Below are 144,179 nucleotides of genomic sequence, written 5' to 3' on the forward strand. Positions count from 1 at the left end.
ACAAAATTCATCATGGTGCCGGAGTGGGGGGGTGAAGACATGTTCATGGTAACCAAGGTGATGAGATCCTTCTTTCATGTTTCAGACACTGACGAGGAACAAGAAAACAGACCAGCAGAAAAATCAGCTTTCATGCAAATCTATGACTAATGGAGAGATGATACTCTTGATGTTGGGCATGGAAAAAGAAAGATGTTCACAAGACATCAAACCCTGTCTACTGAAGTCACAATTACTCCGAATCACGTCATGTTGACTTGGATGATGTAGATCTGAATTCTGAGGTCTGGCTTAGTGATTATTGACTGCTTCTGAGAATCATGGGTTCTGCAGCCTACAGAAACTAGCCGTACATTCTTTACTTAACTACCTGGTCGTCACTGATAGATTCCAAATTCATTAAACTCATTCAATAATTTTTATTTTTTTTACTATTAACTTAAAAAAACATAAATTATTTGAATACACAAGAACCACAATTTCAATAAAACCTGTGTGTGTCATGAAGACATCAAGTCCTTTACAGCTCACTAATAGGTTCACCATATTGGTTATGTGGTCAAGTTGCCCAACCTGATCAGGTCTGTGGTTCAAATCCCATCACAGAACTCGGAAAATGATACTGCATGATACACACATATAAAGGTAACATGTAAAATAGTATGAACATTATTTGTAAAATCATATATTTCACTGATACATAAAAGTGGTCTCAAGGCACTGGTGTATGATTTAACCCAGATGCATTACATTTTATTGAGCTTCCTTTGATTCCCATGTTGATGGAATACAGCTCAAGACAAGACCAGTGTCAATATGCATGTGTCACATTGTGTCTCAAGACACGATTTAAGGAACTTGATTTAACTTGTACCAGATTGCATCAGGCAAAACCTGGTTGCACCCTGGTCCCATACATTGTGTAAGTTGAAACATGGTCGGCTGCCAGTGTCACCTGGATTAAAGATGCATTGCTGTAATATGTCATAGGAACATGTGCACATAATCTTAAAGTACCCACAGTTTGATGACATCACGCCTAAGAAATTACACATGACTGACTGAGTATGGTTTTACGCCGCTTTTAGCAATATTCCAGCAATATCACGGTGGGGGACACCAGAAATGGGCTTCACACATTGTACCCATGTCGGGAATCGAACCCGGGTCTTCAGCGTGACGAGCGAACGCTTTAACCACTGGGCTACCCGACCGCCCCTTACACATGACATAGGGTTAGTGATGTAGTATGGCAAATAGAGCCTAGAAGTATTGAGTGTATTCAAAGATTGATGTTGTGTGGAAAAGTCAGGTTTAGTCAGACACAATTTGAAGTATGTAGACATTAGTATCATGTTATATTTTTCAGTTATAGGTTGCACTAGTGCATGTTTGATATCGCTAAATTGAGCCCTGGGTATCATATCGGAACTTTACTATCAAGATATGTATGGCATCATAACAACTGCAAAACTATACAGTGAAAGCTTGTCAACATTGGACCAGGATTATGTAGGGACCATAACGTTACGTTATTAAGCCACAGTGGACAGGGGTGGTACTGTTCCTTGTAATATCTAAAGTATGTAATATTATGCCTTTAGTTTTATATCTTATCATTCCCAGTAGGTGTCAGTGGAAGCAGGGTGTCACTGTATGAGACGCCACTACCAACAAAACCAGGCTAATAAATGTGAAAAACAAATGGTAGTGATGAAAGAACTTATTGAGATGGTATTTATGCTGTTATTAGGATCTTGATAGTCTTTTTTAAATATTTTATTATGTCATTGGTACATCATTGCTGTACATGCTGTATGCTAATTGAAAAGGAATAGTTCTCCGACGGGTTTTGCTGTTTGCTACCGGGAGTCGTCGTCACATTCTCTTCTACACTCGTCATAAGGGTTTCCATCTTTGTTATTTTCATTAGCGACGTCTCCTGACGTAAAGTTTTCACTCATAACAGATATCGTTGCGCTGTTTCATCAAACCATTATGATGACTACACTCTTGTCACAGTTGATTCTGAGCCAGGAAGTCTCTGGCCTTTCTGAGTTTAAAGAAATAAATTTATAGAATAGTTTATCAACCATAACATGGTTTAAGTCTGAGAAATCACTCGATTTTGTGGATTCGGGAAGTAGAATCAACAGATTCGATGATTTCTCCATTACGGAACATACCATCGTGAAATAATCACCAAAATATACTCTTCATTACGATGTTAATATGTAACATTTTTCACGTATTATCAAATCTACCAGTGATTGAAATTAAGAATGAAAGTGAAGGGGAAAGTTAAGGATGAGCCATACAGCACTAGACACACAAATGGACCCCACTTAAGATATTAGTGAGTTGGGTTTAACTCTACTTTGAACAGTATTCCACTTATATCATGGTGTGTCAGCTTAATGTATGAGTGAAACCTGCGAGCAAGGTTATGGTGGTGACAAACCTAGAAACTATCGGGGCAGACCGGGATTCAAATTCATGATGCAGGTCTCAAATGTTTCCCACTTTAGTGAAACCTGCGAGCAAGGTTATGGTGGTGACAAACCTAGAAACTATCGGGGCAGACCGGGATTCAAACCCATGATGCAGGTCTCAAATGTTTCCCAGTTTAGTGAAACCTGCGAGCAAGGTTATGGTGGTGACAAACCTAGAAACTATCGGGGCAGACCGGGATTCAAACCCATGTTGCAGGTCTCAAATGTTTCCCACTTTAGTGAACCTGCGAGCAAGGTTATGGTGGTGACAAACCTAGAAACTATCAGGGCAGACCGGGATTCAAACCCATGTTGCAGGTCTCAAATGTTTCCCACTTTAGTGAAACCTGCGAGCAAGGTTATGGTGGTGACAAACCTAGAAACTATCGGGGCAGACCGGGATTCAAACCCATGATGCCGGTCTCAAATGTTTCCCACTTTAGTGAAACCTGCGAGCAAGGTTATGGTGGTGACAAACCTAGAAACTATCGGGGCAGACCAGCATTCAAACCCATGTTGCAGGTCTCAAATGTTTCCCACTTCAGTGAAACCTGCGAGCAAGGTTATGGTGGTGACAAACCTAGAAACTATCGGGGCAGACCGGGATTCAAACCCATGTTGCAGGTCTCAAATGTTTCCCACTTTAGTGAAACCTGCGAGCAAGGTTATGGTGGTGACAAACCTAGAAACTATCGGGGCAGACCGGGATTCAAACCCATGATGCCGGTCTCAAATGTTTCCCACTTTAGTGAAACCTGCGAGCAAGGTTATGGTGGTGACAAACCTAGAAACTATCGGGGCAGACCAGCATTCAAACCCATGTTGCAGGTCTCAAATGTTTCCCACTTCAGTGAAACCTGCGAGCAAGGTTATGGTGGTGACAAACCTAGAAACTATCGGGGCAGACCGGGATTCAAACCCATGTTGCAGGTCTCAAATGTTTCCCACTTCAGTGAAACCTGCGAGCAAGGTTATGGTGGTGACAAACCTAGAAACTATCGGGGCAGACCGGCATTCAAACCCATGATCATAGGAGTCTGACATGCCAAAGGGATGAAACTCTGCAGGGGGATTTGCAACGCCTAAGATGACAGGGCCACCAATAGTAAAAGGCAAGACATTCACTTTATTATTTTATATGCGTGATAGTGTGTGACTGGGCAAATGCTTTGTTGTGATAGTGATTCTGGGTTCCAACTTAAATATTGTTATCTTACCTTAACTTATAATGTTTGGATCTCATTGGTTCATGTGATCTTGATAAAATACCAATGAGTGGGAGAAAATCCCTTATACCCTGCCATGAAGAAAACAGCTAGGCTGCACTTGGATTTCTGAGCGGGAGAATAAATCTCTTGCACCCCACTATGAAGCAAAAAGCTGCAGGTTGTTTACGAGTCAATGAAGGTCATGTGACAACACAAGTTAACCTCAGCTCTGTTTTCTATCAATTTTCAATTTGTTTTCATTCTTTGACAATGGCAGATTGAAATATGTCGGCAAGATAAATTCATTGTAGTAGCATCATATGTGGATTTTTCTGTGCCTGGGCCTCAAGGGACACATAAAACCACATATACCCCTTGTCATACTACCACAACTTATAATGCATTGAAACTTAAAATCTTACTGGCTCACTGTTGAAACCTTGAAACTATGAAACTGAAAATGTTCTTAGAATACAAGCTGTGATATTCTTGAGTTAAAAAGCTCTGTTGTTGACTATTCTTTGCCTGGAAAGTTTATCCAATAATATAATTCTGCATAAATATCTGCTTCATACATGATTTGTCTTGTGTTGTTTTTGTGAGTGGGGAAGAGGTTGCAGACTCATTTCCTGGAGATGAGAGAGTGAGTTGGGTTTAGTGCTGCTTTGAATAGTATTGCAGTTATGTCAAAGCATGTCGCTTAATGAGGGAGGAAACCTCGATGTCTTAGACGTTTATTGGGGCACGGGCCTTGCAATTTGCTGAGTTGTGTCCCTTTGGCACACCAGAAACTTATGATTGTGGGTTCAAATCCCGGTTCGCCCCGATTATTATCCCCCGCCGCGCGAAAGCGCGAAGCGGGGGATATAGTATTCACGACCGTCCGTACGTCCGTCCGTACGTCCCACCTGTTTGTTGCCGCGATATCTCAAGAACTAAACACTGGATTGTCTTCATATTTGGAACTATGGTGTATATACAGACTCCGCAGACACCAGTCGGTTTTGGTGACCTTGACCCCATTTTCAAGGTCACAGCAGGCATATCTGCTTTTGGAGTTGGAAAACGGTGTTGCCGCAATATCTCAAGAACTAATCTCTGGAATGTCTTCATATTTGGAACTATGGTGTATATACAGACTCCGCCGACACCAGTCGGTTTTGGTGACCTTGACCCCATTTTCAAGGTCACAGCAGGCATATCTGCTTTTGGAGTTGGAAAACGGTGTTGCCGCAATATCTCAAGAACTAATCGCTGGATTGTCTTCATATTTGGAACTATGGTGTATATACAGACTCCGCAGACACCAGTTGGTTTTAGTGACCTTGACCCCATTTTCAAGGTCACAGCAGGCATATCTGCTTTTGGAGTTGGAAAACGGTGTTGCCGCAATATCTCAAGAACTAATCTCTGGAATGTCTTCATATTTGGAACTATGGTGTATATACAGACTCCGCAGACACCAGTCGGTTTTGGTGACCTTGACCCCATTTTCAAGGTCACAGCAGGCATATCTGCTTTTGGAGTTGGAAAACGGTGTTGCCGCAATATCTCAAGAACTAATCTCTGGATTGTCTTCATATTTGTAACTATGGTGTATATACAGACTCCGCAGACACCAGTCAGTTTTGGTGACCTTGACCCCATTTTCAAGGTCACAGCAGGCAAATCTGCTTTTGGAGTTGGAAAACAGTGTTGCCGCGATATCTCAAGAACTAATCTCTGGATTGTCTTCATATTTGGTACTATGGTGTATGTACAGACTCTGCAGACACCAGTCGGTTTTCGTGACCTTAAATTAATTTTCAAGGTAACATTAACTTAATTTTCAAGGTAACAGACTCCGCAGACACCAGTTGGTTTTGGTGACCTTGACCCCATTTTCAAGGTCACAGCAGGCATATCTGCTTTTGGAGTTGGAAAACGGTGTTGCCGCAATATTGGTGACCTTGACCCCATTTTCAAGGTCACAGCAGGCATATCTGCTTTTGGAGTTGGAAAACGGTGTTGCCGCAATATCTCAAGAACTAATCTCTGGAATGTCTTCATATTTGGAACTATGGTGTATATACAGACTCCGCCGACACCAGTCGGTTTTGGTGACCTTGACCCCATTTTCAAGGTCACAGCAGGCATATCTGCTTTTGGAGTTGGAAAACGGTGTTGCCGCAATATCTCAAGAACTAATCTCTGGAATGTCTTCATATTTGGAACTATGGTGTATATACAGACTCCGCAGACACCAGTCGGTTTTGGTGACCTTGACCCCATTTTCAAGGTCACAGCAGGCATATCTGCTTTTGGAGTTGGAAAACGGTGTTGCCGCAATATCTCAAGAACTAATCTCTGGATTGTCTTCATATTTGTAACTATGGTGTATATACAGACTCCGCAGACACCAGTCAGTTTTGGTGACCTTGACCCCATTTTCAAGGTCACAGCAGGCAAATCTGCTTTTGGAGTTGGAAAACAGTGTTGCCGCGATATCTCAAGAACTAATCTCTGGATTGTCTTCATATTTGGTACTATGGTGTATGTACAGACTCTGCAGACACCAGTCGGTTTTCGTGACCTTAAATTAATTTTCAAGGTAACATTAACTTAATTTTCAAGGTAACAGACTCCGCAGACACCAGTTGGTTTTGGTGACCTTGACCCCATTTTCAAGGTCACAGCAGGCATATCTGCTTTTGGAGTTGGAAAACGGTGTTGCCGCAATATTGGTGACCTTGACCCCATTTTCAAGGTCACAGCAGGCATATCTGCTTTTGGAGTTGGAAAACGGTGTTGCCGCAATATCTCAAGAACTAATCTCTGGATTGTCTTCATATTTGGAACTATGGTGTATATACAGACTCCGCAGACACCAGTCAGTTTTGGTGACCTTGACCCCATTTTCAAGGTCACAGCAGGCAAATCTGTTTTTGGAGTTGGAAAACGGTGTTGCCACAATATCTCAAGAACTAATCGCTGGATTGTCTTCATATTTGGTACTATGGTGTACAGGCGGGGGATATTTCGTCACTCTGTGACAAATACTTGTGTTTCTAGGTTTGTCTGCACCATACCTGTGCTTGTGGGTTTCACTGAAGTGCTAAACGTCTGAGACTTGCATCACTTCGGGCTTTCTTCCCACATTAAGCACACACGCCGTGATATAACTGTAATACTGTTAAAAGTGGCATTAAATCCAACTCACTCACTTAGACTTAATAACGCTTTGACAAATATTTCAGTCCTATCACAGCATTTCAGACTAAAGACCAAGTGCACGGTTCTGAAACACAAAGAAACACAATCAGGGCGAATCTGGGATTCCTACAGATCACAGATTTCTGAAATGCAGCTTTGAACAATGAATTGCGTCACCCTCAACGACTGTGTAAACATGGCCCCAGTTAAGCTGGAAAGAAAGCTGTCTTCCAAGGTCATTCCGAACAACATCTCCCGGGACATGTGACAACTCCAGGTGAGTGTAGACATGATGTATTTATTTCTGTTGAAAGTTTACATAGATGCATATGTCAGTAGTTTAAATAAATAATTTGCATGTAGAGTGACACTACCTAGACACACACATACACAAACTGCTGTGTACAGACACGAACACTTTAGTTGTCCTCCAACAATCAGGTCAAACCATATCTCAAAGAAAATATAAAGGACACTTTCATATGTACTATTCAGTAGCCTAGGGTCATGACTTTGGGCACAACAAAACATAACTTTCATTTTAGTGTATTGGACGTCCTTTTACAACAACTCTCATAACAACGAGTTTGTCCATTACAGAGGCCCTGGTGGTAATCCAATACTTCAAAACTCACATAAGAAACATATTCATCTTTAATGTCACACTGTCTATACAGATGACAAGAATCAAACTAATGAACAGCTTACACAACTGAAGGCTTAGTGCATTTCACAAATTCAACCGTAATTAATATTATGAGAATAACTGACAAGCTACAAGGAACAGCGGTTTATTTCCAAGAGTGAGTGAGTGAGTGGTTTTATGCCGCTTTTAGAAAAATTCCGGCCATTTCAGTGTGAGGGACACCAGAAATGGGCTTCACACATCGGGAATCAAACCCGGGTCTTTGGCATGATGAGCAAACGCTTTAACCACTAGGCTACCCGACCGCACCTGATTTCCAAGAAGAAGCCTTTTCATCTCAGCTGTAAAGAATTTTAGCTTTTTTTCAAATCTAAAACAAATACAAATCAAAGTTCAAATTTTAACTATTTTCTCTCAGACCACAATCTTGATAATGATTTATTGTGCTGGGTTACAAAAACCTAGTTCAAAATGATTGTTTGAGGACAAGAGGCACGAACAAACTTCCAGGTTAACATGAAGCCAACAATGAACATTGCAGTGGGATGGTTCACTGCTCTATAAAGCTTAACAAAGAGAAGAGTAGATCTCCATAAACAGAATACACATCAGTATAGATTAAAAATGATTTATATCATGCATTCACAAACAGGCAGTATGACACACAACTTTGTAATACAAGTTTAAATAAATACATTTCATTGGTCAAAATTACAATGTGTCTAAATAATCATGACCCCTGTTAATACAAACTCTGTATGGGTTATAAGTGAAAGAAATGCTGAGGTATAGTATGCTTAGTATAATAATAGAATTAGACAATTCAGATATATTACTGTTCCACAATTTCAAGAATTGAAGAATTGTATTGCACTCAGGAATGACCATAACTCAAGAACAGTGAGAAAAGCATTCAAATAAAATTTCTTTTGTCACAGACCATGCCAACGTTAACCATCAAGTCAGCACCTTAACTGGAATATTGACTTCTGAGAGCCATTAGTAGGTCAACCTGTGGTTGATAGCATGAGCATCGATCCTCACCATCAGGTACAATGACACAGCCAGGTCACAGAGGAAAGTTCTCCTTGGTGACCATCCGTGTACTATCCATCACTGTGGCTACCTGATTGCCATTTCGTCTTTTACAACAAACAGTATATCCCGACCCAGATGCACGTCTGTAGCACGAAGGTTGCAAGTCTGTGTAGAAGTATGAGGTGCAAATGGGCCTTCATCATGATCTTCGCAATTCGAGTATTTTAATCAAATATCAATCCGTCATAATAATTTCATTTGTAAGCATAGCACTATCTAATATCTTAAGTAAACAGATTAATACCTCACAGAAATATTTCAATTGACATACTTGATGTCAAAATTCAACAATCATCAGTTTCCATAAACACATGATCAAACTGAAGGTTGAAGGTGGAGAAAACAATCTTCAAATCCAGCGAGTTCATCTGGGCTTTTTAACATGAGCCATTCCAGGGTACCTTGGTGTGTGTTAATTGACATAATTAACTGCTTGTGACAAAAATTCCAGTTTATTTCTACACATGAAAACTAAGGCACTGAGGAAATGGCTACAACAAAGACTTAAACAGCACCAGAAATAAAATCCCAATCAATAACAAAGGAAGTGAAAAACCCTTTAAAACTGAAAAAAACCCAAACAGTTTATAATCTGCTCACCTTTAACACAAGGAACATGTCCACTTTTCTTCAAAGCAACACAATGTTGAAGTATAAAAAAACAAACCTTTTGGCAGATCTTTGGATAAATTACACTTGACAAAGTGTGCTAGCATGAATATGTTGTTATAAAGCAATGGCTTGCACAGCTTTTGTTGCCAAACAATTGGGTAGATTCATGAAGTGTTTCAACACCATCAACGCGTAATTAAGTTCTGTTGACAACGGAGTGATTCAGCTGGGTATAACACTGCTTGGAACAGCTCATCACTTACACCCCGGCCTGCCAGCTTGACGTGGGAGGAATGCCTGAAGTGAATCAGGCCTTGAGATGTTTACCTTGTTACTGAAACCCACGAGCACGGGTATGGTGGCCCTAAGTGAATCAGGCCTTGAGATGTTTACCTTGTTACTGAAACCTATGCACATGGGGATAGTGCTGACAAACCCAGGATCATACTGACGACGAGTCTTGGTTGAAAACCAAGCAGAGGATAAGGTAATCACTCTGAATATTGTAAATGATAAAGTTATGAATATCTCTCTAATAATAAACTGTACATTTAAGGGATTCATTTTATCAATGTTAACCCGTGATACTATGACAGTCAAAGTTAACCATTGATACTATGACAGCATCGATGTTAATACTTGATACTATGACAGTATCGATGTTAACCCTTGATACTATGACAGTATCGATGTTAACCCTTGATACTATGAAAGCATCGATGTTAACACTTGATACTATCAGTTTTGATGTTAACACTTGATACAATGACAGTATCGATGTTAACCCTTGATACTATGACAGTATCGATGTTAACACTTGATACTATGACAGTTTCGATGTTTACCCTTGATACTATGACAGTATCGATGTTAACCCTTGATACTATGACAGTTTTGTTGTTAACCCTTGATACTATGAAAGCATCGATGTTAACACTTGATACTATGACAGTTCCGATGTTAACCCTTTGAGCACAGACCCCCTTTAAGAGTGCTGGGCAAAGCCGAGACATAACATTGCTTGAACACTACAACATTTCACAATTATGACTAGTAGGAAGTTTACGCGTGCTCAATGGCATTATGTTACATCTCAATGCTAATATTGACCGAGCAATATTGTTTGTCAGTGACACATATTAAGGAGACTGATGCTCAAACAAACAAAACTTTAAGAAAAAACACCATCCAGCCAATTGGATAACACCCTTGCCAACTCAGACACTCAAATATGTACACTTAGTGAAATCAACTCTAGCTTACCTAACTCTATCTAGCTGGGTACCAAATATACACGATTTGTACAAACTCTGACTTCTTGGCATGTGCAACTTCAGCTTTGTTTGCTCTACAAAGAAGAAAAGTAAGACCGACAGTACAATAAAAAACACAAATTCACAAGTAACATTTTCCTTTAAAAACTTCATTGTTGCAAAAATGAAATCCTATCTTTCATTCACAACTAGAATTATAGACAATCACAGACAGTAAGGCATAAACGATGAACGGTAAGTTTATATTTTATTTTATAGACAAACCATAATAATTCCACCCTACTGGAAACCAGTTAAATTCTTTGTAGGATTTCAGTAAGTGATCTTCATCCTTTTTTTCTAGTGTCAAGAAAACGTCTAACACCAAGGTGACTGGTTGAATAATAGCCATCTGTACCTTATAAAAACAACCCAAACATGCCGTTAAAAAGAGGTGGCAGTCTTTTCATTTTTAGAAAAAGATTGTTGTGTCTCAAAGCTAAACATATGTGTGTAAGTGGAAGGCGAATAAGAGACAAGAAAAGGTGGCGGGGTAAAGACTTCAGGTTAAAGGTGACACTAATAATAATTCAAACCTCACTTAAGTCAACATACTTGGTTGCTGGATACGTAACCACAAACACATTGCTTGGCACAATAAAAACAAATTATCACATTTGTCAAATTTCCATTGGGATGAAACTTGCCATTTTCTATTTGGTTACCAGGAAACACACACACACACATACATAACCAAATGTTCTAGCCTACATTAAAGAGTCATGAAGGACTGAATTCACACCTACATATTGTTCAAGCTGAGAAATATCTTGTAGATACCTTAGTCGTCACAATAAAACAAACCCTTGGTTGGTAGATCTGTACATGGAGCATCTCAGAAATAAACTTCAATATCAGCTGACTGTAAAGTTTCAAAAGAAATATTTCCTGTACCACTTATCCACATGAAAAGGAGAGCTTCTTCAGGAAAACTTTAAAAAGGACTGCGTTAAAGATAGAAAGATAGCAAAAGCATGATAATAAACATGTATAAAAGTTGTCAGACAGACCATTGACCAGTACACTTATGATACAATTAGAGAATAACCAACGAGCTACAAGGAATGACAAATTATCTGTCCTGAGTGAATGAATGGTGTTGATCACGTGTCTTTGGGGAGGGACTTACAGTATTTATTCACTAGGGACAGATAACCTATAATGTAGAGTTATGGGTAGGTTATTCTATATATTACCTGATGACATTTTAAGAGAGAAAATGAAAAAAAAAACACCTGTGTGTAATGTCAACCCTACTTCACTGAAAGCAGCCTATTGTTCAGTTGATGTCATGTAATTGTGACATCAAGAACAAAGGATAACATCATATCAAATCTTCTCAACAATGACCAATCAGCATTGAGAATCACGAAAATGCACATGTGCAAATATCAGAAAGTTATTACACATGTTATCACACCTTGCAACAACGTCATTTTTGGCAGGCAATTTTTTTCCAACAGTTTGATGCATAATTATTTTTTTAAAGAATGTCTGGGTCTTTATATTTTTTTCTATAAAATTCCCTACGATTTCTTCAGCATCGATGGGAATTGTTTCAATTATCATTTTGATGAGTCACATTCACAGTCTACAGCTTTATCATAAAAAAATGTATTATTAAATCTCATGTGTGTATCATCTTATTTATGTGTATCATCTTAAACCATCAAGAAAACTTGACATAAACGTTGGCAACAAATAATTTCTGGTTTCCTTGTTACATCCAAACCAGAATAAAATCATGTTAACATACCTAGAACATCGAGACTCATATCATGAACAAACAACCATTTGGTGGATCGCTCCAAATTAGTGGCCCTAGAATGAGTCCTGCAAATGAAACTCATATACCAATTCCCTTTCTAACATGTGTCAATGAATTAAGTATATTTCATCCCTCTGGATTCATGTGAGACAAAGGTGCTAAAATAGTTACATCTGAATATCCAAAATGTCAACTCAGTATCTTGGAGACAGGATACACTATCCCCTTCTTGTGTTAAACAACTACACAAACAAATGAAATGCCATGGAGATTTATACATTACAAACTTATCCCAGAAGTGAATACATCAAAATGTTAACCATGCGCAACACTATAAATTTCCAATGCAGTTTGAATGTGTGAACCAATTTCTTACACGTCATAAACCACACCAGCCTATATGGTACATAAAACACTGCCACGGGCAACACATTGAAACCTCCCCCAAGATGTGAATGATATGAAGATATGAAGTTTTTACATCAATGACAATGCAGATATCCAATATGGCTGACAATGAGGCCATATTGGAGCACATGTTCAAATGACCAGAGAAATGTCGAAATGATAGTTATTCATTGTGTGAGTATGAGATTCAATTTATACACATACATATATGAGGGTGTTCACTCAATGGAGTCTCAATGTGAAGATGTGCACATGTATACCTAGTGTAGTCTTGCTGCCAGACTGTCACACCTCCAGTGACAGACAGTGGGCCCTTGTGGTTGTTGGCAATGGTATATGAATCATAGTACCTCCAAATCCATAACTGAAAACATTAGGGCCATAACACACACTATTATTTCAACCTTAATTTCTAACATTGCAAATATACTCCTGTGTACACTTCTTTTGCTCTCAAAATTTAATTTAAATAACACGGGCCAATTTGGAACAAAATTTTCACTTATATTATAAAAATTCTTTAATAATGAGTACCGATGGATTGTCCACAGTGCAATGACAAGGACAGCTCCAGCATTTATAAAGGGTTGGGGTTCAAAATATCAAAATCGTACAGGCTTCAAACACTGCGATTGTGTGTGGCTTGAATACCGAATACTTTAACCACAAGACTCACCCACCATCTTCCACTGTACGGGATTAACTGCTGAAATGACTTATTCCACACGCCTCTACATAAGTGCAATATCAGGCTTTTCGGGCTTCGGACAAGCGGCAAAAGTCGCAGACTGAAGTACTACCGGTACTACTACTACTGGAGCCTATCATGTTTAATGTGCATAATGATATCATATGTTAAGTATCAGGATTACATGTATATTCTTTTGACAGATACATAAAAGTTGTCAAGTACTTTAGTTGTTGAAACTTATATTTGTTTAAATAGGATCTGATATAACTGTACATATACATACTGTGGGGGTATCCGAATATAAAGAAATGGTAACAGATTAATCATTCCACTTTCTGGACTATATGTGTGAAAGTCCAAATGAATGTCTTAAGTTCTTTCAATTACCTGGGTATGATTCACACACGTCACTAAACATCCCTTGCATGTTTTCAAAATCGTTAAAAAATAAAAATAAAAATAATCCATAGCATTCTTCTGTTACTGTATCATGGGGACATTTGACCTCTTTGTGAGTGTCATGTGAAGACTCTTCTCAATGACCCATTGACCCTTGATGACCTCTCACAAAGCTGATGACCTTGGATGACCTAGTGACCTTGATGGCTAAGTGACACAATGACCTCTCGTGATGACTGAAGTGCAGACATGTGTGTATGACATTTTCCGGGACATCTTGGTTATAGTCTTTACACAGCACTCAGAATAAAATACCACCGCCAGTCTTCTCCTCAACCACGTCAGCTTTTCTGCAAACACATGAGAAAGAGAGTCATTTGTGTTACAAGTGACCTTTTTTCAATAAATCAAATTCACTGTTCAAAGACAATTATTGTAACATTACTGAAAGAGATCCCTTCCAAAATGAACAGTAACACTAAATTAACACAAAATTAACACTAAATTAACACAATCAAATATCAAACATTCATAAACACATCAGTAAAAGCTTCAATGTATATTGAATAAGAAACATTGTGTCAGATACATATAGACAATGAAAATAATTTCAGGAAATTTGTTCAATTTACATAATTTCAAAAACGTTTCCTCAAGGCACAATAATCTATAGTATAATTCCAAATTCTGACAGAACATAAAACGTTCATGCTTGTCCTCTGAAATCTGGTTTCCACCAGAGCCCTGCTCTCATCCTGGCCATGCTGTTACAGAACTGTAGGTAGAGAGGCAGCTGTGGCCTTCATGCTCAACACTGACAGCACGCCTTGCCAACAAGCTATCCTACCACACACTCAGCAGGCACTGTGGCTACACCCCGTTTCATCAACACCAACTTTGTTATCAAATTGTCATGATGCAAAAACAACATTCACATTGTTGCTATTATTTGTTTGTTTGTTGACACACTCAGCAATATTCCAGCTTTATGACGGTGGCCTGTAAGTAAACAACTGTGGACCAGACAATCCAGTGATTGACATCCAGAGCATCGACAACCAAGTCAGCGAGTCTGACCACCCGATCACGTTGGTCGCCTCTTACGACAAGCATACCCCTTAGTTGCCTCATATGACCAGCATGGGTTGCTGAAGACCTAGTCTAACCCGGACCTTCACAGGTTGTGTTGCTGTTAAACACTCCAGGCAAATACAAAATCAGTCAAGACTTAGCAGCTTTTGTCACTAACCTCACACTAACATATTTGAGTTTTATTTATTATTGAATGAGATCCAAATGAAACATTTGTACTGAAAATCATTGATATATTAGGAGACACATACCAGTTATTAGATTATTGCTCACATACATCCAAAACCATGCACACAATCCATTGTAAGTGATGGTTCACACTTGAAAGATATGTTGACCTTTTCATTTTCTAAAACGTTTTTTTAAATATGAAAACCATTTCCAACGACTTACTGCCACCCTAACAGCATGCTGACTTTCACTGATGACATGGTCAGCACTTACTTGTGGTGGGACGATACACCGATGCATCAGTGGGATGACATGGTCAGCACTTACTTGTGGTGGGACGATACACCGATGCATCAGTGGGATGACATGGTGAGCACTTACTTGTGGTGGGACGATACACCGATGCATCAGTGGGATGACATGGTGAGCACTTACTTGTGGTGGGACGCACTTACTTGTGGTCGGACGATACACCGATGCATCAGTGGGATGACATGGTGAGCACTTACTTGTGGTGGGACGATATACGGATGCATCAGTGGGATGATATGGTGAGCACTTACTTGTGGTGGGACGATACACTGATGCATCAGTGGGATGACATGGTGAGCACTTACTTGTGGTGGGACGATACACGGATGCATCAGTGGGATGACATGGTGAGCACTTACTTGTGGTGGGACGATACACTGATGCATCAGTGGGATGACATGGTGAGCACTTACTTGTGGTGGGACGATACACGGATGCATCAGTGGGATGACATGGTGAGCACTTACTTGTGGTGGGACGATACACGGATGCATCAGTGGGATGACATGGTGAGCACTTACTTGTGGTGGGATGATACACCGATGCATCAGTGGGATGACATGGTGAGCACTTACTTGTGGTGGGACGATATACGGATGCATCAGTGGGATGATATGGTGAGCACTTACTTGTGGTGGGACGATACACCGATGCAACTGTGATACACTCAGCGAACCTGATCACCCGATCACGTTAGTCGCCTTGTAGGACAAGCATAGGTTGCTGAAGACCAATTCTAACCCTGCTCTTAAAGTTCCTGTATCGGTGTTGTTGTTTGGACTTCTGTACAAGATCTTTCAGTACATAAAACCCATACAACCTGTAGTAAGCATCTCATAATATTAGAACTTTTCTCCCCATAACAGAAGCAACAGCACAATTAAACAAACACCATGCTGTCAATGAACGTTCAGTCATCAACAATAGAACTGGAGCCATCTCAGCATGTGGCAAAACCTGGTGCAGGCCACACCATGCATCTGTCTTACCCGTTACCATGGTTACCCGAGAATGATCACAACATATCCGAGTCCCAGGGCCCTAGCCAGTCTTTGTAAACTGGCACCTCTGACTAGAAAAACACCACTCAGTTTCAGCAGTCTTAGTAACCATAAACATTAAATATATCCAGCCGTGTAATTGATATGTCATATAGTACTCAAAAGAAGTTAAACTAGCACCTCACTCTTTAATATTACAATAGCTAATCTGTCATTGGGTGTTCTTTAACTTCTTTTGAGTAGTATACATACATGTAATGGCTAGAAGTTTCTCAAGAAAGTGAAAAAAAGGATTAAAAAGGATTAAAAAATCATTTTGTTTCAGTTTGAGTCATGATGGCGATATGCCTTTGTTTCATCCATCATCCATCCATTTATCCCTCTTCCATCCATCTAACTTACATGTCATAATACAATGCTGAAACACTCAAATAAACCAGTGTCTCAAATCTCACTATTATTCATAAATGTTCAAATCTCACCACAATTCATAAACATTCAAATGTCACAAAATTGAAACATAAACATCAACAATCATCTTTTGCAGAAACCATTAACCACATGTTGCTGGTTGCAAAACAGACCAATCTAGTTTCTCTTTGTATTTCCATTTGGACGTATTAAAAAAAAGCAGAAATTAATTCTCCGAAACCAGACAAACTGAAATTCAGATGCTGCTTCTTGCAACAGGACATGAAGTATGATGATTTTGCAAACTATTCCATTAACTCGTAAGCAAGATCTCTCTGAATCATTCCATTCCACCACTGTCAATTTCCTGGACTTACAATTTCCAGGGTAACAGCAGGTACCCATCATTGTACAAATCACAAAAAGTTAAAGTGGAGATTTGGTGGTCACAATGATGGCACAATGTGGGCAGTTGTATTGATGTCACAACGTGTGTATGACATGCACTTTGTGCCAAAACTTTTGCCTGAATATGGCTCTAAGCATCATTTTCAGGAGATTTTTGTGTTATAATATGGATTATTATCACAGTTAACTGGGCAACAGAATTTTACAAGATCCGGCATCAGACCAGTGGCTAAAGTCACAGACTGAGCGTGGCCAGCTAGCAATAAGGAGATGTATTGGGGAGGGAGTCAGTGAACAGCCATTTCAAATATGGCAACAATTCTTGAGGTAGCACACACAGACCAGTAACACATCTGATTTTGCATGACCTATTTGTGGTCAATTTCAATGAGCGTTATAAAGCAAGATGCCTAGTGACTTGTCGGGCTCATTGGTATTCAGGAGAGTAAGTCTCTTATAGGGCATTTATTCTGCTTTCACCAACACACCAGCAGCATCAGAGGGAACACCCAGACATAGGCTCACACACTGTACCCATATGGACCGAAAATAATCCTGGAAAAAACACTCAATCAACTGATCTCACATCCACTTCTGACTGGTATTCAATACCGACTGTGGACATTTCATCAATACAAGACACAGATAGAATGAAATAATACAGAGTTTCTTGCTAGAAAACATTTCATTTCATATGGTTAATAACACCAGTACCAAGTCAGAGGATTAAGGTACATGAATGAGTTCCCCGGAGCATGTTAGCTAACTTAAGCCAGCTAAGATATAGTTCTTCTGCATCTAGCTGAGGAGAACTAGAGGCAACATATTACAGGCTGTGGGAGGGTGGGTCAGAGAGGACACAAGGATTGTCCCGAAAACATCACAAGTCGTCAGGAGGTTTTAAAATCATACACAAGTAACACAGGTTACTGTTTTGTTGAGTGAGTGAGTGAGTTGGGTTTGACACTGCTGTAAGCAATATTCCAGCTATACAACAGCAGAGACCACCATTAATGGTTTTCACATGTGTTTACATGGGGTATCAAATCGGGGTCTTCAGCAGGAAGAGTGAATGGTTTAAGCACAGGACTTCTTCATCGCCCTGTCCTATTAATTGATATATGAATATAATATTTCTGGATTTTTTGTAATAACTAACAACTTTCACTTACAGCTTTCAGGGAAAATGTCATCAAAACATTTTAATAAGTATTATGGGAAGGTTCGCAAAAATAGAAATGTTCGACATTTGGGGCGGGTTATGCTTTTGGGCCAATCCATGGACATAGTCTCTGCTCCACCGTCCCAATAACAAATGGCCTATCCCTACAAATAATGGCAACTGTCCAAACTGTCAGGTGGATGCACATCAATCATATTGCAACAAACTATTTCAAAATTAATACACTTAGGACCACATTTAAACATGCTTTTTCAAGCCAAACATGAATTCCTAACACTCATCTAAAAACAGGCACGGAAAACAATTATAAAGGGATAGGAACACCTTGCAAGGAATTCCACATCAATTAAATGCTGATGTAGTATGTGTAAAACTAATTTAATGTCTAAAAAAATGTTTCCTCAGAAAAGCTAGTGATGTGAAATTTGCAGCATTTTTCTGCCTAGGAAATCTATGTCTTAAGTCGATGTAAAATCAAACATGGATTATTAGATCTGAAAGAGTCAGACTTCAGAGCAGAATTGTGAAAACAAAATGCTGTTATTTTGGTGTAAAAGTTGAAGAGTGTAAAATAAATATTTACAACAGTAATACAAGATTTCAAAGATATGTCATCCAATTTTGAGAAAAAGAAAGAAAAAACCATATGACAATAAAAATATTCTGTGCGTCTATTCTAAATGGCAGCAACTGGCATGTTGGCTGCATTGTGTAGCATATATGTATATGGAACAAGACATTCCAAAACTGTTTAAATGGCAAGCAAAGAACTGATGTTAATTTGGACTAGATCAAGTCATATTTGGGCAAAAATATTTGAAAAAAAACTGCTATTTATTGTACTGTTTTTCTTAAATGTTTAGCACATGGAAATTATTTCACGCCAATGCAGCACTGTTGTTGAGAGACAGATGCTGTTATTTGGACAGAGCATTGTCTTCGGAAACTACTACATTAATTTGGTGGTAGGATGTAAAACTTATATCTGTACAGAAATCAAGTCAAGTCAGAAGCCCTAGAAAGAACAATTTATATTAAGGTTTCATAATCTTCAAATCAATCTTTGCCCATAATATTGATTCAGTTTTCATAGAGTGAGTGAAAAAGAACTAATCAATATAATTGTTAACATGGTTAGATTTGTCCTGGAAACACACATTGAGTTTGTCAGAAAGAAAATGATTTTGCAAATAAAACAACAATGGTTTCATAACACCTTAATCTGAGCACTTAAGGATGTTTTTTTCTCAAATTTGAAACCACACGAAACTGAAAATATGACCGATATATAACAAGTCAGAACCCAGTATCAGAAGGTGACATCTTTGCTAATTGAGTAACGTGACATAATCAATGTGTGTTTGTTTTAGTGGACAACATCATGTATGAGAGATATGTGTCTAACGAACATTCCTGACTTCAATGCGCAGAAGGTAACATATCAGTTGGTAACAGAATGTTAGTGTGGTAACAACAGGAATGGCGGCGACGGCCGGATGCTTGAAGCATGCTATCGGTGACTAGTGACAAGAATCAACAAGGTTGAAGTATGAAAATGGACGATGTGGAGATGGTGACACCATCTCAAACAAACCCTCACATGCTTTCTGCATAGACTGTTCAGTGGAAACATGGCTGTAGCTGGTGTCTGCTGCTTTGTATTTGACCCTAAACTTTAACATTGGGGCTGCAACAAGACTCCTTCACTTTCAAGCTTAATTTCAAATAGTGAATAATATTTCATAATGACAGCATTAAATATATTGCTCAAAAGAAGTTACAGAACACCCGATTCTGTCATATTACTATAGTTAATCTATCCTGGTATAACTATAGTTATAAGATATAATTAGGTGTTGTTACTTCTCTTGAGTAGTATAGATCAACAAAAATACTAAAATCAGGGGCGGGGATCGGGGCGGGGGAGCTAACACATTTATGACTGTGATGCCGCAAGGGTGTGGACAGACCATGACCCATCACTGGAATGAATCGGATATTCAGCATGCAGATCCTGGCTCATGTAAGGGATGCAACTCTGCATACAGTATTACAGCTTATTTCTTTAGACCACTGCATCATCTACGTCACTTTATCTCAGAATAGCTAAACTGGGTATTGTGTCAGCAATATGGCTGCTATTTACCCAAATCCTGGAACCCTGGAACCTACATAAGGACAGGACATTAGCAATTATTTGATTCAGTTCTGATAATATTCAATAGAAATGTTCAGTATCAAAGCAAAACATGAATCAGTTTCCTTAGAGTTGGGGTACACAAGGGTTTTATTTCAAAGAATCCTTCCTTGAGTGGGGTTATTGGTATCTATGAGTTATCTGCAGTGTTAGGCCCCATACTTGTACATCGTGGGCTGTATCTAGACTCACCTAAACTAGGTAGATGAAAGTGTTAGACTTAACTGAATACTATATAGTTAAACTGGTAGTACATATTCAAAATTACAAAAGTGAACTATGGCAAGAAAAGAGACCCAAAGAGTTCTACAGGGCATCCTGGCAATGTTCACCACCCTCAAGTCAATTTTTCTGATAATCAGAGTCTTCAGTGTATAGCATACTTAGATACATATATTCTATGGAGAATATATACAATATATCTAAGTGAGTAGATGGAGTGAATGTTTAATGTCCAGTCAGCAATATTCCAGCCATGTCACAACGACCTGTAACTTTCTAACCTGTGCCAGGCAAACCAGTGATTGATAGAATGTACTATGGTCCATACCATCAGGGTCACTGACACGGGTCACCAAGCCTGACCACCTAATGCAATGAAGTTGCCTTTCATGACAAGCATCGGTTGCTGGAGATCTATTCCCGCTGATTAGAAGTTTTGTCTGTTTGTTTTTTAAACCCACCTTCAGCAATAATCCCACAATATGACGGCAGCCTGTAAATAGCTGTGTCTAGACCAGATAATCCAGTGATTGACATTAAGAACAACGATCCACGCCTTAGTTACGATGACACACCATCAACTAAGTCCCTGAGTCTGACCACCTGATCCATGTGGTTTGCCTCTTGAGACCAGTATAGGTTGCTGGGGCCTACTCTAACTGGAAATCCCCACCGGCTGGTTAGAATCAAAGACAAACCAGTGATTGACAGTATGAGCAATGACCCACACATACTTTCAGCCCGTTCCACAGTGGGGATCTTAGCACTTATGTAATCGTAACTCACATACTTTAACACAGATTTACAATCATCGTAGCAATGAGGTGATCGTAACTCCATACTTTAACATAGACTTGCGATCATCGTAGCACTAAGGTGATCGTAACTCCCATACTTTAACATAGACTTACTATCATCGATCATCGTAGCACGAAAGTGATCGTAACTCCCATAATTGACATAGACTTACGATCCTTGTAGCACTAAGGTGATCGTAACTCCCATACTTTGACATAGACTTACGATCCTTGTAGCACTAAGGTGATCGTAACTCCCATACTTTGACATAGACTTACGATCCTTGTAGCACTAAGGTGATCGTAACTCCCATACTTTAACATAGACTTATGATCATTGATCATCGTAGCACTAAGGTCATTTTGTGGAACGAGGTCCTGGTCCCTGAGCCTGATCTCCAGGTCCTCCTAGTAGCGAGTTCTTACAACATGCATGAGGTACAGGGGACCTATTTTAACCTGAAATCCCCACAGGGAAGTGCTCTGTGTCTACAACACGACTACATACGTTAGGTGTTGCGCTACCGCTATGTACCACTGTCTGTGCAGAAAGCTGAGAGTGCATGGTGATGCACCACCAAACATCAGAACTATCAAGGTGACTACGTGTGAAGTATTTCCACTTCTGGATCCACACGTGCTGGCGGGAAATTCATCGTAACTGTGGTTTGTCTACATGCACAAGTGAAAATAGTGAACTTTCTTTGTGCAAAACATAACCATCATCATCATAACAATGACCGATATCATGCTATGTGAAGTGATTAATTGCAAATATCTTAAAACATAACATCCTCTGTCAAATATCATGGAAAAAATTATTCTGTAGACTATAAAAATCAGATTCTCATGATAAATCCTGACGATCCTGACATAGTCCGACTTGACACTAATGCCAACCTTGATGTTCAAGCCCATGTTTCATGACGCCAACCTGTTTAACATTCGGGAGTTGCAGCAAAATTAACATGTCATTTCCAACTTCCATATATTCCAAACTTCTTTTCATTTCATGTTCTACATATTTTCTGAATGGAAATGACATGGAAATTTGTAGCCCCTAAAACAACAAAATGTCTTGAATTTAACAAACTTACGTTGACATCTTCCCCGAGTCCATTCTCCTCTCCTTCCTAATAGCATCATCAATGTTGGTGTCATTAATGATGTAACTTGGTGTTACTATTATCCAATAACCCAAACACTGCCCAATACTCCGTGATTTTAGATTTGCAGAGGAAACCAGTGAATGAGTGTGTTTGGTTTTACGCCGCTACTAGCAATATCCCAGCTACATCACGGCATGGACACCAGATAGGCTTTTCACACATTGTACCCATGTAGGGAACTGAACCTGGGCCTTCAGCGAACACTTTAACCACAGGGCTACACCACCGCCCAAACCAGTTTGTGAACAAGGTGTTTGTATTATTTGATAGAGATTATGATGAAAAAATCACTAGTTTTAGTTGCAAATATTTCTGGAATCAAATATATGATATATATGAAAAAGTAATAATATAAACAACATTGAACTTTTCTGCTTGATCGTGTGTTTCTGTACAGAAATGAACAACGTTGAATTTCTTGGAATTATTTTGATATAATACACAACAACCTTGACCCACTGTGCATGTACATAAATTACTACCGTATCCGCCGCATTAAGCAATCTGCACCAATATGAACCCTAAGACCAATGTCTAAACCAATTTGCAAGTGCCCGCTACTAAGAGCCAACATTTATGACAGTAGGTATTTGCTCGTGTATAGTGCAGATTTTTCACAGAAAAAATCAGTGTAGAAGGGGAATATAATTGCCTCGTAACTATAATCACATAAGTTTTTGTTTCATCGATGCTTGAACTAAGTTTGTTCACTATCGATCCATCTCCGACCACAAATTGAACTTGTAGTGTTTAGTTTTAATAAGTGCCTCCATTATCAATTTTCTAAGCAACATTGTGCTTATTATGGCGAATACGGTACGTTAAATCCCATTTTCCACCTATGAATGTACTGGTAATAATCCACTACAAAGTCTGAGTACAATTGTGTATGAACACAGTACATTAAATCCCATCTTCCAGTTATAGAGTAATAGTCGACTACACGGTCTGAGTACAAGTGTGTATGAACACAGTACATTAAATCCCATCTTCCAGCTATAGAGTAATAGTCGACTACACGGTCTGAGTACAAGTGTGTATGGTTCATGCAGCATGAGAGGTGCATGACGGGGTACCCACCTCTCCGGCCAGCTGGTAGTGCTGCTTCCTCAGATCCCCTAGCTTCCTCCGCTCCTGCTCCAGCATCGTCTCCAGCTCAATCACACGCACCTGGGAATAGGTGAGAATATTGGGTGACACAGTGACAACATGTGACAAGAGTCATCAGGAGATGACATGTCTCACCGGACTGGCGCAATTCGGAAAATGGAGTTTGGCTACTGATACCGTTGGATACGTTCTGTTCAGAGAAGGAAAAAAAATGCAGTTCAGTATTTTTCAATATCCCAACGGTTTTGGAGTCCAGCTCCAGAAACAAGCACGACCCTCATAGTCAGTAAATTCCAACTTGTCGTCATGAAAACATGAAAAAATAAATAAACAAACATCCCAAATCATCAAAAGGTACTAAGTAACGACTAGATTGATCTGCATAGCTTGTTTCACCCAGAAATATTCAACGGTTTCAAATTCTGCTCCAGAAAGGAGCACTAGTATCATTTTCAGTAATGGTCCAACTTGTCTTCATGAAAAAAATATCCCAAAATAAAAATATCCTAAATCATCTAAAGGCACTAGACTGACATTTATAACAAGTTTCAACAAGGAATATTCAGAAGTTTAGGAGTTCTGCTCTGGAAATGGAAAATAGATGCCTGATGGACGAACGGACATGCTGATTGCTATATGCCCTGTTTTTCAAACTGGGGAGATAATAATGGGTGAGAGAGAGAAAGTGTTAGATTTAATGCTGCTTAGATCAGTATTCCAGTTACATCGCGACGTGTCATGTGATAAGATTTGGTGAGATCATACAGTGTGACACATGGTGAACTGACAAAACAGTGAGACATGGCGAGAAATGATGAGACAACAGTGAAACAGGGACACACTTCATTCACACACAAGACAGTCGTCCCAGGAGCCGACAAGCACTTTCTCCAACCATGGTCCACACCACTAACCTGAGTCTGCATCTCCATCCTCTTTGTGTCATGGAGAGACAGCTGGGTGAAGTCCATCAGATCTGGAACAGTCACAATAGTAACATCAAGTTTTCATTGCCTCCTTACAGCCAGTAGCAAATGCTTATGAGTGAGTGAGTGAGTCGGGTTTGACCCCCCTTTATACATTATCCAGGGGTGGCCATATCCAACTGATCAGCAGCTCATTTCAGACAGGTGGCTTACCAGTATGTCAAATAGCTAGAATTGGATATAAAACAACTTGTCCCTCAGGATCTTCACCGGTCTCGACTAATGGACTAGAGGCAGTGTTTCAGTTACAGCACTGTATACCTGCTTAATGTGGGAAGAGAACCCGAAATACTGTCTTAGGTCTAAGACGTTTACCACTTCGGTGAAATTCACAAGCATGAGTATGGTGCTTTACAAACCGAGAAACATATTCAGGGCAAACCAGGATTCAAACCCACAATCAAAGGTTCCTGGCACGCATAAGGGACGCAACTCTGCCCAGCAAATTGCAGAGTTTGTTTGTTTGTTGTTTAACGCCGCATTCAGCAATATTCCAAAAATAATCGAGTCTGGACCAAACAATCCAGTGATTGACATCATGAGCATCGATCCACGCAATTTGGATCGATGACATGTATCAACTAAGTCAGCGATCCTGACCACCCGATCCCGTTAGTTGCCTTTTACGACAAGCATAGTTGCTTTTTACGGCAAGTATGGGTTGCTGAAGACCTATTCTACCCCGGAATCTTCACTGGTATCAAATTGCAGTGCCTTAGATGAGTGAGCCACCCCAGTCGCCAGCAAGTGCTTGAGACTGATCGTTTCAATGATAATTAAAAGATGCTGATACATCATATAACAATACAGCTGGTTAGCATGGGTTAGTGTCCAAAAGCATAATATGTATGTACGTTTGTTGTTTAACACCACACTCGGCAATATTCCAGCTTTATGAAGGCAGTCTGGAAATAATGGAGTCTGGACCAGACAATCCAGTTATTGACATCATGAGCATCGATCCAAGCAACTGGGAACCTGACCACCTGATCCCATTAGTTGCTTCTTACGACAAGCATAGTCACCTTTTATGGCAAGCATGGTTTGCTGAAGATCCATTCTACCCTGGATCTTCACGGGTCAACAAACATAATAATGTGAATGAATTTCTGTGTTCATTTTAGGTTAAACAATACAAACAATAACATAACCTTGTCATATTTGTTTTTACCCAACATACCAGAACACAGGAAAAATGGCAGAAATCTGACTCACTCTTATCCTCAACTATCTGTGAAGCAGTTTTGGCAGATGCTACAACATTTCCTGTGGCCTCGTTGACTTTCTTTGATGCTCGAGACAACTCGGACAACCCTTCACTCCCTCGATCAGCCTTGACCTTTGAGGCCACGGTAAGCTGTGCGGTGCTGGCTGCGATCTCCTGGGCACAGACCATCAGTTCCTCGAACTTGCCCTCGCCCTTCACCAACTTGTCTGCTGCCTCCCTGCAAACATCATCTACTCAGTGAACAATGACATTACACAGCAGACACGGAATATAGGCCTTGTCAAGTAGAACGGGCAAGAAAAAGCATTTCAGATCAATGAGTGATTGAGTGAGTTAATACCACTTTTGACAGTATTCCAGTTATATCACAGCGTGTGCAAGGAAAGACCGAAATGATGCAGGTCTCAGATTTCTACCTCTCTGGTAAATCCCAAAAGCACGGGTATGGTACTGATGAACCTAGAAACATAATTGCGTCAAAGCGGGATTTGAACCCACAAATCCAAGGGATGTCACTCTGCACAGCAAATTGCAGCACCTTAGACCATCTTTCAAATGAGTGAGTGTGTTGGGTTTTGCACTGGTTCTAAAAGTAGTTCAGTAAAAACAGGCCCACGATTTGTATGTGCTGAAAGCCACAAGGATAGGTATGGGACTAACAAACCAAGGATCATAATCAGTCTTAGATTCAAATCCAGGTCCAGTTCAACCTGGCATGGCAAAGGGACACAACTCTGCACCAAGCCATGTTTTGAAAGGAAAGCAACAAGTTATTATTGCAACAAGCAATGATCGGACCATATTAGTATGACTCACCTTCAAAAAACCTTTATATTCCTTCAACAAACCTCCATATATCTTCAAGGATCCTCCAAATGCATTCAACAACCCTTCATATTCCTTGAATAAACCCCCACATTCCTTAAGAACCCTCCATATATCTTCAAGAATCCTCCAAATGCATTCAAGAACCCTCCATATTTGTTATTCCTTCAACAGACCTCTTAATTCCTTTAACAAATATCCATATTCCTTCAAGAACCATCCATATTCCTTCAAACTTCCGAGCTTACTTGCACGGTTATCCTACAACAAACCTCCACATTCCTTCAAGAGATCAAAGACTCAGGACAAGCACCTGTTTCTGTTTGGCTTGTTTCAAAATACACCATTACTTACATGAGAGTGGAGGCACCAAAGCCCACAGCCTTGGCCGCAGATATTAACCCCTCTGTCCAGCGGTGATGCTTCTTGTAAAAATCTTTGGCTGTGGATGTCCCCTGGAACAGTCAGAATGACACATGGAGGTACTGTGGCAGCACTAATGAAAGAGTCATGGATGGCATAAAGTGTCGCAGGATACAGACGATTACCATTTTGGTAAACCCACAAGCAGCTTCAGACAAAGTGAGGATCATAACTGGGTTGATTCAGATTTGAACTCAAGACCAGCGAACGCAGAGTGACAACATTTCACTGACATCATAGTGTGTCAGCTTCATATCGATTGAGTGAGTGAGTTGTGTTTAACACCGCCCTTAACAGCATTCCAGTTATATCAAAGTGTGTCAGCTAAAGGTGGGAGGAAAGCCCGAAGTGATCCATGACTTAGACGTTTACTACTTTGGTGAAACCTAGAGCACGGGTATAGTGCTGACAACCCTAGAAACATAATCGGAGCCAACGGGATTCGAACCCAAATACATAGGTTTCTGGCATGCCCAAGGGACACAACTCTGCACAATGAATAGGACACCTCAGACCTATGGGCCACCCCTGCCCCCAGTTCATATCAAAGGAACACACAAAGTGATACAGGACAGCCAACAACCGCAAAGTTATACTTCAGATAAGCTCATAATTTGGTGGAACTGGGGTGTGAACTAACAACAAGTGGATTCTGGCCCCTCAGGTATGCCTTGAACTGTTTGCCCACCTGTGGCCGGTTATTATGATAATATTTTTCAGCCATCACAAAGGTGTACCATATGTATCCTTGACATTAACGTTACTGCTGGTCACATCAGAATCATTCTTCAAAGGCGTTCAACTGTCTTTCACACAACTTTTTAAACACTGAATTCCCCATTTTTCTCCTCACACCACAATGACTATGCAACGATAACAACTTCACCCTGCACTGCTGATTACGCACCCTGCCCTGGAGTACAATCTGCTTCTGCACATCCCTGGATTTCTCTATTAGCACCTTGATGGCCTGTAAACACGAGAAAAGTTAAAGTGAGTCAGAAAACAACAAAACACATCAATGTTTAGGCTACCTGTTTCATCAACATAAACCAGAGTTAAACTGGAATACTAACACATGAGAGAGAAAAGACTTTATATAATGCCACTACAGGCTCATCCATGTTATAGAAATATCAACCTGAAACAGGATTTATTGTGACAATAATCATATGACCTGTCTGTCTGTTAATCTACATTTGGCTATCAAACAGCCATCATGTGGTGATGGAACTGGAATTAAAGCAGGCCACTACATATATATGTTCCATGGACATGAAACCAGTCAATGAATCATCAACGAAACAGATTCATGGCACTAAATAGTCAGAGTGGTCTCCCCTTACTGACCTTCATGAGAGCTGTGCAGGCATCCAGGATTCTCTCGTTCACCTCCAGCTCTATACCCGTATTGTCCTCCCTCGTCTTCTGCAGCATCTCCTGTGAAACAAAACCAGTGCTGGTTCAGCCTGACATCGAGCACCCATCTCCTAACTCTACTTCAACAACATGATGGCGTTTTGCTGGACCAGACAATCCAGTGATTGATACTGGGAGCAGTGATCCACATCTTCATGTTGTGTCTGTTGTTTAATGCTGTTCTCAGCAATATTTCAGCCCTATGAACAACAGAATCTGGACCAGACAATCCAGTGATTGATACTGTGAGCAGTGATCCACATCTTCATGTTGTGTCTGTTGTTTAATGCTGTTCTCAGAAATATTTCAGCCCTATGAATAACAGAGTCTGGACCAGACAATCCAGTGATTCATATTATGAGTAACATCCCACATCGTTGGGGGTACAATGCCATACAATCAACCAATTCAATGAGTCCAACCACTTGATCCAATTTCATCCAAGCAAACGTTGCTGGGGAGCAAATTCAAACCCCTGAATCCGGGTAATCAAGCAACGAGACCAGTTTCATACACTGTACCTATGAAGGGCACTGAACAAAGACATGCTGAGCAAGCACTTTAACAACTGGGCTACTCTACAGCCCCAAGGAGATAAAACTCCTCCTTGAAGGTTCTTCCCAGGTTCTACCCAGTTTGTGTCCTCTGTAAGTGCGACTAACCTCTATCTTCTTGGCTGCCTCTTCAATGGCTTTGGTTGTTGAGGACATCTCCTTGTCGACAAGGTCCCCGATCTCCTCAGCTTTCACGTCCTCCATCTTGGGGACCAGGTCCTCTGCCAGCTTCATGACGTATTGCACTTTCTGGATGCAGTCATCCACCTCAGATGTTGTGTTGCCACCTACAAGAAAAGGGCATCACAACTTTATGGAACAAGTTATTGTGAGCGATTCTTATTTCACTTTCAGCAATATTCAGCAACATTCACATGGCATGTAAATAATAACAATAATAATCCAGCTATATCAAATGACCTGTTATCAGCACTGTCCAACAAGTTAAAAGGCACACCACAATAAACTAGAACTATAAATTGAATAATTATATATATATATACACCTTTGCTGTCAACATCTGCAGTCATTGCTCAACAACACACTTTTCCATATATTTGAAAACAGTTATACTAACAAGCATTGGCATGATTCTTAACAGATATATTAATGATAAGTATTGTAATGTAGCACATGGTAAACATATCTCCTCCAATCTCATTATCAACATTTTTGGGAAGGTGTGTCCAATAAAAAAAGGAAAAAAGGAAAGAAAACGTCCGGCTAAGACAGCAATATTCAGTGTTGGCTGCAGATGTCCATTCTGCACTGTACATCTGAGACAAGGTAGCAGTCAGCAGGTACCCACAGCCTACCTTTGCCAACAGCATCCAGCAGTGACACCCCGGAACTCCCCGTGTCTCGACAAGCATTGGCCAGTTCCTCCCCTGGCTCTATCTGTGCGGAGTGGGACGTAGCGAACCCATGCACGATACAGTCACTCATTCGATGTGAAAACATGCTGATTGTCCCAATCAATATATCTAAATCTGAAACACACACAGGTAAAGTTTCACACTAAGAACTACAACACAATCTCAAAATAAGCCATTTTTACATATTGGACAAATAAGGCTAAAAACAAAATCGTCTTAGTTCTCAGGCACTGCTGCATCATTACAAAAAAACCCATCAAAACTCTTCAAGCCTGCGTATAAGACGACCCCCCTTGAAAGCCCCCTAGGTACGAAAAACTTGCCTTATACACAGCCATATACAGATTTGGATTCTTACTAGTTTGTACAACCCCAAAACAACCAAAAACACCCACCCGCAAGATATTTTCAAAAGCAATTGCCTGAGAACCAATTCTTTTATTTCTTTACAGCTCATAGTGGGAGTTTGGTTTAATGCCACTTTGAACAGTATTCCAGTCATATCATGGCGTGTCAGCTTGACGTGGGAAGAAAGTCCAAAGTGATGCAGGTCTAAGACGTTTACCACTTTGGTGAAACCCACAGGTATGGTACTGACAAATCTGGAAATAATCAGGGTAAACTGGTAATAGGATTCTGGTGTGCCCAAGAGGCGCAACTCTGCACACCAAGTTGTGGTGACATAGACGACTGGGCCATTATTAACGGTATGAAAGTATTGGGTGATCTTAACTTCTTTCTAGTATTATATATATTTTGTGGGTTTATTTTATGAGGATACTAACTGTAGACCTATCTTACAAGGTGTTGTACAAGGCATCCTACAAGGTATGATTTCAGGTGTTACTTCCAAGGCTGTGATGACTGATGGACACCTCACCTTTCTTTTCCCCAGTGTATGCACCATGACTTTGTCGTAGCTTCGTCAGACTCTCCAACACAGGCTCTGCTCTCATCAGTAAGTATTCTGAAAAAAGGAGTGTCATATGTCAAACTGGAGCACTAAACCAAGAAATAGATGCCATGCGCACCTTTCATTACATAACAAATCAAACTGTTTTTACATTTTTAAGCAGAAACTGTAAGTTCTTAATTTCAGAGAATACAAAGATTCTGTATCACTTTCTTGTCACTATATAATCAGTCCAAAATTCATAGTCATCCATAAAGTCAAAATTGAAACAAAAATAATTCTTCACCTTATTAGATGACTGCTTGTGTGTCACGTATCTAGGATAACCAGTGGTTGACATTATGAGCCCCAGTATCAGGGAATGGTGACACACAATCAGCTAATCACACATTACTACCAACTAAACTATAACTATACTATAACTGCCCTATATAACCCGCCCCTAGGGTGTATGAGCCTACCTGCTGTACATGTGACGGTTGTGTGTGTCGGGTTCTCATTCTGCTCCAGAGCATCCTGTATTATAGCCTTTCCTTCGGATACGCCTCTCTCTGCAATACAAACACATCTTAGCCCTCCTCACTGAACAGGAACACTTCTGTCAGAACATACAAACATCATCAGTGTTCTGAAGGAACTGAGACACAGAGTATGTAATGTGTGACAGTTGATGTTACTCTTAAGATTGGAACACCCATATCCAACATACAACATTCCATTGATGTCTCACCTTAATGATGAAGTCCAAGCCTGTTGCAAAAAGTGAACTTAGTGCTAAGGTGATCTTAACTTAAACAGGCTTACAATAGTCGTAGCTTAGTGCTAAGGTGATCTTAACTTGAACAGGCTTACAATAGCCGTAGCTTAGTGCTAAGGTGATCTTAACTTGAACAGGCTCACAATAGCCGTAGCTTAGTGCTAAGGTGATCTTAACTTGAACAGGCTTACAACAGTCGTAGCTAAGTGCTAAGGTGATCTTAACTTGAACAGGCTTACAATAGTCGTAGCTAAGTGCTAAGGTGATCTTAACTCGAACAGGCTTACAATAGCCATAGCTTAGTGCTAAGGTGATCTTAACTTGAACAGGCTTACAATAGTCGTAGCTTAGTGCTAAGGTGATCTTAACTTGAACAGGCTTACAATAGCCGTAGCTTAGCGCTAAGGTGATCCTAAATTGAACAGGCTTACAATAGTCGTAGCTTAGTGCTAAGGTGAACTTAACTTGAACAGGCTTACAATAGTCTTAGCTTAGTGCTAAGACTAACTTAATTCCCATACTTGATCAGGCTTACAACAGTCGTAGCTCTAAAAAAATGCCTTATGGAACAAGGCCCAGGGCTGTTTCACAAAGTAATCATAGCCAGTGTTCGAAATTTAGCATCTATGTCAAGGGGCTCTTGTCATGACCCTAATGCTAGCAACTTCAACATTTAGGGGTTTCAAATACAATTGGAGCAAACCTCACTGACATCACAACCCCTTTTAATTTCAAACACTGATAGCACATCTACTTTATCATAGGTCCCTTAACTTGACATTGAATTTGACAGGAATATACCCCAGGTAGTGTTAAAATCAATTCTGATTTTTATGAAACAGGGTCTTCGGTTTATTTTAAAATCATCCTGTCACCTTGTTTCCATTTGATGTGATGGGAGTCCATGTTATGTTATGCCACAATCATCCATGCTTCAGCTGTATCACAGTGCCATGTAAATAACTGTTTCCTGACCAGGCAAACCAGTGGTTGACAGCATGAGCAACAATCCATGTTGTCGGGGTGCATCACATACATTTTGCTAGGTTACACATTGTAACCTCAAGATCCTTGTTTGAGTAAGCTCGACCTTCAAGCAGGATGGAGACTGTTTGCACAGCATCAATTTGACCACAAAGTCAAGTCAAACCTTCCCCATCACCAAGTACCACAAACATAAACTGGATACCCTTACCTAACAGTTTCTTGTGCAGGTCATCAATTTGACCACCAAGGCGACTTTCACTGTCCTGCTTGTCTGTCTTCAGCTGATCCAGTTGTTTCTGAAGCTCATCCAGCTTCTCGGTCAGAGATTCCTCTTTCGAGGCCTTCTCAGACAGAGTTTGGTCCAACTGCCCCTGCAGTTGTGACACCTGTTCACTCAGTCTCTTCTCACTCTCCTCCCTCTCCTTCTGTGTGGTGGACAAGGATGCCTGCAGCGAGGACAGCTGACCACACAGCTCCTGCTCTCGCTGGTCTCCCCCTTGCTGCACTTCGGACAGGCGGGATTCAAGGGAGGCAACTGATGTTTGACTTTCCTCTAACTGAGATTCTAGAGTAGATTTGCTGTCCTCTAAATTTTTTACTTTACAGTCAAGGTCCTAAAATGGAAAAAAATTAAGATAAAAAAAGTTCCATGACGTTTATACTTCATGTGACCTTTGGGTAACTGTTTCAGTTAATGGAACCACTATCACATGACAATACCTCCATAAATGCATTCTGAAGTGTTGGGACACTCTAGGCTTTGATACAATGGAGACTATCCCAAATGCATTATTCGTTTGTTTGTTGTTTACAACCACACACTCAGCAATATTCCAGCCATATGGCGGCCTGTAAATAATCAAGTCCAGACCAGACAACTCAGTGATTGATATCACGAGCATCCATCCAAGAAGTTGGTCTGACCACCCGATTCCATTAGTCGTGTACTTCCAACAAGCTTAGTCGCCTCTTACGACAAGCGTGGGTTGATGAAGACCTATTCTAAGCCCCAAGGACCAAGATACTTATTTAATTATGCCGTTATGATCTCAACTGTGCGCTTTGCGCTCTAATACAAACAAATTCAACTATTTTTATTATTACTTTGTATTTTATTTTCATACATACTTTGTGAGGTGCACATGGATTGCTGGGAGATAATAATCAAGATTTAACCTTGCTGTTTGGTTACTTCCTGAGTGAGGCTGGCAGAGGAAGTGAAGGGGTGGTGATTGTATCACATTAAACAATATGTTCATAATTACAAAAGCATCCTTTCAAGATGCTCAATGTTCAAGTCAATCAAAATCATTTATTCATTCTGAGTTTGTAGCAAGAAATCCTAAGTAAACAACTAACATTTCATTCGTCGTTGGTAAGTATCATCTTCAGTGAAACCTAATTAATGACGACAGTGCCATTCCTAGTGAATTCATCTGGTTTACCAAATATCCAGATTATCAAACCAAGGGTGGTAAGGAAAGCTGCTTATATATAAGACGTTCCCAGATCATCTGGATGAGGAGGTTTCTAAAGGGTTAGGTTTTACTTTTGTTTGTTGTATAACGCCGCACTCAGCAATATTTCAGCTATATGACGCTGGTCTGAAAAGAATCGAGTCCGGACCAGACTGTCCAGTGATTGACATCATGAGAATCGATCCACACAACTGGGATACGATGACATGCATCAACCAAGTCAGTGGGACTGACCACTTGATCCCAATGCTTGAGACCTATTCTAACCAGAAATCCACAGGGTTCAGACTAACAAGCTTTCAATGTAAAGGTAGTCTTCCTTTGCTACATGTTCCCTATCTTACTACCAACAGCGTACATGTACAAAATATCAAATAACATATTGGTAAGATCTGTACACGTCAACAGTACGATCTTGACAAGCATACATATTCTCGTGGATATAGAAGCAGGGGTGGGTACAATGGGAATATTCAGGATACAAAAGCTGGATAGATTACAAATAGATATATGTACAGTACCATACCACTGATTCAACAGCAAGCTAGCATTACCTTGCTCTTCTGCCATCCCTCATAGAACTCATCCAAGCCGGCAGCCTGCCAATACATTAACCCACACCATCGTTATATTCAGACGAGCTGTGGAGACCTTATATGGCCACACAGGACATGCTGTTAGTACATGCTGACCATACATACCACAATGCTTGGTAGAGTTATCTCCCCTTAACACATGCTTGTTGACGAGAGTTGTCTCCCCTATGACGACTTGCAAGCAGACATGCTTATATGACAGTATGAAATCTTACCTCCTGGTGATAGAGTCCTTCATCCTTTAAGGGAGCTATTGTTCTAACCAGAAGTGGGCCTTAATAGTAGATCATGAAATTGGAAATTTATAATATATTTTGGTTGCTTTGGGGCAGAGCATATTCAATAGCATAAAAAACTATCCGCAGCAGACTGTGACTGCTGACAATAGTCTTAAGCCCTAGTCTCGTAAAACTGTTTGTTATAGTAAGCTGAGAAAGTAATATATAATAATAATAATAACATCTACTGAAAATGATGTTAAGAGCCATGCTAGGGCTTACAGACTAAATTAATTTTGGCACAGCTTGCTGTATAGATGGTACATTATTGACCCCATCAAAGAGAGTGAAAAGTATTTTGAAAAATAGACCATTGTGAGCAAATTCATTTAAAGAATTTGGTCAATATCAACAAAGAACGTCCATGTCTCTGCAGCATTTTCCGTATTTGAAGCCGACTGATCCAAAAACTTACCTTTAATAACCTGCATTACTGTCACCTTCAATACTGGACTGCGAAACAGAAAAAAGCCCACCCACACAAAGCACAAGACAAGAGCAGCATGCACAAGTTCAAGCCAGGATCTGCTGTTGCCCAGTGACCTTGACCCTCACCTCTTTCTGCTGCTCCAGAACAGAACATTTACCAGTGACCTCAGCCAGCTGACCTGTGACCTCATCGGCACTTTTCTGCAGGTTATTGTGGATGACCTGCTTCTCGTCCTCAAGGCGCTGGAGGTCCATCTTTGCCTCCTGACATAACATCAACACAGGGCATGCACATCACAATAGGCAGGTCATGCAGAGACGGTTAGAGCTGACCTAGACAGCTGTCAGTCCTCATTCTGTCCTATGAGATAACACATCCCACTGATCACAGCAGGGTTTCAGGTTGGTTTGCCATCACGGAAAGTCTACTTGTTTAGGGACCTGTCATTTTTGGGGTGGGTGGGTGGGTCAGAGAGAATCAGGGGTGGGTCATCAAAGAATATGACTGTCCCTAAGGGAAAGTTATAAAAACAAATACACATACTTGGTAAAGGTCTTGGAAAAAATGGACATCTTAAAACATAATATAACGTGCTTTTGCATTTTGTCTTTTCAGGGTGAATCATGAAAAGGACATGGGGAGGGTCATCCAAAAATATGACAAGCATTATTTTCAGTACATCAGTGCATCAAGACCTCTGATGAAATTTATGCTCTGTTTTAATTCAATCTGTCTCAAACGTATCAACGACAATTGTGACAAAGCAAATGGTAAATTGAAATGATTCTCATATACATAGCAGTGAAATGAATAAGATAATAAGAATGTAGACTGACAGATCTTGGCATAGGAATTGTTAATTTTCAAAAACAAACTAATCTAACAGTCATCAGTAAAGTACTGGTACAGGCTGAAAAATGCCCGAACTATTTCTCCATTTTTCAACTTATAAATAACTGATGAAACTTTTCACTTGGTGAATCCAGTTGTCAGAGTCGAAATCATCACTTGTGGCTCAAACCAATATGTTCCTTCTTAATTACCTCATAGGCATAATATACACATTAGCCATATATATATACTACTCAAAAAAGTTAAGGCCCACCCGATTCTTTCATATTGCTACAGTTAAGCTGTCATGACACATTAACTGCAGTGATACATAAGAATAGGGTGGTCCTTTGTTGAGAAGTGTGTATCATGTTTTACTTCTACCATCCTACTTTACAGTGACTAAATGGCCTGATCTATCAAAGAAAACATCCACTATGACTAAGTGTAAGTGACAACACCCAACTAGACTACATGAGAGACAGAGAACATAGTCACATACTCAATCACTGCCATCTGTCACACAATCATGTGAGAATCTTAACACAACACAGCAATTATTTTCAGGGTGATCAAACATAGTCATCTGTGTCCTAACTGTTAGGTGACCAAGGAGCTTGAGAGACAATTGGACATTGTGACCTGAATTCTCTCCAGAACACTAAGCCATGCACAATCAAGAAGAACAGTTTGAAAGAAATAACAGCTTGACACAGGTGCAGCCAGTGCAAAATAAACAATGCAACCTTTGATGTGTACATAATGAAACAAAATAGAGCTCTGTAATAAATTATCTGGAGTGAATGAGTGAGGTTGTAGTCTTAAATCTTTCAGCCATATTGCAGTGCCCTGGAGAATGGGCTTCCCACATTTGAGGAACAGAACCCACACCTTTGGTGTTACAAGCCAGCACTTTCACCATGCGGCTACCCACTGCCCCTTAACAGATCAAGGATCATTATCCATAACAATCATTGACCATAGCTTATCCGAATGATCTACTTGTTTCCTTATTACATAAAGATTATCAATCCCAACAGACTGAGTGAGTTGGGTCCAGTGCCCCATTAAAGTATTTTGGTCATATCACAGCTTGTGGGAATAAAGTCCAAAATGATGCATGTCTTGTTTAACACTCTGGTGAAACCCATGAGCATAGGAATAGTGTTGACAAACCAAGAAACATACGGCAAATCTGGAATCCAAACCCACAATCACAGGGTTCTGGCACACCTGAGGGAGGCAACTCTGCACAGCGAATTGCAGCACCTTATTAGGCTGAGCCACCTGTGCCCCTGCATGAGGTTATGGAAACCGTTTCTGTCCCGACATCCCCAAGTTACAATCTGGCTTGATGTCAACTTCTTCAACAAGGTCCTCTAGTTTCATGAGCTCAGGCTTCGATTACCATCACTCATTTATATAAACAAGTAAGGAGACAGTAAGGAGATCATCCCTCACCTTAATGACTTGCTCCTTCTCGTCAGCTGCTTTCTTCTCCGTAGCAAGTTGTTTGGTAACATCAGCATGCTGGAAGGATTAAATGTTATATCGTCCTATAGGCTACCAGTTGTACATTGATGGTGGTACACCAGACTAGGCTATCAATAACTGCAAGCTAGATATGACTTATAAAGGATACTATCACATGTTGAACCACTGCAAGGACAACCTACTTATTCAGAAGTTTATACCCACCTCAATGACAGACTTTCAAAATGGTGAAGCCTCAGAACCATAAAACAACCCCTACATACTCACATGACGTGTACCCACATCCCTTAAACTCATCATTCCCTATCCTCACATCACCCACACTCACATCCTCCATACTGATATATCTCCCCACTCACATCCATGATACACAAATTCCCCTACACTTCCATCTCCCAACTCACATTCCTATACTCACATTCTCCCACTCACATCACCCACACTCACATTGCCCTATATCCACATTCCCCTACACTACATCTGCCCAGTCACATCAACTACACTCACATTGCCCTATATCCATATTCCCCCACACTCACATCTCCCGACTCACATCCCTACACACACATTGCCCTATATCCATATTCCCCTACACTCACATCTCCCGACCCACATCACTTTACTCACATCCCTATACCCACATTCCCCTACACTACATCTGCCCAGTCACATCCCCTACACTCACATTGCCCTATACCCACATTCCCCCACACTCACATCTCCCGACTCACATCCCTTTACTCACATTCCTAAGAAGCTGCACATGCTCCTCCCTCAGTTTCCCATAGATGTCCTTCATCTTCTGGAACTTCTCTTGGTTGGCCTTTGCTTGTTCTGCATCGTCAAGCATCAATCACTGATCAACATCCATAAAACTAGCTTTGTCGATCCTCCCAAGCAATCACTACATTTCCCACAAAAAACATGGACCCATCATACATCCTGCTACTTAGTTTAGGAACTCATGCTGTTTAAGATTTTGTAGTCATGTGTTTTGCTTTTCAACGCAGTCAGCAAATACTTCCTCCACCAGTTTGGTATGATAATATGCAACCAAGCGACAGAGCATGATGTGGGGCAATATTCCAGCTATATGACGGCAGTCTGTAAATGATTGAGTCTGGACCAGACAATCCAGTGATTGATATCACGAGCATCGATCTACAGAATTGGGATCAATGACAAGCATCAACCAAGTCAGCGAGCTTGACCACCCAATCCCATTAGTCGCCTCTTAAGATAAGCATGGTTGCCTTTTTACAGCAAGCATGGTTTGCTGAAGACCTATTCTACCCCGGATCTTCATGGGTCGAAAGTCTCAATGGAAACCCAAAAGCATGGGTGTGGTGCTGACAAACCGAGAAACACAATCAGGGTGATTCTGGGATTCCAACCCAGCAGATAACAAGGATGACAAGGATGACCAAGTGCACTAAGGTACAGTGTCCGAAACAACTGTCTGGCTGCCTGTGGCTGGTAACCTATCTGTCAGGATGCATGAAATGTACCTCCACCTGTCCGACAGAAAGTTTTAAGACTAGTTTTACATTCAGTTGATCATAACTCCTTGTAGATTCTCAAGTAATTCTTTGCATTATTTCAGCTGAATCAAGATGCCATTTGTCTCTTATTTTTCATAATTTATCAATACTCACAACATCTGAATGCAGGCAGGAACTTTGAAGATGGGCAGGCGACATCTATGGATCAACTGTCCGACTGTCTTGTTTGGTTTTAAAATTATTTCAGATACTGCTAAGGAAGCATACTCACTCTCGGCTTCAGGCAGTTTCGCCAGGGCATCTAGACTGGCCTGGGCTTCATCCCTCTCCTTCTTCATCATCTCACTGTCCTGGAAAACACATGACACCACTATAACCTGGTCAGGAAAACACATGACACCACTATAACCTGGTCAGGAAAACACATGACACCACTATAACCTGGTCAGGAAAACACATGAACCACTATAACCTGGTCAGGAAAACACATGAACACCACTATAACCTGGTCAGGAAAACACATGAACACCACTATAACCTGGTCAGGAAAACACATGAACCACTATAACCTGGTCAGGAAAACACATGAACACCACTATAACCTGGTCAGGAAAACACATGAACACCACTATAACCTGGTCAGGAAAACACATGACACCACTATAACCTGGTCAGGAAAACACATGACACCACTTTAACCTGGTCAGGAAAACACATGACACCACTATAACCTGGTCAGGAAAACACAAATATAATTTGTTCAAAATAAAATGTATCCAAAAAGTAAATCATATCCTGCCTCAGAATATTACATGGAGGGTTCCAAATTCAGCCATCTTAAAATAAGCAATGGGTGCTGGGTACCTCATCTGTCCAAGGGGCCTTCATCTTGAACTTGAACTGTATTTCAGTTTTATCACAGCTTGTCAAGGACAAAACCCCAGAATGGTGAAAGTAGTAGACATTTAGTACTTTAGGAAAATAGACAAGCACTGGTATCACACTGACAAACCATGGACCATGATCAGGGATCATCAGAGATTCAAACACTCAGTAATCAGATCCTGGTCAGCCAAAGGGATGCAACTCTGCACATCAAGTTGCAATGCCACAGATGACTGAACAATCATTACCCTACATCAGTTTGCTTCTTGCAGATTGTAAGATCTTCTACCTTTAATGCTTTGTCAGCCGATAACCTAAGTTCTGATAACAGCTTCTCCATCTTGCTGATTTCGTCCTTTAAAGACTGGATGATTCTTCCATCCTGGAAGAGACAGAATTATATCACAACATTCCTGGAAGATTTATCATGAGTACTGCATAGGCACATACTTTTCAAAGTTCATGACCAAAAGTTCAACCACTTGACACTATGTATTCTATACTTCAAGACAAAGTAGGTCTGCTTACTTAGGGTGGTGGTTGGGATGTTATTGTTTGTCAACAACAGGAATACTAGCCTTACAGAGTATTAGTACTGATAGTTTGTCTCAAAAGTATCTTGATACATCAATATATTGTATTAATAATACAATTAATTATTCTAATGTATATTGATAAAAATTAACTATGAAGACCTGCAATTAATCAGTTTAATAGTAAAAGTGCACAACGGGGTGATCCATTAGATGTTTAACATTTAATTTCTGCATTCTCTTGTCCATCTTAACAATGGTATTCTTAATAAATGTAAACATGTCTCTGGCAGTGAATTAATAATTTAGTATCAATATTCATAAATTTGTATCGATTCATCAACATGATGAATATATCAATACATCGATATCGTGATATATGATGTTACCGGTATATTAGATTGCTACGTGATAAATTGCAAGGAACAATTAAGAACAAAGCGTAGTTTACTGTTGATATAGTACAGATTGAGATAATGTCTGTCTTACTGAGACAGCTACGGATAGAAATTCACAGATAAGCAAGACACACATGTTTATTCTTGATTGCAGAAAATCCTGATCTGCCTCTTGAACATGAGACATTATTGATCACACATTGATATATCCATCAATCAAGTGACAGCCAGAGGCTTTTGGAACTATACCTCTGTCTTGAGTCGATGCAGCTCTTGTTTCAGGAACTCAATCTCTCTGTGCAGTCGTTCTATCAGCAGGTCACTGCAGGACAAACATTCAACAATAATATAAGGTAGACACAATTTTATGGATAACAACTTCTTTCATACTGTAAAATGCGACGTTTCAGTATAGATCCTGATACCGTTCTCAAGCAGGGAAATTGCCTATCAAACAAGTCAACAATATTATATCAAATGGATTTTTCAAACTGATCCTTCGACTTAATTTTCACATTTTGCTCATATTATTACTTCTTTTAATCTCATCTCTCGCGAAAGACATGTTTATGTCAAACAATTTGAGATATGCTAGCCAAAAACCTCTAAAATCTCTATTTGTTTAAAACATTTTTTGCCACATATCCATATTTGAGGTTTTAGTTCAAATAAAGAAAACTATTAGTCCCTTGACTGACATTAGTCTTGATAAGTATCTCTTAGATAAGGTAACTTCAGTGGAGAAAACTTGTCCCCATTGCATACACTATGAACTAAGTAAAATATCATGGATCAAGGGCCATAACCCTGCAAAAAAAAATATTTACAGGATTTTTCCCGAACACAGTCTTGACAAGTATCTCTGAAAGCATGCAAACTTCCATTCAAGTAACTTCAGTAGTTTCTGAGAAAACTTGTCCCCATTTCACACAGAACGCACTAATGGAAAAGCACAGAGCAAGGCAAATAACTCAAATAATTTTTGGGAGCCCTGCTTTACCGCATGCAATAACAGAGTTATATTGAAGAGCGCAATAGCGAGGGAACACTGTATACAGTCTCCGACTAGAAAAGAATTCTTATGGTCCAGTAAAATCAGCTTTAACTAGTTCATATACTAACACTAACACCTGCTGAAAATGCAAAATATAAAAGTTTGCAAGTACCGTATTTGCTGTAATAAGCGCCAAGGGCGCTTTCAAAATTAGATATAAGGGGCTCTTATTAGAATACTATTTTAGTTAAAGATTGTAAATTTCATGGTTTATGCTGACAGCTTGAAATGTTTATATACGACATATATATTTTTCCAGAATTTAATTGCCCATACTTAAGGGTGCATATAACACACAAGTGCGTATTATACAAGAATAAATAAGTCTTGTGTACATTGATCAATCGGAAGGGGTGACAAATTGGGATTGTTCACTAGCCAACATATTAGCAAATATCGCCGTGGGCGCTAATTAGAGCAGGGCGCTTATTACATCAAATATGGTAACTAAAAAAATGTCACACACTGTAATACATCATATCATGTAACTCACCGTTCATCTGGTTCAGGTGGTCGTCCGTTGAAATTGAATGCACCCATCTCCTGTCCAAAAGTTTTGTCAAATCTGTCATTCTGAGGCAGGAAAACAAGAACATGCCACACTGTCAGCAGAGGCTCAAGCAGACGGTTAGAGCAGATGCAGGAAAGGGAGGTCAAGGTCAGAGGTCAAGGTGATAAGGGCAATTTCCAGGTGAGAAAGATGTCAAACAGCAAATTCAAAAACTATTCTTCTTATGTAACTTTCAGGTGTTTAACTGTAACAAACAATCCTATAAAACAGTTTAAATGTGAGGGATCAAGGGAGACACCTACTACTACTCTTCCGATTTAACATTTTCTGATCTTATGAAGTCAAAACCATGAATCGAATTATCCCAAATCCTTGCTAAGAAAGGCTACTTTATACGTTGTATATTCAGGATAAAAAAATAATAATCACAATTTCAATCACAGTGATCAAAATATTGGTTGGAGGTCAAGGCATCCTTGTAATAATCCTATTGTAAACTAGAGAAAAAGATTAAAGGGCCCTTAGATCAAAACATTTGAGGCATATGTCCTTTCATTTCTACCACTGTATCTGGGGTTGGTCAGGGCCACGAGTCGGAAACCACTGAAACCTTTCAAAAGTTGTGGCTAGTTCCTGATGTCCCGAATGTGTTTGCTGTTTCGTCCTATCCCCCTGTGTAGATGTGCTGTTGTTAGTGATGAAGGTTTCTACAACTAGGCCGAATAATTCCTGTCAAGGCATGCACAGATCAATGTTCAGCTCAGGATTTCAGCTGGTAGTAAGGCGATATGCCATACATCCTCTATTTTCCAGGGAATTATATCTCAATTCTAATATGATAGATACACCAGACCCACTCACCATTCAGCTTCATTTTGAGTCTGGTTCTAATGAAATGATGCTAAATATAGCCAACCCATGAAATTTCAGAAGTAAAACAAGTTGTGATATCACCTGTACTCAACTCAATCATACCGAGTAAGTTTGTTTTAACACTGCTTTGAACAGTATTCCAGTAAGATCACAGCGTGTCAGTTTAATGTGGGAGGAAACCCCGCAATGATGCTGGTCGCAGACATTTACCACTTTGGTAAAACCCACGAGCCTAGAAACATAATTGGGGCGAATTGGGATTTAAAGCCACAATCATAGGTTTCTGGCGTGCCCAAGGGATGCAACTCTGCACAGCGAATTGCAGCACCTTAGACGACTGGGCAACTCATGCCCCCCAACTCAATCATAGAGTCTCGAATACAACTGGGAATGCCTTGTTGCATACTTAGTCCTCGCGTCTTCATACACATCAAAAAGGAAATCCATCAAGACATCATTTATAACAGTCTACTGATTTGGCAAAATACATCAAAGGCTCACTCGTATGCCTCTGCAATTTTGAATGTAGATCTATGCCAACATAAAATTGCAGTGTACTTCATCCCATTTGATTGGCTCAACAAGCAACTGTTGTTGCATGTATGTTTCCACAAACCAAAGAAAAAGGGCCATGCTTCATTAACAGACTACTGTTTCCCAAATGGTTGATAAGAGAAGGACAGGGCTTGTTTTGCATTATTGTGCTTAACACTGAGACTTCATATTGTTGTCTATAATCTGTTGAATATTAATAAGTAAACAAGCAGTTGGTGAAGTTATTATTGTTGACATATATTTTGAAGAGGCATGTTGATTGGTTGTTGATTTTAAGATCATGAGCAAGAGAAATTCTGTATTAGAGGTGTGAGTGAGTGAGTGTGGTTTTACATCGCTTTTAGCAAAATGCCAGCAATATCACGACGGGGGACACCAGAAATGGTCTTAACACATTGCACCCATGTCGGGAATCGAACCTGGGTCTTCAGCGTCATGAGCAAACACTTTAACCACTAGGCTACCCGATCGCCCCTGTGTAATAGGAGAGACGATGGCATCACTGACAAGAAGCTGTGGTGGCAATGTGTCCACGATATCTATCAATAGAATGGAGAAATGACACTGGAGAAATGAGGATGGATACTATAGAGTCTAGCAACCACAAGCATTGTGCTTGTGAAAATCAGTAGTGACTGTTATTTGAACTGAGATTTCTACAGATACTTTTCATGAACATGTTAATAAAATCACAAACAGTTAGAGTTAAACATGGCAAAATGTGTCAATCAATTATTAGTGTAACTGTTAAATTAATATTTCTGTTAGTCTTGTTAAAAAAGAGAACAGCTCTTCCTTTATGCATAGATGTCAGTAGCAGGTATGACATGCAGACTTGTCAGCACATTCCAACTACAGCTACTTGGTAAATAAAGACCTACTTCTTATCTTCTGTCTAGACACAACTACTAAAACTACAATCACATACAGATCAAATCAAGCATCCTATAATCCTAACATGGTAACTCTTCTATAGTTATCAACACAGAATGATATAAATTACTGTGAAACACTGTTGTGTGGAACGTTGATATGTGCAACTTGTGGTTGTCTCGAAGTAAACACTTCGTCTCTATGTATTCCTTATAATTATCATTATCGGTTGTGTCGAACCTTGGATAACTCAAAATAGTCCAATCAACTTTGACACAACAGTGTTTGACTGCATATGGTATGTTTCCTGTTGAACGCCGCACTCAGCAATATTCCAGCTACATGATGGTGGCCTGTAAATAATCAAGGCTGCACAAGACACTCCAGTAATTCATATCGTGAGCATCGATCCGTGTCTTTGGGGTACGATGATGCACAATCACAGAGCCTGACCACCCTATTCCATTAAGTCACCTCCTGAAGCAGCAAAGAATGCTAGGATCCCCCAGCTCCCCCCAAATTCGCCATTTACAACCAGAAATGAGGTGCCGGGGACACATTCTACCCCGGGTCGACACGGGGCAAACATTGATTAACATGTAATGATATTCCATCACACAGGCACTGCTTCACGTCTCATTAGGCAATAATCCAATAGATTTGTTAGTTTATTAAAAATGAAATGTTTTCCAGTGAGGCAATTCAAATCAGAAGCTTTTAGGTTTTTAAAAAATATATCTTGGTTTTCAGGCACCGCCATATGTTTCATTTTTATTTCCATTTTTAAAAAAATAATTAAAAAAATCCTTAAATATTCCAAGTACAACGGTAGTCAAATACTGCACTCCAGTATTTATTCATCAGGTTGATTGTACGCCATATTTTCAAAAGCCATTGCCTGAGAACCAATTCTTTTATTTTTTTTAAGCCTTATGGTCACTTTTTATAAACTTTTCTTGCATGAAGCAGCAAAGCTGTTACCTCCGTTGTGTCTATGAGGTTGCCCACTGATTCCACCTCGGGGGTGTCGAGCTCTGGTTCCGGTTCCGGCTCTGGTTCTGATGGCACCACTGCTACAGGCTTCACATGCTTACTGATGTCAGAGGCTATCAAGAAGTTGGGTGGTTCCTGAAAATGCATGCAAGGAATTATTTTCAGAGAGAAAGCATCAGGGTCAAGAAAATATTATCAGTGAGTGAATTTATTCTTCTGATCATCGCGTATCAAATTAATAGAGTAATAAAATCAGGTATGGTTTTCTGAATCACTCATTGAGCATGTGCATAAAGGTCAAAGGTCAAGGTCGTTTCTATTTCCATGCTATTTGTATGAGTAAATCCTTCACATTAACATTTGTTACTGCTTTCATGAAAACCTAGTGAAACAGGAAATTGCCTGTCAAAAAATCTTTTATCAGAAAGCTTTCAGCAACACTGACGTGTGTTTGCTTTGGCCAGAAATCCACCTGAAGCTCAACCAGGAAGGTTTTGACTGAGCACTGTGCACAAGTCAGTACACAATCTGTTTTTCGACCAAAAAACTGAACTCCTAAGGGTGGCGTGCTCATTATATACAAGTTGGAAATATATAGACAATGTCATCCAAGTGTCTTCTGAAATCAAATATATCAAGACGAGTTGAAAGTTACAAATATCCAAAGTTTACAGAGTTTGGAAGACATGAAGGTGAAATTCTATTTATCATCCAAAATTATCATTCCAAATGTTTGTTTGTAAACAGTAATATCAAGGGCCTTGAGTGTAAATAGTATAGCTAAGCAGCTTCAGTGGCAGAGAGATAAGTGACGTCATTTGACTGTGATGTCATGGTACCTGATGATGTCACAATGGTCAGCAAAGCATTGTGATGCAATTTCACTAAAGCGATATTTCCAAGGAGATTATCACTTGATCTCACCCAAGAGATATCTACTGTGGAAGCCAGTTTGGATGATATACATCAGAATACACCAGTAGACAGAGATGTCAGGATACCAAGACAAATGTCTGACATTAGATAGGTCAAGAGCTTTTTGAAGAACATTTCCTAGAGATTCATCCAAGACTCCCTGGTAGTTGCTCCATACATGCCCAGCATCTCAAACCCATATTCCCCCATGACACCCAATGTCTCACCTCCGGCAATGCGGGGACCTGGACTAGATTCTTGAAATACTGAAGTGTGGCACTGCTGTGGTAGAACTGTTTTAGCCTGAAACACCAATTATTCACAGTGAGAATCCTACAAATTTATTAGTACATCTAAGATTAGATTTGAACCACAAATGTATATCCACAAAAATTGTTATGACAGTAACAGTGCTAGTAGTTTTTCGTATACTATTTAATATGAAACTGAAACTGCAGTAGGACATACCATACAGACAGTTATTATGAACTATTTCAACAGTTCTGAATGCTTTATCATATAACATCGACAGAGGTAACTAATTCTTCACAAATAATTGATGACTAAAATGACCAACCCAAAGTGACCAATCAAATTATTTATTTCCTACATAGTAACCAACTGGTCAATCTCAATCTCAATCAGAGTCAAGCAACCAAGTCACAAAGCCTGACCACCTGATCCATTGAGCCTCTTACAATCAGCAGAGGTTTCTGGGGACCGATTCTAACCTGCAATCCCCATAGGGGCCTATGGCAAATAACACTGACATAACAAAGATGATCGTATCTCCAATTCTTTAACATAGGCCTACAATAGTCGTAGAGCCAAGATCGCTTTGTGCAAGTGGGCCTAGACCATTTGGTTGCCTCTTACAATTGGCATAGGTTTCTGGGGACCAATTCTAACCTGCAATCCCCATAGACGGCTATGGCAAATAACACTGACATAACAAAGATGATCGTATCTCCAATTCTTTAACATAGGCCTCCAATAGTCGTAGCGCCAAGATCACCCTGTGCAAGTGGGCCCAGACCATTTGGTTGCCTCTCACAATCAGCATAGGTTTCTTGGGACCAATTCTAACCTGCAATCGCCACAGGGCCCATTTGTTACCTACCTCTTGTAACCCTTGAGGAATCTCTCCCGGTGACCTGAGAGTGTGTCGGGTGTCAGACCTGCAACAGGAGGGGTGTGAGTCAGTTGTATAACAGTATTTCAGCAATATTATTGGCTGAATGTGGGAGGTAAGCCCAACACATGTCTCCCACCATTTCCACCATGGTGAAACCCACAAACAAAGGTAAGCTGAACAAACCAATAACCATAATTAGGTCTATCTGGAGATCAAACCAACAAACCGAAGCTACTGGCATGCCTAAGCTACTGGCATGCCTAAGGGCTGCATGTATAGATCGGGAATTGTAGCACCTCAGACAACTGGGTCTCTGTGACCTACAATAACCCCAAAACAGGTCAAGACCTGACGACCGATTTTCCTTTTGCAGTCTGTTGACAAATGCAGAATCCGGCAATATTACAGTAGGACCCGACAATCCAGTGATTCACATCAGGATACTATTAGGTGACAATGAAACGCATTAACCAAGTCAGCGAGCCGGACCACCCAATCCCAGTAGTCATGTCTTACCATTCTAACCCCGGATCTTCGATGGGGTTACTTTTTTGCTCTGATGTAAATTGAATCAGTTTATATGCATAATTGGTCTTACAAGTAATATCTGAAAAACTGGAGTGAATGTTACGTCGAGTCAGTAAAATCTGTAAAATCTGCACCCCAAGTGTGAGTGCATGTTATGTCATATCAGCAATACTCCAGCAATATTGTGGTGGTCAGGCAAACTAGGGTGTTCATAGCATGAGCAATAATATCTGCTGTGGTACCATGACACCCAGGCCAGGTCATGCTTTGTTTGTTTGTTTATTTGTTGTTTAACGCCGCCCACAGCAATATTGAAACTATATCAGGGCATTCTGTAAATAATTGATTCTGGACCAGACAATCCAGTGATTGACATAATGAGCATCAATCCAAGTAATTGGAATAGGATGACATGCATCAACCAAGTTAGCGAGACTGACCACCCTTTTCCCATTAGAAACCTTTTACGACAAGCATGGGTTGCTTAAGACCTATTCTACCCCGGATCTTCACGGGTCGTCCCACACTGTAACCACCCCATGCTCATATAGGCTCCTCTTACGACCAACCCATATGGACACCTATTTGGGCCCAGAAACTCTTTTGAGAAAAATCTCTGTTAGACGCATGAGTTACGTAGTGATAACCACAATTAGCCTCAGTCATCCTTAAACTTGTGTGGATGCTGGTGTCACTCACTAGAATGAAGTCGGAAGAGAGACTTGACCAGGTAGTCATACAGCTGGCATGAGTCAAGGATGCACAGGATGAGGGGAGCGAGGCGGCACTGTCCCGATGTCGTCATAGAGTTGGCCCGTGACATGTCCAGTGAACCAAACACTAAGTAAAGAAAGAAAAAAACATACAAACTTACAATAGAAGCAGTAGGATTAGGTTTTAAAATTCATATTTGCCTTAATTAATACAAAATTGCCTTAGTTTTGTTTTAAATATCTGAACAGTGATAACGGTTTATCGCCCTCGTTATTATCCTGGTATTTGTCCCCCTTCCAGTTGTTACCTGCTTGCTGGAAGCTGAGAATCTCGTCCAGGTAATCCAGCATGTCGATAGAGAACTCAAAGCTGAAACATTCAGAAGACGCTACTGTCCCTGAGGCCAAATATTTTATGTTGAGGTATTTCGGCAATCAGTCTATTAAATACATTTTACATTGTGGTCACTGCTACAGAGAATTTTTCAAAGAAAACACTGAACATCCCATGAGTGTATATCAGTTAAATGTCAGAAAGTGAACAATGTATTTGATAAAACATACCACTCCCACAACCCTCAACTTGCTGAAGGAGATGACCTTAGGACTCATTTATCATCAGACTTTAATAATTAAAGTGCATTTTTTAATTGTGATATATAGTTTACTGATAAATGAAAATGAAGAACCCTGATGAATATGGAATCATATCAGAATAATTATACGTACTAGCTGTTCACATCGGATCCACAAATTTTGTTGAAAGTTTCATCGGACATCATCATGTTTCCTGGAATTCGGGGAAACTGAAAGAAAACAAATCAAAGACAGCTGAACATTTTGCTTTAGAACACAATGTACATGCTAGCGAGCGAGCGAGTGAGTGAGTGAGAGTGCGAGCGAGTCTGATCACCAGTTCCATTTACTTTGTTGTTGGATTGTATGATGTTTATCGCCGCACTCAGTAATATCCCAGCTAGATGAAGGCGGTCTATAAATAATAGAGTCTGGACCAGACACTCCAGTGATTGACATCATGAGCATCGATCTATGCAAATTGGATACAGTGACACGCACCAAACAAGACACCCTCCGATCCCATCAGTCGCCTCTTACAAGCATGAGTGGCAGAAAATCAATTCTAACCCGGATCTTCATGGTTAAGATCCTAATAAAAGTCACATTGCATGATAAACATAGGTTGCTTTAAACCTTACAAAACCACACTCATCCCACATTTTAACCATGTAATACTAGTTTGAGTTGCATCTTACAGAACAATAGGGTACTGGGTGCAGCCTGTACCTGCAGGTCAGTTTGTAGCAGCTGATCTGTTTCTTACCTTCCTGTGGAAGGCTAGCTTCTGCTTCAGCATCTTACAGAACAATAGGGTACTGGGTGCAGCCTGTACCTGCAGGTCAGTTTGTGGCAGCTGATCTGTTTCTTACCTTCCTGTGGAAGGCTAGCTTCTGCTTCAGCAGCTTACAGTACGATGCTATCAGTTTGCCATATCCCTCCTTCAGATGACCCTGGAAGGGAGACACATTCATCATGTTCATTGGAATAGATTTAATTGAATGCATATGCTCAATATGTGAAATAATTGCCTGCCCTCTACCCCGTAGCTACTTGCTTTTCTTTCCAGCAAGTGAAAAAAAAGAATTGATGTCATGAGCCCAACTGGCTAGCTTAATTTTCTACCTAGTGAGCTATATTTAGACCTCATACCCTACCTCAAATAGGAAATATTCTCTTGAGAAATAAGACCAATTTAAAAAACAACAAAAAGACAAACATACCACCTCTCATTGTTCAGCTCTAATTCTGACAGAAACATGTTTGATATTGACTGGTCTTAACCATGTTGAAGCGTGAAATAACTTTTCCCTCACTCAGCTGCTAACCAATTTCTTGTATTTGGTGGCACAGTAAAAAAAATGGCTACTTAAATCTGCAATTGGCTAGTAAAATATGTGGCTAGTGCTGATGAAATAAATATTTCACACAAGGTATGCTGTCCAAAAACAGCCAAAGAGACCAACCCATTGAGATCCCTCCCATGACTAACTAACAATGTGACCCCTGAGTTACCTTGAACTATTAAGTCTACTGCCATCTAATTAGTTAATTACACTTTCTACTCAAGCTCTCACTATGCAGACTAGAGCTGCCAGCCTGATGGTTCTGTGTCACAAGTACCTACTCTTTCACATATTAATGAGAAAATCTAAAAGAGAAAACAGCCATTTCACAGCTTCCTCTAAACCACTGAATCATGTAGATAGAGATCTGTATCACACATTACCACTAACTAGCATGGAACCCAATACCTCAAATCAGAGGGGCCAAATTCCTCACATACGTGATGTAGATAACTCCAACCATCGACATCTCTATCATGTAACATGTATTTCCTGATCTACTGTGCTTGACATAACTTGTGATAACTGCTGAACACCACTTGCTTACATTTGGTTTGTGTGTTGTTTAACCCCACACTCAGAGATATTCCAGCAATATCCAGTGATTGATATCATGAGCATCGATCCACGCGATTGGCATCGATGACATGCATCAACCAAGTCAGTGAGCCTGACCATCCGATCCCACTAGTCGCCTTTTACGGCAAGCATGGGTTGCTGAAGACCTATTCTACACGCGATCTTCACTGGTCAACTTGCTTTCAAGCAGTTCTGCAGAAGAGTATGCCCAAAGCAGGATCAGACATGGCCTCATATCCTGAGACTAGTGAGTGGCTATTGTTGAACATCACTTGGGCATAACCCATTCTGCAGAAGAGTATGCCAAAGCAGGATCAGACATGGCCACTAATCCTGAGACTAGTGAGTGGCTATTGTTGAACATCACGTGCACATAAGCCATTCTCCAGAAGTGTAGTGAGTTTGGCTTAACCATGTTTTGAGCAGTATTTCAGTGACCTAACTGCGTGGCAGCTTGTTTTGGGAGGAAAGTGATGCAGGTCCTTGATGTTGGCGCAGCTATGCTGCTTACAAAATTAGTGTGAATCTGGAATTTGAACCCATGATCATACAGGTTTCTGGCATACCAAAGGAATTCAACTCTGATTGTACAGCAAATTGTGGCACCTTCGGTGACTGGGCCATCTGCGCCCCTGAGACTGGTGACAATCCAGGACAACTTGCACTCATATTCTTCCAAATTCAATTTATGTCACACAAACTACTAGTCTGAAATAAACCGTGGCCTTGCCTGATTTAACCCATCATGTCCAGCTGTACAGCCATTAGCCTTATTCTACATAAGCAATGACTGGTTCTTTGCTACAGAAATGTAGCGAACTTATTTTCAAAGTTTTTATTTCCAAACCACTCACTCATTTTGCATGTACATTGATGTATTGATGTTGGATTTTTGTGTCATTTTCCATTTATTTTGATTATTTAACCTGAAAGAGTAAATCAAAATTACAAGTATTTTGTAATAGTTCCCAACACTACCAAGGTGTCAGCAATGAATTGGGGGAGAAAATGAAACAATGTCACATATTGCAGTTTCGGGGTTGTGAAAAGCTGCAGATGATGCAGATGACAGCAGATCCTGGCCATGCTAAGGGAAGCAACTGTCAACAGCGAATATCCGGGTCAACAGTGTCCCCAAAACTCTGTATAATACAGTCCATGTGTCGAACAGGAACACACCTATCAACCTGTTCACACAGCTGTCTCGTCTCCAGCATGGCTGTATCAGGCCAGGTCTTCACCCTGCTATTCGTGTTATTCCACTCGATATAGTTGGCGGGTTTTCTCAGAGTATACACATGGGGTTTTCACTCACTGAGTCATTTCCTTATAATGTAAGCATTTCAAACAACGTGAGGGAGTTGCTTTAACGTCACTCTGTCCAACTGCTGACTTCCACATCAATGTTATAACACTCCTACCTTATATACAATGGTGAATTCTTACTTAACATACTGAAGATCGTGCAAACATAACTTCAATTAAAGTATTTCAGTTATATCACAGCTTGTTAGCTTTGGAAAAAAGCTCGAGTTAGGTCTTAGTCCTTGGTGAAACCATAAGCACAAGTGTGGATCAGACAAACCTAGAAACATCAGTGCAAATACTGGATTTGAACCCCCAGTCACGGGTTTGTGTCTCATCTAAATTGTAGCAACTACATGTCACATAATGCCACACAAATTAGTTTTCTTTTTATACATATTCCTATTTCAGTCAGAGAGCTCAGTGGAAGTAATGATCAATAGCTTCATGAAACTTACCTTCTGGTCCTTGATGTGCTTACTGGTACAATGAATGAACATTTATTTGTTCTTCATGTTTCTAAGTCCTATCATTGTCTTGTACCACAGGAATTGTACACAAGATGATGTGTTGTTTAAGCTATACATGTAGATCCTATCAATTCAAACAGACTAGCTATGTAGAATAAATGTAATGTAAAAAATCAAATTTTCTTACACGTGAGTACAGGGTTAGAATATGGCACTAGTCTAGGGCTGGGACGGGTAGTTTGGGTACTCGGGTCGGGTGGTTCCTGAGTAGGACCCGGATACCCACAGTACTACCCAGACCCGTGGTTAGTCACGTGGTATATTGTTTAATGGCAACAATAATCTAGAACTTCAACGGTTACACTATAAGTGACTAGTGTTAGAATTTCCTTCTGACTATACACCAATTCCTTCTGACTTTATATGTTTGAATAGAGATAAAACTTCAGTCAACATCAATGGATGCATGGCTAGTTCGTTTTCTATGAGTATCTAAATATATTATGCCAGGGTAACGGTCAAACGGCTACGGTCAGACCCGTATAGGGTCGGGTAATAGTGGGGTGGGTACCCGGGTAGTAAATTTGGACTGCTGTAGTCCTTGCCAAACTGCCCAATGGTTAAGGTGTCATAAGGACAAGTAGAAATTTGCCATTTTAAAAGACTTTGCTATATGTTATCATTATAAGGACTAGTAGACTTAAAATTTCTACCGCTGGAGTACCTCTGATAGTTTTCATAACCAATTCTAAAGTCTTCCCCCTGGAACTCGTGTGTCAAAAAGGGCTATTATCATACGGCATCATTTGTGTAATTAGTTTGTTTGTTTGTTTGTTGTTTAACAAAGCACTAACCAAACTTTCAGCTTTATGACAGCGGTCGGTAAATAATCAAGTCTGGACCAGACAATCCAGCGATTGACATCATGAGCATCGATCTACGCAATTTGGATACGATGACATGCATGAACCAAGTCAGCAAGTCTGACCACCCGATCCCGTTAGTTGCCTCTTACGACAAAGATAGTCACCGCTTATTCAGCATGGGTTGCTGAAGACCTATTCTAACCCGGATCTTCAGAGGTCTATCTTTTGTGTTAAGACATTATCTTTTTCTAATGACATATGCCAAAGGTATACTTTTTCCATCAGAAAATGATGATCATACAACTCATTCAGTCCCATAAACACATCAAGTCTTTACAGCAAATTGCACATCAACAATGTTTGGCAGTGATGGTGTGATCAAAATGTCCAATAAATGAGCTAACACTGGATTCAATGGCCCCAAAATACATATTCCCTGACAACTAGTTCCATTCACACAGCAAGGAGAAAATGTAGATCCTTTTACAAGGCAGTTAGTCTGTCCAATGATAGTATCACAGCACAAGAATCAATACAGGTTCTTTCTACATTGGAACAAGTCGTTGGGGAAATACTTTTTTTCTGCTAGGAAGCTGAGAATGTACCAGAAAGACTGATTCCTGTGGGAAATGTTATGACAGGAACAAGTATTACTTCAATAGGCTAGAAACACTGTGCTCAGCATAAATGTAGTGCCTTGTCCCACAGGACGTGGGTGTATTGATGAATTATAGATGGCTAGTGTAAGGAAAATACCCACTGGACAAATTATCAAAGACAGCCAGACAGAACATAAAGTAACTTTCCAAAGGATTTCATGTTAAGTGATCATAAATAAAATGTGGGGTGCTGAACTCTAGTCGACAAAAATATACCAATCTCAAATTAGACCCTACACAACCTAGGGACTTGACATGCTGAGAAATGAGCACTGATGCATTCTAACTGTGTTGGTGTTAACAATTACAGGTTCTTTTCACATTGCAAACAACATGACCAATTACCACACATAGATATTCTTTAGCCGTAATGGAGATAGATGTTCCAAGGCTCAAGAACGAACACAAGCATTACAGTTTTATCACAGGGTGCTGCAGTGTGTGTTCAGGGCTTGAGCAGGCATACCACTGGTTGATCATGACCATGAAGTCACCATGCACTGTCCGCACTAGGCAGCCATTGTGGCCACCCAATCCCCATGACAAGCATCATGTACTGACAGAGTCCTGGGCAATACTTACCCATAGCTTTCCCAGGTCTGTGAGGTGACTCCTGTACTTCATGGAATCAATAATGACCTGCAAATATAACATGAACACTCTGAATAATCTTCATGTATCATCATCATCATCATCATCATCATCATCATCAGGGGTGGTGAGGTAGCCTAGTGGTTAAAGCGCACACTCGTCACTGAAGTTCCGGGCTCCATTTCCCACATGCACACATTGTGTGAAGCCCATTTCTGGTGTCCCCCACAGCGATAATGCTGGAATATTGCTGAAAGGGGCGCAAAACCATACCCACTCACTCATCATCATCATCAACATCATTTGAAACCACAGTCACCACATTCACTTTATCACTTACTCCTTATCATCATCTCAAAACATTTCAGCATCAACAAGCATAATCATAATATAAAACATCATTGCTTAGTTTGTTGTTTAACGCCACACTCAGCAATGTTCCAGCTATAAGACGGCGGTCTGTAAATAATCAAGTCTGGACCAGACAATCCAGCGATTGATATGATGAGCATCGATCCATGCAATTGGGATCGATGACATGCATCAACAAAGTCAGCGAGCATGACCACCCGATCTTGTTAGTCGTCTTCTTATGACAAGCATAGTCACCTTTTACGGCAAGCATGGGTTGCTGAAGACCTATTCTACCCCGGATCTTCACAGGTTTCATTGTATCCTATTACATTTATACAAGCAACCAAATGGTTTTGAGCCAGTTGTAATAAGATACAAGTTTGGAATAAGCATCATTCTCATCAATGAGCCGTTTCATGAACCTCCAACTCGAGAAATCTTTATTACAACCAGACAACTTGTGCTCTAGTGTAGTTAAATATATAAACGTGCCTGTATCATGTGAACATCAAGTTCTGAAAACCACCAATGACAAACACATGGGAGTAAATGAAAAAACTCCTCCGTGAATGTGACCCTACTTTGCCGTGTGAATGATATTTAACCCAATACTTGACCCAGTACGGAACAATGGCTTGCCCACTTCTGCAAACATTTAAATGAACACTCTCTTTCTATAACACCATGTCTTCATCACTATACTGGATACCTACCAAGCTTATTGTCATTATTGTCATTTCAAGAAGGCTAGATAATGATAAGTTGAAATATCTTTAAAGTTAGCCCCTTCGCCCATTCAGTGGGATTGATAATATTGTCAACATCATGTTTTCTATGCCCTTCTGGCATATATTTTAACTGTGCCATTATGACTGTTACAATGTCTATCAGACGCGGTGCAATATGCCGGATACAGCAATATTCAAGCCCTCACATGGAGATCTGTTAATAATCACCAAGTCAGGGCCAGCAAATTAGTGGTTGATAGCATGAACAATTCACATGCACATTGCATCCACACAATCATCATTTGAATCTTGCGACAGACTTGGGGGTACTGGGACAGACTTGGGGGTACTGGGTCAGACTTGGGGGTACTGGGTCAGACTTGGGGGTACTGGGACAGACTTGGGGGTACTGGGACAGGCTTGGGGGTACTGGGTCAGGCTTGGGGGTACTGGGTCAGACTTGGGGTACTGGGAAAGGCTTGTGGATACTGGGAACCTATTCTGGACAGGCTTGGGGCCACTGGAAACCTATTCTGTAAAACATTGTGTTGTGTTCAAGTAGGGATAGCTACAAAGTGCAATTAGGACAAGTGCAATTAGGTTTACACAAGTCCTTCGGACTAGATTCAAGAAAAACAGATTTCTAACGCAGCCTGGGAGCCTTATGGTAGATGGGACCTTTTCTGCCTCTGCAACCCAATGGTGTGATATCACACAGGATCCTACAGCCACCATAGGAGTGCAAAGAAACACTGACACATCATTATTCTTCTTTGTAAATACAATACCACAAGTATTGTTCCAGTGCCCTTTTATTTGAATCATCAAACCTTCAAATCAAATTTCCAAATTTCCCTCCAAGTGACCGTGGCCCTTTAAGTATTGACCACCATCATCCTCTACAGCTCAGTCCAGGCCTGCACATGTCACTGTACAGTGGCAGCTGAGTGGTTCAAGTTGGCCATGTTAGGAAGTGCGTGGTACATCACATCTATTCCTGCTCGACTATTTCCTGGTAGAGAACACTCCACCAACAGACACGTGGAGCCAAGGTTTGTTGTCTCAATCTGACCTTCAACATCCTTCACTTTTCAATGAACAGATGAAACTCTTCATCCCTGTTGGGTACGGGGAGGAGAGGGCACAGTTTGGGCAGGCTTCATACATGGATGTGCATCATGAGTGAGTGAGAGAGTTGGGGTGTAAAACAATTTTTGAATGTTTTTTTTCACCTAAATAACAGTACATTTACTTAGATTTAAGAGGATTTACGCCAAAATGAAAAGCAAGTCACAGATATTGCCATTTGATGAAACCAACTGATACTAGTGATGACAAAAGAGCCAAGGATAAGGTGATCCTGACACAGCAAAGGGAAGCAACTCTGCACATTGAGTTGGAACACCTAGGCCCAAAGAAGTGGACATTTACCAGTTTGGTGAATCCAACGGGAACGGGGGATGACGGCCCTACGATCGTAAGTGGGATGAAACTTGGAACCAACTACAAGCAGATCCTGACACAGCAAAGGGAAGCAAGCAGTGTTGACACTGTGATGTCAAAGAAGATGATGTCAATAATGTCACAGATGATGTCACAGTTGATATTGTGAACACGTCCACACAGTGCTCTCCTCAGAAGAACTGCATCTTAGATCGTAAGTGGGATGAAACTTGGAACCAACTACAAGCAGATCCTGACACAGCAAAGGGAAGCAAGCAGTGTTGACACTGTGATGTCAAAGAAGATGATGTCAATAATGTCACAGATGATGTCACAGTTGATATTGTGAACACATCCACACAGTGCTCTCCTCAGAAGAACTGCATCTTCTCTCCACCTATTTTATCAATTATCGATACCAACGAGATATTTAAAAAACTCTGATCAGAATTCATGAATTTCCCATGCTCACACTCAGAAAATACAACAACTTCTAACACTTGTTACATACAATCAGTATGACACACTACATATATTAATAAATCTAGGACACTTTGCTCCTGCAATGTATTGATTATATGTAAACCTTTGGAGTTGTGAGAGTGAATAGAGCATCAGGCTGTATTATCAATTTTGCAGCATATCACAGTGAGAGACTCAAGAGCTGGCTCCACTCATATCCCAGTGGGGAAACGTATCTGGCCTACTGCATCCCGAGTGAACCTCCCAGCCAATGATCTCACCATCCAGGTCATTATAGCCCATATACCCTGCCAGTACTAAGGCGTAACACCTGCACTTTGTTTACTTCCATAATCCTATATCAGCTGTGTCACAAGCCGTTACTTACTCATGGGGCTGTGTCAAAAGATGAATCAGGATCAGATTAACATTGTTTTCATACAGTCAAAGATGCTAATGATGATGTCAACAATGTTCAAGGTGGCCTGCAAATTGTCACAATCCAGTGGTTGATAGCATGAGCAACCATCCATGTTGTCAAGGTACCGTGACACACCATCAGCTGGGACACACATTGTAATTGCCTGTTGTTTTACACAACAACGATTATTCCAGATACATCATGGCACCCTGCAAATACTTGAGTCTTGGCCAGACAAACTAGTGGTTGATATTAAGAGCAAACAAACTTGACCACCTGATCCAATTTAGTCTCCTCTTACGACAATCAATAGAGTTCTGAGGGACCTATTCTTACCAGTTATATCGCGGCGTGTCAGCTTAATGTGGGAGGAAAGCCCGAAGTGATGCAGGTCTCAGACGTTTACCACTTCGGTGAAACCCACGAGCATGGGTATGGTGCTGACAAACCTAGAAACATAATTGGGGCGAACCGGGATTCGAACCCACATTCATAGGTTTCTGGCAAGGGACGCAACAGGGCTAAGAAGTGTGAAAACAATTCAGCAGGCTTAAGGTTAACAAAGTCACCAAACATGACAACCTGATGCATTAAGTCTCCTCTTTCAGCAAGCATAGGTTGCTGGGAGCCCATATGTTTACCCGGAATCCCAATGGATTGACTAGTGACTGGTGAAAGAACAGAATTTGCAGGTAACAGACATACACAGTAATTGTTTTTCAGGTCCTCTGCATCTAGACATGTCCTATCCCCTGAGTTGACTGCATACACATCAATATCCTAAATTACATCTGTTTCCTTTGAGATGACCCCTGTCTGAAGCTTCACGTGGAGAGCCCAGCCTTTCGTTACTTGTCAATGAGAAGAGCTTGACCCTGACTGGATAGGGAACCAGAAGGTGCTTGAACTATATGAGGCCCAGCAATACTTTCTGCTGTCCTCCTTTTGGTGGGTCATATATTTGTTATTAGGATGTCTAAACCTAAGTGGTACCTACAATAGGATGGCAATGTCTGGGTGGTACCTACAATAGGATGGCCATGTCTGAGTGGTACCTACAATAGGATGGTCATGTCTGAGTGGTACCTACAATAGGATGGCCATGTCTGAGTGGTACCTACAATAGGATGGCCATGTCTGAGTGGTACATATAATAGGATGGCCATGTCTGAGTGGTACCTACAATAGCATGGCCATGTCTGAGTGGTACCTACAATAGGATGGCCATGTCTGAGTGGTACATATAATAGGATGGCCATGTCTGAGTGGTACCTACAATAGCATGGCCATGTCTGAGTGGTACCTACAATAGGATGGCCATGTCTGAGTGGTACATATAATAGGATGGCCATGTCTGGGTGGTACTTACAATAGCATGTCCAAGCTTCAGTGGTACTTACAATAGGATGGCAATGTCTGAGTGGTACCGACAAAAGGATGGCCATGTCTGAGTGGTACCTACAATAGGATGGCCATGTCTGAGTGGTACCTACAATAGGATGGCCATGTCTGAGTGGTACATATAATAGGATGGTCATGTCTGAGCGGTACTTACAATAGCATGTCCAAGCTTAAGTGGTACCTACAATAGGATGGCCATGTCTGAGTGGTACCTACAATAGCATGGCCATGTCTGAGTGGTACCTACAATAGGATGATCATGTCTGAGTGGTACCTACAATAGGATGGCCATGTCTGAGTGGTACCTATAATAGGATGGTCATGTCTGAGCGGTACTTACAATAGCATGTCCAAGCTTAAGTGGTACTCACAATAGGAGTCCATGTCAAAGTACGCTGACAGTGGGGTGTTTATGACTAAGTGGCACTTATATATGTGTGGAGGAATACTTACATTAGGGTGTCCATCTCGAAGTATCTTGTGGAGAACGTGGAGAAACTTCCAGCACACGATGGGGTTGCCCTGGACAGGCAGCTTGGTGGCAACGGTCCAGAACATCCCTCCGCCATTGTCTTGGAAGGTACCAAGGATTGTGTCTTGTACAAGTTAAGGGCATTATTCACAGTAGACAAAACAAGTATGTATGATCACATATTTATCTTCCATGCATTTAATGGAGATATCAAATGATTTCTGACACCAGATGGCCATAATTTCAAAAACAAACAATAAAATGAAAGAAATCTTTGCAACTCAGTAAACGTTCTATTATGTGTCATTTGCTTGGAGTTTAAAGATGATTGTTCTTGTACAGAACTCCTGTAATGGATGTTACACATACCCCCCAGTGTACTGAAACATAACCTGTTCCAGTACAAGACCGGTACACCCTGCTAATGACACCACAGAAAACCCCTGATCTTGTAACATGAAATGGGCATTGTCAGCAGGAGAGTGCTGGTCTGATTCTGTACATACTCAATCCCCAACCGAATGGGGGTGTTCTCACAACATATCCTCAAAAGCCCAACATTCTTCCTTGACATTATGGTATAGAACCTTATGATGTCATGAAGGTGAGATGAAACATGGTTAAACACACGTTCAAGATTATGCATGTGTGTGCGTGCATGCACTTGTAGTTGTCTGGGCGTATGTCATTATGACTCCTATGAACCAAGACTCTGACATCAGGTAATGCAGCAGCAATATTGACAATGAAGTCTTCGTCTCCTCTACTTATCATCCCTGATTATATCCTCCTCCGGTGTTGATCAGTTCCTGGCCATACCATCCCCTCAGGGTCTAACTGCCATCAAATCAACAGACTTTCACCAGACTCAACACCATCTCGGGTTCTTCGCCCAAATCATTATTTTCCCATTTCCTATTAAAATCAGCTTTAATTGGCAATGAGGTAGTAACAAGTGGTGACTGATCATATCATGTGACCATATTGGTGCAGCGTGGACCAATCGGAGAAACATGGAGCGACAGCCAGTCAATAACATCAATACAGACTGCAGACAGATTTGACAATTGACCAAACTAATGTAAACCGACAATTTTCCAATTTACATGCAATTACTTTGAATACCGATCCTCATAGCAATGGATCTACTAGAATCATATCATGATGTTTTAAATGCATAGTGTGCACAAGCAACTCAAATTTACTACCAGAAGTGAGTGAGTATGGTTTTACGCCCCTTTTAGCAATAATCTAACAATATCAGGGTGGGGGGACATTGTACCCATGTCGGGAGTCGAACCCGGGTCTTCGGCGAGACGAGTGAATGCTTTAACCACTAGGCTACTCAACCACTCTTACTACCAGAAGAACAGTTTGATGAAAGTGTAACCCATACATAAGCAGACTCTTTCTGAAGAATCTTTTTGGGGGTCCTCAAAATTCAGCTTATCTATGGTCATATACGGTATGCAAAGGTGATTTATTTTGCTTATTTTACGCAAATACATAGCTAACATGGAGCTCTGGTTGTTGTTCCAAAATCTGATGCAGTTACACACATCACCACTAATTATTTGCTAGTTCTTTAACACGGCAATCAGCAACAATCAGCCATATCAAGATGACCTGGACCAGACAAACCAGTGATTGATGTTATGAGCTCTATCCCATGCCTACTGGGTAGGATATTTACACTCAATCGACCAAGTCAATGAGTACCACCTGATCCATTAAGCCAACTCTTACAAGCACACGTTGCTGAACACCAAGGTTACCTTGCATTGGCCAAATGGGGTCATCATTGCCAAGATTAAAAAAAACCCAGAAAAAACACACTGGCTACTTCGTAAACTCACTTACTCTAAATAAATCAAAGGAACTAACAATAAATCTAGCTACTTGTTCAAATACAATCTGACTTTTTGTTCCTACCAAATAACATGCTCCTTTTGTGTCTCATTTTGCATTATACATGACCCCAGGATACAACTCTCGTATCCTGTATCTTGATGCAAATGAAATTTGGCAAATTGTTACAAGGCTATCTGCAATGTTTTGATAGGATTAAAGGATATCATCAAATGATACATATTACATTTTTTCTGTGTTCCAGTATGCAGAATAAAAAATACATAACAAGTTTTCTTACTATTTGTATCACAAATGATGTTTCCCTACACATAGATTAACAAAACAGCGGAAATGTGGAAGTGTTATTTCCTTACACTGTTATCCATGGTAACAAAATGGCTGTGACTGACCATGCTGAGAAAGAATTACATTATTATGTAGAAAAGTGGAATCTGCATGTGTAATCGGTGTCAAACCCTGTCAAACACATTAGCTCCCAATATATTGCAACAATTTAGTAATTACTGCAAGACACTGTTTTTACCAATACACGGACCTATTATTTGAGAATCCCATATAAAACTTGTAACCATATTAGTCATGACAGTATGTCATCTTGCAACCAGACAACAGACTACACACACAGGGAATGTAGACATCTCACAAGACCATTCTGCACAGACAGGTTGATAAGTTTATTACTGGGGCTCCAATACAGTCTATAAGGTCGTAATGAAGTGTCTCAGAATAGACCAGATTGGATAATCATTGAAACTGGGGGTGGAAGGCAAACAGGAAACCATGAGGTCACTATGTTTCCGTGGCGATAGACATGTCAGGGGACTCTCCAGTTTCAAGAATAAACAATCAGGAGGAATTCAATCAAATACATATCCATACTCAAGTTCTTAGATTCACCATCATAATAAATCAGCTGTTTAAAGCGACATAAAATTCAGCAAGAAAGTCAAAATTCCTGGCTGCCAATCCAGACTCGCATACTTTAACAGGCCTAGGACAATCAGAGCACTAACATCACTTTGTGGAATGGGGCCTCGGCCATAACATCAATGTTGAAAGTGACTGGCATTTATTACAATCCATAGATTCAAATACTGTAGAAGTAGAACCCAAGAATGCCCGGTCCTGTAATTTCTAACACCATCATAGTTTGGGGAGATATATTTCACTTAAACAAATTAGATTTCAATAGTTCTAATTTTTGTAATAGATATGTCTAACTTAAATTTTGCAAAATTAATAAATAGAAATAATTTAGTATTGAGAAATATGCTCATTTAGGACACACCCCTTTTAAAAGTGTTGAACTTCAATTTGAAATCTCCAAAACAAACAGGTAACAGAAGCATGATAAGAATATCCTCATTCGACAAAATTCTGTTAAAAAATGTAGTTTGTCATTTGTGATTAAACACAACATGCACAAGGCAGTCTTCAATCCACAAAGAGATCTTACCATACTGATATTTGACATTTGTAGCAGTCCAAGAACAACTTGTGGAACAGGGCACTGACCTATTTAGCACGTTTAGTAATCGAACTTTTGGCCTCCCTCAGCCTGTGTTTTCCTAAATAATTTGTAAAACAAGACAAAAAGTGGTCTGGTCTTTCCAGAAAAAAATATAATAACATTATTGAAAAGATTCCAAGCATATGAAAAATCCTATGTAACCCACCAAGATTTTGAGAAAAAAAATTACCTGGCAGATTATACTTAGACGTAGTCATATTAAATTGGTATTAAAATAACTGAGTTAATTCCATGACTAGCTTTCATATAAAAATTTCACTAAATGCCCATGGAAGTCGAATCATGAAAACTGGTGTCACTGTTGATACTACTGAGAGTTCCAATCTAAGAGCAAAGACATAAAATCTCCAAATGGTGATTGTTTCCTTCCTGGATATCAACTTCCCAGAAATTGATACCCTTCCTTTGTCAAAAAGTGTCAATAATCATAGGTGCTGTCATTATTATTGGCAACATTACTTTCATATTGGTGAAATACCAGAATCATTGTCAGTTTGAGACCTTGGTACTGACGCCAATATCTCACATCTAGAAATAAGCCCTGCATGTTAAACTAATGCTTCTTCGTTGTGTTCAAAGGAACCAATACGGATGATTTTCGAAGTACATGTGAAAAAATATTATTCATATCTGTTACGAAAATAACTCCAGTCTAGTTATCGTGGGGACAATTTATAGTTTGTTGCATGGCGTGAACAAGAGAAACTCAGTCGTCCATGGTTCTTCAGATTTCCTTTCATACACTGATGTCTGATATCCCACAACTGATGTCATCAATTCTGTACAGTACTGTCTTCAGGAATCAATAATTCATGATCATCTTGTGGGTGTCGCTGTTGTTCATAACAGTAACAACATCAGCAAATTTCCTTTTCTGTCGAAGGCAGCTATATCTAATAGTAATGTTCAAGTAATAGGTGCTATTATGCAGTAATATAATAAACAATTACTGTGTTAACCGCCAAAGTGACTGAAATTGGCACTGGTCCTACAGTCCTTGCCAAACTGCTCAATAGTTAAGATATCATAAGGACTAGTAGATATTTGAAATATTTAAGATATGTTATCATCATAAGGACTAGTGAACTATACTGGTAGTTCCTATCGCTGCACCAGCTCCAATAAGCAAATTCTGACGAACTTTTAGGTGAGGTGAAGGTGACGTAAAATTTGGTTTAACATTGTGTACAAGATTATTGCACGTGTATGTGAGTGGCTGCTTGTACTTGTCCGGACTAATGACGATTTTATAGTGCTAGCCCACTGAAGGTCAGACGAACCATGGTTAAACGTCGGGTTCAAGATTATGCATGTGTGCATACACATGTACTAGTCTGGACTGCTAGCCTACATAGTTACCATGCCAAAGTTTAACATGGATACCCCACTCAGATGCAGTTCATCTATTACGAGCCGACCAGTCCTTGTTTTATTCCCATAATGCCAAGTGCCAGGCAGGGTAACAACAAGTACCATCTTTCAACAATGCAGCAGGGGATTAAACTACCAACCTTCCGCTCTCCAGGCACTTTCCATCAACTGGACCAGATAATGGGGGCGGTTCTGAAGCAACGAGACAAGTTGATTGTTCCGAACTATCCAGACAGACTGCACACAAAGCTGAGAAGCTTTTCGGATCTCTGACACTCATGACAACAACCAGGAATCTCTTTTTACCAAATTGTCTGTGACTTTTCCCTGGGCCAAAGCGACCATTTACTAATCAGTCAGTATCAACGCGGTCAAGGTACAATTTTAGCCAGTATTGACAAGTTTATTCTATGACTCACCACAAATTACTGGTATCATGAGTGAAGGAACCAATGCCTAACCACAAACTTGTGCCAAGATGATAATGGTTAAACTTACTCTATAAAATATTGATCCTTTGTTTCCATCTGGTTATCAGCAATGTTATGTCTACCATGTCATCACTTGTGTTTTGCAGGCAGTGATACATTCATGATGTCTTGGAAACACAAGTTTGTCTGGAATTATAGTAGTTGCCTTTTCAATCATTCTGATTTTAAGGAGTGAGTGAGTGAGTGAGTGAGTGAGTATGGTTTAACGCCGCTTTTAGCAATATTCCAGCAATATCACGGCGGGGGACACCAGAAATGGGCTTCACACATTGTACCCATGTCGGGAATCGAACCCGGGTCTTCGACGTGACGAGCGGACGCTTTAACCACTAGGCTACCCGACCGCCCCCTGATTTTAAGGATTCAACATCATCACATCCAGCTGAATGTGATTAGAAATCTCATCAAAATCAAATTATGTTTTGTTTATTTTTTGTTTAACTATGAACTCTGAACAATATGGCAATATGATGCAATCCTGTAAATAATGGAGTCTGGACCTGTCTGGACCACACCAATTAGTGAGTGATGCTATGAGCATCACAATATGTCGTCAGGGTACAATGAGACCCAATCTGCCAAATCACTGGGCCTGACTGCTCGAGCCATACAGTTGCCCCATACAACAAGCTATAAGGTTGCTCTGCCCGGGACCTATTCTTAAATCATTGGGGTACAATGACACCTAATCTGCCAAATCGCTGGGCCTGACTGCTCGAACCATGTAGTTGCCCCATACAACAAGCTATAAGGTTGCTCTGCCCGGGACCTATTCTTAAATCGTTGGGGTACAATAACAAAATATCTGCCAAAATCGCTGGGCCTGACTGCTCGAGCCATATAGTTGCCCCATGCAACAAGCTATAAGGTTGCTCTGCCCGGGACCTATTCTTAAATCGTTTGGGTACAATAACAAAATATCTGCCAAAATCTCTGGGCCTGACTGCTCGAACCATATAGTTGCCCCATACAACAAGCTATAAGGTTGCTCTGCCCGGGACCTATTCTTAAATCATTGGGGTACAGTGACACCCAATCTGACAAATCGCTGGGCCTGACTGTTTGAGCCATGTAGTTGCCCCATGCAACAAGCTATAAGGTTGCTCTGCCCGGGACCTATTCTTAAATCGCTGGGGTAGAGTGACACCCAATCTGACAAATCGCTAGGCCTGACTGTTTGAGCCATGTTATCACCTTGTTCAACAAACAAAGGTTGCTGGAGTCCTTAAATTCTAACCCGGAATCCCAACACTGTTACAGGGGCAAAGAAACTAATAAATCATTATCCTGATACCCCGGTAATGAAATAGCAATTCTGTTGCTATAATAGCCTTTTTTATAACATTTGTTTTGATTGTTTGTTTGTTGTTTAACGCTGCATTCAGCAAAATTCCAGTCATATATGACGGTGGTCTGTAAATAATTGAATCTGGACCAGACATTATAGTGATTGACATCATGAGCATTGATCCATGCAATTGGGATATGATGACATGCATCAACCAAGTCAGCATGCCAGACCACCCAATGCCGTTCATCACCTCTTACGACTAGCACAGTTGTCCTATACAGCAAGCATGGGTTGCTGAAGGCCTATTCTACCCTGGATCTTCACAGGTCTTATAACATCTGTGTTTAATTGAAATACAGGAATTGACTGATTCATTATGCTACATGCTGTCACCATGTAAATAATCAAATGTGGGACAGGCATTGAACACATGGTTGACTGAACCAAGCCAGACCATCAGGACATCGCACCATCTGATCCTCATTATACCAGCAATGTATACTAGGGATCTATTCTACCCTGGAATCCCAGAATCAAGTACAATATAGACCTCACATATTTACCTGCCCCCATGAATATCTAGGTTAGAATTGGTCTTCAGCAACCCATGCTTGTTATAAGAGGCAACTCATGTAATGCTTGTCGTAAGAGGTGACTAACTGGATCAGATAGTCAGAATCGCTGACTTGGTTGATGCATGTCATTGTATGCTCATGATCTCAATCACTAGATTGTCTGGTCCAGACTTTACTATTTATAGTCCACCATCAAATAAGTGTAATATTGCCAGTGCAGCGTTCAACAACAAACAAACAACATAATTTTATTATTGTTGTATGAACATCATGAACTGCATAAATCTTTCGCTACAATTTTCATATTGCAATTATCATGACTTGTTTTGATTTAAATGGATTTGTTTGGGGCCGCAGCAGTGAGAAGACTCCTAAAACCAACAAACACAAATACAAATCCACAACAAACCAACACAGCAGTAAGGGTTTTTGTCATTTAAAAAATCCTCTGATTTTTTCTTCCTGAAATGATATCATAAAATCATATTTCAACACATATTTATTTCATTCATTTTTCAACATCATGATGAGATCTCTGATGGACTGGTCAATCACATCAATTTCATTAAGACAATCAATTCTGATGGCATTTCCTCCTAATGGATGGGTCACTTATCCCGACCAAGTATAGAATATCACACCAAGAGCCTGTGAAGCCTCCACATGTCATGCTCAGTCCAAGTAATTCTATAAAAACAAATTAAGAGATTAATCGGCTGTGGTCTCACACTGTCCAAGCTGCTGTGTGTGAACATTTGCGTCCAGTGCAGACACTGACCACCATGTTGGTGGACACGGCTAATGGAGATAGATGTGTCCAGAGGGACATCAGCCACTGCAGTTTAACATTAAATGGCTGCCTTCACCACATGGTGTCCAGTACAAGCAGTGATCACAACTGGGATTCTAAGTGAGTTTACTAGAATGGAGCAACATTTTACTAGACCTGGGCTTCCGGCTAGTGGCTAACATTGCAGATTGTAATATATGGACTAGAACCAGGACTAGAACCAGCTGAATGTTCTTGATAGAATGTTCGGTTACTAGACTCAGGCTACGAGTGTCTGAATTGCATATATTCAAGGCCATAAAACATAAATATACATTTTCAAAACTGCAAGGTGTCGTTATGGTTATTGAGCATTAGGACTTTCTGGTCACTGATATCCAATAAAAATTACACCCACAAATTTGAAAACACAAACAATAAGTTAGAGGAAACGTTCAGTGGTATTTTCTTTCCGTATTACCGTATTCGACGTAATTAGCGCTCAGGGCGCTCTCAAAATTAGAAATAGGGGGCCCTCATTAGAATATTATTTTGGTGAAAAAAAAACAGTGTTGAAAGATAAATTTAGTGGTTTATGCTGACAGCCTGATATGTGTATGCATGACATATATTTTTCCAGAATTTAATTTCCAATAACAAAGGGTGCATACAACACTTGAGTACGTATTATACGTGAATAGGGGAAGGAAGCGGTGCGTATTATACGCGAAGAGGGGAAGTAAGCGGTGCGTATTATATGCGAATAGGGGTCAGAAGGGGTGCTAATTGGGATTGTTCACTAGCCAATATATTAGCAAATCTCGCCATGGGTGGTTATTAGAGAGGGGCGCTTATTACGTCAAATACGGTGTATGTCTTCTCATCTGACATGATTCCCTCTGGAAAACCTCAAACTTACACATCCTGTCCATCTGGAGAACAGGATGCAGAAAAAAACTATTGTACAGTAGAACCCTTAAACTGCAGTTTCTTCTGTCAAATATTATATATTTATAAATAATGAATATCATATTGTCGTCAAATACCACATTTCTTAAATTTGGGATTGAGAATAAAATTGGTAATTATAACATAGATAAATTCAGTGATTGACACAGCCACTGAGACTAGTGAAAATATAGCTGGGTAAGTTGCTTTCTCCTCAAATCTAATTACATAAACTACTATTTCGAAATGACCAGTGGACTACTATGATATGACCAATGGGATCTATCCCTACAATCTGCGACAAACAAACTTCTTCCATGCACATTCTTCAAGTACACAAGCACAAGATCTATGACCAAGTTGGATTCTTCTATAAACCTGTACCTGCTGGTTACTGAGAAACTTCTGGTTGACAAACAACAGAATTCAGAAGGATACTTCGAACATGCTTTTCTTTGACAGGTGTTTCTTGACTGTTGATAGCCTTGTTGATTGCCACAGCCTGGAAAATAAAATGCACGGATTAAAAGCCACATTTAACCAAAATGAAAATATCTGGAAAGTAATACACAAAATGTCTGAAAATAATCCAGTCTGGACCAGGCAATCCAGTGGTTGATAGTATGAGCAACAAATCACCATGTTATCAACACAAAGAGCCAGATTACACATTTTATGAACCACATTCTCATTTTCTTCAGCTCTTTTCAGAATGGATGTTTTCATATATTGTTGAACAACAAATGAATAAGATATAAAATATGTAAAGGGTAAATAAATTTATCTGTTCGGCATACATGCTCAGTATACATCAGTATTCTAACTTTAGGGGGGTCCTTAAGTGTACTTGAAGTTATTTCCTATAGTAATTGGCCCCTTAAACAAATCTGTAACTTTTAACATTAGCTCTATGACAAGGATGTTGTCACACATAATTTAAACACTGCACGCGATACAGGTTAAATATTTTAAATGCTAATTCTTCCATAGCATGTACTGATGGTTTTCAAGCACAACTGACAACAGACTATATTTCTACAAAATGCTGGTTGGTTGTCATTCTCATAAAATTGTGTGGGGGGTAGGCATTACACAGCTTAATTCTAATGAATAAAGTACTGTAGTCAAGCATTATTCTTCGGGTAATGTTCATTTGTGAAAATATAACTTCCTGAGTGATCAAGTTCAGCAATAATCTGTATTACATTATTGTCCTCCACGTCACACAAACTCGAAGTACTTATAATATATGTGGGAGAATGTAAATATGGTTCCTTTAAAATCAGTGTTTTGTCTTTGGCTCATGAAATAAAATACACAGTGTGACATTAGAAGGATCAATTACTTCTCCAGTCACAGCAATCTAGTTCAGTTGTAAGACAGCTGTTGGTTTTCAACAGCAGAACACAGGAGAGAAGACTGAACATCCACAAAATTAAAAAGAGTACCAGAAACAAAATCAAACTAGATTCAACACGGGCTGTCTGAAAATGAGTCATCAATCTCACTGAAATCCTAGGTTGTCATTAAGTCATAGATTGTAATATTTCTGTTTTTTTAGTACAGGGCCCACTTGCACAAAAGGATCTTAGTGCTAAGACAATTGTAAACCTATGTTAAAGTATGGGAGTTAAGATCATCTTAGCGCTAAGATTGCTTTGTGCAAGTGGGCCCTGGACTCAGATACTGGGGTCGGGTGGGTCCTGAGTAGGATCTGGATACCCACAGGATAACACAGATCCATGGTTAGTTACATGATTTATTGCTTAACGACATTAATAACTAAACTCTACAAGTAGCTAATGTTTGCATTTATTTCTGATTATGTATGCATTCCTTCTCCTTGAGCATGTTGAGTTTTTTGTTTGTTTGTTCAACTTTGTTGTTTCACGTCGCACTCAGCAATATTCCAGCTATATGACGCTAAATGCGCAAAGTGCTTCATGGTAAATTTGCTCACGTGAGGCACTGTCTTCATCAGCTGATGAACGTCAACAAATACAACTTCAATCCGTATATTGACAGATACATATAGCAAACTATATCAACGTGGAGAGTCGTGACGTCATCCGTCCCTAACATTCCATTTGGAGTGGCATCCCTTGGTTTTACAAACGTTAGAAAATGGCGGCTACAGAAATGTCATTCACTTGAAATGAGTTCTCAGAAAAAGTTAGCGTTGGAAAGAAATCCAGACCCGGCTGATGCTGAAAATGGATTGATATTAACGTTCTGTGAACTTTTGGTGTGTTTTTGAGTCATACTACGGCTGCTGATGACGGGGATTACCGCATGAGGCGGCACGGTTGGATTTCCCGAAGCAATACACGACAGTGTGGAGCTCAGTGATTTCTTTTGGTAAGTCGAGCATTCTCTGTTGCAGCTTCGAATGGACGCTTTATTTTGACATAAATGATCTGTCTGGCCTCAAAGCCCGCATCATTCATAGCCTGAATTGATGTCGTCAGTTGTCCCTTTAGTATTTCTGTAGATGTCCGCTCGATTGACAGCGTAATCACATGACATACTGTCAGCTTGGTAGTGTTCATCTAGGCGAGGTCACCCACTACTGTCAATATTAAGCGGTGAGATAGCCTTGTGGTTAAAATGTTTGTTTGTCATTCTGAGTTCAATTCCCCACAGGAGTACAATGTGTAAAGCCCATTTCTGGTGTCCCCTGCTACTAAAAGCAGCGTAAAACTCACTCACTCATAAAATATGTCCTCTTAGCACATCGAGAGCATTATCTAGAGTAGCAGTTGTGAAACACCGACCAGCTGTCTTCCTTGTTAGTCCATGGCAATGACAGAGTGGTGTGTTTAACATGTGGGTCAGCCCCCTGCTCCTCAATGAAGCAAGTGACACAGGGAGTCTGGTATTTCGTGAGTAATACCCCACTCCTGTACAATGCGGCCCTGGAATTTCACATTCTAAAACACTCACCCGATCCAAACTCAAGGAGCAATTGTTTCAGTGTTACCAGCAGCTTGTATTGTCAGTCACACTGACTGTAACACGGGTCTATACCAGTTGGACAGTGGAACATTAAGCTCTTGTCAAATCATGAGCAACTGGTCATGTTTATGTAATGAGCAACAAGAATTTGTTTTGTTTTTTTGTTGTTTAACGCTGCAGTTTGCAATATTCCAGCTATATGACGGCGGTCAGCCGTCTGTAAGTAATCAAGTTTGGATAAGACAATCCAGTGATTGACATCATGATCATTAATCCACGCAATTGGGATACGATAACATGCATCAACCCAGTCAGCGAGCCTGACCACCTGATCCCGTTACTCGCCTCTTATGACAAGCATAGCCGCCTTCTATGGCAAGCATGTATGAAATGGCTCTAAAATAACTGATTGATAATGAACATTCTAAACTGTTTTTATGAAAATGACACTGTGTACTTGGTGCATGACAAATATTGTAAATCATGTAAATGTAAATGTTAAATTAAAATCACAATTTACCCTTGCTGATCACTTGAAAATAGATCAACATCTGTCTGGACATACATTAGATAATCTCACCCTAGTGTCTTTTGATATCAAATATATCAACACGAGTTGATAAAAGTGCAAAAACTATGAGAACTATGTCAGAGAAATCACTTGTATATATTGATTACAGAAGTTGGATCAACTTGAACCTTCGGGGCTTATTGATCTACTTACAGAATCAACAGATTGGAGTGACTTCTCGTTACATAACATAGTCTCTAGTAGGCAATATGACACCCACATTATTACAGCAGCTTATAAATAATTCATTGGTTGATCTGATGACCATCATGCAAGCACACTGCCAAGTACAGATAGTCTTGGAATGCACCACACAACACAGACACTGTGGCCACCTGATTCAGTCAAGCCATCAAGTACAACAAGTACAGTGTTAAAAAAGCGCAATAGTCTAGGAAGAACTGGTTCCTGATAGCATAGGGATCAGGTTTTCCATCAAACAAGTTTTCTCCACTGCATCCCATCCTTGTCTGTGGTTATCATCCTAGTTTTCTTCCATCAAAGACCCCTTATCCATGGAATGTATCAAATCACTGTTTCCCAAGTAAGAACTCAACTCTAATTAACCTAACCAGTTAATCTGCCTAACAATAATTAGCCATGCCAGCCCTCTATTTCGGGATAATACGGATCCAAAGGGACCAAATTGTGCGCTTACCACCCATGTTTTATCAGACTGTTGCTCAATTAAAAGACTTGGATGACTACAAATATGTTTCAACAAGGTTATTGTTTTACTTTACTGTCATGACTGGAACATGGCTCTGAAGATATTTACATTGTTTTATCATCTTTATCTCATAATTAATTCACACCTCTGTAAAATAATATGGGCTCCAAAAATATTGCCTTGGCCAACCACAGATCTAATAGCAGGAGCCAGGTGGCTCCCTAGAAATAAACCTAGCTATGAGGCCAACACATTATACCTAAACCATAGGCCCGCAAGCATCGGCTGACATACTTGCTATTTCTAACAAGGAAGTGTAGCTTGTTCGTTAGAGTTACAACATTGATCCATGCTACAAATAGATACTGTCCCAATAAATATAGCCATGCATGCATCTAATGAAGATACAGTAACTTCTGGAGACCACACATCCCATCTGCTATCACACCTACAGCTATATTCCGGTATGTAACATCAACAATATTATTTCACCCTTCCCCATGGTCACGCTGAATGATGATCACAGGCCATAAATAAAAATCTGTTCCAAGAAACCTGACGCAGTTTTATGAAGGTGGGAAGATAGGGATTTGGGAGCAAATTTTCAGGGTTGTGTGTTGCTTGAAGCATGAAGGCACTATTTATTGTGGCCATTTGTCAGCTGATTGGCAACATCCTCACTGTTTCACCACACTTTTTCATATCATATTACAAGTTTGTGAGGTGAGGTGAGGTGAAATTGGGTTTGTCGCGTCCAAGATTATAGCACTTAAATAGCGACGTGCATGCACGTGTGTGTTTGTGTGGCTGCTTGTACTAGTCCGGACTGATGCCGATTTATAGTGCTAGCTCACTGAGATACCATGCCGCAGTTTAACATGAATACCCCACTCAGACACAGTATACTGACTCTGAGCCGACCAGTCCTTGTTTTAGCCCCTTATTGCCGAGCGCAAGGCAGGGTAACAACAAGCACCATCTTTTAACGTCTTTTGGTATGACGTGGCCGGGGATCGAAACCCCGGGTTCTTCTTCTCTCCAGGCGAACGCTCTACCATTAGACCACGGAGTCGGTATTACAAGTTTGTTGTTTATTTTGTTTATTTTTTAATGTCACACTCAGCAACATACCAGCTACATGATGGCAGTCTGTAAATAATAGAGGCTGGACCAGACAATCAGGTGATTGATATCATGAGCATTGATGTACACAATTGGTGAGGTGAGTCGAGGTGAAATGGCGCTTAACGTCGTTTCAAGATTACTGCACTGACTGATGCCGATTTATAGTGCTAGCCCACTGAGATACCATGCCGCAGTTTACCATGAATACCCCACTCAGACATAATATACTGACTCTGAGCCGTCCAGTCGTTGTTTTAGCCCCTTAATGCTGAGCACCAGACAGGGTAACAACAAGTACCATCTTTAACGTCTTTTAGTATGACGCAGCCAGGATCGAACCCCGGACCTTCTGCTCTCCGGGTGGACGCTCTACAACTAGACCACAGAGGATACGATGACATGCATCAAACAAGTCACCGAGCCTGACCACCCAATCCCGTTAGTCGCCTCTTATGAAAGCATAGTCGCTATTTACGGCAAGCATGGGCTTCTACCCCGGATCTCGACAAGACCCCGGGTCTATTACAAGTTACATTCCAGAATAGACCACAAGTACGTAACATGAAGAGATAGTTCCAGATTGACCTGTTGGCCCACCTGGTTGCATCTAGTGTTACAGTTGGCCTGTCACAACCTGGCCTTATCCTCATACATAGTGTTCGCTCATGTGTCAAACTATTCCGCCTAGACAAACCAGACATCCTTCCTGTAAAACTTAGTTACATTGATCACTTCATCTGCAAACTAATTTATTCTCAAGAACCAGCACCATACCCATGCTCATGGGTTTCATCAAAGTGGTAAACGTCCGAGACCTGCATCACTTCAGACTTGCCTTCCACAACTAGCTGACACGCCGTGATATAACTTGAATACTGTTCAAATCTGTGTTACACCCGACTCACTCAACTCATTTCCTGTACGAAATAAAGAGATAACAACCAAATCAGATTCTTTCTTCCTTAATCAGATTCTTTCTTCCTTTTTCAGTCCATATTGAAAACTGTATCTTTACCAGTGAGTGATTTTATTTTACCATTGTTAAAACCACTGACAGCAATACCCCAGCTACATCACTGAGGCCTGTAGGGAGTCTAACAGTCAAGCGACCAGTTCTTAGAGTAACACCGATAGAAAATAACATTTTTCGTCCACCATTCCACATGTATAATGACAACATATAGAAAAACCTTTAAAAATGGCAAATGTCTACTTGTCCTAATGATACCTTATCCAAAGAAGCCATGCTTGCCTGTCATAAGAAGTGACTAATGGGATCAGGTGATCAGGCTCACTGACATGCTTGATGCATGTCATCGTATACCAATTGCGTGGATCGATACTCATGATGTCAATACAGACTCTGGTCTGGTCCAGACTCGATTATTTACAGACCACTGAAATATTGCTGAGTGAGGTGTTAACAAACAAATAAACAAGTTTGGCCGTAGGACTATAGGTCTAGTGACAATTTCTATTGCTGAGTAAGTGAGTATGGTATTACGCCATTTATAGATCTATTCCAGTAATATCATGGCGATGGGCTCACAGTGTACTCATGTGGGGAATCAAACCCAGACTTGGTGTGATGAGTGAATCTTTTACCCCCTGGGCTCCGCCACCACAGTCAAAATCTAACTTGTTGCCATGGAAATGGAAAAAATAAAAATTCTCAAAATTCCTAAATTGACAACCTGGTATTTTTATAACAGAATACCTATTTGTTTTAGAGTAAAGGTCCGGACAAACACACCACTATGAACAGAGTCAAAGTCAAACATGTTGCCAAGGAAACGGAAAAAATATAAATTCTAAACACCCCTAAATAGCAAAAGGCACCATTGACAACCTGGTGTTTGTGCGTACAAAGTGTCATGAAAGAATACCAATAGTTTTAGAAATACGGTCCGGACAAATACACCACTATTAACAGAATCAAATTCAAGCTTGTTTCATTTGGAAACACATTACATGCCGAGAAGACAAAAAGTAAACTACAAATACTTGTTACTTATTCTTGTCTAACCTCTCTATCTTTGATGGATCAGAAAAGTAAAAAGACACACTACAAGATCACACATAATGAAAGCAACTGTTAATATTGAAATAACACTGATCCAAGCATTAGATGCAGAGGACAAAGCCTTTTCAGAAGTAAACATATATACATGTTGGTATAAAACTACCAACATACCACATTTTAAACTGTGCTAGCATTTATTCCCATTAAACTGACAACCTCAAACAACGTCATGCCAAATATTAAGAAAATTACTCAGCACACAAATATGTTTTATCTTCAATCAATTCTGTAAACAATAAAACGAAACAAAATGTGACCCAAGTTGTATTTGAGTTGAGTGTAAAAACCCCTCACCAATTAGAAATACTTTTCCATTCACAGTCACCTGTGACCTCAAGGCATGTTCTTCTGGTCTTGTAAGATTAGCTTATACTGGTTCATAAGTTACCACTAAAATCTACTGAAAATACTGCCATAAAACTTGAGATAGTATTCTCATTCCAAAGTGACCTTAAACCCATTAACAGAATCATACCTCTACGATTTAAATTCAAGAAGATAAAGTTTATTTAACAAAATGAAGCCTGAAGCCACTGTCCATCAGTTAGTTCCACTAAGGGAAGAAAGTCGAGCAATGCATCAACAGCCAGGCTCACAGGATTCCAAAGAGGATTACCACAACTGGTCGAGCAAACAAACCGATGGACTTCAAATAACATTAACGTGATTGGGATGTCTACATCAACTACATTATCCGCTTCAACAATTACTGGACTTGTGAAAATTCCCTTGATTATTAGCACAGAGGCCCTTCGATGTGTTAGATTAATATTGGTGTATCTGAGAAAGGGATTATGTCTTTAGCTGCACAATAATCATATTGTGGCTGCAAGGCTGAAAGTGTTTGTTAAGAAGACTGTCAAGATTAGAAGGCCATGGGTTGACTTCGTGTCAGCTGTCTAAATGTTCACTGACATGAACCCAACAAATTCCTTTCTCAATAAGAGATCTTTATATTCCAGAATTTGTCAGTTTGACATATTTTCCAGCTGAGTTACACTTTGCTTCAAATCTTTTAATCATGGTAATACAGTGTTAGAAATTAACAGGGGTCCTTGGATCCTTACGGTACGCTGTCTTATGGTTGAGGTGAATTAGGGTTTGACATCACATTCAAGATTACTGCACTTCTACATAGCAGCACACACGTATTCTGGACTAATGCCAGAGATACCATGCTGCAGTTTAACATGGAGAACCCACTCAGACACAGTATACTGACTCAAAGCCGACCAGTCCTTGTTTTAGCCTCTTAATTCTGAGTGCCAGGCAGGGTAATAACAAGTACCATATTTTAATGTCTTTTGCTATGACACTTTTTCCTATTAATTTTAGAACCTAGGGACCCCTAAATCTTCAACATTTAACATGATGGTTATAATATTAGGATCCCTCAACTTGCCTGCTTAATTTCAATCACACTTAAATAATCAAGTCCTTGAAAGGCATTGAGAAGTGATACACAAAGGAAGAGAATTTATGGATGTCAACTTCTTTAATATTTATTATAAATTAAGAGCTACAGATAAGCTGCGTATTTGTGTAAAATACACCCCAAAACTATTCAAAACCCAATTACTTTCAATAAACTTGTGTACAGAAACATATGCATTAAATGAAAAACTCAATTGTTTGAAAACAGCATGCGTAAATACCCAATGAAGCTTTTTCACCATGCGTACAACAGGGCTAATTTCGGTAACACACTTATCAGCTAACTTATTTCCCGAGTCAAGCCTATATTTAGAACCGATATAGACATCTAAAACATTATTTCTTTTTTTCAGAAATCTCAAAACTCTTACTCATTTAGGGAAAAAAAACACAAAAAACAATAGAATGATGAATAGACGAGTGAAAAATTATTGATTACCTAGTGAAAAATGTAAAAAACCAATTGAAATAGAAACCTTCGGGTAAAAACTTAATTGATTATCTGGAGCTCTGTAAATTCTCTTCCTTACATATAACCTATAATTTTGCAAATGTTAACTAAAGAAAAGAAAAAAAAGCATTAAAAAAAATGCAACCATTTCTCAGTGCCAACACAAATGGATATAAGCAATGGACCATGATTACACAGTAGTATGTGCAGGGTCAGCGTGGTCAAGGGTTCGCCAGTGACAGGATGATGCTACATCAAAGTGTTCAGACAGCTAATTTAGGCCGTGGTCAGTCTGGTACATGTAATTACTCAAACATTCTCCACATTCATTATACAGTAACTGTAAGTCACACACAAACACCCAATGTTCAGCCATGTTCAATTACAAAGTACTGTACAAGCATAATATCAGTCCCCTGATGCACTGATGGACAAGCATGTTTATAATGTTTATACTACCCACAATGTTATCAGTATTTATCATTCAATTTACATCTGTATTGATATTATGAGTCTGATATCTTGACACAGACTGGCAAAATACACCCAAAGTCCAAAGGCATGTGAACACTATTGATAAAGACTCAGAGTTTATGAAAACGTTTAACACACAATACGATTTTCTCGGTTGTTCTAATAAAAAACAATCCCAATGCCGATTTTGCCGAATAGACCTGCCTATTTTTATCATCTAGACTGGCTTTGATTAAAAACATAACAGATTCCGCAATCATGGTGCAGGACTTACTGTTATACTATTTACAAAGCAATCAGTTAGGTACAGATTCAGTTCATATTTTGTGCTTTGGTAATGATATTTTATCACAGACTGGCAAAATATACTCAATATTAGCCGTGTTTGTTTAAAGTCTGCAGCTCATTTCTTGTAAAAGTTTGTTTGAAAACCGAGTGAACTAGATATTTTGACAAAACAGTAGCTCTTGCCATTTATTTATTAAATGTAAACCTTTGGAGTTGTGTGAGTGAATAGAGCATCAGGATAACAGAGCTGAAAATGGGATGAGTACTATAAGATGAAGCTGAGAAGGGGGATGAGGGGTGGAACAGAGTGGGGGTGATTGTTTTATATGGTCTGAAGTCTTAAAGACAGACAAGATTATTTGGAACCACCAGCTTTACTCTCCCCGACAGGCATGCCCAAAGGACACAACTCTGCACAGCTAAATTGAAAATACAAAAACTGTGCCACCCATACCACATAGACTCCCTTTACCATCTTTTGGAATCACATGGCCACGAGGGAACTGAACCACCGACCTTCCACTCTCCCAGTCTTATAAGCAGGTGTGTGAGTGAATGAAAGTTGAACACTGAAGTCAGCAATATTCCAGCATCTCAACAGCAGTAAATAAACAAGTCTGGGACATGGTATATGGACATGGTATATGGACAGGGTATACGGATGAAACACTTCAGATGTTGGTGTTATACTTTGTCAGTGACAACAGCACTCGTCTCTCCTACAGACACTGAAGAAGAAATATCAAGGGTCCCAAACAAGTCTACAAATCTATGGCAAATCTAGATTTCTCCTGAAAATGAAGAGATTCTCGGGAATCCTTTGTAACATATGTTGCCATGGTTGCAAGACAATTGAAACAAAAAACAAACATAGGACTAAATGTTAGCTGTAGTAAGCACCCTGGGAGCTGGGCAAATTGACAAAGTGGGGTGCTTATTGAAACAAGTTACATTTGTTGTCAGAGACATAGCGGTGCTTAAAACTTGATAAAAAAGGTAAGGATTTTCGAAAAATGACTTTGGATCAAGTAAAAGAGATAGCTAACCCATGCCCTTACACATAACTAACCCTAAGGATCGTAAAGGGGTACCCAACCCTAATGATCGTAAAGGGGTGTTTGATCAGAAAGGGGTACCCAACCCTAATGATCGTAAAGGGGTGTTTGATCAGAAAGGGGTACCCAACCCTAATGATCGTAAAGGGGTGTTTGATCAGAAAGGGGTACCCAACCCTAATGATCGTAAAGGGGTGCTTGATGGGAAAGGGTTAAATATAGCGTTGTGGTTAACCTAACCTAGCCTAACACAAACACAACTTGTTCCAAGGATTGAAGAGAAACACGGAACCTGTGAAGTGAGAGCCACAATCGACAGCCTGAGCCAATTAGCGTTAATTAAGCCGGTCCAGTAGACTGCATTGTTGCAAGTTACACCTGCACCACTGCTGTAATATACACACAACAAAGGACCTGTCATGTAAATCTATTTCGGTATTATCTAGACTTGCTCAGAGCTGGGCACATAGTCAACCCCAAGTCTGCATACAAATTCACAATTCCTGAGAAAGTCTGAAATTTTGAACACTATCACAATTTTCACCCAAATTTGCCTGCCAAGGGCAGCCTGTTTGGAATTCTAGATAAATCCTTGCTATTATAGGAGCAGAGTGCTTGATACCGCAAATGCAGTACACCACATGACAAATATTATTGAGTACCATGAGACCAAGGTATAAAATCACCTACCTTTCACACTGTTCCATGAAGAAGAAAATATCAGGGGCTGTTGTAAGTTGCGTCAGGAGATTGTGTCGGCGGCCACAGAGCCATCTTGGTGGGGGGGGGGGGGGGGGGGGGGTCTGCAACAATGTCCAACACAATGAGCACAAGTGATTCACAGCCAAAGGAAGATGAACCATAATTACTCTACAAATCTTAATGCTCTGATACCTTGCAAAAAATCAATTTCTTGGAAATTTAGATGTAAAGGTTTCAATAAATGTCACTTTTCCTGGTTCATGATACTGGAATAAGTAAGTACAGAACTGTTACCATGGTTACAATCAAGTGGTAAGACAATTACACTAATGTCAACAAGGAGGAGGGGGAGGAGGGGGAGGAGGAGGAGGAGGAGGATGAGGAGGGCTGGGGTCGTGTGACATCGGTTTTTCAGGCCTGTACTGCAGCAATGGAATAAAGACAAACAAATGGATGAATGATAGTGCATATTGATTAATGATAATAAAGTCCAGCTCTTTAGTCGGATGAAATAAGGTAGTGTAGTTGTATACACTTGGAGAGGGCGTGGTCTGTGTGTGAAGGTACGCATTTATCATACAAACAAGAATACAGGAAGCACGCTGCCTGCTTGTACGCCACGAAAACACTTGCAACGTGCACCAGAGAGCGGCCAAAACAGGTGACATTTTCTGTGATGAAAGAAGAAGTTGCAAAATGGCCAAGGGAGGACAGGGTTTGGAACATGCTTCGTCCCTGTTTGACAGAATGGCCGCTCTGTGCAAGAAATAAACGATGTGGAGTGAAATATACGAATGAACTCACCTTCAGATGCATGTGCATAATCGTCCCCTCCGTCGATGGAGATGCGACAAGACCAAGAGAGCAGGCTTGGGTGTGGTGATACCAGCGACAATCAGACAGGTGCGCGGCCATGGATGTTGGGAACGATCGACGGCCTTTGGCATTTGTGACCTCGCTTGTGATTGGTGCTTTGCCGCTTCCTTCCGGGTGGCTTGGTGCTGGCTGTCTAAACTGCGTTTTTTGGCGGTCGGTGCAATGCCCAGATGCTCTCAGCCGGTGTCTTCCGAGTGGCTTGGTACCGGCTAACTAAACTGCGTTTTTTGGCGGTCGGTGCAATGCCCAGATGCTCTCAGCCGGTGTCTTCCGAGTGGCTTGGTACCGGCTAACTAAACTGCGTTTTTTGGTGGTCGGTGCAATGCCCAGATGCTCTCGGTGCAACCGGTGTAGTCGCGTGTTGGATTTGTGTGAAAAGTGGAAAGAAGTAGAAAAAAATGGAACTACATTTATGATGAATAAAAGACATGTATCTTTATTGGTTCCTTCAATAAATAAATAAAGAAATAAAGTACAATGATAAACTTATTTGTTTTACAACAACGGTTTTAAGCCTTTGATCTGTTTTTGTTTTTCGTGTTTTTTTTCTTGACATTTCAATATACTAAGTTGAACTTTCAAGATAATAACTTGAAATGTCAAGAAAAAAAACCCCAAAACAAACAAGAGAAGATGTGAAGGTAAAGTTATAAACAGTTTTAAACCTGAAGACGGTGTGTGAAATGAGTGGTGACAGTTGGAAAGAGCATTAAAGCTGCACTGAAGGGCAACAAGACGAAATGGCAAGAAAAGCCAAAATTAAATACGCCAGTCACTTGAAAGAAGTAGACTGAATATATTGACTTAAAGAAATCTATTTCATTTTTTTATGAGAAAAATGTGATGAAATGAAAGATAAGATAAGACAAAACAAGACAAAACAAGTTAATTGTGTTGGAAAGCGAAGCCGAAATTATAGATGAAAGCGGTTAAAAGCGTGTTTAAAGCGGGGAAGAAGCGGGGTAAAGGCGGGGCCTGGGTAATCGAGGCGAAAGAAGGGAAAGGGAGAAAAGCGATTAGTCGGTTGGCGAAAAGGGAGCGATTGGATTGGCGAGGGTTGAGGGGTGAGAGTTGAGTTTTGGGGTTCATGTAGTTTGTAAGAAGTCCGTAAAAAAAGAGTTCTTACTAAAAAGGGGGTTTGCACCCACTAAAGGGTGCCCCTGGGCCAAAGCGAGAGGTGCCAAGAGACTGCGAACAGAACCCGAAGACACAAGAACTTCCAAAAGAAGCCCAAGGTAGCCCAAAGTGGATTTACAGACAGGTGTGAATTGTCTGGAAAACACCCTTTCTATTTATAGAGATTCGGATATACCGCGGGATTAATAAGATGACCGGTGGCCACATTGGCGCTGTGAAATAACCCTTTCCAGCTTTTGTTGCGTACAGGATCGTTTGTCTGGCCTTAGGATGATTTATCTGCAGGTTATAAGCTCGCAACATCCCCGTTAACCACCAGGGCATGTTTTCTTCCGGGGACCTAAAACTGAATACTATACTAGGTTGCATGATATTTCCAATTTTGTAACTACACAAAAGATGCCTAAACCACAAAGACAGATACTATTGATTAATTCGAAAACTGAAAGAGCAACGCTATTCGTTGGGTATGAATAATATTTGTGGAATATTATACGTTATATTTATATAAATGTTACCATTTCTCAGCGCACTTTTTGAACTATAAATTAATAATTGCGTGTTCGGAACCATTTTAATCACAAATGTTTTACTTGGGCAGTTTAAAGCTCATGACAATTTAATATGAAAGTGTGCTGTGCTGTGCTGTGCTGTGCTGTACAGAAGGCAAGAATAGCGCTGGTTTGTGGGATGTCAATGCATTGGCAGCGCCAGACGTTGTATAAATGTATTACCTAGCTGATTATATACTGACACACATCTCAGAATGTCGCCTTGAAACACTTTGCGCAGTCTTTCTCAGAATTTAACTTGTCATAATGGAAGAGGTGATTAAAACTCGTATAGTATGGGTAGGAGAGGAGAGGAGAGGAGAGGAGAGGCTGAATGGCCGTTTTGAATGTTGCACAATGTTGCACAATGTTGCACGTGAAATACATGGTATGATAGCAACTAAAGTTAGATCTATTATTCAGATGATTGTAAGCTGGGAAAGGTACAAGTGTATTGGCCCATCACATCAATACACTCCACCCACCAACTGATTTTGGTATTTGTGTTGATGATATTGCTATTGCAGCCTTAGCATATGCTGATGATCTGATTTTGCTTGCAGGCAGATGATTTGAATCGTCTTTTACATGTTTTGAATACTTGGTGTGTAGGCAACAGTGTACTCATTAATAAGGACAAATCCAAGATTGTACACATTAGAAATGTAAGCGTTCCAAGGACAACAGCTTGTTTTAATATTGGTAACTCTGTTTTAGATATTGGTAACTCTGTTTTAGATACTGTTACTTGTTAGAATTATCTTGGCCCACTGCTCATGGAACATCTGGACTACAATGCTATGGCGAAAGCAGCAGCTAAATCGGCTAACAGGGCATTGGCTCTTCTTGTATGTAAATATATGCAATCCACGACGTATTCCAAATTGTAGGATACGATGGTTTGCCCAGTCTTGAGTAATGGCCATCTATCTGGGGCCATGGTGACATTTCTGCTGTAAATGCCCTTAAAAAAAATACGCTCCAAATGTTGCTGTTAATGGAGATATGGGATGGATTCCTCCGATAGTTAAACAGTGGATGTGGATTGTTAGACAGTATTGTAGTTTTACTAAAATGTCCTTCAGATTAAATAAGTATGTTTTTAGGTGGTCTGAATGGTATGCTGGAGGACCCGTGAAAAACTGGAACTTTCGTGTGAGGGCAAAGCTGAACGAATGGGGTCTGAATATTTCTGAGAATGTAAGCGTGAAAAGTGTAGTTGAATGTGTGCATGATATCTGCATGGGCATGTGTCTGAGTGGAATGAACTGTTATGCAAGCCAGGCGGAAGAACGGGCGGTAATAAATTACGCGCCTATAGAATGTTTAAAGATGGGAATGGGTGTGAAAGTTATGTAAGTATTTTTATGCCTCGTTCTTACCGCTCTGCCCTCTCCAAATTTAGATCAGGTACTGCTCCTGTAAAGTTGGAAACAGGCAGATTAGGAATACATTAGGAATACATTAGGAATGTGATTGAAAGAGTGTGTTTTGAGTGTAAGGAAAGTTACGTAATACTGATAAACCTATTTCATTTTTAAGTATTATATATATACACTGAGCGCCCATGTCACACTTTGTAATCATGCATATGTGCTGTTTGTTCTTTAGTTCTTTAAGGGTCACACCGGAAGTCGACATCAGGCACTGGAACCGGAAATCAGCCACACCGGGGGAACCGGAAATCATGCAAACCTGAAAAATGCGCACCGGAACTTGACATCAGCCAAACCGGAACCGGAAATCATCCAAACCGGATGTCGACATCAGCCACACCGGAACCGGAAATGTTGAAAACCGGAACCGGAAATCATGCAAAACCGGAAGTTTACACCAGCCACACCGGAACCGGAAATCATGCAAACCGGAACCGGAAATCATGCGAACAGGATGTCGACATCAGCCACACCGGAACCGGAAATCATGCAACCGGAAGTAGACACCAGCCGCACCGGAACCAAAAATCATGCAACACCGGAACCGGAAATCATGCAACACCGGAACCGGAAATCATGCAACCGGAAGTAGACAACAGCCAGCCGCACCGGAACCGGAAATCATGCAACCGGAAGTTTACACCAGCCGCACCGGAACCGGAAATCATGCAAATCGGAACCGGAAATCATGCTAACCGGATGTCGACATCAGCCACACCGGAACCGGAAATCATGCAAACCGGAACCGAAAATCATGCAACCGGAAGTAGACACCAGCCGCACTGGAACCGGAAATCATGCAACCGGAAGTAGACACCAGCCGCATCGGAACCGGAAATCATGCAACACCGGAACCGGAAATCATGCAACCGGAAGTAGACACCAGCCAGTCGCACCGGAACCGGAAATCATGCAAAACCGAAACCGGAACCGGAACTGGAAATCATGCAAACTGGACGTCGACATCAACCATATCGGAGTGAGTGGTGTTTTATGTCTCAGTCAGCACTAGTCAAGCTCTACATGGTCAGACCAACCAGCGGTCGATGGCATGAGCAGCAATTCACCTGGGTCCCATGCCGACAGACTTTCATTACCTGATTCACATACACCATTAGCCTGGCATTTGACCTGAAGCTATTTGAACCTCTCTGAAGACATGCAGCTTTACTCTAACTCTACCCTTCCTATGGTGTATCTGGTCGCTGCACCTACGTGTTTACATCAAAAATATATTTGGAGATATAAATAATTGTATTTAGAAATAGGTGACATTTTAAAATGGACAATTCCAGTGTAGTTCAAGTAATTAGCCTTGAATTACCCATTCCATCCACAATCACATTGACAAAGACTGGTACAGTGCTTGCTGAACATGCCACCATAGCCCCTTTTCCCAATAGGATCACTTCAACTTTAATAAACAAATAATAATAATAATAAATATTTTTCTTAAATACTGTCCGAATAAAGAAGTTTCTGGATATGTGGGGCTGGGATCCGGATAAGCGAGTTCCACTGTACTTACTGACTGACTGACTGACTAAAAACATGCAGTTAAAATATTGGACATTAAAATTGTCCCAATACCTATGTATGGCATAGTGAAGTATGGGGAATCAAAGAAATAGTAAAAATAGAAATTGTACATAGGTAATATTGTACGTTTATTCTAAATGGTGGTAAATCAATGTGAATTACAATTTAACATCGCCTGCCGAATGTGCCGAATGTGCCGAATGTGATTAATCTCTATCTAATGTTAAATATTATGCAAATTGAAATATTATACAAATTGTAAACTACTCTTTAAACTTAATGCCTACTTCATATACCCCTACAGAGAGTTTTTACTCGAAGGTTTCTATTTTAATTGGGTTATTACATTTTTCATTGGGTGACCAATATTTTTTCACTCACCTATTCATCACTCTAGTTGGGTTTTCCCAAACTGAGTAAACATTTTAAGATTTCAAATAATGCTTTCGTTCCAGAAAAAAGGCTGTATTCCAACTGTATTTCAGTATATCAAGTAGGCCAGTGCCATGTGTACAGCTGATTAACATTTCTGTATGAATGTTGTGTTATTTGGGTTGCATTGGAACTTGCAGGGATTGACAAGTACTTGCATAAAAAACCCACCACCATGTTTAGAAATGATATGCTGAGCAGCTCGGACCACACCAAATGCATTATTGTACTCAGGAGGTGATTCACCTGATTCATTTAGTCACTTGGGATAATCTGAAACAAAATAACAAAATAACAAAATAACAAAATAACAAAACAAAAGTCGTTGTGTCTATAATACTGGATTTATGAATGTTTCTGCTTCCACAGTAAGTCCACACATTGGTTTATTTCAATTTCGTTTAATAAATGCAACAAAACTGCAGCTCATGAAAAGTGTTTCACCCTTATTTTAAAAAATAATTTCCATTCAGAGACACAACGCCAGTGTGTCGTTTTTTTTACATACCTACTTGGTGAGGTCATGTTCATCATATACCATATTGTCAGGGTTTTACTTTGACTCACAATAATTAATTTTAAGGGTCCTAGCAGACAATATGAGGCCTGTAAAGTGACGAAATGGTCATACTAGAGCAAACTATACCCTTACATACTTTTTTTACACTGTAAATTATGTTTTCAGAATTTTACCACATACGACATGTTTAGATCAAAACAACAGCAGCAACAACAAAGGTCTACGTTGCACAGTTGGTAGCCTGAAGGTCAACAAACGAAAAGGGTGCAGGTCGGTATCGCCGAGGTTTAAAAACATTTGTATTCATAAATGTGTCGTTGACATATTACTAATCGCATTTCTCTCAAGCAGGAAGCTGACAATGAGAGAAAATGTGATTGCCACAATAGTCACAGGACATATTTTAGTTAAGGACTAAACATGTCATTATGGGACAAGGAACATGTTTCTAAACACGTTTTATACAATGTGGAGCCTGGATTGAATCATTGACCACTTAAACAGTGGTTGTTATTGATGGATGAAAAGACTGACGCCCATAGCTTCTCTCCTTGCGCTATAGGTACCATGAGTATTTAAGCATGGTCAACTGCATTAAACTTCTAGGGCAAATCTGTAATACGTGTTCACTTCTTGCATTGTCATGTACAGTAAAATACGGACATAACGAACTGTTTTCTCACACACTTGTTGTTTTACTCCGCACTCAACAATATTCCAGCTATATGACGTACCAGACAATCTAGTGATTGATATCATTAGCATCGATACACGCAATTGGGATACGATGACATGCATCAACCAAGTCCGCAGCCTGACCACCCGATCCCGTCAGTCGCCTGTTACGGCAAGCATGGGTTGCTGAAGACCCAAGCTTCTGTGGCACTTTATACACCCTTGTAATCAAATTCGTGTATTGCTTGTCAAACTTTCCAATCAATCCACATCCGTTTAAAATACAAACAGGCTAATGGACCTGTCTACGGTCTGTCTGTCTGTCTGTCTGTCTGTCTGTCTGTCCAAGTTTTATAACCTGGCTAGGGCAGCTTCACCACAGGCTTCTCGTCCGCCGTGACTGTAGTTCACGTGCAGCACGAAATGCACGTGGTTAAAACTGACATGACACACTGGGGGATGCACTGGACAGCATAAACTTTGCAGTATTCACTTTATAATAGTGAGTGAGTGGGTGGTTGGGTGGGTGGGTGGGTGGGTGGGTGAGTGAGTGAGTGAGTGAGTGAGTGAGTGAGTATGGTTTTACGCCGGTTTTAAAAAATATTCCAGGAAAATTCACGGCGGGGACACCAGAAATGGGCTTCACACATTGTACCCATGTCAGGAATCGAACCCGGGTCTTCGGCGTGACGAGCGAACGCTCTAACCACTAGGCTACCCGACTGCCACTGTTTATAATACAACCAGCCAGAGAAATTGGATAAAATACTCTTGCATGTCCCCATACTCTCCATATAAAATTCTGGAACTCAATTTTGTAAAAGCGGTTCAGACCTTCTAATCCCATGTCTTCTGCCATGTTTCAGCACAAGCCTGTTTCATCATGCTTTAACATCATTAAAATCTGATACTGGTCACCGGCCATTTATGGCTATTTTTTCAAGCTATTTCTGACATATTCCGTGTACAAAGTTGACTGTACCAATAACTTTAATTTTTGTGAAATTATGAGAAAATGCGCTTATTTCTGGCCGTGAAATAAGATTTGTTATAACACGACGACGGGGAATCAAAACAGTGGAAATAGTCGACTTACTGTACCAGTTATCGCCATGGTCTTGACATCACCTGTCATGTGATCAATACAAATTACATTTTTTAGAATCTCTGGTATCGCATTTATATTTTTTATTCATCAAAATGAATAAGAAATGCTATTATCAATGTGTCGTCTGAAACTGACAAAGACCAATATTACCCAAATTTGATGATTATGAGGCAGTGCATTTTTTGAAATATAGCTCAGATTAGGTTTCATATTTGTATTTTGGGGAAGAAATGACCGACAGATAGAAAGCTATGACAGACAGATAGAAAGCTATGACAGAGCTGAAAGTGCATCATCATGTTGTTTGATTTATATTTTCGCGTGAATTAGTCACGTGACACTGCCCGCTTGTCTTTTCTAAAGTTGTATTTGAGCAAGGTGGTTGTCGTTGGGTTGGGTTTTTTAAAAACTATTTTCTCACAAGAGTTCGTTTTGTACATCATTTTCAAAAAAAATATTTTCTCTCTTCTAATGAAAACGAGAAAACGTAAAATGATATGCATGCGCGCTATAATGGGAGCTGGTCATCATTGGTCCGCGGCGATAACTGGTCGCTCGCCAGTATAGATTTTGTAAATTCTTTTGAACTTAAAATATAAGTATGGTAAAACGAGATATTAAAACTATGGTCAAATTTATGTCAAACCTTTAATACCTACAAATCACATGGTTTTTTTAAAATGTTATTGAATTAGGCCCAGTATAACTTACAGATATTTGCATTCACGACTACCTCAATCATAAAGTTTTTGCTTTGACGGATCGGCAAGATGAGACAGGCCATCCAGTATGTGGTTGGTCAAATGTTTGACATGCGCGGGTCTTTTGCCTCTCTGTAACAGCTTGGTAGATCTCACGGGGAAGAGTTCATCATTTCACATCGCCTCGCCTCCAATCACAAGAAACTACACCAGTTAGGTCGTGGAAAATTGTTTTAACCTGTGTTTGGATAACCATTGAATTACTTTACATCATACAGAGAATTCAGTTTTAAGGAACCAAAACGACAATGTGGCAATTCGCTGGTGAGCGGAATTGGACTGTGAAAACAAGATGTCTAATTAGGAGATAAACCTACTGTGTTTTGAAATTTGATGTTGTCCCACTGCTGGAGTAGATAGATAGATAGATAGATAGATAGATAGATAGATAGATAGATAGATAGATAGATAGATAGATAGATAGATAGATAGATAGATAGATACCTCTTATTTTAATTTGGAACCGCTCGCTTTAACAAATAAGTTTGTATTTATTTCGTTGAATAAGTCAGTTTTCATGTGATATTCAATAAAATGGAACTGTTAAAACTTCCTATCATCTTAAAAAATAATTGCTAATTCAATACAGAACTTTGGTGTCTGAACATTTGAATAAAAATTAATATTATTTGTCGCAAACACTATTAGTCTATTACAACATGACTGTTTAACATCTTTCATCATAACTTCAACATTTCTATCGAATGCTTTCTTATTACATAAATAAGTCAAGTTAACAAGAACAGTTTTATTGAGATATCATTGGTAATATATGTAACTGGTAACTAGTTTTGAAGTAATGAATCGTTGTACATCAGATAATAGTCTTATACATGATACAAACAAGTTATCTTCACAAGAACTTTCAAAATAATTATTTATTACCTCTAAAATGTTGTACATTTCAAACAATTCATATTTTAATTGTAAGAGGATTGCCAGGTGATGACCTGATCAAATCACGATTTATTATTACAGGTATGAGCGGAATTGGTAGCAACTAAGGCATTTCCAGTTACACGACCACCTGGTTTACCTGCCCTTTAAAGCTATTTATAGATGAGGCTTCATGTTAAGGACTGGTGACGTTGAGTCAGGACCTCGTCTTTCAAGTATTGTGCTCCCTTCTGCTCATAACGCTTGTGTCTCACATGACGTCCGGAAGTGAGTGGAATTACGGATGGACTCTATAGAAAACTTACAGTCACAATTGAAAGCTATGACACCGGACCAAAATGCAAAAAATTAAAGGCCGCACTCAGCAACATCCCAAACCTGTGTAAATGATCGCATCTGGACCAGACAATCCAGTGACTGATATTTCCAGAAACGATCCACGCTTTTGAGAGTACAACAGGCTGTCAACCTACTACTAGAGAACATGTCCTGAATAGACGGACTTTAAACATGCTTGATGACTAAAACACTATTTATTTTTACTGAAATAAGACCCACAAACAATTAACACGTTTATCTATAAAGAAAAGTAAATAATTTATACATTCGATGGTGTGTGTGTTCTTGCAGACATGTAACCGAAAGTTATAGTTTTATAGCTAATTCAGGTTGGTGTGGTTGTTTTTCAACGCCACACTTTGTAATATTTCAGCTATATGACGGCCATATGTAAATAATCGAATCTGGATCAGACAATCCAGTGATCGACACTATGATCATTGATCCACTTAATTGAGATACAAGGGCATGCAATCAACCAAGTCACTGAGCCTGACCCCCAGATCCCTCAAGACAAGCATGGGTTGCTGGGGACCTATATTCTTCCCTGGAACCCCCACTAGCTTCCGGTAGTTATAACACTGATATAAATAAAAATGTAACTATTCAGATATCTTACACACACAATATCAAAACACAACCACACCCGCAATTTGGACAGTTTTCAAGACTTTGTTCAAATGCATACAGTGTTACAAGGGTTATCAATGCATGGGTTTATCTGATATTGACACTGTTAGCCACTGTGGACCATGCCATGTTTTACATGCCACGTGCAAGGGTGCAGGCATGACAAGCGGCAGACAGGGTTGAAACAAACGTGACGATGAAAATTACGTGTCAAACAGACATCACATTCCACTGACCATATGCTGTTCACTGCCATACAAACACCGATATTGACTAGACCCCAGAGAGCACTATCATATTGAACACTTAAAGAACACAACTAATGTTATTTGATAACATGTGAGTAAATACTTCATGGACACAAAACATGTCTGGAGCACTGATCTAAAACCTACTGTCAAACTTAAATATAATTAACTTGTAAAATTGTTCAATATTTAGTGATTTTGGTGTTCGGCAGATACCATTACATGTTGCTATACAGTCTGTTGCAATACTTGGTTAAATACACACGAGGCCACAGGTATAATTATACATTAACTGTCGTTCACCTTGTGTTGATCATTACCTGAGTGTATCAAGACAATGGCAAACCTGCAAGAAGAACCACCGACCAGAGACCTATTATATAAAAAAGTGGAGAACTATTGTCCATAAGAGACGGTGTTATCATAGTTATTAGAAATACCATCACTTGACAAATACAGGATAATTGAATTAAGATAAGCACGGCAATTCCAGTGTACCTTTCAAAACCAATAATGTAAACATAAGGTATTTTCATTTTCATTTGGCCAACATGGGCCGATCATTTGATATTTTCTGGAGTGTTGATACAGATACATGGACGTGAGGGGTGGGTCGGGTACAGATACATGATGATGAGGGGTGGGTGGGTGGGTGGGTACAGATACATGGTGGTGAGGGGTGGGTTTGGTACAGATACGCGTTTGTGAGGGGTGGGTGGATGGGTACAGATACATGGTGGTGGGTGGGTGGGTGGGTGGGTAGGTAGGTAGGAACAGATACATGGTGGTGAGAAGTGGGTGGGTACAGATACATAGTGGTGAGGGGTGGGGTAAATATGTACATGCTACACCTATTCTCACGGGAGATATAGCCTTTCCCGTTATTGTGCTGCTGCTGTGTATGCGCTGTGTACGACTTGCCATGAAATGCCTAGAATTGTGTCACTTGGTGATTTACGAAGAACGCGTAATAATAGACACACAATATTCGTACTTGGATTATCTCCGAAGAAGCCATCATTCTATCATTGGTGTAAATATGTATACCATATACCATACACTTATTCTCACGGGAGATATAGCCTTTCCCTTTATAATGCTGCTGTGTATGCGCTGTGTACGACTTGCCATGAAATGGCGTAGAATTGTCTTGCTTGGTGATTTACGAAGAACGCGTAATAATAGACACACAGTATTCGTACTTGGAATATCTACGAAGAAACCATCATACTATCATTGGAGTAAATACGTATACGATACACTGATTCTCACAGGAGATATAGCCTTTCCCGCTATATTGCTGTTGCGTATGCGCTGTGCACGACTTGCCTTGAAATGGCGTAGAATAGTCTCGCTTGGGGATTTACGAAGAACGCGTAATAAGAGACACACAATATTCGTACTTGGAACATCTCCGAAGAAGCCATCATTCTATCATTGGGGTAAATATGTATACAATACACTAATTCTCACGGGAGATATAGCCTTTCCCGTTATATTGCTGTTGCGTATGTGCTGTGTACGACTTGCCTTGAAATGGTGTAGAATTGTCTCGCTTGGTGATTTACGAAGAACGCGTAATAATAGACACACAGTATTCGTACTTGGAATATCCCCGAAGAAGCCATCATTCTATCATTGGAGTAAATATGTATAAGATACACCTATTCTCATGGGAGATATAGCCTTTCCCGTTATTGTGCTGCTTCTGTGCATGCACTGTGTACGACTTGACGTGAAATGGTGTAGAATTTTCTCGCTTGGTGATTTACGAAGAACGCGTAATAATAGACACACAGTATTCGTACTTGGAATATCCCCGAAGAAGCCATCATTCTATCATTGGGGTAAATATGTATAAGATACACCTATTCTCATGGGAGATATAGCCTTTCCCATTATTTTGCTTCTGTGCATGCACTGTGTACGACTTGACGTGAAATGGTGTAGAATTTTCTCGCTTGGTGATTTACGAAGAACGCGTAATAATACACACACAAACCTCATACTTGGAATATCTCTGAAGACGCCATCATACTATCATTAGAGTAAATATGTATATGATACACTGATTCTCACGGGAGATATAGCCTTTCCCGTTATAGTGCTGCTGTGTATGCACTGTGTACGACTTGACGTGAAATGGCGTAGAATTGTCTTGCTTGGTGATTTACGAAGAACGCGTAATAATAGACACTCAAAGTTCGTACTTGCAATATAATTGAAGAAGCCATCATACTATTATTGGGGTACATATGTATACAATACACTTATTCTCATGGGAGATATTGCCTTTCTCGTTATATTGCTGTTACATATGCGCTCTGTACGACTTGCCTTGAAATGGCCTAGAATTGTCTCGTTTGGTAATTTAGGAAGGACGCAGATAATACTTGGAATGTCTGGTTATGGGCTCGCAATTCCCTTTGGTTACCACCAGAGTCTAAAATGAAATTCACACATTACATAATATTTCACGCTTTGTAAATACGCAAAAGAATCCTAAACCACAAAGACATACATTTGATTCGAAAAAAATAGAGAGCAAACCTTTTTGTTGGATATGAAGACTATTTTTTGAATATGGTATGTTATAGTTATATATACTCAATCATTTCTCAGCGCACTATTCTAACTATCAATTAAAAATTGCTTTTCATGACCTAAACCATGTGTAAGATACGCTTGCGAATGTTTTGCGATATGTTGGAAAGTGCACGTTAATTCCTCAAATAACAAACTAATATGAACTTCAGGGCGTAAATATAAAACTGACATGAAAATGTCATTTCACATAACGTGAAAATATCGTAACACTAGTGGAGTATGTTCTGTGTCAGAGAGAAGTACAAGGTTGTTTCTCACTCCCTGCCGTTGGAAGTCACCCCATGGCCATAAACCTGTCATAACAATTAATAGGTTACATACAGAAAATCAGAGAAAAATTCATCAGCCTCTGACAATGCAACATTGAAATAGATCTGGTTGTGCAGTCTTTCTTTCAAGTTTACAAGTTTTATTCATGGTAGAGGTGAATAAAACTCATATCGTAAGGGCAGGGAAGGCGGAATGGCCGTTTTGCTCTGGATAATGTTCGACAATGTTGAACATTATATACATGGTATCATAGCCACCCAAGCTTCACCCATTGTTAGATATTACAGCTGGATGTTCTGTTTTGAATGCATTTATAAAAGATGCCCATTTAGATTCTACTGGTGGCTTATTTTTTTAAAACTTTCCAAAAGAGTGGCATATTTTCCGCGAGCGCTGTCCTGTTATTATAATGACATGATGAGTGGGATTGTTGTGAAAATGAACTTCATGCAGCCTCGGGTGACCTGAATACAAGGATGGTCTGCTTATAATATACATTCTTTTAAAACATATATTTACAAAATGTTCAAAGTGAGATCTTGGGATCATGTAGGGATTTTCCTCTGGTGAAACACAAAGTGCATGAACTGAAAGATAAAATGGCAAGGCAGTTTCCAGGGCGCAGCATGTCAAACTGCCTTACAGTTGAGGTACTGAAGGAAGCGCCCCACAAATATACGAATAACCCCCATTGACCCAAGAGCATCATGCAGTCTTGTCGCAAATGTGTTCGTCAATGTGACTAATGACTGATATTTGCCTTTGGGTTAACACGTGCAGTATTCGTGCGATTTCGATTTGTTTTTCCTTTCACTGAAACTGTAATAATGGCGCTATGATTGGTTTGCACTAAAATTTTCGTGAGTCAAATGTTCATGGTACATGCTGTGTTTGTACAAGATAATTGATAACTATTGTTATGTATGTCTATATATTATCAAATACAAATTATAAATCTCCTCAGAAATTGAAAGTATTATCATAACACGATAGGTTTGATATTTTCAACATTTTGCAATGGATATCAGAACTAATTCATTTTAGATTTACAAATTATTGATGTCGAGTCAACTCTCTATGATGATAGTCTATGGTAAGTCTTTAACTTTTATTTGATATGTTATATGTAGTGTCAGCTATGAGTAAACGCTTTAATTTTTCGTTCAGTGATATTGCTCTATGCAATTTTATTTGTGTAGGCTAACAGACGGTCGGTGATTTCCCGCTGCTGTCTCGTCTGGACAGGTGCGAGTGGTTTGACCACGAGTGTAGTGTTGTGGATGACATCGCATCAAACAGCTGATTCATTGTTGTGGTCATATTATGGATGCACGTGGTTGCAGTTTCTAAATGATAATATTCTCTTTGACAGAATTGATGTGAACTAGAGCGGCCATCTAGTCCATCACAATTGGGAAGATTTCCACAAGAAATGAGACACAATTTGATGCTGTTTACTAATATTGGTATGTAGACATGTGCTTTTCATGCACATCAAGGCATGATATTCCAAAAGCAATAATGAACATATAATTGAGAAAGGGAATACAGTGTTTTACAGAGAGAATGCTGTCAACATGGATCCAAGGTTAAACGTCATTTTTAATATTTTATCTGTACACATCTCGAATGGTTAAATTAATAAACAAACAGTTACAGTTATTGTACAAAATTTATAGATAATCAATTTCTGAATAACAAAATGTTTTCATTGTAAATATGATTTCGTTTTGATGTTTGAAACAGTTTTCATTATTCATTTTTTATCCAGCACCATCTAAATTCTCAGATACTTGGATCAATGCCACGAGGCGGGGCGGCGGATAATGGAACAGTTCGTTCTTTCACCCCTTCCCTCTTTCAGGGGACCAATTGTCTCTAAAACTATTTGAGTTAGAGAAATGAAATTTTACACACTGATGTTGCTATTCACGATGTCAAATGAGTTCGCAACATGGTGACCTAAATCAATTTTTTACAGACATACGGCCCCCGCATACAACTAAGTGCATACTATGTCAAATAGGGACAAGTTTTCTCAGGAAATACTGAGGTTACATGAATCTAAGCTTGCATGCTCCTGAAAGAGATACTTGTCAAGACTGAGTTCCAAAAGTGGTTCCATTAATTATTTGCCCAGAGAAGGGGCCTTTTTGTGTATTAATTTCACATCATATTTCATCATTTGATCTGATGATATAAAGCGACCTCAGTCCTTATCTCTTCTTAAGGCTTTATGGGATGTTTTTTAGTTAACATTAACTTCTTTATTGGTCAGTACTATTCGAACAAACCTATGTGCACCTTGGTGCGGGGTAGTGATAACGCTGTTTTCTTGTTTATTGTCTATCCTTAGTACAAAAATGAATTTTGTAAAAGAAACATCTTGCCTAGAAGCAAGATGCATTCTTGTGTTTTATTTAGATTGTTGTTGTTTTAGTTTAAATCATAATTCAAGTTTAAATCATATATGTTCCTTCCGTGTTGTAAGCCAAGGCAACGGAAAAAAGGGAAAAGATATAATTACTGAAAACCAGCTATATTTAACGATGTTGCTAGTTTTGTTTTCGTAATTCAATTTCATATTCTGTTTTCCCTTTTATGACAAATAATTCCATTAGTTTCTTTGATCATGGGGAACTTACACTAAACGTAATATCTTTAAATGTACATGTATAGCTCAAGGTGTAAATTTACCAAACAAACAATAATATGAATTGAAGAAAACAATTAACAATAGATTAATCGCGGTAATTCATATTTTCATAATGTTCTCTTTTACTTAATCTAGATGTTACTTATAATTGTGCTGTAAATACAATAATATTTCCTGCCAAGGTTAGCCTATCGTTTCCTTGTATTACTCCACACTTCTTGAACTTTCAAATTCAAGTATTTAAACTGTCAAATCATATGAAGTTTCAAGCTATTTATGAATAAGTTTTCAGCCCATAACAACACACCACAACACCCGAAGTATAAAAAAAAAGCGGTCTGCGTGATTGCACAAGGAATCGATGCTTGTATGACATGGCGCCCGTGTTACAAGTGATCGAAAACAGGTTTGTTGAGTATATTTGCTGCCAATGTAGTCTAATGAAAACGTTTCAACCATATTGATTAAATATACGTATACTTACTTTCAGGTGAAAATACATTAGTATAATCTGGTTAATTATTAAGAAATAATATTGTTGTCCAATATTGAGGATGTCAATTTGAGGATTGTTTTAGCTGTTGAGCCATCTTTTCGGTTTTGTCCTTTGAAAATGGCCGATGTTAATTACCCCGAGGCTGCTTTTTTCACAAATGAAAGAGCGCTGACACTGAAACATATATGGGCATAACTAGGATTTCTTCAAGATATATTATCAAAACTGCCGTTTGGATTGTAACATTTTCTTTGAAACAGCCTCATGCATGTGCTTAAATATTACAGTTAATGTAAAATATGTCTCTTGGATTTGTTGAGTTAGTTGATACTTTTGGAGAGACAATCAACCGTAGTTGAAGGTTATGTAACACTGTGGGCAGCAATAAGAACGTTGTAACACTTGTTATACAATGTATAACCGTGATGTCATCGCACTGCGGCACTGAGCGGCATGCAAAGCCAGTTGACAGGCAGGCTAGGATGGGTGACCACCGTCTGTGAAGTGAATCACCCGCTTATACATTAACTTCCTAATCTCCCGATTCACACTCACATTACCTCCACATCACTTCACAACACAACACATCAGTATCACATCACATCACATAACATAACATCACATGACTCTAATGAACTGTCGTCTGGTGACAGTCAGGTCAATTCTGATGTCACATCCGGGTAGTCTAAAGACTGCATCACGTCGAGATGCGGCATGAAAAGGTGCGGCGCTTATCCCATGTCTGAGGGATGTGTTGCAGACAGCAGGCCCTGCCTCAGACGTCAGTAAGACAGCTTTGACCTTGATCAGGTAAATGTCAGGCCTCGAAATGGGGAACTATCTATTGGAAGCTAATCTTATCAAAAAGAGAGGGGAGAGCTGTGAGGTCCAAGGTTTAGTCAAGCAAGTGTTGGCATATCATTCATTCATATATAATAAAGACATACAATGGTATAATAATGATAATAATATCCTAATGCGGTTTCAATCTACGTCTTGAAATAAATGCAATGTATGTTATACTGGAGTACGTACGGTAAATGTCATTATACAAAGTATACAACATTTACTAGAGTAATAACGTTATAACATTAGTTTACAAATGATGAAATACCGGCTAATAATAATGATAATAATATTACAGTTTCATGGAATAATGGCAATGTATGTTATGTTAGAGTGTGTACGGTAAATGTCATTATATAAAGTATACAACATTTACTAGAGTAATAACGTAAACATTGGAATAAATGCAATGTATGTTATGTTAGAGTGTGTACGGTAAATGCGCATACTGAGTTATTATGAAATGGGGAACACATTTCCTAGAGTCAGAACAGAAATGAAATATAACATTTTTATAACATCATATACCTAGAATATTGCTGAGTTGGGCGTTAAACAAACAAACAAACAAAGTTACTGAGTGAAGAGGCTGACAAACTTAAGAAAAATGGCCGTTTCGGTACCCAGCAGCCTGTGCTTGTGGAATCAGGGGCTAAAGTGGTGTTCAATATGATAGAACTGACTGAATGAGGCCAAGTTTGAAACTGTGTCTTCAAGCATTATCCGAAGTATGAGGTGAAGCAAACAAATCATTTACATTGCTTCTGTTTTCCACGTGCCCTGATGTTGTCTTTTAAAATTTTAATACCATGGTAAAATAATATCTGAAAAACAGCCTTTTAGGGTACCCAGGCGCCTGTGCTTGTCGTGAGAGGGGCGTGGCGTGGCGTGGCGTGGCGTGGTGTGGATGGCGTGGCGTGATGTGGGTGGCGTGGCGTGGCGAGGTGGGGAGGGGAGGGGAGGTCAGTGCAGGGCTACAAGTTTGTATGAAGCACATGTACCGTGAAAACCGCTGGCTAGGTCAATATGATACAACTGACCGAAGCCACACAAATATTTAAAAACAGCCGTTCACAGAAACCAAGTCTGACACTGTGGCTTAATACAGGATTTTTTTTAACGCGTTTACCTTTAACTAACAATCTTATAGAGTCTGTAGGTAGTGTTGATATTTCATATAAGAAAAAAACGACTCATCGTTGTTGTTTATCGTACAATAAAACACTACAGGGAGAATAAATTCAACTCTTCGTTTAATTCTTAATTAATGTTTTAACAAGGTAAATAGTCGTTCTATTGTTAGGAACCTACGCCATCACACCAGTTGCTTGTCTCCAGGTAAGTTTATTTGTAGGGATGATGTTGGATACATTTAGCAACATTTCCCCAAATAACAGTGGGTGAAATATACATAATCACATCAACAATGACTAATTAAGGATTACGCCGTGAAGATCCGGGGTAGAATTGGTCTTCAAAAACCCATGCTTGTTCTTATAGGCGACTCTGCTTGTCGTGAGAGGCGACTAACGGGATCGGTGATCAGGCTCGCTGACATGTAATCGATCCCAATTGCGTGGATCGATGTTCATGATATTAATCACTGGATTGTCTGGTCCAGACTCGATTATTTACTGACCGCCGTGATATAGCTGTAATATTGCTGAGTGCGGCGTTAAACAACAAACCAACCAACCAGTTAAGGGTTATGTTTCTTTCACTGTAGGTTTGGGACTCTCATTCTCTCATTCTTGTGTTTCCAGTGTGCCCGATGCCCGAGCGATCGTAGTGCTATATGATTGTCGGAGTAAGACCATCTTAGCGCTAAGATCGCTATATCGAACAGGGCCCAGACTAAGAAATAGTAGAATGCTGGGGGATGATTTCAAACCATTGGTGACTTTGTGATGGAACACAGACCCGTAGAAACATTTCTCAGTGTGGGAGTGTACATCGCATAGAGAGCCGGGACCTACAGCCGACTTGAAACCTGTGACGTCAGAACTCGCGACAATGACGCACAATCTCTGTACTTGAAGTCTGTAACCTTCGCCCTGAGACAGGAGAGTAGTATCAAAACAAAGTTCACAGGTCCTGTCAACCAAGGCAAGAGAACTGCAAGAGAGCCGGGAACGATCATGGCTGGACGACCTACAGCCGACTTGAAACCTGTGACGTCAGAACTGGCGATGATGACGTCACATTCCCTGTACTTGAACTCTGTGACCTTGGTCCTGAGACAGCTGACAAAGACGCTTTATGTGGTCAAATTTCTGTTGAATTCGGCCAAAAAACGGGTCAACTTAAAGATGACATTTGCTGCTCAAGGCGTCAGTAAATGGGGCGAAATTTGGAATTGAAAAACTGTCATTTCACTCCTAACTCATGTGTATTAATAAGGCCAGGGATTGTTTTTTTAAGGAGATACAGCAAGAAAAAGAGTTATATGTTACGTTGATAAATTATCTATAACGTCACGTGACCACCGCCATACTGGTCTGAAGCTGGACCCAGAGTCAAGGCGACAGTGACGGAAGTACAAACATAGGATGAGTGTAGTCGGCACCGTTTTCGCTTCTCTTCCAGTTTAGAAGATTGGCATGGGGAACAAAAGACATTAATTGCCATTGCCGGTCTTTTATTTCAAGCACAAGCAATAAGCCGTGTGTTAATAGAACTTTAGATAAACCGACACTGATCAGCCAGTTCTAAGTAATTTCCCTCAAGGACAAATATGTTTCCAGGGTATATTGTGTTTACCAAATTTAACTAATAATTGACAAGACGTGGAATGAAGGTGTCTAATTTTCACCACCTCAGGATTAAAATACACTGGAAAATGCGTGACCCTGACACTACATACCATTCTTCAATGAAAGGCTGGCCGGGGAGGACTGCCTCCGTATGTTCGTGGTGTTAGAAGTTTGTAGTGTACATTCACAGCCTGGATTCAAGTGTTATTACAAAGGTGTGAATGTAAGAAGAAATTGGTAAGTTTTACCAAATGCCCGGTAACGAATGTTTACACATGTGTTCGTGGTGTTAGAAGTTTGTAGTGTACATTCACAGCCTGGATTCAAGTGTTATTACAAAGGTGTGAATGTAAGAAGAAATTGGTAAGTTTTACCAAATGCCGGGTAACGTATGTTTACACATGTGTTCGCGGTGGCCTTGCAGGCGTTAACAACAAATAAGTTTAATGCTTTTATTTCTTGGATATATCGAAATTAATTTGTGCTTATAATTATGCCTATTTGTGCAATCCACATTGGGTCATTAGCTTCGATTTTGAACACTTCCCAAATTTAGCTTAGCGTTAACACATTTTCGACACACCTAAACACATGAATAGTCCAATATATATTATTAAGGATTGACTGTGTATTTTTTTCGGTTCATTGAGGTAAGAACCAATGTGCAAACTTTTGTTAGAATTCGCTAGAAAGAGTTCATACCGTTTGCACATCGTTGTTTCCATTCATATGTCAATGAACCGAAAAAGTACAGTCAATTCTCATAATTACAAAAGTTATTTACAATAGTTTTATCAAAAATAGTCAAAGCTGACAAAAATGACAAGATTGATAAACATTCCAGGCGTTGGGCAAACAGTGCTGTTCAGATAATGAGAGGCTAGCCACTACATTACAAAACTTCAGCTGCAAGTTTTCTGTTGGGATTCTGGGCCAGAGAGCCATCACAGAATCCCATGCTGGTCGCAAGACCACTAAACTACAATCGGTTACGATATGTGACCTTGGTGATTTTGCTGTGCTCTGCTGTGCTGTGCAGCCTTGTTTTAGAGGTTTTTGGTCATAATTGACTGCACGCATTATGTACATGCAGCTGATATTATTGATGTGTTTGTATGCTTGCTTGCTTGTTTTGCGTTGGGCTGGGCTGGTCGTAGGAGGCCACTAACAGGATCGGGTGGTCAAACTCGCTGACTTGGTTGATGCATGTCATCACATACCAATCGATGCTCATGATATCAATCACTGGATTAACTGTTCCAGGCTTGATTATTTACAGACCGCCGTCATATAGCTGGAATATTGCTGTGTGTGGCGTAAACAAACAAACTCAAACTGTCTTACCGACTGACTGAAGGGACTGGCAAACTGAAAAATGGCCGTTTCGGGACCCAGAAGCCTGTGCTTGTGGAAAGAGGAGCTGAATGTCGTGTTCAAAATGGTAGAACTGACTGAAGCGGCAGAGAAATATTTGAAAGTAGCCCTTCACAGAAGCCAAGTTTGAAACTGTGGCTTCACGTCTGATCCAATATGTAGGAGGTGTAGCAAACAAACAGTTTACAATTCTTCTGTTTTAGACGTGCTCTAATGGTGTCTTTTAAAAAAATTAACGACCCTGTAAAAGGTCCATTCAGCTATGCATGTATATATCTATATAAAGATCATTAAACATATTGTTTCAAGCAAGGATTCGAATTCACTCACGATCTGTTTTCAAACACTGAGAGCCGAGTGCGTCACGAACACACAATCAACGATGTAATTTTCGTAGTTATACCTGAAGATGTTGAGAGGTCCCCGAAAGGAATTAACTATGCCGGATTTAATATGAATAGGGTAATATACAGTAGAAAGCTGGGGGTGATTGTACGTGTGATGGAACACAGACCCATAGGAGCGTTTCTCAGAGTTGGAGTGGCCGAAACATACATCGGAGGGGGTCGTAAGCATGTCCATGCATCAGTGGCACTGATACAGAGCGAAAAATGAAACTTTTGGAAACGTTAACTGATGCATCATTCCAAATTTCTTTATAAAAGCTATGCACAGGAGCTGCAAGTTATGCATTCTTAAAAAAGGGGGACGTGTCCGTTAAAAATTAAGAGATTCAATTGAGTGATTAGATACTAAAATAATATGTAGATGTATGTATCTGTATGAATGAATTAAAAAAAGAAGCACAATGCACACGGGTTCCTTTGTATGGTACATATCATTCCAAATGAAGCTGGTCTATAATGCGAACCAAAATTTAATAACTTGGATACGTCTATAGAAGAGCGCACGGAATATTTTAATCAAAACCAGTCTGCTTGAACTTGTTTTCCTCTCCCAGCGCGATATTTGAGTCGTTTAGAGACGAAACCAAGCTTACACTAAACAGCCTTCTCTACACTGGTTGGACAACCTACAGCAGACTTGAAACCGGTGACGTCAGAACTGGCGATGATGACGTCACAGGCTCTGTACCTGAACTCTGTGACCTTGGTCTTGAGACAGCTGACAATGACGCTTTCTGTGGTCAAATTTCTGTTGATATTCGGCCAGAAAATGGGTCAACTTAAAGATGACGTTTACAGCCCAATGCGTCAGTGTATGGGGCCAGATTGGGAATTGAAGAAATGTCATAATTACAATCCTATTTGATATGTATTAGTAAAGCAACGGATTGCTTATTTAAAGGAGAAACAGCAAGAAAAGACTCATATTACGTTGATAAATTATATAAAACGTCACGTGACCACCGCCATACTGGTCTGAAGCTGGACTCAGAGGCGAGGCGGCAGTGGCGGAATTAAAAAAAAATGGAAGAAGGTAGACGCGGCACCGTTTTCGCCTCTGTTCCAAATTAGAAGATTGGCATGGGGTACAAAGTACATATCATTGCCTTGTTTGTTTATTTCAAGCACAAGCAGTGTGCAGATAATATAATCTGAAGTAATAAACATTGTTTTTATTACCTAGCTGTTACCATATGGGCACCGCCGATACTTTCTGATTCACTCGGCCTTACTTCAGAACAAACATAATTTTCCTTTTACGGTAAGAGTGCATACTTCTGATATATTTCATTTTGTTGATGCAATGTTGTTTCACTTCACACATCAATGTCAGCTGTTTTGTTTGTTTAAAACTCGGGAAGATGGAAATGAAAAATAGAACTGAAACAAATTAAGTCCACCAAACAACAAATTTGTTGTGATCTGAATAAGGAAGAAATGGCGTTCATGCACGGGGAAGTATTTCTATGTACAGCCACGTACAGCTACCTATTCCTGCATGTGTTTATGCCAGATATTGTGAGAAGACATAATTATTATGTCATTGGAGGTACTTACTGTGGGCCGCACTCTACATGACTCGACAATACTCTAATATTCAGCGACAGGACAGTGTAAATATTGGAGTCTAGACCAGACAATACAGTGACTGATATGATGAGCATCGATCCACGCAGTATTGAGGGACAATGACATGCATCAATCACGTCAGTGAGCTTTACCACTGATAGTCGCCTCTATGACAATTTTATGGGTCTGGAGTGTCCACACCCCTCCCCTTTTTTTAATAACTGACTCTCCCCTAACCAGAAAAACTAAGTGAATATATTACATGATGGTCGTTAAAGTTACTCATATTAAAGAGGATTGTGATGACTACCCAACTGATAACTTTAGTCAACTCAGGAATAACAGAGAAAACATGCACTACATTTCGTAGAGCGACTGTGATTTAACCAGTAATAGACTTCCCACGTCTGGAAATGGAACTGGTCTTTGGGTGATGAGCGAACGCCTTAACCACTAGCTAGGCTACCCGACCGCCCAGGAATAACAGAGAAAACATGCACTACGCTTCGTAGAGCGACTATGATTTTACCAGAAATAGACTTCACACGTATGGAAATCAAACTGGTCAAACTCGGGTGATGAGCGAACGGCTAAACACTTAGGCTACCCGACCGCCCTGGTATAAATGGAAGACTGTTCCATGATGTAACAGGCAAGTTCACATGTGTCACATATAACCAAGCCAGTGTGTTTGACTCTATGCTTGCCTCCACCGATTTATTCCAATACTTCAGTGATCTTAAAATTCTTGAAAGGGATGACTTTAGCATTTCCACTCGTTTGTGATCCAACTGGAAAAATCAGTGCCCCAAAATAATAATACTGGGGATACAAGTAATAAGACTGTACACCCCTGGACAAAGCATATATGGAACAGAGAATATATGCAAGAGTTCTTATCAAAATTTCAGGATATTTCTTGTGACACTTGACCAAATATTTGCAACTGTTCAAGGAAATGTGTTATAGTGTATCAATATTCTAACTTGTATGTCGCAGTCTGCAGCTAGTGACATGAAGAAAAAACACAATGTCGGTCAATCACATAAATCAAACTGCCTTAATGCAACACCCCTGGCGAGACTGTGCTCTAGACTAGAGGTCTAAAACAGTAGAAATATGCAGCCCAGAGGGATCATAGAGCTACCGGTACTAGCTTTTATACTTACAGGAGGTTACGAAATGATCTTAAGAAGCTGTTTTTCAGGGGGGGGAAAGGAGGATATTTTTAGCATCAAAGAACTGCGTTAAGAAATTCAAGAAAGGATCCCAGGTGTTTTTGGAAAATCCTTAAAAGAGGGAGAAGCGGTCGTACAATCACCATGAATCTATTAGTTGAACAGTGGTGTAACCATGTTTGTCAGTGACACTGTATTTGATTATTCAACTATGACTGACATTAATTTGTCTCCATCCGACAGAACATTTTAAGAATGTAAACATACCATTTAAAGAGGAAGAAATATATTCTTGTTTATAACATTGAAATTTGTTACATTTCCTCCCCAGTGGCTAAACAGTATTATTTGTCCACTGCACAAGGCAGGAAATATACAAGAGCATTAATAATTATAGAGGAATATCCCTTATTGACTCAATTTGTAAAATACTCTGTGTTGTATGCAAGAAAAAACTGGAGTTGTGGGGTGATAGAAATAACATGTTATCTAAAATGCATGCTAGTTTTAGGAAAGAATTATTCAATTGTTGACCAGATTCTCTGCTTGCAGGCTATGATCCCAAAATATTTATCTAAAAAGGGGGAAGATTTTATTGTATATTTATCGATTTTACCAAAGCATGCGATCTTGTCAATCATAAAATTTTATTCCACAATTTAATAAATATGAGTATCATGAGTAAATGTTCTAAATATTGTTGTGTCAATGTACACTAATCTATCCTCTTGTGTTAGAACAGGCAATGGATTAACAGATTACTTTAGATATAATATTGGCACCATCAGGGTTGCACTTTAAGCCCACACATATTTATCATTTCTATTAATCAGTTGGTTAATATGTTGTATTTCCTCAAAAAAACACACCCAAACTATTGAAATGTATTGTGGGCCTATGGCCTTACATTACGGAAATAAATCTATATCTATATGTCTATGTCTGTATGTCTATGTCTACATGTCTATACGTCAATGTCTGTATGTCTATATGTGTATGTCTAGATCTATGTCTATATGTGTATGACTTTATGTCTGTCTATGTCTATATGAAAATTTCTATGTCTATATCTATATCAGTGTCTTAATGTCTATGTCCATATGTCTATATCTATGTGTCTTTATGTCTATATCTGTGTCTTAATGTCTGTATGTTTATGTCTATATGTCTATATCTGTGTCTTAATGTCTATATCTATATATGTCTATGTCTTTGTCTATATCTTAATGTCGGTATGTCTATATCTATATGTCTTTGTCCATATGTCTATATCTATATGTCTAAGTGTATATGTCTATATCTGTGTCTTAATGTCTGTATGTCTATGTCCATATGTCAATGTCTATATGTCAATGTCTATGTCTTGGTTGATGCATGTCATCAATTCCAATAACGTGGATTGATGCTCATGATATCAATCACTGGGTTGTCTGGGCCAAACTCGATTATTTACAGACTGACGTCATATAGCTGGAATATTTCTGAGTGTGGCATCTAACAACAAACCAACCAACCAAAACCAATGTCTAGGTCTATATATCTGTGTCTTTATGTCAATGTCTATATGTTTATGTGTCTGTGTCTCTATATCTATGTCTATATGTATATGTCTATGTTTCAATGTCTCTATATGTCTATATCTATGTATCTATAAGTCTATGTCTATATAACTGTGTCTATATGTCTGTGTCTTTATGTCTGTGTCTTTATGTCAATGTCTATAGGTTTATGTCTATGTGTCTGTGCCTCTATATCTATGTCTATATGTATATGTCTATGTTTCTACGTCTCTATATGTCTATATCTATGTATCTATAAGTCTATGTCTATGTCTATATAACTGTGCCTATATGTCTGTCTTTATGTCAATGTCTATAGGTTTATGTCTATGTGTCTGTGCCTCTATATCTATGTCTATATGTATATGTCTATGTTTCAATGTCTCTATATGTCTATATCTATGTATCTATAAGTCTATGTCTATATATCTGTGTCTATATGTCTGTGTCTTTATGTCAATGTCTATAGGTTTATGTCTATGTGTCTGTGCCTCTATATCTATGTCTATATGTATATGTCTATGTTCAATGTCTCTATATATAAGTCTATGTCTATGTCTATATAACTGTGCCTATATGTCTGTGTCTATATGTATATGTCTATGTTTCTATGTCTCTATAAGTCTATGTCTATATGTCTTTGTCTATATCTATATTTCTATAAGTCTATGTCTATATCTATGTGTCTATAAATCTATGTCTATGTCTTTATATGTCTATATCTATATGCCTATACCTATTGCTATATGTCTTTTTGTCTGTATCTGTCTGTACCTATGTCTATATGTCTATGCCTATGTCTATATGTCTATGTTTATACAGTCAAGTCCCGTTAATTCGACATGGCTAGTTGCATATGATTATGTCGGATTAAGAGTATGTTGGATAAACGAAATTAATTAAATTGTCAGTCATAGTTTGCGAAAGGTTCTTCTGACGTGACCTGTAATGGGATGTCCTCGGCGATAGCGAGAATTTGTATCTGATTTTAATGAGATTGGTAATCTAAGCATGTGATTTACCCTGTTTTCTATATTTAAAGCATTAATTTGTTTATTGTTAAGCAAAGTTTATCTCTGCGGCTTTGTAATATGCAGCTACCAGCCTGTTATGTCTTCTCAATATACCACAGGATATATAGTTTGAAGATAGTAGGTTTATTGTGCTGGACCTCACTCTCCCATCTCTTCAGTCATGCATAACAGAGCTAGTAATGTTTAGGCGGTAGAGCACCTAACCATAGTCATATATAATATAGATAACCCTACACAGCCGATCCGTCTCGCATCTAAACACTGGCTGTGTCCTCGCGGGCAGATGACCACGGAGTACACTGATCACTGTTTCAGATTAACAAGACTGATGCGTGATTTCAGTAATTCGTTCAAAGTAGGTATGTCGGAGTCTGAGTGCGAGACTGTCGGATAAACGGGTCTAAATAGCACTAATTTAATCAGTTCCCATCATTAGTGTCGGATAAAGCTGATTGTCGGATTAACGAGACTTGACTGTATGTCTATGTCTATATGTCTATGTCTATATGCCTATGTCTATATGCCTATGTCTATATGTATATGTCTATATGCTTATGTCTATATGTATATGCCTATGTCTATATGTCTGTCTATATGCTTATGTCTATATGTATATGCCTATGTCTATATGTCTGTCTATATGCCTATGTCTATATGGCTATGTCTATATGTCTATGTCTATGTCTATATGCCTATGTCTATATGCCTATGTCTATATGCCTATGTCTATATGCCTATGTCTATATGCCTATGTCTATGTCTATATGCTTATGTCTATATGTATATGTCTATATGCCTATGTCTATATGTCTATGTCTATATGCCTATGTCTATATGGCTATGTCTATATGTCTATGTCTATATGTCTATGTCTATATGCCTATGTCTATATGCCTATGTCTATATGTCTATGTCTATATGTATATGTCTATATGTATATGTCTATATGCCTATGTCTATATGCCTATGTCTATATGCCTATGTCTATATGCCTATGTCTATGTCTATATGCCTATGTCTATATGCTTATGTCTATATGTATATGTCTATGCCTATGCCTATGTCTATGTATATGTCTATATGCCTATGTCTATATGTCTATGTCTATATGCCTATGTCTATATGCCTATGTCTATATGCCTATGTCTATGTCTATATGCCTATGTCTATATGTCTATGTCTATATGCCTATGTCTGTATGCCTATGTCTATATGTCTATGTCTATATGTCTATGTCTATATGCATATGTCTATATGCATATGTCTATATGTATATGTCTATATGCTTATGTCTATATGTATATGTCTATATGCCTATGTCTATATGTCTATGTCTATATGCCTATGCCTATATGCCTATGTCTATGTCTATATGTCTATGTCTATATGCCTATGTCTATATGTCTATGTCTATATGCCTATGTCTATATGTCTATGCCTATGTCTGTATGTCTATGTCTATATGCCTATGTCTATATGTCTTTGTCTAAATGTCTATGTCTATATGCCTATGTCTATATGTCTTTGTCTATGTCTATATGTCTATGTCTATATGCCTATGTCTATATGCCTATGTCTATATGTCTTTGTCTATATGCCTATGTCCATGTCTATGTCTATATGTCTATGTCTATATGCCTATGTCTATATGTCTGTCTATATGTCTTTATGCCTATGTCTATATGTCTTTGTCTATATGTCTATGTCTATATGTCTATGTCTATATGTCTATGTCTATATGTCTATGTCTAAATGTCTATATCTTTGTGTCTGTCCATATCTGTGATTCAGAAGAAATTATGTAAACTAAGTTAGTCTGACTTAATGCATCATATAAACACAAATATATCTTTGATTGAAACTCACTCACTCATGGACACCCCCACCACACACCCAACATACATTATATACAGGCTTTCATAAAAAGGATAAACAACAATTCAATTCTTTATTTACCTTTATCTTTACAGATAATCGGGGTTGTTCACAGATGTGGACAGATGAAAATTACAATAGGATATGCATAACATAACAAACAGCATTCATAAAAGGACTATCCCTGCTTCCCTAACACCAAGACTCTAAAAGGGGCATTGTACCCTATCCTGGTTCCCTAACCCCAAGACCCTAAAAGGGGCATTGTACCCTATCCCTGCTTCCCTAACCCCAAGACCCTAAAAGGGGCATTGTACCCTATCCCTGCTTCCCTAACCCCAAGACCCTAAAAGGGTCATTGTACCCTTTCCCTGGTTCCCTAACCCAAAGACCATTAAAGGGTCATTGTACCCTATCCCTGGTTCCCTAACCCCAAGACCCTAAAAGGGTCATTGTACCCTATCCCTGCTTCCCTAACCCAAAGACCCTAAAAGGGTAATTGTACCCTATCCTGGTTCCCTAACCCCAAGACCCTAAAAGGGGCATTGTACCCTATCCCTGCTTCCCTAACCCCAAGAGTCTAGAAGGGGCGTTGTACCCTATCCATGGTTCCCTAACCCCAAGAACCTAAAAGGGTCATTGTACCCTATCCTGGTTCCCTAACCCCAAGACCCTAAAGGGGTCATTGTACCCTATCCCTGGTTCTCTAATCCCAAAACCCTAAAAGGGGCATTGTACCCTATCTCTGCTTCCCTAACACCAAGAGTCAAAAAGGGGCGTTGTACCCTATCCATGGTTCCCCAACCCCAAGACCCTAAAAGGGTCATTGTACCCAATCCTGGTTCCCTAACACCAAGACCCTTAAAGGGGCATTGTACCCTATCCCTGGTTCCCTAACACCAAGACCCTTTAAGGGGCATTGTACCCTATCCATGGTTCCCTAACCCCAAGACTCTAAAAGGGGCATTGTACCCTATCCTGGTTCCCTAACCCCAAGACTCTAAAAGGGGCATTGTACCCTATCCTGGTTCCCTAACACCAAGACTCTAAAAGGGGCACTGTACCCTATCCCTGGTTCCCCAACCCCAAAAACTCTAAAAGGGGCATTGTACCCTATCCCTGGTTCCCTAACACCAAGACTCTAAAAGGGTCATTGTACCCTAACCATGGTTCCCTAACCCCAAGACCCTAAAAGTGGCATTGTACCCTATCCCTGGTTCCCCAACCCCAAGACCCTAAAAGGGGCATTGTACCCTATCTCTGGTTCCCTAACACTAAGACCCTAAAAGGGTCACTGTACCCTATCCTGGTTCCCTAACACCAAGACCATTAAAGGGGCATTGTACCCTATCCCTGCTTCCCTAACACCAAGACCCTAAAAGGGGCATTGTACCCTATCCTGTTTCCTAACACCAAGACCCTTTAAGGGGCATTGTACCCTATCCATGGTTCCCTAACCACAAGACTCTAAAAGGGGGATTATACCCTATCCCTGGTTCCTTAACCCCAAGACTTCAAAAGGGGAGAGGGGCGGTCGGGTAGCCTAGTGGTTTAAGCGTTCGCTCATCACGCCGAAGACCTTGGTTCAATTCCCGACATGGGTACAATGTGTGAAGCCCATTTCTGGTGTCCCCAGCCGTGATATTGCTGGAATATTGCTAAAAGCGGCATAAAACCATACTAACTCACTCACTCACTCAAAAGGGGAGCCTACCCAGTCTGGGACAGACTTGTCACATCTAGACATATTGTGTGGCACGGCACGGCACGACACGGCACGGCACGGCACAGTATTTGGAGTTAACAGGCATGGAGCTGTGTCATCAGGTAGACATGAACTGGTCATCAGGCAAGACCTGAAATGAGAATTTGAAACTTAGACCTGAGTAAACTTGTTGCTCTTCTTCAACATGTACAGAATAACAGAATAACAGAATAACAGAAGTTAATTTCTGGGCCAAGAGGCCTCCAGTACAGTTTTCACAAGTTTTTAGAATATGTATACATATTAACACATATCAACACTTACTGTGCATAATCATTCTCACCCCTTGACTTTCATGCTTAAATTACGCACTGCTAAGGGCATGTAAAGGTTGTTCTGGACAATCAGCTCGTGTGTGATTCTTGGGTAAAGAAACCAGCTGGGTACATCAGAGGTGAATACACACAGGATTCATCACATGATAGACAGGAACTGCACCTCTCAGTATTTTCATAACAAGTGACATTGACAACACTGCAGCCCTGACAGCAGGATAAAGATGACAGATAAATATGCAATTTTCTAGGTGCTAAAAGGTCAGATAGGTACTACTTTTAAGTGTTTACAAACATGTCGTCGCCCTTGTCTAATTGGTAATAGAGTCAGAACTGTTGACCATCGGAGATGTGGACAATTGTCTCGGATCCATAGACCACAGTTTAATAAAGAATTCATTCTCATTCAAGAATTCAAGAGCTCTTTTTCGTAGAGATGGAACAAATTGATTAAGTCCGACAAAACCATTCTAAGTTCGTTGGTACACTTGAATCTTGTGAAGGAAGTTCAATTGTCTCCAAATGAACTTTGACCTACTGAGAACAATCACCCACCCACTCGCCCAGGTAAACAATCACCAAACTACCAAGGTGAACAATCACCTAAGTAAACAATCACCCATCTTCTCAGGTAAACAATCACCCATCTACCAAGGAGAACAATCAACCATCCACTCGCCCAGATAAACAATCACCAAACTACCAAGGTGAACAATCACCTAAGTAAACAATCACCCATCTACTCAGGTAAACAATCAACCATCTACCAAGGTGAACAATCAACCATCCACCCGGGTGAACAGTCACCCATCTACCAAGGTGAACAATCAACCATCCACCCGGGTGAACAATCACCCATCTACCAAGGTGAACAATCAACCATCCACCCGGGTGAACAATCACCAAACTACCAAGGTGAACAATCAACCATCCACTCGCACAGGTTAACAATCACCCATCAACCCAAGTAAACAATCACCCATCTACCCAAGGTTAAAAATTACCAATCAACTCACCCAGGTAAACAATCACAACTCTACTAAGATAAACAATCAAACATCTACCCTGGTGAACAATCACCCATCTACCCAGGAATATGTGTGCTATGCTTGTCTGCTTCTGATGTGGGTGGATGGGGTGGGGTGGGGTGCATTGCATAGTTGACATTAACATGTGTGCTAAGCTTGTGAGTGAAGGGGTGAAGGGGTGGGTGGGTGAGTGAAGGGATGGATGGGTGACTGGGTGGGTCAGTGAGTGAAGGGCTGGGTGAGTGAAGGGGTGGGTGGGTGCTTAGGTGAGTGAAGGGGTGGGGATGAGCGAAGGGGTGACTGGGTGGGTCGGTGAGTGAAGGGGTGGGTGAGTGAAGGGGTGGGTGAGTGAAGGGGTGAGTGAGTGAAGGGGTGAAGGGGCGGGTGGGTGAGTGAAGGGGTGAAGGGGTGGGTCGGTGGGTGAAGGGGTGGGTGGGTGAAGGGGTGGGTGAGTGAAGGGGTGAAGGGGTGGGTCGGTGGGTGAAGGGGTGGGTGGGTGAAGGGGTGGGTGAGTGAAGGGGTGGATGGGTGAAGGGGTGGGTGAGAGAAGGGGTAAAGGGGTGGGTGGGTAAGTAAAGGGGTAAAGGGGTGGGTGAGTGAAGGGGTAAAGGGGTGGGTGGGTAAGTGAAGGGGTGAAGGGGTGGGTAAGTGAAGGGGTGAAGGGGTGGGTGAGTGAAGGGGTGGGTGGGTAAGTGAAGGGGTGGGTGAGTGAAGAGGTGAAGGGGTGGGTGGGTGAGTGAAGGGGTGGGTGGGTAAGTGAAGGGGTGACTAGGTGGACGAGTGAGTGAAGGGGTGGGTGGGTCAGTGAAGGGGTGACTTGGTGGGTGAGTGAGTGAAGGGGTGGGTGGGTGAAAATGTCCCAGAAATGTCCCAGCAATATTCCAGCAATGAACTAATCATCTTTAAGTCCAACTTGATGAGAGAATTTCTACCTAATATGTCTGTCCGTATACAAGAGTAGTTATTGAGTTATAAAAACAATACCATGGAATTGGGAATTGGAGCTTTGAATTTCTATGTCAGGTACACACCACTATGAACAGAGTCAAAGTCAAAGTTGTTGCCATGGAAATGGAAAAAATATAAATTCTAAACACCCCTAAATAGCAAACGGCACTAGTAGTTTTAGAGATATGGTCCAGACGAACACACCACTATGAACAAGGTCAAAGTTAATTTGTTGCCATGGAAAAAGGAAATATTAATATTTTTTAATTCCCTATTAAATAGCAAAAGGCACCACTTCAGCCCTTGATTAATATATGTGCCAAGTTTGGATTAAAGTGTTGAATAGTTTATTAGTTCTGCCCCGGAAACGACACCAACCTCCTTTTCAGCTAAGTTTAACTTGTTTCCATGGGAAACGGAAAAATCAAATTTTGAAAAATTTCTAAATAGCAAAAGGCACCACTTCAGCCAATGGTAAATATATGTACAAGGTTTAGATAAGTGTTTCACAGTTTTCAAGTTGTGCTGTGTGGAAACGACACGGACCCCCACCCTTTTTGAGACTAAGTATAAATTGTTTCCATGGAAATCGAGAAAATTAAAAATGCTAAATACCCACAAATAGGAAAAGGCACCACTTCAGGATCTGTTTGATATATCTGGCACGTTTGGTTGAAAAATATAGGACAGTTTTTGAGTTGTGCTCGGGAAACGAAATCCATCCCACCTTTAGAGACTAAGTCCAAACTGTTTCCATGGAAATCGAGAAAAATAAAAAATGACAAATCCGTAAACATTTAAAGATACCACCTCAGGATCTGTTTTATATCTCCCAAGTTTTGTAAAATATTGAATGTTTTTTGAGTTGTGCTCCAGAAATGAAATGATAACAGACAGGCGGACTAACAGACGAGGTGTCGACTATATCCCCCCCCCCCCCCTCCCTTATATGCCGTGGGAATAACAAGGCGACCTCACACGTGAGGAATCAAACCAAGGACTTTGTTGTGGCCACGGAATGCCAACTTCCCCGCTGACTTACAGGTTTTTGTCATGTGACATGTGTTTCTAGCATCGATTCCAACAGAATTCATAGTATCAGCATCTTGGACCTGCACTGGAAACATGGGGAGACAGCAAAAGAATTTGAAACCATCTTTTAAAGCATGACATAAAGCTTGGGCCAAAAAATCCCAAGGAACTTTAAAGTGCCAAAAACTGTCCTGTTGACAACTGAGCTCCACAAGAAAGTGTGCAGTGTAGGGTGGCTGGTGTCCAGCAAGTACAAACACTTACAAGTGAGCTGTATTCTGTTAAGGCCAAGGAAGGAAAACACCCCCGAGGAGGATGAGAGTTCCCTGAAACCAAGATAAAAAGGTCATGACACTTTGATCTATTTATTCCTTTGGCCTGGACTCTGAAATACTTGCCGGGAATAAAAGTGCTCAATGTTAAATGATATTGGTGGCTAAACTTGCCAAATTCAAGTATTTGTCTCTTAATGAGGCCACTTCATAAACTTTTAATTTTATTGACAGTTTCAGTTGAAAGTTTCATCAAGGGATCAAATTCACATAGATATGAGTGGGTGTTTTCAATACCATCAAAAGCCAGTGTTTTTACACCCTTATTAATGGCCATTAAGGGGATAGAAATAGAAAAGCATTTGATCCGCTAGGGGAGATAATTCAGAAATGTAAAAGACTATCACATGTTTTAAAGGTTCGTTAAGAAGTTTCCAAAGAAGTCAATGGTCTTTTTTAATCTGCAGGGCGGCTTCTGGTGTTTGCCAGTACTGCATGTCGGGGAGATGGGCAAGTTGTACAATGGGGCTTTCAGTGAACATGCCAAGACTTTGCCAATGTGTAGCGGTGACCTTGTCAAGGACACAGATAACAAACAACAGTGGGGTCCTAACTGGACAGAGAGAGTTAAATGTACTGACTGTACCTACCTGTCAAAGGACGTAAACTGTACAAGGAGGTAGCGGGTGGTGAGGTGAGAAGGGGACGTCTATCTTCCACTGCCAATACTGGACTACAGATAGGCCTCTCAAACTGTCCTATTGAAGTGAGAGTTTCCGTGTCCTGCCCACGAGCGCCGATATACCTCCACCATCCCGCTCAGGCTTGCAGAAAGCTGCCAACAGAGTTTGTGATGATATAAAATAAGGAAATAACTAAATAGAGGGGAGCAAATTTAAATAACCTAAGCTGATCACCTGATGCAATGTACAATCACTGTGTTCAGGTGTTGGGAAAACCCCTTTTCAGCCAGCCACTCAAGTAAACTATGTGGCCACTGAGACCCAGACGAGTGACCACCAAATTTTGTCTTGAAACACAAAACCAAAACTATGTTCAAAGCACAGTTTAGTTGACAATATTTCTTGTGTAAACAACTCAGACTGCACATCTGATGTGCATCTATCAGAATCAATTGGAAATTAAAACAGTAGCTACAGTGTTTCAAGGACTTAAGGAAAGACCAAATGGAGGAAGAATTGTTGACAACAGTTGATGACAGCGCAGCTCACACTGAAATTTATGAAGCAGGTGAAATGTATGTTTGCCCACAAGATAAACCAAATTTGGCAAATACATTTACTTTAGACTGTGCATCCAGGCCCACTTGCACAAAGGAATCTTAGCGCTACGACTATTGTAAGCCTGTGTTAAAGCATGGGAGTTATGATCATCTTAGCGCTAAGATTGCTTTGTGCAAGTGGGCCCTGACGTGCAGGTGAGGTTTCAGCTGCTTACTCAGGTCATACAACCTCGGGATACAACCTCGTGACACAACCTCGGGATACAACTTCGTGACACAAGCTTTGCTCGTAACTTCCATGGTAGAGCCCACAGTGCTGTTCATTGTGTCAACTGCAAAAGTCCGGCAAAGTCAATTTGGACACTTCGACTAGGGCTTGGGTGTGCTGTCACTGCAAAAGAAACAAGCGTATAGTTGACAAAGTCATCTATATCCCCCGCCCATTTTAACACGTTATGGTCCCAAACCAGGTAACTGACCCAACATTTCTCTTAGCCCATGTCAAAATAGCTGCAATGGAAATTCTAAAATAAACAATTTTCAAACTCCTTAATATCAAATGGCACTAGTTCAGTATGTGCTTTATATATAGACAAGCATTGTTTGGCTAGGAAATATTTAACAGTTATTTTGTTATACTCCTTAAGTAAACCAATCCTATATTAAAACTTAAATCCAACTTGTTGTCATGGAAACATAAACAATAAATATTTCTAAAAGTGCTATATATCAAAAGGCACCAGTTCAGTATGTGCCTGGTAGACATGCAAAGTTTTGTAAGAACGTATTAAACGGTTTTTGAGTTACGCTCCGGAAACAAACACCACCCCTGTAGAAGCTAAGTCCAACTTATTGCCATGGAAACGTGAAAATAAAAACTTCTAAAATTCCTAAATAGCAAGAGGCACCAGTCCAGTATGTGTCTGGTAAACATGCAAAGTTTTTGTTGGAAAGTACTAAATGGGTTTTGAGTTATGCTCCGGAAATGAACATCACCCTTATCGAACCTAAGTCCAACTTGTTGCCATGGAAACGTAAAAAATAAAAAATTATAAAATTCCTAAATAGCAAAAGGCACCAGTTCAGCGTGAGTCTGATAGACATGCAGAGTTTCGTAGAGAAATATTTAACGGTTTCTGAGTTATGCTCCGGAACCGATTTCGGGACGCACACACGCACACACACACACACACGCACACAACCCATTTCTATATCCCCCGCCAACTTCGACTTAGATGATGAGATTAGCAAAAGCAATAATAAAGTACTTAAAGCTAAGACATACAAGAAATCCCAGTACCTAACGACTGCCATGCAAAGAAAAAGCTGGAGTTATTCAAACTCCATCATTGTAAAAAAATTCATTATTTGCAAGACAGTCGCAGGCCACAAAAGGCTCAGGCACAACTGATTCTGAGAACTTGTAGAACTTTAACCAGAAACAGCACAAACACCCTTACTCTTTCAACACAAGCCAACCATAGTTATTTCCCCTGGTATATCAAGTTCCAACAAGCATTCAACCCCTGCACAGAGACTTTTTGAAGAAAAGTATTCCTGTTTCTTTAAAGTGTTCCAGTATATTTATGTTTGTGGCAATACCAACAAGCTACTTATCACTGCAATGCCAAGATTGTGTAGTATTTGAAAATTAATAATTACATGTTTTAATTTCTACCGTTCTTCAATTAAAGGTAATTACAAGTGAACAAGCAGTTAAAAACAGACAACATAACAGAATAGGAAGCTATAAATAGATTTACTGTGACAGAAAATGTGATAACAGGGAATAAACAGTGTCTTCTGATCTTCGGGCAGCAGGAGGAAAGTCATCTTCCCGATGCAAGGGAGTTAACTGACTATAAAAGTCCAGTTTCCACCCTTGCATAACTTGGCTGGAATTCTGGAGTTACATTGTGGCTAATAAATCATGTTTGATTTCTGTAATATGACTACCGTATTACCTTTTGTAGTCATTATTTTTCAATGGAACAACAGAACAGTGGTGTAATGGCTGCTGCTGCTGCCTACTAGATGTATGCGTGTTAGTCCAGGTAAACTCGTTAACCAAGGTAAGTTAATATGAGAAAAAACACAATAGGTTGTAATAAATTAGAATATTATTATATAGCATAATTATTTGTCCATCACCAGATGGCATAGGTTACTGAAGGAGCTTGATTGGCAGGTGTGATGAAAGTGGATTATCTCCCTTGGATGTGGCAGTATTCTTCACCTGAAAATATAACAAAGGGTTTATACTGTTTTTCTCGTTGAATAGTTGAAATATGAATGCTTTTGAATTATATGAATATTATATTTGAACCCAGAATAATAAAAGTTCATATGTTGCAGCAGCAACACCCCCAAAATATCATCTCCTTAACCTTGGTTAGCAGGACAAGTGAACAAAAGAGAGGAAAAAATACAAAAGGCTGAAATAAATCAGTTTACTATCCAATATCATACACAGACAATCAATATGTTTTCAAACACTAGATGGCACAGGTGACTGTAGGAAGTGGATTGACAGGTGTGGAATGTGTGGATTATCTCCCTTTGATTATTCCTTGCCTAACGTGAATTTATTTAGAAAAATAAATAACACTTTGATGACTTGTTTGGTTACACGATTTTGTATTGGAGATCGGGTTGAGTTAAACTATATAAAAAAAAACATGCCACCCCTGACAGAAAGGGAGACTGTTTGGACTGTTTGTTAGTTTGTTAAATGCGCAAACAGCAATATTCCAGCTATATGATGGTGGTCCGTAAATAATCGAGTCTGGGCCAGACAATCCAGTGACTGACATCAAGAGCACTGATCCACGCAATTAGGATCAATGACATGTATCAACCAACACACATACATATATATATATTGTTTGTTTGTTGTTTAACGCCGCACTCAGTAATATTTCAGCCATATGACGGTAGACTGTAAATATAATATGATCCCTGTCAAGCCTGGCAACATCCATGTACATCAAGACACCATTAAAGCCTTCATTTCTTCCACAGTAACATTGTGCCACTCACCTTGGTTGTGGTCAGGATCTTGGGGCCATTTGTTGTTGTCATTATCATTTGTTGATGTCACCATTTGTTGAAAGTCATCATCTAAATAAAACCACTGAAAAGAATTAATAGTATTGCGCCTATCTTCAGGCAAATCTGTCATAATTGGACCTGTCTCAGTCAATAATATTCCTCCTATCTTCAGGCAAATCTGTCATAATGGGACCTGTCTCAATCAACAGTATTGCGCCTATCTTCAGGCAAATCTGTCATAATTGGACCTGTCTTAGTCAATAATATTGCTCCTATCTTCAGGCAAATCTGTCATAATGGGAACAGGTTGACTCACAAATTCCTTGCAGTCACGCCCACAATTGTAGTCCTTGTTCCATATAGAAAAATCTGGAGGAAAATATTCCGTGAAGCATTCAAAACCATCATCATCATCATCATCATCATGAGTCGCCGAAAAGTTTGCGAAATTCACGTTTGCCTTCTGGATTTAGTTCAAGCATATCAAAACCACCAACATCTTCAATAAAATCTTTGTCTGACATCTCATTGCTATCTGAATCATGACTGGCAGTCATTACACACGTGTGTTCAAAGTCAAATTGTAACACAAAGTTTACTTTCAGAAAAATCAGAGATCAAAAGAAACCTTCTGGTTAAACATCCCATTATACATCAAATCTTGTTTCTGGTAGTCAGATGACTTGTTAACATGTGTATAGGATGAATAATTATTTGTTGTTTACTTGTATACACGCTGGCTGGTAGACTGACCTATGGTGTCTGGGGAGTCATGACATCTTGGCTGGTCTACTGGCCTACAAAGTTGAAAGAGTTAAGACACCCTGTAATGTAAATCTACTCATGCTATGATGTATCTGGTCACTAAACAACAGAACTGCCTCCGTGGTCAAGTGGATAGAGCAGGGTTTGATATGTAGCCGTGTCATACCAAGGCTATAAAAGAGTGGTACTTGTTGTTACCCTGCCTGGCGCTAAAGACACCCTGTAATGTAAATCTACTCATGCTATGATGTATCTGGTCACTAAACAACAGAACTGCCTCCATGGTCAAGTGGATAGAGCAGGGTTTGATATGTAGCCGTGTCATACCAAGGCTATTAAAGAATGGTACTTGTTGTTACCCTGCCTGGCGCTAAATACACCCTGTAATGTAAATCTACTCATGCTATGATGTATCTGGTCACTAAACAACAGAACTGCCTCCGTGGTCAAGTGGATAGAACAGGGTTTGACATGTAGCCGTGTCATACCAAGGCTATTAAAGAATGTTACTTGTTGTTACCCTGTCTGGAACTAGGCAATAAGGGGCTAAAACAAGGACTGGTCCTCTTGGAGTCAGTATACTGTGTCTGAGTTGCATGTTCATGTTAAAGCATGAAATGGTATCTCAGTGGCATAAGTTCAGACTAGTACAAGGAGCCACACCCACACATCCATGCATGTTGCTATACAAGTGCAACAATCTTGAAGGTGATGTTAAACCCCTCTTTCAACTCACATCACTAAAAAACAGTCTATTTGACCACTTGACCCATGTCCAGAGAATGACTTTAACTAGAAACACCACGAACCAACCTTAAGACAACCTGTAATCTATATCTACCCATGCTATGATGTATCTGGTCACAGAACAGAGTAATTTGACCATTTGACCCATGTCCAGAAACACAAAAAAGCTTTGTTTCACATCGCATCTTTCTCAGATATCAGGTATTGCAGCAAGTCCGATGTCATATATAATTAGCATAAATAGTTTGTTATCACTGCCATTAGCATATCTCCTCAAGGTACTTGTAATAAAAATTAGAATGTACCTTTGTTATTGAATTAGATTACAAATAATTTATACAAAGCTGACAAGTAGTGGTATTTCTTACTGAGCTATGTTGCAGCCTTGTGTAGTCATGAAACCACCACACATCTTGATTGATTGATTGATTGATTGATAAACTCTGACACTCCTGTCGAGATAGCAATGGGAAGCAAACTAGAGAGTCTTCTGATCCAGGCTGTTCCCACCTCAGACATCTGACAACAAATACAAAAATAATGGTCAAGGTCAAGACAATAATTTAAAATATCCTACTCAGGACAACAGACCAAAGGGAGCATACTCTTCCACCAATGTTGCAAATTACCTCCCCCTTGTCTACAGTTGAGATACTGCCACAGTCGCAGATATTCCAGTTACATGACATCTCTGTCTTTATGAATTATTTGAGCAATCCACTCACTTCAAACACGGCAAACCTGCGATGACTTTGAGGCAGCATACTTGGTACTCACAGACTTATCAACCAGTTGTCTGGAACAAGGCCACTCATGAACCTGGGAGAAACTAGTGGATGTCAGGAGATATGCTGGTACAGGACCCTTGGGTGAATCTGTCATCTGTGTGGATTGTCATCTGTGTGGACTTGTCATCTGTGTGGATTGTCATCTGTGTGGATTTGTCATCTGTTCGGATTTGTCATCTGGGCTAACTTATGTTGCCATTTAACTGTTATCCTGTGTGTTGCCCCAAGGGTGATACCAACCAAGTTTCAATGGTTCACAGGCCATCACATGTATTTTCAAGCCAGGACCCTCAGGAAGACCTGTGGTTGATGGTATGAGCACAAATCAAGTAGATTACAACAATCAGCCAGGGAATAAAACTTTCACTAACTGATTCTCAGAGGTCATACACAAACCTCCATTACCTGTCACTGTACAAGTCAAAAACATCACTTGACTCATGTCAAGACAATGCTTTTAACCTGAAGCTACATAGAACACTCCGTTAGACACCCAGTAATCTAAATCTACCCATGTTAAGAGGTATCTGGTCACTGTACATAGTCTATTTGTCCACTTGACTCATGTCAAGACAATGCTTTTAACCTGAAGCTACATAGAACACCCCGTTAGACACCCAGTAATCTAAATCTACCCATGCTATGATCTATCTGGTTAGAGTACATAGTTTATTTGTCCACTTGACCCATCTCAAGAGGAGGACTTTAACCAGAAACAACACAAACCACCCTAAAGAGGTGGAACATAACCAGAAACAACACGAAACACCCTAAAGACACCCTGTAATCTAAATCTAACCATGCAAGTCTACATGCATAGTTGACTTGACCCATCTCAAGAGGTGAATTTTAATCAGAAACAAAACAAAACACCATTAAGACACCCTGAAGACACCCTGTAATCTAAATCTACCCATACTCTGATGTATCTGGTCACTGTACATAGTCTATAACACCACCTGACTCATGTCCAGACAATGTTTTTAGTCTGAAGCTACATAGAACACTCTGTTAGACACCATGTAATCTTAATCTAACCATTCTATGATGTATCTGGTCAGCATACATAGTCCAGTTGTCCACTAGACACATCTCAAGAGGTGGAACTTAACCAGAAACAACACAAAACACCCTTAAGACACCCTGTAATCTAAATCTGCCCATGCTCCGATGTATCTGGTCAATGTACAGTTTATTTGACCCCTTGACCCATCTCAAGAGGTGTTACTTAACCAGAAACAACACAAAATCGTTGCTCAAAATATCAATCACTGGATGTTCTGGTCCACACTATTTACAGGTCATGGTCAAAGAGTTGGAATATTGCTGAGTGCGATGTTGAATCACGAACAAAACTTTTTGTGAGCACAATGTAATTTTCAAAGGAACTTTATAGAACAGTGATCAAAGACCGATGTGAAGCAGCACCACAGTTTCTGAGAAGTAAACATGCTTCCACAGTAAGCATAAAAATCAAGGGGTCCATGTCATAGCCCTATCAAACAGGAAAAGTGTTTTGTTCTTACACTATAAGGTACTTCTTAACATTTTCTATCAAAAATAAGTCCCATTGCATAACTGCACATCATAGAAACATTTTTTTTTGGTGGTTTCTGAGAAAATAAATCTTAAAGATTTGGGAAGTACTTAAGGCATTTTTTACCATTTTTTATGTCCTGATTATGTGTTCATTCTACAAGCAGGAACAGTGCTCTATCACAATGTGTTTTTACGTATCATATCAGGTTTACTGCTTGCTCTGCCCAGTTGATTTTAAAAAGAAGATTTTTAAAGATTATAAGATATCACTGAGGCAAAGCAGAAACCATAAAACAAACTATTGTCTCTGGGCAAAGTTACCATGGTTACTGTCAAAACCTGTTATTTCCAAACTACAGTCAATGCCCAGTTCATTATATTCAAATTATCTGAAGAAATAATACAGGCGTAGTGGCATGCTTGCCTTTTGAACAAACTTTATCCTGGCAATATTTGAGCGATCATCCGAGTTTCAGCTTCGCTGAGTGTTTTTTTTCTGAGAAATAGTCAAAACAATCCAAATTCACAGTGGATACACTTACCGTGCAGCTATAGATTACAGAAGAATGCAGTTTGACACCAATGAGCAAGGTGCCTGTTGGTGCAGTCGAATGCAATTCTTGCTAGATCCGTCTCTACAAGTTGATCTAGACATGTAAAATATCTTTATAAAGTTTTGAGAGTAAAGATACTACCTTATGTATCCACGGGTTGGTAAGGTATCCGATGACATTTCACATTTTGCTTATAAAACAGCAAATATAATCAAGATCGTTTCTAAAAATCACTTCGTGGCGGCCATTTTCTGGTTCAAGAAAGTTCAAGGTCGTGTTGGATGGCACTTCTGCGCTGGTCGCTGGACACAGGCGAAAGCTTGGCCCTGTCTATAAGTTTCGGGCGCAACAATAGCATGGAACTAGTTTTCCTTGCGTTTCAGAATAAAAACTCCATTACTTTGCATGCTACCAGCGGTATGGATACCATATTGAATGTGTACGGAACAATATATCAATGTGAGGAGCTTATTAAAACTGGTACCAAGAACTCGTTGCGCCACAAACAGAAGGAAACGTCCGGTTGAAATCTGCCCGTCTTGATCTTTACCTTTCTTTCACAGATGGCCTGAAGATGCTGACATCAGAGCAAGAAACATGACGTCATTACCTTTGTCGTCGCATCTTATAAACTTGGCAGTGACTCAGCTAACAGTGGCATCAAGTCAAATCTCAATTTGGCCTGAAAATCAGAAAACTTTAAAGAAATATTTTCAATCAAAAAGGCCCGTGTTTGACAGACTCGCTTTGCCGGATTTGCACTTATATGCAATAATTACAATACCTTTATAGGGAGAATGGATTTATGTTACCACAAATTTTACCTTTAATAGTCTAATGGAAAAGCGTTCTGCATCATGTAGATCTAGAGAAATTATAGGATATTTATCATAACGTGACTTGGTGATGGCGGCTGTGGGCAGAAATTGAACAGACAACCGAATTAAACCGAATTTTATTTTACCCAATACAGAAAAATAAACTTTAGTTGGTTGGTTTGTTGTTTAACGCCACACTCGGCAATATTCCAGCTATACGACGGAGGTCTGTAAATAATGGAGTCTGGACCAGACAGTCCAGTGATTGACATCATGAGCATCGATCCACGCAATTGGGATCGATGACATGCATTAACCAAGTCAGCGAACCTAACCACCCGATCCCGTTAGTCGCCTCTAACGACAAGCATAGTCGCCTTTTACATATGGGTTGATGAAGACCTATTCTACCTCGGACCTTTTTGACACAGTCCGATCACCTGTTAGTCGACTCTCATGACAGGCACGGTCACCTCTTACGGCAAGCATGGGTTGCTGAAGGCCAATTCTAAGTCGGATGTTCACAGGTCCTCAGACACACTATACTGTCTCCGAGCCGACCAGTCCTAGTTTTATCCCATTAATGGAGAGCATGCATCAATTGGGGTAACAATAAGCGATCGTAGCGCTAAGATCATCGTAACTCCCATACTTTATCATAAGCTTATGACAGTCGTAGCGCTATGATCGCTTTGTGGAACAGGGCCCTGGTCATCTTTTAACGTCTTTTGGTACCAGTATAAGGCCAGGGGATCGAACCACCGACATTCGCTCTCCAGGCAGACGCTCTATTCACTAGACCACGGAGGCGGTCTCTATTCACTAGACCATGGAGGCGGTCTCTATTCACTAGACCATGGAGGCGGTCCTGAAAGTAGGAGTGGCGTATGACATAATGCAATGTTTGATTCACTAAAATCACCTCATGGTTAATCCGTTGTATCCAGATTAAATGTTTTTAATTGTTTCCTGTTTATGCCGCACTCGGCAATATTCTAGCTAAATGACGGACCAGACAATCCAGTGATTGATATCATTGATCTACGCAATTGGGAAACGATGATGATATGGGTCAGCCAAGTCAGCGAGCCAGACAGATCCCGGTAGTCGCCTCTCATGACAAGCATTAGATTGAACGTGCAGTATTCAACTTTTAACTTTTACAATTATTAAGAGTTGATTCCTTTGTTGATTCCTTTGCTTGACGTTGACTGAGATTGAATAGGTGCAAGATAACTGTCTCGTTAAGTTTAGCTTAATATTGTAGACTAATTATTACTTTGTCAGGCTTTCAAATATGTTCAGTCTACAACAGCATCCTAAATGTCGATGTGGGAGCTCGAGGCCATATACATCATGACCATATAGTCATACTAAACCTGGGTCAACTTCATTAAACTTTTAACGAAAAATCTGAATTATGTGTTCATTTCTTAGTTTTATCAGTTTCATCAAAATCAGAAAATGCACTATCGTGTCACTGGCAATAAACACTTACTTTTATGTTGCACATTGTGTGTGTATGGCAGAACAGGACATGCTTACCCTTTTGCAAACACCTGGTGTCATCACTGAGATTTAGTGGTTCATTCAAATTATCTTTACAGCTATTCTGCTCTCCAAGTGGAATCTGTTTTGGTTGAAAATCAAGATTGGTTATTCTCTTGCATTGGCATGTTATTATCCCCGGCATATCATGCGCGGGTGGGGGTGTGGGTGTAGTCGACGCCTCGTCTGTCTCTGTCTGTCCGTCCGTCATCCTTTGGAAAACCGTTCAATATTTTTTTCTCTCCATTTTTTCCATTAAATTTAGCTGAAACAGAGGTAGGAGTTTCCAGAGCAGAACTAAAAAACTATTCAGACAATTTTCATCCAAACTTGGTACATGTAATAATCAAGGGCTGAAGTGGTGCCTTTGCTTTGAAGGAATTTTAAAAAAGAATTCCTGTTGCCATGGCAATTAGTTTGACTTTGACTCTGTGTATAGTGGTGTCTTTGTCCGGGCCATATATCTAAAAATAATAGGTACTCTTCCATGACACTTTACATACAAAGACCTGTTTGTCAAATGGCGCCTTTTGCTACTTTGGCATGTTTAGAATGTATATTATTTCTGTTTCCATGGCAACAAATTTGATCCTGACTAGAAATTCTCTCATCAAGTTGGACTTACAGTAACAGTCAAATGATTTGTTCTTTCAAAATTGTGGGGTGGGGGGTGGGTGGGAGGGGAGGGGATTATACAGCTTCTGATGACGTGCATGAACATGTTTAAACATAATATTCCAAGACTGTTTTCAGATTTAGCTACATAATACAACTTGCATTTTCCAGAATCATTGATCGCGGTTTTATAGAAGAACATGCTTGAACAAAGTTGCTTTATTCCGAGGCTGCCATTTGTATGTGTAGAGTGAAGGAAATAGTATATCGGTGCATTCAGTTCTGAAAATTCACAGGACTACCCAGCACTGTTTCACTTTAACCCCTAACAATCACAATCGTGTGTTGCTTGTCAAACTTTCCAATCTCCATGGGTACCAGATATCTTACACGCTCACGCACCTGTTTACAGTCCGTCCATGTTTTATAATCTGGCTAAGGCCGCATCACCATAGGCTTCTCGTCCGCCGTGAGTCGGAGCGACTGTAGTGCACGTGGCTGAAACTGACACGACCCACTGGGAGATGTACAGGACATCTTTGCAATACACACACATGCAGTCTGAAGATATTATAGCCAGCCAGAGAAATAGAAAATAATACTCTAGCATAGCCACATAATCGCTGTATATATAATAATAATCTGGCAATCAAATTTCTGAAGGCTTTGTAAACTTTTGAATTCACATCTTCTACCATACCCCAGCGACGCACCTGCACATTCCGTTGGACCATGCTTTCAAATGAATAAATCTGTATTAGATTTGTGTAAATTCTATTGAACTTAAAATTTAAGTAAGGCTGAATGAAATATTTAAACTATGGTCAAATATGCTTGTCATGTCATACCTGCATATTACAGAACTTGTGGATTTCACTGAATTAGGTCCAACAACACACCTTATATAGTTTAACAAAATCTGCAAACTAACAGCCTGGCCAAAATACAGAAAATTGTAAGCAGCACTCGGCAATATTCCAAATAATCAAATAATCGCTTCTGTACCAGACGATCCAGTAATTAGTAAGACGAGAAACGACCCACGCCGCTCACTTGGTTGATGCATGTCATCGGAGCCCAATTGCGTGTATCGATGCTCATGATATTAATCACTGGATTGTCTGGTCCAGACTCGATTATTAACAGACCGACGTCATATAGCTAGAATATTGGTGAGCGCGGCGTTAAACAAGCGAGCCTGACCATCCGATCCGGTAATGTTTATGTGTATGGCTGGGAGACTGTACTGTGCGCTTCACCTTCTTCAATAATTGAAAGGGGACAAAGGTCCATCACCCTCACCAAAACAGCTTCTTAGTTACATCTAGATAAGATGACTTTGACATGGCACAGTCTGAATGATAACATGAAACAGCCTACTGCTCGTAGAATGGCCTTGTGAGGAATCAATCTCACACTCTTCGCAGAATTTCTGCTCCACAAACATGAATGATCGGCGTGTCCATACAAAGTTCAGTACCTGGTATACATATAGTTTACTGTAATTGACTGCAGTCGTTTTCATGTGCAGAATGTACCTTTCCTCAGAAGATAATAAAGCTCATAGAAACTGAATAACTTTCCAGCTGTCATGAATTATCTTTACAGATGGTGACCGATTGGTATCTATTGTCATAGGACATCTGAAGATGGGAACTGATGAATTTTATTATTTAACCATTAAATGTTTCTCAATAGTTACAATACAATTAGTAATATTAGTAATAAGAACACGTGTCCCTATAAAAGAATTGTGTCCTCAGACTGTCCCCTTATCTAGACTTGCCTATTATAAGGATAGAATTACTGTACATACATGGACATATCATTCAGGACAGACTTGGAGCAAGGCTAGAATCGTTTTACTGTGTCCTCTTGTGGTCAGAATTTGATCGGATCTGAGCAGAGATTGTGGAGTTTCAAGTTACAAAATTACATGCTCCATGCTGATCCATATGCAGAGAGGGCCGTGGCTAGTCTATTTGTAGTTTATACATGTCCCTTATTTTAGGAGACTAAAATTACACACAATGAAACATGTCACACATTGTGTATTAGTCTTGTATTTATCACTACGGAAATGACATGTGCAGGTGCTTGCCAATGTTAAAATTCCGAATATGTAGCCACAATGTTCCCATTCCCACGACAGTCTGTACCGAAATGACAGTGTTAACGTTACGCCACTCATCCTCCTTAGGAGATGAGTTCCAGTATGTCTTTAGATGTGAAGCTAAAGCTACAAAAGTTATTGAATATACCACAGAAATATATCAATGATCGAATATACTCGCACTAAAGAAATATTTCACATCCAAATCTGAATAAACTGAAAAAAACCACACTCAAATTTTGCTATATAATTATTGAGCCAAACTAAACGTTAGATACTTAAAACATTTGTAAATGTTACCTCGACTGTGTATGTATTTATTTTAACATTGTATACAGCTTCCTATGTCCATTGATGGTGGGTTTGCTGTATAAGAAATGTATGTACGCATCTTGAATCTTGAAACTTGTACCTTATCCCCAAATAAGTTGGCTCTTGTGAGGAGTCGAGGGACCACTGTGATCCAGAATGATAATAAGTGGTCAAAATAAACTTATACATGTACCGCTTCCTTGCTGTAACATAGCTGAAGACATTACATAATCCTCGCACGTGCATTCCTAACGTTTGTTAATGAGGTATTACTTGATGCAATTCCCTATTTGGACTTGTACCATATCTTCCCGTGTTTTTTTTCAGGTGAACACTTGACTTGCCTTTGCATGTGTGTGTGATTGGTGTCACAGGTGAGGAGGATACGCTCAGCTTTTATCGAACACATGAGTGTTTTACATTACACGTTTCTATAAAGGAATACCTCAGCTGATTGGCTTTTCACATACTTATTACACACAATGTTTGTAGGGCACTCTCTCAGTATACAATATTCAGGACATCTTCAAGTTGAGACAGCTGCCGGTCTTTTCACTTCCATTAAAAAAGTGTTCTTCAGTAATGAGCTTTATGTATATCCTCTCCACATATGATACAAATAGATACTTTTGAATATGAATCTCCCATCTCACTGGGGCTCCTGTCTTAAGAGGCCAAGAGTAAAATCATCGGGACGGCCACTGCACTTTTGGCATGTTGATTGTGGTCGAGGTACAACGTGATCTGGCCTTATTACCTTATTGAGAATATGATCAACAATTTTAGAAGGTACATGCATGTAAACCAGCGTGAGCAAGGCAGTATGGAACTGGGCACTGAGCACTTAGCTCACAATAAAACGTTGCGAACGCAGGGGGACTGTTTTCATTTCAAGAATTAATCCGATTGAACACCTACCACTGGGGCGTATATATGTTGGCTTCCGCTTCCTTACTGTAATATTACCTGAATACAGGTCAAGTACATGTGAGTGAGAGAGTGAGTATGTTTTACACCGGAATTGGGCTTCACACATCATAGCCATTTGGGGAATCGAACCGGATCTTTGGCATGTGGATTGTGGACGAGGTAAAAGATGTTGTAGATGAGCTATGTATTGCGTAACATTCCATGAAGAAACAGTGGCAATATCAAGTTATCACAAACTACAAAATATATGCCCAATAAGTGACAATTAAAACACACAGGTACATTCAACATACAAAGGAGGTACATTATAACAATCATATTTAAAATAAGTGTATTATAATGATATGGAAACAGTGTGAGAATTGAGCAAAACTATGGCAATGTGGTCCACCAAGGAATTTGTTTGTATTTTTTTTATATGATAACAGATCTTTGAAGCTGTTTCTGGATAATTGTTGGTAAAATTATGAAGAACTGTGTTTACTATTTAAAAACATGTTTTATTTAAGCCATCCAACATTTTGACCAGAAATATTGATATTTGCTGGCAAAGCATGTTTAAAAATGACATCTGTTGTGTTATCTATATAGGACTTGGAATCAATTATTGATAATATTATTGGTACTAATAGTGAGTATATATCAGTTCTGTCTGACAGACCCAGTTATGTGTTTTCTTGCCTTGGTTTTCCTTGTTGTGACCATTTAAAGACACTGTTTCTTTTATCGTGCTTTCCAAAGATAACTACATTAATAACAACCAATTTGTACTTAACACCAATTCTCTCCTCCCATAGCTTACAGTTCCTTCCTCTTCACATCCCATTATATGGCGGGGAACAATTGATGCACTGCAGCAATCTCTCCTTGTATCCTCTGGAAAGCGTAGTTTGACCGCGCGGACGTCGCAGAAGACAGTCCGTGCTGTGAATTTCGATCCCGATCCGAATTGAGAAAAGTTAGTAAAACAGCAGTTTGGCGTTTGTGAAAAATGTAGTGATTGCTGTGAGTACCGCCGACTTCAAAGCAAAAAACGAGCAACACCATGTAGAACAGTCACATAAACAGTTAGACAACAACATCGGCGCACTAAAATACAAAGTCCATCCCGTTAGTAAAAAAAAATATCCCCAACAATGTCAACACTGTCTCTCATTCGGCAATAAATAAACAAACTGCGAAAATCTCACCCTATGCCCCCAAACCATGCCATTCAAGAATGCACTTGGGTCCCCTACTGTGTCAATTGTCAAGCTGAAGGTCACACATCCAACCAGAACACATGTCCCATCAAGCAAACACATCCTTAAAATTAACAAAATCATCAAACAATAAAACCTCCCCAAACCCCAACTATTCCCTTATACGATTACACTACAGATGACCAAGAAGACTACTTTTACCACTCACCGACCAAACACTAGACTCATCTTTCAGCTCATCTACCCACTCAACCATCCCAACTGTCCCTCAGAACCCCAAACAATATTCAACCAACCAGCAATCCCTCACCCTGTCCCATTCCCCACTAAATTACCAGGAAAACCTACCAAGTTAACAAAATACAAAACTTAAAAACAGCAACCTCTACAAACATTACACCCCCAGAACTACACAGCAACATGAACCAAATATTTGAGTTTATAGTTGCCGCAATCCTCATGAAACTACCCACTGCCCCAAAACTACATAACCTTGCTACAAAGTCCAAAGATTACCAAAAGTCCCTCGCCTCCCCCCAAACAGCCACCTTAAAGCTTAAAAACCCTAATTAAATAACTTCACTTCACGTCACCTGTCACCCTAATTCCATACGTTTAGTCCAAATTAGCCCCCACCATATTATTTATAAATACATTTCTTACCCTCTAATCCCTTGTGATCATACAATGGAACTGCAATGGTCTCCGAGCCAATGGGCTTGAACTTAAGGGCCTCATCAGCTCAAACAAAATTCAACCACAGTTAATAGCACTACAGGAAACCCGACTATCTACTAAAATGGCCTTCAAAATTCCAGGATTTCAATTTATTCGGAAAGATAGGCACTCCCTCCCCAATATTCCTGGTATTTTCATCAAAACTCTCTTGATGATAATATTATTGATATTCCTACCCCTAATCTAGGAGTCCTTGCAATAAATACCACTGTTAATAAAAGTTAAGAATAATAAATATATACCATTCAAAAACCAAACCCTTCATGATCTAGACATCATAACTAATTATATAGAACCTAATACATTATCCTCGGGGACCTAAATGCACACCATCCATTGTGGGGTACAAACAATTATACAGATACATATGGAAGACTTCTGGTAGACTAGATAGACAGCAGTAACCCTATTTAATGAAATGACAAACAATAAATCATCTTCAAAATTCAACTGCAGTGGACATAACAGTAACTACAGGTAATCTATTATAAAACAGTTGGAAAGTGCATAACGACAACTGGGGTAGCGACCACTGCCCCATCAAAATAACATTAAATATATATACTATCCTCCCCCACCCCACCCCACCCCACCCCACCCCACCCTACCCAACTGAACCCCCCTCAGACACCGCCAAGGAAATAAATTTTAATTTTAAAAAAAACCAACTGGCAACTATTTACAAAACTATGCAACCAAACAGACACAGACCAAATCCTCGACACAAACATAAACACTTTCAACACAAACCTCACTAATACATTACATGATATAGCTATAAAATGCATCACTACCAGCAACACAAACCACACCCATAACCCAATCCCCTGGTGGAGCTCTGAAATTGAAAATAAAAATTAACAAAAAAGGCTCTCACTAAACCAAAGAAAGATATTACCCTTATTTATAAATCTTAGAAACAAAGCAAAACAACTTAATAAGGCAGCAAGGACAAGCCACTGGCAATCTTTTGGTAACGGGGCGGTCGGGTTGCCTAGTGGTTAAAGCGTTCGCTCGTCACGCCGAAGACCCGGGTTCGATTCCCGACATGGGTACAATGTGTGAAGCCCATTTCTGGTGACCCCCGCCGTGATATTGCTGAAATATTGCTAAAAGCGGCGTAAAACCATACTCACTCACTCACTCTTTTGGTAACACCTTAATAATTCTAGAAAACGGTAGAAAAAAGTGAAAACCACATTGAAGTTACTCCTTCAATTATACAACAAAAATGGACATCAGGCACCGCACCATCACTATGGAAACTTGCAAAAGTTGTACCAGTCCTGGAACCAGGAAAACCCCAGAATCAGCCTGATTCCAACCGTCCCATATCACTCACCTCACATTTATGTCAAATTCTAGAATCAATTATTGATATCAAACTCAAACATCATAATTCTATAAACAACCTCATTAGCCCTGGCCAGAGTGGCTTCACAAACAATAGGCAAACTTTAGACCACATTTTACATTTGGAACAAGGCATTAGGACAGCACAGACACGAAAACAATGCACCTTGGCCATATTTATAGACTTTAGTGACGTTTTCAAAATGGTTTGGCAGAATGGTCTAATTCAAAAACTAGAAAATAAAGCCATAAATGGGAGAATTTTAAATTTCATTCACTCCTTTTTAACAGACAGAAATATAACAGTTAAATCCCATGACACCTTATCAGATACTCACCCATTAGAAAATGGCACCCCACAAGGTAGCATATTGGCGAGGACATTTTTTAATTTCATGATCCACGACATTTTTTCCAAATTCCATACAAAATAATAATATTTCAACAGCAAAATATGCAGACAACATTTCATTCTAGACCTCATCATCATCATTAAACTTGATTAAAACAAAAATACAGTCTGCACAAGTGGGGATTTCAAATTAACACTAAAAAACTATTGACATGCTTTTAAAAAAACAACATATGTTAAATTATACACCCACACTTCACTTAAATAATGAAGAAATTACATTCCAAAGAGAAGCAAAATTTCTAGGAGTCACTTTTGACCAACACCCTCGCCCGGACACCCCATATTTCAAAATTGGTCTGCTCTTTGAAACAGATTTGAACCAAATGAGGGCCATCAGAGGCACTGACTGTGGATCAGACAAACAAACACTTCTTAGTATATTATATAAAACACAAATACACACAAAAATTGATTATGCCACTCCGGTTTTAAGTGGCATTTCATCACAAATCATAATAAACTAAAATCTATACAATACCAAAGCCCTAAAAATAGCTACCGGTACCAGGACTGGTACTTCCCTTAATGTACTACTACATATGACAGGCACACTCTCAATCACTGGTCACAGACAGCAAACCAGCTTACATTACTGGGCTGGGGCCAAACATAACCCAATATATGAAACTCTCACACAAAATTATGACAACATTAAGAAATCGACAATTAATAAATTCAAAACTCACCCAGAAAAAGACCCTTAGGTTACCCACTTATACAAACTACTACAGATCCATAACCTTATGAATATCAAACACACTCCCCCACCTTAACACTATATACTTGAACAACCAGCTCTAGTAATAGACACCCCACTCCACAGTTTTCTACTTACACAAACCAACATTTCCCCTACAGAAAACAACCGCATTAATACTCAATTACATACACACTACCTGGCCATCACATACACACATATACCCAGATGCCTCACAGCACAAGAACAATAACACAGGGCTAGGTATCCATGTAGACCAGGCCCAATCTATGAGTACTAATTATCACTATAAATATTCACTTATATTGATACTGCTGAATTACTAGCCATACTTACAGCCCTTCATCTAGTCAAAACTCTCAGACAAAACAACTTTTTAATCATTTCTGACTCCCTTGACTCACTAAAACAAAGTTTAAAACAAACATTCAAAAACCCGACCCGACTTAATCAACAATATTATCCATTTCATTTCAGAACTAAAACTAACAAATAAATCTATAACTCTACTATGGGTCCCTAGCCACTCTAACATACCATGAAACAGCCTTGCAGACATTGCAGCTTAATTAGCCACAACACACACACATCCCTATCTATTGACTTCCATACTTCAAAAACCAAGTTGAAATAAAAAATAAAACAATCCATCAAAATTCAAAATTTCCAAAACCACATTCCAAATTGGAACTCTATCTGGATTAAGACCTTGTTTCATAAACCAATCTTCAAATGACACAAATCATTAGTGGCAACACCAATTTATACTATAATGTTTTAAGCAAAATAGACACTCTAATGGTAATTGCACCAACTGCCTCACCCCCAAGACTTAGATCATGTTTTAACCACTGTCCTCTTTACAGCACCTTTCACTCTCAACTATACCACTTGCTTGCTGCTTGTTTATGGGGTTTAACGTCGTAGAGGACAATCCGCGCTGTAGATTTCTATCCCTATCCCAAATGGTAAAAAGTTTCTTAACATTATAGATTTTTTAGTCAGAATTTGTTTGGGAGGTTCTAGAATCTGTTGATTAAGTTGGCATCAAGGATGAAGTTAGATATTGCGTTGAATATGTTGATTGGGTTTTAGGGACTGAAAAGTAAGGAAATATTGTGCTGATAATGAGATGGGATAGAGTGATAAAGTTTGGAGTAAAGGGTGCTGTAGAAAGGACAGTGGTTAAACATGTGGTCAAGGTCTTCTGGGCTATTGCAGTGAGGACAGCTGCCATTATCATGTCTGTTTTGTTTAAAGAAATAATTGTTCAGACTGATATTGCCAATAATTATTCTTGGTATGGTTTGGTCGAGATATGTCGAAATGTTATAATTGTGGCATTTGTTGACTGGTCAATAAAAAAGGGTTTTTAGCCAGTTGGAATTCGAATTTTGAATAATATGCTGGTAATTTTGAATTTTGATTGTTTTCTTAATTTTTTACTTTAGTTCAGTTTTGGATGTATGAAAGTGACTAGGTAGTGATGAGTGTGTGGTGGCTGTTTTTGCTGCTCTGTGTCCTGTGTTGTGGCCAGGTATGTTGGAATGGCCAGGTATGTTGGAATGGCGAGGTGTCCATAGTAGACTTATTTGTTTATCAGTTTCATAAATTCTGCTCTAAGGTGTATGATGTTGTTAATGAGGTCAGGGCGGCAGTTTGAGTGTTTGCTTTGAATTTGTTTTAGCGAGCCTAATGAGTCAGAGATAATTAAGATTTTTTTTATTGAAGTGTTTTAGTTGAATAAATGGCTGTGAGTATAGCTAGTAGTTCACCAGTGGGGTAATTGGTGTAGTTGTCATAAGGGTAGTTGGTGGTTATGGAGGGAGTCTGGTCTATATGGATAGCTAGCTCTGTTTTATTGTTTTTATTCTGAGATGCATCTGAGTAAATATGTGTGTGTTGTTGGCCATGTAGAGTGGATGTGATGAAGTATGAGTGTTCTTTTATCAGTGGGGGAGATGTTGGGTTGTAAGAGAAGTGTATTATGAAGTGACGTGTCAGTTTGGGGGCATGTAGGTCTGAAATATAGTGCTGTGATGGGTGTGTGTGTGTGTGTGTGTGTGTGTGTGTGATATTGGTGAGATTGTGTGTTTGTAGGAGCTTGTGTAGGTGCGTCATGTAGGGGGCTTTGTCTGTGTGGTTTTTAAACTTGTGTGCTGTAGATTTGCTAATGTTGTCATATTTGTGTTTGAGTGTTTTATAAATTGGGTTGTGTTGGGCCCCAGCCCTGTAATTAAGTATAGTTTGGTATCTCCTGTGAGTGATTGAGAGTGTTTTGGTCATGAGTAATAAGGAGTTATGGGAGGTACCAGTTCTGGTGCCAGTAGCTATTTTATGGGTTTTATCGTGAATTGATTTTTATTTGTTATGGTTTTCGGAAGATATGGCACTTAATTAAGACTGGAGCAGCATAATTAATTTTTGATTGTATTATTCTTTGTATATGGAGAGGAGGGTTTGTTTGTCGGATCCCCTGTCATTACCTCTGATGGCTCTCATTAAGTTTAAATCTTTTTCACATGAGGTGACCAATTTTGTTACTGGGGAGTCCAGGTTAGATGTTGGTCAAATGTAACTCCTAGGAATTTGGCTTCTTTTTGGAAGATAATTTCTTCATTGTTGAGATGAAGTTTCTGTGTATAATTTCTCATATGTTGTTTTTTGAATAGTAAGCCAATGGTTTTTAGTGTTGTTTTGAAATCCCCACTTGGAAGCCCATTTTTGAATATTATCCAATTATCCACTGCAGACTGCATTTTGTTTTTGAATAAATTTATAGATGATGAGGAGGTCCAGAGGGAAATGTCATCTGAAAATTAGGCAGTTGAAATTTTGTCCTTTTTTTTATAGAATTTGGAAAAATATCGTGGATCATGAAGTTAAATAATGTCAGCGATAAAATCTACCTTGTGGGGTGCCATTTTCTAATGGGTGTGTGTCAGAGTGATCCATGGGATTTTACTGTTATGTTTGTGTCGGTTATGAATGAGTGAGGGGGGGGGGGGGGCGTTGGCGGAGCTGCTGGTGTTAGCAAAATGGGCAGCAATGGTGTTAGCTTTGTCTTTATTTGTGGGTTGGTCCTTAAGATCTGGGTTAATTGTTTAAATTGTTTGTTTTTTAAGTACCCTTGATGGTTTTAAATTTATTCCACAGGTTTCTAGAGTTACTTTTGCCAGTTGTTAGGGTATTACAGAAAGATTGCCAATGGTTTTTCCTCGATGCCTTTATAGTTTGTTTGGTTTGATTTCTGAGATTAATAAAAAGTGGAAAGTTTGATTTATCTCTCCTTGTTTTATTGAAAGCTCTTTTTCTTGGTTTTCTTAAATTTTGAATTTCAGAGCTCCACCAGGGAACTGGGTTATGGGTGGGGTTTGTGTTGCTTGTAGGTGTGCATTCGATTGCTATGTCATATAGGGTGTTGGTGAGATTGGAGTAGAATGTGTCAATATTGGTGTTATGTATTTGATTAATGTCTGTTTGATTGCATAGTTTATTGAATAGTTGCCAAATGGCCTTTTTGAAATTAGAGTTATATTTAGTGAAATTTTAATGGGACAATGGTCGCTGCCCCAGGTATCATTATGAACTTCCCAGCTGATTTTTTTGGGAAAAATTGTCTGTTGTAAAAGATAGGACCACTGCTGTTGGATTTTGAAGATGGTGTAGAGGGCATTCAATGGGTGTGGAGGGTGGGCTGGTTATAGTTGAGTGAAATGAGGTTGGTCCTGTCAATCCAGTCTACCAGGAGTCTTCAATATTTATCAGTATAATTTTTTGTGCCCCACAATGGATGGGGATCATTCAGGTCTCAGAGGATAATAGTTTTTGGTTGAATGTATTTTGATAGTATATCTATGCCTCAATGTTGAATGGTTTGGTTTTAGTGCGGTAATTATTTATCAATCTTAACTTATTTTGTTTTTAGTGGTATTAATAGCCAGAACTTCTAGATTGGGGGCGGGGATGTCAATGATGTTGTTGTCTAAAGAGTCTTTTATGAAAATGCGAGTCCCCCCCAGGTTATTAGTGGGGCGGGGTCTATCTTGCCGAATGAATTGGAAGCATGGTATTTTGAAGGCCTCTTTGTGTGATAAGAGGGTTTCTTGGAGAGCTATTATGAGGGGTTGAATTTTATTTTGGGCTATGAGGGCCTTAAGCTCATGCCCATTTGCTCGGTGACCATTGCAGTCCCATTTAAAATCACCATGGCTGATAGGGTGATAACTGACTTTATCAAATGTATGGTGGGTCTTATTTGGACTAATGGAGGAGAATGGGAAGAAAGATTTATTATATTTAAGAGGAGAGTTAGTTTTTTAAGTTTAAGGGTTTAAGAACATCTTTGGTGTAACCATCAATTCAAATAAAAAATGATTTCATTATAAGAAATTGTTTTTTAAAGTGAATTTACACCATTAAAGATCTCAGTAATGAAGATGATATAATGCCCTTTAATGAACTTAAAAGAAAATACCAAATTAAAGGCACAAATACTGACTTTTACCAAGTTCTATTAAACATACCAAAATCCTGGAAAGATACTACTAGAAATAATCACATTATCTTATATAATCAACATTTCAATATAACCTTTATTGACTTACTTGTAGCGCCTAAAGGCTCCATATATTTTTATGAAAAGACTATAACTACAGCAACAGTTTGACAGAAAATGGAAATATTTGGCAAATGAATTGTCTTGCCAATGTTAGTTAATTTTTTTTTTAACATGAACAATTTCTACTAATGTGCTGTAAGTATTTAGCTTCACACTTAGTTAATAAACATTGCAAATGTAGCCTGCCGTTTCACCACTTGTAAACATTGTTGGACACCTGTAGCCTACTTATATTAAATTTTGCTGTCTGCTGTATGGGCATGTAACCTCCACTTAATAAGTATACCACATCATGTGCTACTCAATGTATTACTCTGTAAATCATATTCCGAATTGAATAAAAAAAATAAGGGTTTGAGGGTGGCTGATTGTAGGGAGGTGAATGACTTCTGGTAGACTTTGGATTGACAGTGGTGTAGACAGTGTGTGTAACTTTTGTGCAGTGGTCATTTTCATGAGTATGGGGCCAACTATTTTCAGGTATTGTGGGTGGTTGGCTCGGGGGCGGGGATGGATGTCAGCCGTTACTATTGTTTGTGTGTATTGTGGTGGGTGTGAGGGTGCTCGGTGTTGAGTTTTGTGTTTTAGTCTTTGGGGTTTGGTTTGGGGGTGCGGGGTAGGGTCGGGGTGTTAGGGTTTGTCCCCTCAGTTACAGTATTTTTGGTATGGTGATTTACTTACATTTAAACCATTTTTTTTATCTTTCTCCACCTACCCCGCCCATGAAATACATTAACTGTGAAGTGGATGTTAAACCCCTAAATCAGTCAGCCAGTGAGTACCACCGGGGTGTTACGTGGATTAAAGAGGAAAGAAAAATTATTTTTATAGTGTAAAGAAATAGATTAATAGCAGGTTTGTTGATAGGCTTATATATAAGGGACAGATGTTCAAAATAAGATTTAGGTCGCCTTGGCTATTCTATGCAGCACATTTACCATTAGGGTGTATATTGAGTTTATGTAACTAAGAATTTAAATTTGGGCGCTACCATGGATGCTGGTAATAATTTATCTTATTGGTTCGAGGTGGACAAATTGTGGCATTTTGTATGTGGTCTTGCATAAAGTTATTTTATCCATACAATTTTGAATAAGAATGTGAAAATTTTGAATTTTGATGTTGTTTTTAATTAGGGTTTTTATTTCAACCTTACTAGATGAGAATTTGAGTTGAAGTGAGGTGCCAACGGTGTGCTAGGATATGCTCACTCTTTCGTGAATACCAGGTGGAAGGCCAGCACCACCTTGGGCTTTCATCCCACATTATTCTGATACGTAGTGATACAACTGAAACACTGGGCTTTCATCCCACATTATTCTGATACGTAGTGATACAACTGAAACACTGGGCTTTCTTCCCACATTATTCTGATACGTAGTGATACAACTGAAACACTGGGCTTTCATCCCACATTATTCTGATACGTAGTGATACAACTGAAACACTGGGCTTTCTTCCCACATTATTCTGATACGTAGTGATACAACTGAAACACTGGGCTTTCATCCCACATTATTCTGATACGTAGTGATACAACTGAAACACTGTTCAAAGTGGTGTTTAACTCACTGAATTATGTGGTACTTCAATTGTTTTGTTTGTTGTTTAACGCCTAGGACAAGTCATTTCATAAACCTTGTTGGCTGACACACTCCAGTCAGAGTGTATTGGTTGATAAAATTTCTTCAGAAGGAGAATGACTTAATGGTAATAATCTGCCTTGAGGAAGAAGATTTTAAAGCATAGGTTTTTTTGGTTGTTTTACGCCACACTCAGCAATATTTCAATTATATGATGGCAGTCTGTAAATAATCGAGTCTGGAACAGACAAGATGATTAATTGACATCATGAGCATTGATCCATGCAACTGGGATATGATAACATTCATCAACTAAGTCAGCGAGCCAGACCACCCGATCCCGTTAGTCGTCGCCTCTTACAACAAGCATGCGTTGCTGAATTCTAACCTGGAACTTCAGGGTCTTAAAGCAAAGGAATGGGTATGAGCGAGAATCATTTGACAAAGTCACTCCATACATGTTAGAGGAATCTCCATCACAGGGATGGCATTAATGTATACAAACTGGTAGCAGTGAAGTTTTTAAAACCAATAAACTAAATTGGTATAGCTGATGAAAAACGCAGGTATACCAGGGGAGGTAATCCAGGAGGATATTATTCCTTCAAATAAGAATGTTGTTCTCAAAACGTTGAAGCGTGAATATCAGTCCTTGTATAATGTGGAACACGGTGATTTATTTTAATGAGGACTATTTCCAGAAAATTGTAGATGATGTTGCTAATGAAGTAGTTCCATTACCATCATGGCAATGGTCTTTTCGAAGCATACACAATGTAGGAGGTCGAGACGGCTGTGAATCATGCTCAATGTGTCAAGGCAGTGGGTTTAGATTACATTTCAACTGAAGCATTAAACAAATAAATCCTGCAGTCATATTCTGTTAATGATTTTCACACAGTGTTTCGAAAATAACTCTTGTAATATGTTTGGAAACAAAGTATTATTTATCCTGTGAGAAGCGTTATGGACCTGTTTGGTTTTACCAAGGGTGCGAAATTAAAGACACACAATATGTATACTTGAAACAAATCATAAAAAAACTATCATGCTGTCATTTCCGTAAAAGACGAAAACGATACACTTATTACCTTAGGAAAAAGAGCCTGTCCGGCGATAATACTAATATGCTTTGGCTATACTACTATTAGGTATATAGGTGCCTTGAAATAGCGCACAACTGCCTCGTTTGGTGAATTAAGAAAGACGTGCAATAATAGACACAAAATATTCATGCATGGAATATATCCTCAGAAGCCATAACACTATTATTTCGGTAAGTATTTATATGATACACCTATTTCCTTGGGAGAAAGACACTTTCAAGCGATACTACTATTACGTAGGTACTATTGACTGCTTGCCTTGAAATAGCATAGAATTGTCTCATTTGGTAGATTACGAAAGACGCGCAATAATAGACACAAAATATTCATGCTTGGAATATATATTCCGAAGCCATAAGACTAATATTTCGGTAAGTATTTATATGATACACCTATTTCCTTGGGAGAAAGACACTTTCAAGCGATACTACTATTGCGTATGTACTATCGACCACTTGCCTTGCAATAGCATAGAATTGTCGCATTTGGTAGATTACGAAAGACGCGCAATAATAGACACAAAATATTCATGCTTGGAATATATAGTCAGAAGCCA

General features: G+C 39.7%; 1 protein-coding gene across 1 annotated transcript; it reads right to left on the bottom strand.

Annotated features, from left to right (window-relative positions):
* Positions 1–14,100: 14,100 nt before the first annotated feature.
* On the bottom strand, positions 14,101–82,676 carry LOC139456534 (huntingtin-interacting protein 1-like). Its single transcript, XM_071238303.1, has 32 exons — positions 82,576–82,676; positions 70,402–70,465; positions 61,097–61,239; positions 55,826–55,882; positions 50,891–50,971; positions 50,172–50,248; positions 49,751–49,812; positions 49,429–49,569; positions 48,187–48,244; positions 47,294–47,369; positions 46,140–46,286; positions 42,840–42,919; positions 41,542–41,614; positions 40,651–40,743; positions 39,748–39,826; positions 38,720–38,808; positions 37,942–38,010; positions 35,775–35,912; positions 33,076–33,481; positions 31,585–31,674; positions 31,091–31,177; positions 30,151–30,324; positions 29,444–29,622; positions 28,713–28,802; positions 28,270–28,332; positions 27,294–27,394; positions 26,102–26,331; positions 24,815–24,876; positions 23,871–23,960; positions 22,719–22,754; positions 16,392–16,474; positions 14,101–14,177 (listed from the first exon to the last, which is right to left on the bottom strand). Exons 1-31 carry the CDS (start codon positions 82,591–82,593, stop codon positions 16,418–16,420), a joined length of 3,210 nt encoding a protein of 1,069 aa, XP_071094404.1. The 5' UTR covers positions 82,594–82,676; the 3' UTR covers positions 14,101–14,177; positions 16,392–16,417.
* Positions 82,677–144,179: the final 61,503 nt, after the last annotated feature.

The sequence above is a fragment of the Haliotis cracherodii genome, unplaced genomic scaffold, assembly GCF_022045235.1.
Source record: "Haliotis cracherodii isolate W230 unplaced genomic scaffold, xgHalCrac1.p SCAF_11, whole genome shotgun sequence".
Classification (NCBI taxonomy): Eukaryota; Metazoa; Mollusca; class Gastropoda; order Lepetellida; family Haliotidae; genus Haliotis; species Haliotis cracherodii.

Coding starts and splice junctions, on each gene's coding strand:
- LOC139456534 (XM_071238303.1), bottom strand. Junction 26,332..27,293: donor TTTGGTGCCTCCACTCTCAT/GTAAGTAATGGT, acceptor TGATGTTTGCAG/GGAGGCAGCAGACAAGTTGG. Junction 22,755..23,870: donor ACTACCAGCTGGCCGGAGAG/GTGGGTACCCCG, acceptor TGATGCTATTAG/GAAGGAGAGGAGAATGGACT.